Raw genomic sequence first — 144,179 nt, 5'->3', positions numbered from 1 at the left:
AGTATAATGCCCCCCATAGCTGCCCCACACAGTATAATGCCCCCCCCCATAGTAGCCCCCACAATATAATGCCACCCATAGCTGCCCCCACGGTATACACCGCGTTCCAAATTATTATGCAAATGTTATTTTTCGCTGATTTTCCTAAATAGTCGATGCAAATAACAGTCAGTATAATCTTCAAGCCATCAACCGTTGGAGTATAATGCAAATTTTATTGAACAAATCTCCTAATGATAACAGATTTTTTTTTAGAAGTAAAAAACTCAAAATGCACGGTTTCACATTATTATGCACAACAGAGATCAAAACATTTTAAAGGTTGTAAAGAAAACTAAAATGGTAGCTTGAGGATGCTCCAAAGGTTCTCAATAGGGTTGAGGTCAGGGAAACATGGGGGCCACACCATGAGTTTCTCTCCTTTTATGCCCATAGCAGCCAATGACACAGAGGTATTCTTTGCAGCATGAGATGGTGCATTGTCATGCATGAAGATAATTTTGCTACGGAAGGCACGGGTGTTCTTTTTGTACCACGGAAGAAAGTGGTCAGTCATAAACTCTACGTACTTTGCAGAGGTCATTTTCACACCGTCAGGGACCCTAACGGGGCCTACCAGCTCTCTCCCCATGACTCCAGCCCAAAACATGACTCCGCCACCTCCTTGCTGACGTCGCAGCCTTGTTGGGACATGGTGGCCATTCACCAACCATCCACTACTCCATCCATCTGGACCATCCAGGGTTGCACGGCACTCATCAGTAAACAACACGGTTTGAAAATTAGTCTTCATGTATTTCTGAGCCCACTGCAACCGTTTCTGCTTGTGAGCATTGTTTAGGGGTGGCCGAATAATAGCTTTAGGCACACTTGCAAACCTCTGGAGGATCCTACACCTTGAGGTTCGCGGGACTCCAGAGGCACCAGCGGCTTCAAATACCTGTTTGCTGCTTTGCAATGGCATTTTAGCAGCTGCTCTCCTAATCCTATTTTTTTGTCTGGCAGAAATCTTCCTCATTATGCCTTTATCTGAATGAACCCGTCTGTGCTCTGAATCAGCCACAACTCTTTTCACAGTACGATGATCACGCTTAAGTTTTTTTGAAATATCCAATGTTTTCATACCTTGTCCAAGGTATTGCACTATTTCACGCTTTTCGGCAGCAGAGAGATCCTTTTTCTTTCCAATATTGCTTGAAACCTGTGGCCTGCTTAATAATGTGGAACGTCCTTCTTAAGTAGTTTTCCTCTGATTGGGCACACCTGGCAAACTAATTATCACAGGTGTCTGAGATTGATTACAATGATCCAAAGAGCCCTAAGAGACAATACCATCCATGAGTTTAATTGAAAAACTAATAATTAAATGTTTATGAAACTTAAAACCAATGTGCATAATAATTTGGAACACGGTGTAATTCCCCCATAGCTGTCCTCACAGTATAATGCCCCCCCATACAGTATAATGCCCCCCATAGCTGCAACACAGTATAATGCCCCCATAGCTGCCCCACACAGTATAATGCTCCCCATAGTAGCTCTCTCAATATAATGCCCCCCATAGCTGCCCCCACAATATAATGCCCCCCATAGCTGCCCCCACAGTATAATGCCATCCATAGCTGCCCCCACATTATAAGGCCCCCATACAATATAATGCCCCCATACATTTTAATGTATCTATCAACAACCAAGTAAAGGTATACGTTCAATTAATGAAAATATTTGACTGTCTGAATGAACGTTTAAAATAAATTTATTACACAAGTATTAAAAGCTAGGCACTAATGCCCACATAAATCTGGTAACAGATATTAGCAGACAGACCCAGCAGACTGATACAAAGTGTCTAGAGCGTTTGCTCAATTTTGCGGTTATATTATTTGATATGAACATCTGTATCAGTAGAAGCAAATTTCAACTGGTCTGTTTGCTACTGATGTGTTCTAGTCCCTATGCGTTTCTGCACCCCGATTATTCTGGGGAGTGTCCTCGGGGGTAACACAGATAATGGTTATTTTAGCCGGTCCGCACAGTTGTGCTGTCAGTTTCTCCAGGTGCGTATACTACACTGGTGTCTGGTCGTACACGCGCCGCGAGAACGCAGAGAATATAAGGGCTTAGTCCCACCTCCTTGGGTGCGTCAACGGGACCACCGACAAATCAGCGTCATAGGCGTCAGAGCAGTGGCGTAACTACCGCTATAGCAGCCGTAGCGGCTGCTACGGGGCCCGCGGCACGAGGGGGCCCGTGTCGCCCGCCTGCATGGGCCCCCACCATGGCCGGAGGCTCCGCTAGCAGCCGCTATGGCTGCTACAGCGGGATGCCACTGAATACTACGGCAGAGCAGGGGGTATCTCCCCGCTCTGCCATTAAACAAAAGACATGTATACCCTATCCACAGGATAGGAGATACATGTGTGATCGCTGGCATTGATAGGGAGAACGGGGGACTGAAAGTCCACTGAAGTTCTCCATCACAAACCTCGGACTTCCGGGGTCTGTGTCGGCAGCTCCGTAGAAATGAATGGAGCGCCAGTCGCGCTGGAAGTCAGAGGTTAGTCATGGAGAACTTGGGGGACTTTCGGTCCCCCGTTCTCCCTATCGCTGCCAGCGATCACACATGTATCCCCTATCCTGTATCCCCACACATGTATCCCTATGGCGTTCCCTACAGGGTGGGGGCTGTATGGCGTTCCCTACGGGAGGGCTGTATGGCGATCCCTACAGGGGGGGCTGTATGGCGTTCCCTACAGGGGGGCTGTATAGCGTTCCCTACAGGGGGGGCTGTATGGCGTTCCCTACAGGGGGGGCTGTATGGCGTTCCCTACAGACCCCCCTGTAGATAGCGCCATACAGCCCCCTCTGTAGATAACGCCATACAGCCCCCTCTGTAGATAGCGCCATACAGCCCCCTCTGTAGATAGCGCCATACAGCCCCCTCTGTAGATAGCACCATACAGCCCCCCTGTAGATAGCGCCATACAGCCCCCTCTGTAGATAGCGCCATACAGCCCCCTCTAGATAGCGCCATACAGTCCCCCTGTAGATAACGCCATACAGCCCCCTTTGGCGCTATCTACAAGGGGGCTGTATGGCGCTATCTACATGGGGGCTGTTTGGCGCTATCTACAGAGGGGGCTGTATGGCGCTATCTACAGAGGGGGCTGTATGGCGTTATCTACAGAGGGGGCTGTATGGCGTTATCTACAGAGGGGGCTGTATGGCATTATCTACAGGGGAGACTGTATGGTGCTATTTACAGAGGGGGCTGTATGGCGTTATCTACAGGGGGGACTGTATGGCGTTATCTACAGAGGGGGCTGTATGGCGCTATCTACAGAGGGGGCTGTATGGCGTTATCTACAGGGGGGACTGTATGGCGTTATCTACAGAGGGGGCTGTATGGCGCTATCTACAGAGGGGGCTGTATGGCGTTATCTACAGGGGGGCTGTAAAAAAGGCACTATCTACAAGGGGGGGGTTGTGTGACACCCAGGGGAGGGGGGGCCCCAGTCAAAAGTTTGCTATGGGGCCCAGTCTTTCCTAGTTACGCCCCTGCGTCAGAGTGACGTCCGCTGGCACGGTTGGCCCCCTTGTGACGGCGCGGCGACTCAGGTAAATATGCTGCAGTAATATATGTAACTAGGTTAGCTTAAAGCGGACCAGATTCTCTCAGTCTTAACATTACAATGGCAAATTGAGCGAGGTACAATGTGGGGTAACTAACTCAGCAAGCAAACTTGTTTGCCTCATATGGAGAGACATCCAGACATCATACATTCCGGACTATGCTAGATCTTACCACAAATTCTTGCTATAGTGGGAATCTTGCGACAATTATATCGGAATTCTAATGTTCACCAATGTGAGAATCCCACACCAATTAGGAATTGTCTCGGGTGAATATTCCACCTATGGATGTAATCTATAGGTAACAGGCGTAGGGGATATGTTCATTGAGACTCAGGGGTTAGGTGGTTTGCATCCTGAAAATCCACTGGGCCTCCTTTAGCAATATCCTCCTATCCCAATTTCCCCCTCTAATTGATGGTCTCACATGTTCCATGCCTTGAAATTTGATAACCGTCGAGTCCCCTTGGTGATATTCCCAGACATGTCTAGAAATCGGGGTTTCCTCCTTCTTACCAATGTCACAAATATGATCTCTGATTCTCCTCCTAAATTCTCTTTTCGTCTTTCCCACATATTGCATCTTGCACTGACAGGTAATGAGATATACTACTCCCATGGTCTTACAGTTAATAAAGGACCTTATATCGGACGTATCGCCAGTGGTATTACTTCTGAAATCCTTGCCCTTAAGGACAGAGCTGCAAGCCCTACAGCCACCACATTGGAAGGAACCCTTCAAAGTGGTTGTTAACTAAGTTGTTCTTTCTCTGTAGTCTAAATGACTATGGGCAATTCTGTCCTTAATGTTACGTCCCCTGCGAAATGTAATTACGGGATTGTCCCCCACTAGATCCCCTATATCAGGGTCTGCCTTCAGGATCCCCCAATAGGTCTTAAGAATTCTTCTAACCTCCTCATGCCCCACATCATATGTCCCAATCACCTTAATTTTTTCCTCCTTCTGTGGTTGTTCTTTAGGGTTTTGAAGGCATTCTCTGTTTGATGCAAGAGCATAATGATATAATGTTTTTAATACCTCTTTGGATACCCTCTGATTGTAAATCTGTCCTTTAGATTCCCTGCTGATCTTTTAAAGTTTTCTATAGATGAACAGTTTCTTCTGGCTCTAATATATTGTGCTTTTAGTATCCCTTTTCTCAATGCTTTTGGGTGCCAACTATCCCATCTGAGCAAGTTATTTGTTGCTGTATCTTTTCTAAAGATATCGGTTTGTAAGTATCCCTGATCCATTTTGTGTGTACTGATGTCTAGGAATGTGATGTAATTTTTCCTGATCTCGGATGTAAAGAACAGACCAACATCATTGACATTCAAAGCAGATACAAACTCTGTAAATTCAGTTTGAGTGCCAGACCACAGAATCAATACATCGTCTATGTATCTAATCCATAGCACAATAGACGATGCCCATCTTTCCATAGTGTCACCAAATACCACTTCTTTCTCCCACCAGCCCAGAAAGAGATTGGCATACGTAGGAGCACAAGGACTTCCCATGGCCACTCCTCTGAGCTGGTGGAAGATTTTGGTATCAAAAAGGAAAAAGTTATTTTCAAGAATGAACCATAATAGTCTGATAACAAAACTGTTATGTGTCTGGAAGTGAGTACCTTTTCCTTGAAGGAAGCCCTCCACAGCCCTACACCCAAGGTGATGGGGAATAGAGTTGTAGAGTGTCTCAACATCAAGGCTGGCAAGGAGTACATTTGATTCACATCGTATCCCCTCCAGTTTTCTCATCACATCCTTCGTATCTCTCACATACGATGGAAGTGCTGTGACAAAAGGTCTAAGAATCCAGTCAATGTAAAGACTAGCATTTTGGGATATGCTGTTGATACCAGAAACAATCGGCCGCTCCTTTAAGGGGACTAGTCCCTTATGCACCTTTGGGAAACTGTAGAAGGTAGCACATAGTGGATGACTACCAAGTATGAATGTAATTTTCTTATCGTCAATAACTCTATCCCTTCGGGCCTCGTTCAGAATAATTTTTAGCTCATTTACATATACTCTGGTAGGGTTCTCATCCAAAATTTGATAGCAAAGTGTGTCTTTCAAAATATTCAAACACAGTTTTATATTGTGCCAAATCCATTATGACAATATTACCGCCTTTATCAGAAGGCTTTATAATGATGCTGTCATCCTTTTCCAAGGTCTGTAGGCTCTGCATCTCCTCCCTCGACATATTGTAATCTAAACCACCAAAACCCTCTAGTTTTCTGAGCTGTACAGTAACAACTTCTAAAAACATATCCATCATGGTATTGTCATTGATGGGTGAGTTTTTTGTGGATGGAATTCTCTCTCAGATCCGTGAATGGTCCCTCCCCTAGGCCTCTTTGACCCTGTTCCAGTAGTTCGTCAACTACGCTAACATGAGGAAGGTCCTCTCCTACGATGCCCATTTCCTGACACTGACATTTATAATTACTTCTGAAGATTTTTTTCTATTTAAGTTTACGAGTGAACAAATTCAGATCTTTAACCCAGGTGAATAAATTTAATCTGTTCGTGGGAACAAATGATATACCTTTTTTTTTTTAAGGTGACCTTGACACTGATAGGTGGATTAGTGATGTAAGGGAGGTTTTCTCAGAAAATGAACTTGTGCCTCAGTCACAATATCTTAGTATCACCACCGCATTCCGATACCTCACCAGAGTCTACAAGGATCATATCAGATCATGGTGGGAGGTACAAATAATTGAAACCTATCTAAAAAATCAAATTGTACCCCGGGGTTTAACCCCTTAAGGACGCAGCCTTGTTTTGGACTTAAGGCTCAGAGCCCATTTTTGAAATCTGACATATTTCACTTTATGTGGTAATGACGTCGGAATGCTTAAACCTTTCCAAGCGATTCTGAGACGCTTTTCTCGTGACACATTGGGCTTTATGTTAGTGGTAAAAAAAAATCGATATATTCAGTGTATATTTCTGAAAAATTGCAAAATTTAGAGAAAATTTTGAAAAAATAACATTTTTCTGAATTGAAATGCATCTGCTTGTAAAAAAGATAGTTATACCCCCAAAATAGTTACTAGTTCACATTTCCCATATGTCTACTTGAGATTGGCATTGTTTTTTGAAAAAAAATAATATTTTCTTGGACGTTACAAGTTTTAGAACATAAACAGCAATTTCTCATATTTTTAAGAAAATTTCAAAAGCCTTTTTTTTAAGGTACCTGTTCAGTTCTGAAGTGGCTTTGAGGGGCCTATGTATTAGAAACCCCCATAAAACACCCCATTTTAAAAACTAGACCCCTCAAAGTAATCAAAACAATTTAGTATAAGTATTTAGAAAGTTTTTTTTCACCCTTTAGGCATTTCACAGGAATTAAAGCAAAGTGGAGGTGAAATTTGCAAATTTCATTTTTCTTGCTGAATTTCAATTTTATTCCATTTTTATCTGTAACACAGAAGGTTTTACCAGAGAAACACTACTAAATATGTATTGTCCAGATTCTGCAGTTTTTAGAAATCTCCCGCATGTGGCTCTAGTGTGCTCGTGGACTAAAACACAAGCCCCAGCAAAGAAGCACCTAGTGCATTTTCAGGCCTCTTTTTTTATTAGAATATATTTTGGGCAGCATGCCAGGTTTGAAGAGGTGTTGAGGTGCCAAAGCAGTAGGAATCCCCAAAAAGTGACCCCATTTTGGAAACTACACTCATCAAGGAATTCATTTATGTTTGTTGTTACCATTTTGACCACACAGTTTTTTTACAGCATGTATTTGAATTGGGCTGTGAATTATAAAAAAATAATTTTTGATAAAATGTCTTATTTTCACAAGAAATAAAATACCCTATTTTGTTGCCCAATTTGTCCTGAGTGCGGCAATACCCCATTTGTGGTGATAAACTACCGTTTGGGCCCATGGGAGGGCTCAGAAGGAAAGGAGCGCTATGTGTTTGTTGGAGTCCAGATTTTGCTTTGATTGGTTTTCGGGTGCCATGTCGCATTTGCAGAGCCCCAGAGGTATCAAAGCAATGGAAACCCACCAGAAGTGACCCCATTTTGGAAACTACACCCCTCAAGGAATTGATTTATGGGTGTTGTTACAAGTTTGACTGCACAGTTTTTTCACAGCACATATTTGGATTGGGCTGTGAAATTAAAAAAATGAAATTTTTTCCAATAAGATGTCATTTTTGATCAAAATTTCTTATTTTCACAAAGAACAAAATACCCCATTTTGTTGACCAATTTGTCCTGAGTGCAGCAATAGCCCATTTGTGGTGATAAACTGCCGTTTGAGGCCATGGGAGGGCTCAGAAGGAAAGGACCACCATTTGGTCTACTGGAGCTTTTCTGGTGCTAAGTCATGTATGCAGAAGCCCCTGAGGTACCAGTACAGTTGAAACCCCCAAGAAGTGACCCCATTTTAAAAACGACACCCCTTAAGACATTTATCTAGAGGTGTAGTGAGCATTTTGACCCCACAGGTATTGTGTAAAAGGTAATGCACAGCAGATGGTGCAGTGTGAGATTTGCAATTTTCTATATATCTATGCCATTTCAGTGTCCAATATATTGTGCCCAGCATGCACCACCAGTGATATACACCCCATAAACTGTAATGTGGGTTCTCCTGGGTACAGCAATACCCTACATGTGGCTGTTATCAGCTGCCTGGGCACACAGCAGGGCTCAGAAGGGAAAGATGAGGGGGGATAAGCTGTGCGGAGTGCGTTAGGCTAGATTAAAAATCTAAGGGATGTATGTATGGACAATTTTAAAAACCCTTTCATACAGAGCCCTGGTTTTTCGGGAAACACGTGTCACATTGATATATTGTGTCCTCCCTTATCCCCCTTTTATAGCAGACTTTGCACCTCTTTTGACTTTTGCCCTTCTTGCCAGTTTGGGGAACTTCTCCTGGAAAGTCTTGCCCTGGTACGATGCGTGTGGCCTCGCATCCAGAAGTACTGTGTGGCCCCCCTTTTTAGTCCCTAAAGATTAGGTTCTTGATAACCACCTCTTGAAAATTCCAGGAAAGTTCCTGTCTGGTCTGTACATCGACGTAGCACGTACACAGTGTACAATGCCATCTGTATGATGTACACGGACAGCTTCTTATACCACACCACATGGCGCTGTAGGGCTTCAGGACTTGATCTGACAAGTCCACCACTCCCATGTACCTATTAAAGTCCTGGATGCAATCTGGTTCGGGGGTCTCTGTACTGGTACCTCGTCCTGGTACATTGGTACTGGTGTGGCCACGTATTGTTGTCAATACAAGGACATTTCTCTTGTCCTTGTACTTGACACACAATATGTTGCTGCTAGAATGTGCCCTGCTCTCACCCTTTGTTTGCCCAAGCAGAGTGTTAGGGAGGCCTCTCAGATTTCTTCTAGCAGTGCCGCATGCCGCAGTACTTCTGGAAGCGAGGCACTTGAAGAGCGGGATGCCGGTATAAAAATCAACCAGGTAGAGGTGGTAACCCAGATCCAGCAGTGGGTGCACCAAATCCCACACAATTTTTGCATTAACTCCCAGTAAGGGGGGCATTCTGGGGGATGAATACTGCTGTCCTTCCCTTCATATATCCTAAATTTGTAGGTATACCCTGATGCACTCTCGCACAGCTTATACATCTTCACGCCATACCTTGCCCTCTTACTCGGCAGGTACTGGCGGAATTGAAGCCTCCCTTTAAAATGTACCAAGGACTCATCAATAGAAATACACTTCTCGGGAGTGTATGCTTGGGAAAACCGGGCACTGAAACTGTCTAATAGGGGTCTCCGTTTATACAAACGGTCAAAACTGGGGCCATCTCGGGGTGGGCACAGCTCATTATCAGTATAATGTAAGAAGCGAAGTATTGACTAATTTATTTATTTTTCGGTACCAGTTCAGTTATGAAGTTGCTTTGAGCAGCCTACAGTGAAGGAAATAAGTATTTGATCCCTTGCTGATTTTGTAAGTTTGCCCACTGTCAAATACATGGACAGTCTAGAATTTTTAGGCTAGGTTAATTTTACCAGTGAGAGATAGATCATATAAACACTTCTCTATATGTCGTGTTCTGTGGAGGTCTTGTGGTACCAAAACAGTGGAAACCCCCAAAAGTGACCCCATTTTGGAAACTAGACCCCTTGAGGAATTCATTGTAGTTTTTGTGGGGTGCATTCGACTTTTTGATCAGTTTTTATTCTAATTTTAAGTGGAGTGGTGACTAAAAAACAGCAATTCTACTAATGTTTTTTTATTCTATTGTTTTTACAGCGTTGACCGTGCTCTATAAATGACATATTAACTTTATTCTGCGGGGCGATGCGATTACGGCGATACCAGATGTTTATAGTTTTTTTTTTAATGTCTTATGGCGTTTGCACAATAAAATACTTTTTGTAAAAAATCATTTACTTTTTGTGTTGCCTTATTCTAAGCGCCAGCACTTTTTTATTTTTCCATCAAGAAAGCCGTACGAGGACTTGTTTTTTGCGTAACGAACTGTAGTTTCGATCAGGACCATTTTTGGGTACATGCGACTTTTTGATCTCATTTTATTCCATTTTTTGGGAGGTGAAGTGACCAAAGAATTGTGATTGTGGTACGGTTTATTATTATTTTATTTTACGGCGTTCCCCGCGCGGGATAAATAATTAAATCATTTTGTAGTTCAGGCCGTTACGGACGTGGCGATACCAATTATGTATAGTTTATTTGTTTATTTATTCATTTTTATTAATAATAAAAGACTGATAAGGGAAAAAGGGGGATTTTTACTTATATTTCTTTTAAAACTTTTATTTTCTTATTTCCACATCTTTATTTTACTTTTTTTTTACTTTATTACTTTGTCCCACTAGGGGACTTGAGGACAAGAGGCCCTGATCGCAATTCTAATACACTGCACTACATGCGTAGTGCAGTGTATTAGAGCTGTCAGCTACTCACTGACAGCAAGCATAGTGGGTCCTGACTTTGTCAGGACACACTAGGCTTCCGTCGATGGCATAGCCGGACGCCATTGTTAGGTGTCCGGTTTCCATAGTCTCCATTGCCGGCCGCTATCGTGTAGCAAGCCGGCAATGGAAGCTTAACCCCTGCAAATCTGCGATCTCTATTGAACGCGGCTTTTAAGGGGTTAATCAGCGGGGACACAGCGATCGGTCCCCGCTATAGGAGCTGCGGCAACTGCTGTACGAGGCAGCAGCTGTCACAGCTCCTGCATGTGTTGGGAAGACAGCCGAAATGGCCATAACTCCCGCGACGTACTATTCCGTCGCTGAGCGCGAACGATACACTTAGCACGACGGAATAGTACGTCGCTGAGCGCGAAGGGGTTAAGAATTACACTGATTCCAGCAGCTAGACTGCGCTCAGTGGACCTTGTACGTAAATGGGAGAAAGAATCGATTGAATTGTCTTTGAGGCTTATGGGCATTCTCTTGGAAGAGGAAAAAATTCTCTAACCAAGAGTGCCAAAGAACTAAAAGAGGGGATGGAATCTGTAAAAAAATTCACTAACACCTCTGAGTTTGAAAGGTAGGAGACCATTAGAGATGAGCGAACTTATGAAAAGTTCGGTTCGGCTAGTTCGTCGAATTTCACGAAAAAGTTCGATTCGGACCGAACTAGTTCTGACCGAACCTGTAATTTCCGTGCGCCGAGCATGGTACTGTCCAGGGTGCTGATAGAGTTAATGGGTTGCACTAACTCTTTCAGCAACCTTGACAGTACATGCTCGGCGCGCGGAAAATACAATTTTACTGTAATAAAAAATAAATAAAAATACGTTCATACTTACATTCCTCCTGTCCGGCCTCCAGCGATGACGTTTCATCCATGTCGCCGCTGCAGCCAATCACAGGCTGTAGTGGCGGTCACGCTCGTCAGGATGACGTCAGAAGGCCGGCCTCCAGGGATGACGCTTCATCCCACGTGACCACCTCTGCAGCCAATCACAGGCTGCAGCGGCCTCTGCAGCCAATCACACACTCCTCTCCTGAAATACTCTGTGCTGCCATAAACTCTGTGGACAGGTCAGGATCCTGTTTCTTTTAAATGCTGCTGGGGAACCCGTTCGATCCACTATATAAGGCTGCGCTACAGTGCAGTATTTAAAAGAAACAGGATCCTGACCTGTCCACAGAGTTTAAGGCAGCACAGAGTATTTCAGGAGAGGAGCGTGCAGATTCTGTGCTGCTGTGAACTCTGCTCTTACCATTACGTAGCTCTCAGTCTGTTACCTCTCCTCCACTCCTGTCCTCAATAACACCTTCACATGATTGGCAAGTCACCACCCCGCACAAGATCTGCACGCTCATCTCCTGAAATACTCTGTGCTGCTGTGAACTCTGCTCTTACCATTACGTGGTGACTTGCCAATCATGAAGGTGTTATTGAGGACAGTAGTGGAGGAGAGGTAACAGACTGAGAGCTACGTAATGGTAAGAGCAGAGTTCACAGCAGCACTGAATCTGCACGCTCATCTCCTGAAATACTCTGTGCTGCCTTAAACTCTGTGGACAGGTCAGGATCCTGTTTCTTTTAAATGCTGCACTGTAGCGCAGCCATATATAGTGGATCGAGCGGGTTCCCTAGCAGCATTTAAAAGAAACAGGATCCTGACCTGTCCACAGAGTTTAAGGCAGCACAGAGTATTTCAGGAGATGAGCATGGCCGGCCACGGGCAGCCGGTCGTTTTTCCGAGCCGTGCTCCCATTATAAAGTATAGGAGCACGGCCCGTAAAATAAAAAAATAGAACATGTTCTATCTTTTTAACGGCACGGGCACCTTCCCGTGAGAAAACGGGAAGGTACCCGTGGCTAACAGAAGTCTATGGGCCCGCTATTTCGGGTCGTAATTACGACCCGTAATAACGGGTGTTTTTACGGTCGTGTGCATGAGGCCCCGTAATGACGGGTGGCTACATGTGTGCACCCGTCATTACAGCAGCGTTGCTAGGCAACGTCAGTAAATAGTCACTGTCCAGGGTGCAGAAAGAGTTAACTGATCGGCAGTAACTGTTTCAGCACCCTGGACAGTGACTACCGATCACAATATAGAGTAACCTGTAAAAAAAAAAGACGTTCATACTTACCGAGAACTCCCTGCTTCCTCCAGTCCGGTCTCCTGGCCGTTGCCTTGGTGACGTGTCCCTCTGGACATCCGGCCCGACATTCTTGGATGACGATACAGCCCATGTGACCGCTGCAGCCAATCACAGGCTGCAGAGGCCTCTGCAGTCAATCACAGGCTGCAGAGGCCTCTGCAGCCAATCACAGGCTGCCGCGTCAGAAAAGAAGGTCGGACTGGAGGAAGAAGAGGGACTCGTCACCAAGACAACGACCGGGTACGTATGAAATGCTTATTATTTTATTTTTAATCAGCAGCCTCTTTTCTCTATCAGTGATTGATAGAGACAAGTGGCTGCCGATTTGTATAATATTTTTGACCTGGTTCGGTCAAAACGGGTTCGGCCGAACCCGGTGAAGTTCGGATTCGCTGCGAACCGAACTTTTCCGGAAGTTCGGACCGAAACCGGGTTCGGTTGTCCCGGTTCGCTCATCTCTAGAGACCATGTTACAACAAGCCATTGAAAAATTCACTGCTCACATTAAGGAAAGGAAATATTTCCAGTTTGTGAGAGACATGTTGGATTTTAAGGAGGGCAAATTCTTTGACTTCAATACAAGGATTAGTACATGTCAAGAAGTAGACAACAAATTATCCTCATCAGAACAACAGCTCTCAGATTCAGAAAATCACAGATACCATCTTAAAGGGGTTGTCCAGGAAAAAAAAAAATTCTAAAAAATGTCCCCCAGCCTTGATTTGCCTTCCCTAATACCCCCTATTAAACTTCTAACCAGTTTCTGTTTGATTTCCATCGTCACTGCTGCTCTTTCTGTCTGTTTACATCCCTTGCTGTTTGTTTACATCCCTTACTGGCTGTTTCCTGTCTTGTAACCCACCATACCCATGATCCCCGGCTGCATCTGAGGAGACAGTTGCAGCCTCCCCCTTCCTCCAAAGCACCTCAGCTATTTGCATACTGCCACGCCCCTCTATGGTCACATGGTCCTTCCCTGCTCTAATTACAGATTACAGGCAGACGGCTGCACACAGTCTGAGGTCGGATTACACCAGCGTGTGCCTTTTGCTTGCGCAAAAAACATGTCGTTTTGTGCGCGCAAAAGGTACTTAACAGCTCCGTGTGTCAGCTACGTATGATGCGTGGCTGCGTGATTTTCGCGCAGCCGCCATCATTATGACACTCCGTTTGTATGTTTGTAAACAGAAAAGCACGTGGTGCTTTTCTGTTTTCATTCATACTTTTTACTGCTGTTACGCGAATCACGCGCGTACCACGGAAGTGCTTCCGTGTGCTGCGATTGATTTTCACGCACCCATTGACTTCAATGGGTGCGTGATGCGCGAACAACACACAAATATCGGACATGTCGTGAGTTTTACGCAGCGGACACACACTGCATGAAACTCACAGACAGTCTGCACGGCCCCATAGACTAATATAGGTCCGTGTGAGGCGCGTGAAAATCACGCGCGTTGCACGGACGTATTACACGTTCGTCTAAATAAGCCCTTACACAGTAATAATCATCATTATCCTTTGTGCCTCCATCTATCCCTGATCTAAGTACAGGCACCCGTCTCCTTCCACAGCCTGATAAATGTCAGGGTATGTTCGCAGGCAAAGACGTCTCAAAATACGGAGCCGTTTTCAAGAGAAAACAGCTCCTGATTTTCAGATGTTTTTTGTTCCACTCGCGATTTTCTCTGCGTTTTTTACACCCGTTTTTGGAGCTTTTTTCACTACAGTCTATGGAAAACGGCTCCAAAAACGTCTCAAGAGGTTTCCTGCACTTCTTTTTCGCGGTCGTTTTTTTATGTGTAAAAAAACACATCAAAAAACGCTCCTTCGGAACAGAACGCCGTTTTCCCATTGAAATCAATGGGCAGATGTTTGGAGGCGTTCTGCTTCGGATTTTTCTGGAGTTTACGGCCCGAAAAACGGACGAAAATAGGCCGTGTGAACATGCCCTAAGTCTGCCCACTCCACCTAAGTCCGACATCTTGGTACACACAATCCAGTCAGCACATTTACCTCACCTGCTGCTGGATCTGTTCCAATAGATCCTGTATTAGGCCCTGTTCACACTGAGTTTTTTTGCTGGCAGAAAATTCTGCATCAAGATTCTGTCTTGAATTTGGAGGCAGATTTTGACCTGCCTGCACGCCGTTTGCCACGTTTTTTGCCCGCAGCCATTGAGGGAAAAAGAGGCGACATGCCCTATCTTCGGGCGTTTACTCCTCTGACCTCCCTCTGACATCTATGGGAGGCAGAGAATGTGTTTTTCGCAGCGTTTTTGCCCGTTGCGCTCAATGCCCGCGGGCGAAAATCGTGGCAAATGGCGTGGAGGCAGATCAAAATCTGGCTGAAAATTCAAGCGAAATTTTGAGGCAGAATTTTCTGCCTGCAAATAACTGTGTGAACAGGGCCTTACAGTGAAGCAAACGCCAAACACTACTCCAAACAATGGTAAAACGTTTCTTTTTTTTTTTACATAATTTACTATAAATGTATGTAAGGCCCCATACACACTAACGTGCTTTTGTGGGCACAATTCCCCCGAAAATCCACGAGCGAATTGCGGCCCCATTCACTACCTTCTATAGATACTGCCACAGCCCCCCTGTAGGTAATGCCACACAGCCCCCTGTAGGTAATGCCACACAGCCCCCTGTAGGTAATGCCACACAGCCCCCTGTAGGTAATGCCACACAGCCCCCCTGTACGTAATGCCACACAGCCCCCTGTACGTAATGCCACACAGCCCCCCTGTACGTAATGCCACACAGCCCCCCTGTAGGTAATGCCACACAGCCCCGCTGTAGGTAATGCCACACAGCCCCGCTGTAGGTATTGCCACACAGCCCCGCTGTAGGTAATGCCACACAGCCCCCTGTAGGTAATGCCACACAGCCCCCCTGTAGGTAATGCCACACAGCCCCCCTGTAGGTAATGCCACACAGCCCCCCTGTAGGTAATGCCACACAGCCCCCCTGTAGGCAGTGCCACACATCCCCCTTGTAGGCAGTGCCACACAGCCCCCTGTAAGTAATGCCACACAGCCCCCTGTAAGTAATGCCACACAGCCCCCCCCCCCCTGTAGGTAATGCCACATAGCCCCCCCTGTAGGTAATGCCACATAGCCCCCCCTGTAGGTAATGCCACATAGCCTCCCCTGTAGGTAATGCCACACAGCCCCCCCTGTAGGTAATGCCACATAGCCCCCCCCCTGTAGGCAATGCCACATAGCCCCCCCCCCCCCTGTAGGTAATGCCACATAGCCCCCCCCCTGTAGGTAATGCCACATAGCCTCCCCTGTAGGCAATGCCACCCTCCGTACTTTCCTGTAGGGGACGGCTCTGGAGAAATCCCTCACTTCACTGTCCATATATGAACAGTGAAGTGAGGTACTTCTCCTGGAACGGAATCCCCGGCCACATCGGCGGGGATTCCGCTTCAGAAGTCCCTGACGTCACTGTCCATATATGGACACAGTGAAGTCAGTGACTTCTCCTGGAGCGGAATCCCCGGCCACATCGGCGGGGATTCCGCTTCATTAGTCCCTGACGTCACTGTCCATATATGGACACAGTGAAGTCTGTGACTTCTCTTGGAGCGGAATCCCCGGCCAATTCGCCGGTGATTCCGCTTCAGAAGTCACTGTGTCCATATATGGACACAGTGAAGTCTGTGACTTCTCCTGGAGCGGAATCCCCAATCCCGGGTTTGGGGATTCCGCTCCTACAGTGAGCAAATAAACACCCTCCTCCTCCTCCTCCTCACATGCGCTTCGGACTGTGAGGAGGAGAAGGAGAGAGCGAGCTACGGCAGACACGGCCGTCACAGTGCACACCGACACCACATATTAAGACTTGCGCATGCGCAATGAAACACTGCTGCTGAAGACGCAGCCATATCATTTAACAGAGCATGCGTGGTAGTGTCAACCACGCATGCTCTAAGCAGATGGGGAAAACACGTGGTACAGTTACGTCATTTATGTTAAGTTAGGCGCGAATGGACGGGTATGCACAGGAAGTGCAAATTTTACATGGACAAGCGGTCACGTGACGGAAGAGGGGATACGACGATACAGCCAGCTAATCAAACGTAAGTACATTACAAAGTTAAATGTTTTTTTATTGTTTAGTTTAATTAAAAGTAATTTTTTACTTCCAGAAAACCCCTTTAAGAGAGCACGGGGTGGTAGGGCTCATGGTAGGAATCAAACACGTGCAAATCTAAGAGGTAGAGGTAAAGGTCCAAACAGGGAAGGTTTATTGGCCAAAAGCCATCCGATTTCGGACTATCTGATACGAGACCAATGAGATGCATAAGGACAATAACCTTCCACCATGAAGACGACCTACAGATTGTTAATCTATCCACTAAAGCCCTTACAATAGATGAATTTGATGTCGTAAAAAAAGGAATGTCATTTGTTCCCACGAACAGATTCAATTTATTCACCTGGGTTAAAGATCTGAATTTGTTCATTCGTAAACTTAAAGAGGCTCTGTCACCACATTATAAGTGCGCTATCTCCTACATAAGGAGATCGGCGCTATAATGTAGGTGACAGCAGTGCTTTTTATTTAGAAAAACAATCTATTTTTACAACGATAGGAGCGATTTTAGCATTATGCTAATTAGTTTCTTAATGCCCAAGTGGGTGTGTTTTACTTTAGACCAAGTGGGCGTTGTACAGAGGAGTGCATGACGCTGACCAATCAGTCCATTCCTCAACACATCGTCTAAATACATTACCTTTTGTATTATTATCCTATCCCTATTCATGACTGCACCTCGTAGCCAGCAGCACGCATGCGCGTATACTTATAATTCCTTCAAAAAGATGCGACCACGTCTGCGCGAACCTCCGGCGCCCTTACCATAGAGTCTCTATTCAACCATAGAGTCTCCAGGTAATGGATGCATCCACACATCCGGTTATGATGCCCAGAATCTACTATTTAAGGTACCATATCCTCATTCCCCTCGTTACGTATACCCATGGTACAAGGTACCTTATACAATTAGCGTCATATACCAACATTATTTTCTATTGACCAGCGGCAATAGGTAAGTACCATACGGACTCTGCTACATATCCTAATTCACTTCAGGTCACAAGATTCTTTGCATTTGTTTATCTGCTGCTTTGATTGTTCTATCATGCTCAATATTTCCTGCTTCATTTACCTAACAACAGCATTTTAGATATGTTTATCTATATGTATAGGAGAACACTATAAATGTTATATCTATATATGAGCGATTATATACTGTTACTCCTAGTCATGGGATGGTCTAGTCATTTTTTCCTTTTCTTTTTCATTATTTTCTTTTTCTTCTTTTGATCATTATTATGAGCTACTATTATGTTATCCTCATATTATCATGCGAAATTATTTATGTTTACTATGTTGTTTTTTAATCCGCAGTGTTTGACAATTGTGGCCGAAACATTATTATTTATTGCCTTATTCTAAATAAAACCACTTTTTTGCAAATTAACCTAAGGAGTGCTTGAGTTTACCTCTTTAATCTTTATTAACTGTAAGACCATGGGAGTAGTATATCTCATTACCTGTCAGTGCAAGATACAATATGTGGGAAAGACGAAAAGAGAATTTAGGAGGAGGATCAGAGATCATATTTGTGACATTGGTAAGAAGGAGGAAACCCCGATTTCTAGACATGTTTGGGAATATCACCAAGGGGACTCGACGGTTATCAAATTTCAGGCATGGAATATGTGAGACCGTCAATTAGACGGGGAAATTGGGATAGGAGGATATTGCAAAAGGAGGCCCAGTGGATTTTCAGGATGCAAACCATCAAACCACTGGGTCTCAATGAACACATCTACTACGCCTGTCGCCTATAAATTAAATCCATAGGTGGAATATTCACCCCAGACAATTCCCATTCGTCTGGGAATGTCACATTAGTGGACTTTAGAATTTCGATATAATTGTCGCAAGATTCCCACTATAGCAAGAATTTGTGGTAAGATCTAGCATAGTCCGGAATGTATGATATCTGGATGTCTCTCCATATGAGGCAAACAAGTTTGCTTTCTGAGTTAGTTACCTCACATTGTACCTCGCTCAATCTGCCATTGTAATGTTAAAGGACAGGTGTCGCCCCAAAAATTTTTTTTATATAATATTGCTTTTAGTATGTTATTAAAATACATTTTATTTATTTGTGTGTTTGTGTTTTACTTTTTTCTTTCTTTTACTTCTCTATGGGGGCTGCCATTTTTTTTTCATCTCTGTATGTGTCGATTAACGACACATACAGAGATGGAAAACGGCAGCTACAGTGCATAGGAGTCAATGAACGGGAGCCGTTCCATTGACTCTGCTCTCTGGCTCTGTACTGCGCAGACGCAGGTCAGAGTGACACAGCAGAGAAGCTGTTTGCAGGGAGATAGCAGGCGCCATCATGAAGACCAGCTGCACTGCAGGTAAGGTGTGTGTCTCTGTCTGTCCCACTCTCTATCTCACAGACCCCCGCTCTCGTGACCCCCGACGCCCCCCCCCCGACGGGCCCCTCCCCCAAACGGGCGCCCCCCCCCCCCCCCGACGTGAAGGACACTCTGCATAAAGGACACATGATGTAACTGTCCTGGGAAAGCTGGGTGATAAACAATATTGTTAGTGTGGTACCCAGCTTTCCCAGACCCCTGAACGATAAATTTCTCTTGTTGTGCTGAGACTGAGAGGTTCATTAGTCACATTCCCAAACAGTCTCAGCACAACTAGAGATATTTACCGTTCAGGGGTCTGGGAAAGCTGGGTGACCAACATTACCCTTCCTACTGGAGTGTGAGAGGTTCATTAGTCACATCCCCACCAAACACTCCAGTAGGAGGGGTAATGGTGGTCACCCAGCTTTCCCAGACGCCTGAACGATAAATCTCTCTAGTTGTGCCCAGACTGAGAGGTTCATTAGTCACATCCCCAAACAGTCTCAGCACAACTAGAGAGATTTACCGTTCAGGGGTCTGAGAAAGCTGGGTGACCACCATTACCCTTCCTACTGGAGTGTGAGAGGTTCATTAGTCACATCCCTAAACACACTCCAGTAGGAGGGGTAATGGTGGTCACCCAGCTTTCCCAGAAGCAGATATAACAAGGAAAGGGCTGGATGGACGGGCTGAGGGTGCACAGGGTTTTTGGTGATACCCCTCTGTCATGTGAGTGGACCTAGGTTACCGGTTCATCAGACGGGGTTCATGTGACTATAAATCTGCCCATAACAAGAGACAGTTCACTCAGGACAAGCCCTGCCCTCATGCCGTAGTTGTGTGGTTCTGTCTGCAGTGATGGAGGTGGGTGGCTCTGACACCCGCCTCCCCCGTCGGGTCATCTCAGGACAGAAGGGGTGTCCAGATTGGAGACACAGTGCCGCACCTGTCCTCAGGTTGTGTCTGGTATTGCAGTTCACCTCCATCTCCCACCACACACGACCTGAGGACAGGTGCGGCGCCATGTTTTCCTGGACGACCCCTTTAAGACTTTTCCCGTGTGTGTGTGTGGCAGACCGGAGTGTGCACGGGCACCGCTGATGCTTCATAGCCGCTTATCAGCTGTTTTGAAGAATCAGCGGCGAGCACCCCCCCCCACACACACACACACAAGTCCCCCCCCCAAACACGCAAAATCAAGTGTAATCAAGCGTGTTTTTTTTATGTGTCTTTTTGCACGCAAAATGTGCAAAAAAAAACCATGTCAAATACACGGCGTGTGAACCGGTCAACTGAAAAGTCATTCACTTCACTTTCATCATTCTAAGGCTGGGTTCACACGACCTATTTTCAGGCGTAAACAAGGTGTTTTACGCCTCGATTTACGCCTGAAAAGACGGCTCCAATACGTCGCAAACATCTGCCCATTCATTTGAATTGGTTTGCCGATGTACTGTGCTGACGACCTGTCATTTTACGCGTTGCTGTCAAAAGACGGCGCGTAAAATAACAGCCTCGGCAAAGAAGTGCAGGACACTTCTTGTGACGTAATTGGAGCCGTTTTTCATTGAATTCAATGAAGAACAGCTCCAAATTACGGCCGTAATTGGCGCCTCGCAAAACGCGAGTACGAGCAATTACGTCAGAAATGACGGAGCCGTTTTCTCCTGAAAACAGCTCCGTCCTTTCAGACGTAAATGCAGTTAGCATGTGCACATACCCTAAGGGATTGTTCACACACAATCTTTTCAGCTGAAAAATCGGAAGCAGAACGCCTACAAGCATCTGCCCATTGGTTTCAATGGGAAATATGGCGCTCTGTTCCGACAGGGCGTTTTTTACGTGGTAGTTTTCCAAAAATGGCACGTAAAAAGACGCCCGACCAAAATGAAGTGCACATCACTTCTTGGGACGTTTTTGGAGCCGTTTTTCATTGACTTTATAGAAAAACAGCTCCAAAAACGGCCGTTAAAAAACGCGAGTTTGATTAAAAAATGGCTGAAAATCAGGAGCTGTTTTCCCTTTGTTTAGTAAGCGTGTGAACATACCCTTAGCCTTTTGGTGTGTCCTATAACTTCTGCCAGCTGCAGAATCACACCCGATATGGCAGCCGGACACTGCTTACCAATTTGAAGACACCTTTTCCTGGCTTGGGGGACGGGGGGTGAGATTCCCTCCCACATTTACAGCAGCTGTGAGTCAGGTTGCTTTGCCTTATTCACCTTGCTGCAATTCTGGGAAGTGCCCCCCCCTGGTGGCCAACATAGGAAAACATGTCAAATTATTATTTAATTTTTAATACTTTCCACCATATGGAAAAAACATAAATACAGCAAAAAACGTAAAAAATATAATAGAAATAAGTAACGACACTTAAAAAAAAAGGTTTAATTCGCGACACATTCCCTTTAAGACTGAGAGAATATGGGCCGCTTTAAGCTAACCTAGTTACATATAATGCTGCAGTATATTTACCTGAGTGGCCGTGCTGTCACAAGGGGGCCGACCGTGCCAGCGGACGTCACTCTGCCGTTGATTGGTCGGCGGTCCCGTTGACACGACCAAGGAGGTGGGACTAAGCCTTTATATTCTCGGCGTTCTGGCGGCGCGTGTACGACCAGACACCAGTATCTTATACATGCCGGGAGAACCTGACAGCACCACTGTGCTGACAGGCTAAAATAACCATTATCTGTGTTTCCCCTGAGGACGCTTCCCAGAATAATCGGGGTGCAGAAACGCATAGGGACTAGAACACATCAGTAGCAAAGAGACCAGTTTAAATTTTCTACTACTGATACAGGTGTTCATATCAAATAATATAACAGCAAAATTGCGCAAACGTTCTAGACACTTTGTATCAGTCTGCTGGGTCTGTCTGCTAATGCCTGTTACCAGATTTATGTGGGCATGAGTGCCTAGCTTTTAATACTTGTGTAATAATTTTATTTTAAATGTTCATTCAGGCAGTCAAATACATACAGTATAATGCCCCCATAGTTGTCCCCACAGTATAATGCCCCCATAGTATAATGCCCCATACTGTATAATGCCCCCATAGCTGCCCCCACAGTATAATGCCCCTATAGCTGTCCCCACAGTATAATGCACCCATACAGTATAATGGCCCCCATAGCTGTCCCCACAGTATAATGCCCCCATGGCTGTTCCCAAAGTATAATGCCACCCATAGCTGCCCGACAGTTTAATGCCCCCATACAGTATAATGTCCCCCATACAGTAAAATTCTCCTATAGCAGCCACCTTATCAGCCCCCCTTCCCTACCCAGTATAATGCCCCATAGTGCCTAATAGGAAAATAGTAACATAATTACTTACCTATCCCTGTTCCCACAACGGGTGGAGGATCCTTCTCCTCCAGTCTGTGCTGTAAGTGACTCGCAGGCGATGACATCACTAAATCGTGCCTGCCTGCGCCGAGCCGTTCACTGCAGAGTAAATGCTGGAGCACGGAGCTGTCAGCTCCTTGCTCCAGCATTCAGGAAGCGGGACCAGCACGCTGATGGCTGTGTGGCTACGGTGACCCTGCGAGCCCCCCAGGTTTGGGGGCCCGGTCGCAATTGCGACCATTACGACCCCTAGAGCTACGCCACTGTATACAGTAGCCTTTGGCAGAGCTGCTCTGTCATAGTGTTCAATAGTATCTGCATCCGAATGTGATGTCGCTACCGCTGTAGCAGCCATAGTGGCTGCTAGCGGAGCCTCCAGGCATGGGGAGGGGCGTGATGGCTGGCGGCACGGACCCACTCATGCCGCGGGCCCCGTAGCAGCTGCTATGGCTGCTACCAAGGTAGTTATGCCACTGGCCCCCATTTTGTACTTCCATAAATGTATTACCCTCTGTACATAGTGCCACACAGCCCCCTCCCAGGTAGTGCCACATAGCCTCCCTTCCAGGTAGTGCCACACAGTCCCCCTCCCAGCTAGTGCCATACAGCCCCCCCTCCCAGGTAGTGCCACACAGCCCCCTGTAGATAGCAGCATATATCGACCCACCTCCTGTAGATAGCTTCATATAGTGACCCCCAAACAAATAACATAAAAAATCTTCATACTCACATAGGCCCCATTCCCGCGACGAATGGAGCGAATCAATGCCGACAGGATCCTTTCGTAGGTCGGCTTGATCCAGTGACATCATCAAGCCGACCTGCCGTCCCTGCGCATAATAGGCTGCAGGCCAAACGTGGCCTGTAGCCTAGTAAATGGCAGAGGAGGTAGATATATTCCTGCTCTGTCATAGTTTTCAATAGTATCTAAATCCTAACGACCAGTGGCGTAACTACCGCGGTAGCAGTCGTAGCGGCTGCTACGGGGCTCGGGGCTTGAGGGGGCCCGTGCCGCCAGCCGACACGCCCCCCAAATGCCCGATGGTGGCGCTACCAGCCGTTATGGCTGCTACAGCGGTAGCGCCGCTACTGTGGGGCCCGCGCCGCAGAGCCTTACACAGGCCCTCTCATGCCTGTAGGTGTCGCTATCACCGGAGGGTGCCCCAGTGCTAGCGGCAGCCAAATAGTTACATAGTTACATAGTTACATAGTTAGTATGGCTGAAAAAAGACACATGTCCATCAAGTTCAACCAAGGGACGGGAAAAGGGAAGGAAACATTTCTACACATAGGAGCTAATATTTTTTTGTTCTAGGAAATTATCTAACCCTTTTTTAAAGCCATCTACTGTCCCTGCTGTGACCAGCTCCTGCGGTAGGTTCACAGTTCTCACGGTAAAGAAGGCTTGTCGCCTCTGCAGCTTGAACCTTTTTTTCTCCAGACGGAGGGAGTGCCCCCTTGTTTTTTGAGGGGGTTTTACAAGGAACAGGATTTCACCATATTTTTTGTATGTGCCATTAATATATTTATATAAGTTAATCATGTCCCCCCTTAGTCGTCTTTTTTCAAGGCTAAATAGGTTTAATTCTTTCAATCTTTCCTCATAACTTAAATTCTCCATGCCCCTAATTAGCTTCGTTGCTCTTCTTTGTATTTTTTCCAACTCCAGGGCATCCTTTCTATGAACTGGAGCCCAGAACTGAACTGCATATTCTAGATGAGGCCTCACTAATGCTTTGTAAAGTGGCAATATTACATCCCTGTCCCGTGAGTCCATGCCTCTTTTAATACACAACAATATCCTGCTGGCCTTTGAAGCAGCTGATTGACACTGCATGCTGTTATTGAGTTTATGATTTACAAGTACACCCAGATCCTTCTCAACAAGTGAATCCGCCAGTGTAGCTCCCCCTAGGACATATGATGCATGCAGGTTGTTGGTACCCAGATGCATAACTTTACATTTATCTACATTAAACTTCATCTGCCAAGTGGACGCCCAAACACTTAGTTTGTTTAAACCTGCCTGCAATTCATGAACATCTTCAATAGACTGAACTATATTACATAGCTTGGTGTCATCTGCAAAAATAGAAATAGTGCTATTAATCCCATCTTCTATATCATTAATAAATAAGTTGAATAATAGTGGTCCCAGCACTGAACCCTGGGGTACACCACTTATTACCGGGGACCATTCAGAGTAGGAATCATTGACCACAACTCTCTGGATACGGTCCTTGAGCCAATTCTCAATCCAATTACAAACTATATTTTCTAAACCTATAGTCCTTAATTTACCCATTAAGCGTCTATGGGGGACAGTGTCAAATGCCTTTGCAAAGTCCAAAAATACTAAATCCACAGCGGCCCCTCTGTCTAGACTTCTGCTCACCTCTTCATAAAAACAGATTAGGTTAGTTTGACAACTTCTGTCCTTAGTAAAACCGTGCTGGCTGTCACTTATAATGCTATTTATTGTCACATAATTCTGTATATAGTCCCTCAATAGCCCCTCAAACATTTTCCCCACGATGGATGTTAATGTATTAGCCCTGAATGGCATGTTCCGTGCCTGACCATCCAGTGCCTTACAATGACACTGATTGGCTAGCGGCGCGATGACATCATCGCGCCGCTTCCATGCTTCCATGCTTGCAAGTCTGCCCCGTCAATCAGCGTCATTGGACGACGCTCGTTCAGCTCCTGCAGACATGCTCAGAAGAGAGCAGATCTGCATCGCCAGTGAACAGCGTGGGAACGGGATCATGTGAGTATGTCAAGTTTATATATTTTTTTCCTCATAAAAATGTGAAGGCCATTATCTATAGTGGGGGGGTCTATCTACAGTGGGGGTCGTCTTTATGTGGGCTATTATATATAGGGGGTCTATATGTGGGGCAGTAGCTACAGGGGGGTCTATATGTGGGGGTGTGGGCCACTATATACAGGGGGCTCTATATGTGGGCCATTATATACAGGGGGGGTCTATATGTGGGGCACTATATACAGGGGGGTCTATATGTGGGGCACTAGCTACAGGGGAGGTCTGTATGTGGGGATGTGGGCCACTATCTACAGGGGGGTCTATATGTGGGGCAGTATATGTGAGACACTATACAGGGGTGGGCTATATGTAGAGCACTATCTATAGGGGAGCTGTTTTTTTAGGGTACTTTCTATAGGGGTGGGCTATGTGTGGGACACTATATACAGGGGTGGGTTACCTGTGGGGCACTAGCAACAGGGTGGCTATATGTAGTGCACAGTCTACAGGGGTGGGCTATATGTGGGACACTATATACATGGGGAGCTATATGTGAGACACTATCTACAGAGGTGGGCTATACGTGGAGCACTAACTATAGGGGAAGCTATATGTAGGGCAGCACGGTGGCTCAGTGATTAGCATTATTGCCTTGCAGCTCTGGAGTCCATATGTGGGCACTATCTACAGGGGCTTCTATGTAGGTCACTATCTACAGGGTGCTTCTATGTCGGACACTATCTACAGGGGGCACAGGGTGTGTGTGTGTGTGTGTGTGTGTGTGTGTGTGTCTGTGTGTGTGTGTGTGTGTGTGTGTGTGTGTGTGTGTGTGTGACAGTTATATTTAGATGTGTTGAGAATTTTAACTTTGTTTACAGGTGCAGAAAAGTTTTAAAAGTGAGAAGCTGAAGACATCTAAACGGAAAACTGCAGAAATGGGTCGAGGCCGGGAGAAATCCATCATAGATGTCTGAACCGGAGGGAGAAGAAAAGAACTAGAATCTGAGACGTCACCGGTGAGTCACTTAATGTAAATGTTTATTCTGCCTCTAATCAGTATTGTAGTCACTGTATGATCTGCAGCGAGATGATGGTGGTATGATTTTTTTTTTGTGAAACCGCATCTCCCAGCATATCCTTACCATTGTTCCAGCCATGCTTGGAGCTGTAGTTTTACGCCGTACAAACCTATACGCAGTGGCGTAACTACCGCTATAGCAGCCGTAGCGACTTCTACGGGGCCTGCAGCATGAGGGGGCCCGTGCTACCCACCGGCACGGCCCCTTCCCATGGCCGCAGGCTCCGCTAGCAGCCGCTATGGCTGCTACAGCGCGACGCCACTGCAGGGGTTGTTCCTACAAAAGACATGCATCCCCTATCCACAGGATAGGGGAAACATGTGGGATCGCTGGGACGCCCAGTGATGAGGAGAACGGAAGTCCCCCCTAAGTTCTCCATGACAAACCTCGGACTTCCGGGGTCTGTGTCGGCAGCTCCATGGAAATGACTTGCGCACCGGTCGTGCTTGTGCGCATGCGTGACCAGCGCTCCTTTCATTTTTATTGAACTGCGCAGACGCCGGAAGTCCGAGGTTAGTCATGGAGAACTTCGGGGGACTTTCGGTCCCCCGTTCTCCTTATCGCTGCCAGCGATCACACATGTATCCCCTATCCTGTGGATAGGGGATGCATGTCTTTTGTAGGACAAACTATAGGCCGTTTTTTTTGGGGGGGGGCTATATGGCGTTATCTACAGAGGGGGCTGTATTGCGTTATCTACAGAGGGGGTCTGTATGGCGTTATCTACAGAGGGGGTATGTATGGCGTTATCTACAGAGGGGGTCTGTATGGCATTATCTACAGGGGGGCTGTATGGCGTTATCTACAGGGGGCTGTATGGCGTTATCTACAGGGGGGCTGTATGGCGTTATCTACAGGGGGGCTGTATGGCGTTATCTACAGGGAGCTGTGTATGGTGCTATCTATAGGGGGTGCTGTGTGGTGGAATCTATAGGGAGGCACTATCTACAAGGGGGGGGTTGTGTGATACCCAGCAGAGGGGGGGGCAGTCAAAAGTTTGCTATGGGGCCCAGTCTTTCCTAGTTACGCCCCTGCACGCGCCCCTACAGATTGTGATAGGCATGGGGCGGCGATGTGTATGCATACATATCAGCACCACTATGCTGTCCCCGGGCCTGATGAGGATGTTCCTGAGCAGCATAGTGGTGCTGATACTGTGGCTGGTAGCCGTGAGGCTGGATGGGAGCCTGAAAACTTGGGGCAGGTAGGGAGTAGGGAGGGAAGTGACGGACAGGGCCAGCCATTGGGCCAGGGGAGAGGTATCTTGGCCCTGGAGGATATTGCGGCATCTGCGATATGGCAGGGGCAGGTTGTGAGTGCCCTGGCAAATGGACGCCCGCGGAGGGCATAAACACACTACACCACTGCTCGATAGCAGTGAAGCACGGCCCTGGACTAAGCGGGGGTGTAGCACTGTCGAGGAGCGACAGCATGTTTGATTGCAGGCGCGCCAGCCTATGCTCTGGTACCCGGCGCATTAAAGGTGCCATGCTGCGACAAAAGTAGTCGCAGTTGTCCTCATCAGCTGCACGCCGCAGGTACTCCAGAACACGCGCGTCCACCTGTGCACCTGCGGACGGGTTCACAGGGCATCTGCGGCGGGGTGCTGCATTGGTAGGTGCCACTTGGTCCGGTGGGCCCGCTTCTGGCGCTGAGGCGACTGGGACAGGATCCTCTCTGTTGGGGTCCAGGGTTAGGGTGACCAGGGGAGCGGCGGCTTCGGACGCCTGGGTAGACTCGGCCCGTGCCTCCTCTTCCGACGCGTCAAGATTGTCGCTAGTTCTAGAATATAGGGGAGACGTCAGTTGAGGAACACAATTTACTGTTCAAACACAAAGCATCTTTGGCGTATATGACATTTTTGGGAGGTCACGTTTGCAAAAAGGGCCAACAACGAGTACTTACGGTCGCATGTCCATTATTTCCCGCAGGAACAACAGCTGATCGTAATATATATAGCGGCGCTTCCTGGTGCCACCTTCTCCGCTGCGGCCGCTGGAACCATATTCTCTCCGGAACTGGTCCCTGGAACTTCGCCACCGTCTCTTTACATCGTCCACTGTATAAATAATAAAGAACACATCATTCAAGCAACACACCAGATGTTACTGTGCACACAGACCCTGCATATAAAACGACAGTACGACACCTCCACACAAGAACACACCTTACTTTCAGCTACTATAAAGATGCCACTGAACCGAAACGTTGCCCATGACAGGCAGTGTTTCAAAAGGGACGCAATAGGCAATATGGATGGCATTATACACGTATATGTTGACATACATATATACACTCACCAATGCGTTGGCGGTCACGGGTGCGGCTGTCGGCCCACTCCTGCTCCTACAGCGCCTCGGCAATATGCTCCCATGCAGCCTCCTTGAGTGTGCGGTCATGGTATGACTCCGCATGGGTGTTCCATAACTCCGGCCGCTCCTGAACTAATGCGATTAGCTCAGCAACATCCATCTGGCGAGGCATGGCTGCAAGCTGCTTGTGGTGCAGGAGTAAACGGTTTGGCCTCTTTTTGAAAACCTGGTCTCTAATCTACTTCCTGCTTTTCTGCTGGTTTCGACTAGTTAGCTCAAACTCCTTAGCATAGAGACAACGTGTCCTGCATGAAAAACGCGCGTTCCACGCAGGTGCCTCCGTATGACATGCGTGATTTTCACGCACCCATTGACTTCAATGGGTGCGTGATGCGCAAAATACGCAGAGATATTGAACTTGTCGCGTTTTGTACGCAGCGAACAAACGCTGCGCAAAAATCACGGACTGTCTGTACTGCCCCATTGACTTCTATTGGCCTGTGCGTGGTGAGCGAAAACAACGCGCCCTGCACGGACGCAAATCACGCTCGTGTGAATCCGCCCTAACAATAAGGCCCAGTTCCGAGTTTTTGGGCCTTATATTGACTCGGACACTGCGTCAGAATCAGCGCCAAAAAACTTCCAAAACCGCCTCCCATTGATTTAATCTGAAATCAATGGGAGCCAGTCACGGAAAAAATAAAAAGCAGCATATCCTTTCTTGCCGCGGTTCCGGCTCTGACCTCCCATCGAAATCAATGGGAGGCAGAAAATGCATTTTTCGCTGCGTTTTTTGTCTTCTGTCCTCAATCGCCGCTGGCAAAAAACGCGGCAAGATAGTGTGGGCAGGTCAAAGTCTGCCTCAAAATTCTTTAAGGAATTTTGAGGCAGATTTTTTTCTGCCTGCAAAATACTCCGTGTGAACAGGGCCATACTTAATCACCACTTTCAGACACTTTACTTACTGTGTCAGAAGAGCTGCTGGCTCCCACTCCAGTCCTTGTTGTCAGGCGATGTCTTCCAGGTCCAGTCTTAGAGGCTCCAGAAAATGGCGGGGATCGGAGAACGCCTGCCACCGTGCTACAACTTGACTCCTCCCCCTCTCCTTACGCAGCTACGCTCTGGAGGAGGAGGTGAGTCGTGTGTGCGCCGATGTGCGCGGGCGTTCGCAGGAGCGAGCAGACATTCGTGGTTGCGGACGTGCGCTCGCGGGCATTTGGGGTAGCTCACAGGTGCGTGTTTGACGGCCGGGCCCCCATGACGAGAGGGGGGGGCCCGCAGCTTACGACTTTCTTTTGGTGAAAAGAACGGGCCCAAAGGCAAGTGGCGGCAGTTGCCGGGCCCCCTTTCAATTAGGTTGGGCCGGGCCCCTTACACTAGTACCCCTAGTACTGCCCTGATGGCGGCCATGGTGTCAGGACACATAATGTAGTGCTCGGAGCTGAACAAAATACAGAAGAAAGGTGGGTAAGTATATAGTTTGTGGACTGAATATGTATTTATGTCATGTCAGGAGTTAGATGTTAATATAGAGGCCCAGTCTGGTGTGTGAATAAATGTAAAGTTCTGTTCTATATTAATAAAGGGGTTTGGGGTATAAATACCGGTATATTTATGTAGGTCTGAAACTAATATAGTAGTTTGATATTAATATAGGGATTGGATCTAGGGTCTGATATTAGCCCCTTCTGACATTTGACGTCATTGGTCCTTTCTATTTTTTTTTATTTATTTTTTTAGTGAGTGCAGGGTATTTCCAGGATTTTCCAGTGATGACCTCCGGGACCTACATGACAATCAAGTGAATGGGGACCTGCCGTGACTGGATAGACAATGAAGGGGCCGGAAAACTGTGGCCCTTTCATTAGACTTTTACTTCTGAAAAACCCCTTTTAAATATACTCTAAAGCGCGTTATATATATTTCTTGTAGTTAGTCTTCATTTCTTCTAGTTGGTCTCCTTTAAATAAATACAGTACAATAAATACTCAGGTTTCCTTTGCTTATATTACTTATTTTTAAGGTCAGAAACCATTCAATGTAACAACAATAGGAAACATTAGAAAGGGGGCAAATACTTTTTCACATCACTGAACTTAAATACAGCACACTTTTAAAGGGCAATTTCCCCTGCCCTTACAGCTATAGGACAAGTAATGGTCATGGTGGGGTGCTAAGAAAGTAATACACACATTGTATCCCTACCAGTGGCGTAACTACCGCCGTAGCAGCCGTAGCGACTGCTACGGGGCCCGCGGCATGAGGGGGCCCGTGTCGCCCGCCGGCACGGCCCCCACCATGGCCGGAGGCTCCGCTAGCAGCCGCTATGGCTGCTACAGCGGGACGCCACTGAACACTACGGCAGAGCAGGGAGGTATGTCCCCGCTCTGCCATTAAACAAAATACATGTATCCCCTCTCCACAGGATAGGGGATACATGTGTGATCGCTGGCAGCGATAGGGAGAACGGGGGACCGAAAGTCTCCTGAAGTTCTCCATCACAAACCTCGGACTTCCGTGGTCTGTGTCGGCAGCTCCGTAGAAATGAATGGAGCGCTGGTCGCGCTTGTGTGCATGAGTGACCAGCGCTCCTTTCACTTTTATTGAGCTGCCGACACAGACGCCGGAAGTCAGAGGTTAGTCATGGAGAACTTCAGGGGACTTTCAGTCCCCCATTCTCCCGATCAATGCCAGCGATCATACATGTATCCCCTATCCTGTGGATAGGGGATGCATGTTATTTTTAGGACACACTATAGGTGGCATTTTTTTGGGGGGGGGGCGGGCGCTGTATGGCGTTCCCTGCAAGGGGCGGCGCTGTATGGCGTTCCCTGCAGGGGGGGCTGTATGGCATTCCCTGCAGGGGGGGGCGCTGTTTGGCGTTCCCTGCAGGGGGGGCGCTGTATGGCGTTCCCTGCAGGGGGGGGGGCACTGTATGGCGTTCCCTACAGTGGGGGGCTGTATGGCGTTCCCTGCAGGGGGGGGGGCGCTGTATGACGTTCCCTGCAGGGGGGCGCTGTATGGCGTTCCCTGCAAGGGGGGGGCGCTGTATGGCGTTCCCTGCAGGGGGGGGCTGTATGGCGTTCCCTGCAGGGGGGGCGCTGTATGGCGTTCCCTGCATGGGGGGGCGCTGTATGGCGTTCCCTGCAGGGGGGGGGGCTGTATGACGTTCCCTGCAGGGGGGGGCGCTGTATGGCTTTCTCGGCAGGGGGAGCGCTGTATGGCGTTCCCTGAAGGGGGGGTGCTGTATGGCGTTCCCTACAGGGGGGGGCTGTATGGCGTTCCCTGCAGGGGGGCGCTGTATGGCGTTCACAAAAGCAAAGGGAAGTGGGGCAGTTGCCCACGGCAACACCGTGAGCAACAGAGAAGTGGACGAGCCGAGTCAAACCAGGAGTGTACGTGGTAACAAATGCAGAGCAGGAGAATAGTCAGTCAAGCCAGGGTCAATATGAAGCAAGGTCAATGGTAACAGCAGGAACAGCAGAGCCAGGAAACAAGAGAATCACAGGCAAAGGACAAGCAGCAAATGAAGGTATAAGTAGACCAAGGGCGGGAGCTAGAACCGTTTGGCCAGGCTGCGATAGGCTCTCCCACTCCTCAGCCTACCAGCCTGAGTGGTAGCAGATCGAGTCACTCTAGCAGACCTAGTAACAGATGCAGGCTGATTAACCATGGGCGTCGACACAACAGCTGTGTCAGGCAAATCCTTCACAGTTCCACTTTCTTACTCATCTGTCCATAGAACATTATCCCAGAAGCAATGTGGAACATCCAGGTGGTCTCAGGCAAACTTGAGATAGTCCGGAGTGTTTTTTTTGCATATCACCGGCAGTGGTATCTTTCCATGAAAATTCATGTTAATGTTTTTTTTTATTTGATAGGTTTTTGCAGTTTGTAGAGTCTTCAGTGGGTCTTTTGCTGTTACCCTTGGGTTCTTTCCCACCTCTTTCCAGATTGCCAGTTTTGCTCTTGGAGTGATCTTAACAGGATGCTCACTCCTAGGGAGAGTAGAAAAGGTATGTTCACACGACTAATAAAATACGTCTGAAAATACGGAGCTGTTTCAAGGGAATAAAGCTCCTGATTTTCAGCCGTTTTTTAAGCAAACGTGCATTTTTTACGGGCGTTTTTGGGAGCTGTTTTTCTATAGAGTCAATGAAAAACGGCTCCAAACACGGCTCAAGAAGTGACATGCACTTCTTTTTCTCGGGCGCTTTTTAACGCGGGCGTTTTTCAAAACAGCCGCGTAAAAAACACGGCCAGTCGGAAAAGAAAGCCGTTTTTCCCATTGAAATCAATGGGCAGATGTTTGGAGGCGCCCTGCTTCCAATTTTTCGGCCGTTTACTGAATAAAATAAGAAGTGTGGAAGTACCCTTACAGTCCTGAAATCTCTCCATTTGTAGACAGTTTACCTACACGTGAATTGAGGTACACCCAGGTCTTTCGCAATGCTGTAGTAGCCTTTACCAGCTTCATGCATCTCTATTACACGAGCCCGTCTCCTGGGACATTCTTTTTTTTTTTTAAATTCTGAGTTTATTTATTTATCAAAGGTGAATGACAGAAAAATAACACGTCACAATTTCTGAACAACAGAGACATGACCTGAGAACACCAATATAAATTATACAATCCTAGGAAAAACAGAAGAAAGAGAAGGGGAGCCGGAGAGGTGAAGGACAGAAGGGAGGGATAGAGGGGTATTAAGGGGGGCCTTATCCTCAGGGTCTGCCCCACAGGCAGACATCCCGGGGTGGAAACACGATAATCCAATACCTCACAATTAGGACAGTAGATGCAGATACTCCGCAGAATTCTCGAAGCCAACCCACGTAGACCACACTCGCATAAACTTATCATGGGTGTCTCGCAGGGTAGCCGTAAGCTCCTCCATCCGTTTCACTTCCTGGATCTTCTGAAACCAAAGGCGCACCGAAGGAGCCTCTACCTGTTTCCACATAGCCGGGATACAAGCACGTGCCGCGTTGATCAAATGCCGCACTAATGACTTCTTGTATGTGGAGATCGGGATGTCACACAGATGAAGCCAGGGGATCTGGGCAGTGTATATTCCGTAAACCGAGATGTCACGTTCCAGACCGTCTCCCAGAACGTTTGTAAGTGTGGACACCCCCAGAATGTGTGTAGTATATCCCCGACCCCGCCTCAATATCTCCAACACATAGGATACACTTCCGGATAAAATGTATTAAGTCTGGAAGGGACCCTGTACCACCTCATCAGAATCTTGTATCCCGCCTCCTGTATTCTACATGATATCGAGGACCGATGAGCCATGGTATATAGCCGGGTACGATCATCCGAGATAAAACTCATCCCTAGGTCCGTCTCCCACTAAATATGATGGGTGTGAGTCAGTCGCGGGGGAGTTTATAAGACTATAGTTTACAGATAGGGCATGTCGGACAGTGCCCGACATCGTGCATTGCGTTTCAAATGGTGTAAGGTCACGCGCGAAATCAACTTCCGGGGCAAGGGATATAAGAAAGTGACTGAGCTGGGCGGCTTGCCAGATCGGAAGGTGTCCCGGATCCGCCCCGTCCACTAGATGAGAAGTCGTCTGCCAGCTGCCATCAGTGATGTAATGGCGGGCCTGCGTCGCCCCTATTAAACGTTTGCGGGAGAATGGCCCGGGTTCACAACCCGGCTGAAAAAAGGGATTGTCTAAAACAAGGTATAGCGGAGAGATCCGTAAATGTTTGAACGCCTGTGCCGCAACTCGTAGGGTGGGGTCTATAAGCGAGTGCGATTTTGCCGAAGTTGGGATCTCGAGATATGAAGGGATATGAAGGATTGTTCCAGCTTGACCCATAGTTTGGACTCGGCATGTCTACACCAGTCAATGATACGTGTCAAATGCGCCGCCTGATAGTAGCAGTGGATATCAGGCAAGCCCAGACCACCATCAAGCCTCGTGCGGGTTAAAATCGTACGTGCTGTGCGTGCGTGTTTGTTCGACCAGATAAACTTAAGCATCATGGAAGAGAGTGAGGTAAAGAAAAGACGCGGTATGTAGATTGGGAGAGCCTGAAAGATGTACAACAGCCGAGGTAGCACATTCATCTTGAATATGGCAAACCGACCGAACCAAGTGAAGGTCCCTTTCGACCATCTCTCAAGATCCCCCTGGAGTGTTCGTAGTATGTGTGGATAATTACAGGTATAAAAGGTGTGTAGACTGGTTTGCGAGCCGAATACCAAGATATTTAATAGAACTAGTCGCCGACTTAAAGGGGAAGGAATCCGCCAAGGCTGCCACCTCCCGGGGTGGAAGGGAGACATTCAGCACTTCAGATTTTTGGAAATTAATTTTGAAGTTAGACAGGGCTGCAAATGACCGTAATTCAGCCATCAGATTCGGCACCGTAATACGGGGCCGGGAGAGAAAAAATAATAGGTCATCCGCATATGCCGCAACTTTGTGGGTTGTGGCCCCCACCTGAACCCCTGCAACATCTGGGTTGGCTCTAACATGACATAAGAAGGGTTCCAAACATAGCATGAAAATCAAAGGAGATGGTGGACAGCCCTGGCGGGTGCCATTGGAAATGGGAAAGGATGAAAGATGCCCGTTGACCTTCACCGATGCCGAGGGGGAGGAGTAGACTTAAAATCCAACTTAGCATACCACGGCCTAAGCCGATATAAGCTAAAGTGTAGCGTCCATGGCCGCGGGCCGTCGGGTTTACTCACCTCCCGACGCCCGCAGCCATGGATCTGTGAGCGCTGGTCCCCGTCTCCCTCCTAGGAGGAGCCAGCGCTCACTTCCGCTCCGTTCGGCTGTGTCCCGTAGGGTGCGCGCGCACGCTCGCGCCCGGCCTTAAAGGGCCAGCGCGTGCAATTAGGAAATCGTCATCATCATCAACTGCCACGATTTCCTGGTCTATAAGAAGGCCCCTGGCCTTCTAATCCTTGCCTGAGAGTTTAGTTTTCCCAGTCTGTCTTGCAAATGGTCCCTTAGTGTTTCCCGTTCCTGTTGTTACCCGTACCTTGTTCCCCGTTCCGGTTTCCCGTGCTTTGCCTTAGTATCAAGTCGTGCCACGTCCTGTGTCATCTGCCACGTCCAGAGGAATCTGCCACGTCCAGAGGAATCCGCCACGTCCAGAGGAATCCGCCACGTCCAGAGGAATCCGCCATGTCCTGTGTAATCTGCCACGTACGGAGGAATCTGCCACATCCGGAGGAATCCGCCACGTCCGGATGAATCCGCCACGTATGGCCCAACTTGCGGCTCCTGTGTCATCCGCCACGTTTGGCGCCATCTGCTGCACCCATCTCATCTGTGCCAGAGCTGCGGCCACCATCTGGACTATTCAGGTACCCTTGTGCGGGACATTGTATTTCTGGGGTGTCCTGTTGTTTGGCCAGCTGCCTCCCCGCTGCGGCGGTACGGCCTAGTGGGTCCACTAACCCGCTCCGTGACATAAAGTCTCCTGAATCAATCCGGTCAAACGCTTTCTCAGCATCGGTGGAGAGCAAAAACGCTAGGACCGAGGAGGCGATAATATGCTCATCCAGATGTTCATTTGCAAACTTCAGACGGGCCTGTACATGTGCCTTCTTGAGCAGGGGGACCTTGCGGGCACTGCAGGATTTTTATCCATTACGGCGTAATGTGTTACCAATGGTTTTCTTGGTGACTGTGGTCCCAGCTGCCTTGAGATCATTAACAAGTTCCCCCCGTGTAGTTTTCGGCTGAGCTCTCACCTTCCTCAGGATCAAGGATACCCCACGAGGTGAGATTTTGCATGGAGCCCCAGATCGATGTCGTTTGACAGTCATTTTGTATGTCTTCCATTTTATTGCACCAACAGTTGTCTCCTTCTCACCCAGCATCTTAATTATGGTTTTGTAGCCCATTCCAGCCTTGTGCAGGTCTATGGTCTTGTCCCTGACATCCTTAGAAAGCTCTTTGGTCTTGCCCATGTTGTAGAAGTTAGAGTCAGACCGATTAATTGAGTCTGTGGACAGGAGTCTTTTATACAGGTGACCATGTAAGACAGCTGTCTTTAATGCAGGCACCAAGTTGATTTGGAGCGTGTAACTGGTCTGGACGAGGCTCAACTCTTAATGGTTGGTAGGGGATCAAATACTTATTTCTCTGTGCACAATGCAAATAAATATATATAATTTTAACAATGTGATTTTTTATTTTTTTATATAATCTATCTCTCACTGGTAAAAATAACCTAGCCTAAAAATTCTAGACTGTTCATGACTTTGACAGTGGGCAAACTTACAAAATCAGCAAGGGATCAAATACTTATTTCCTCCACTGTACATCATAAGTCATATATGTAGACAGTAACAGAAGGCCACCCATTTCCCCAAGCTGACATAAGGCCCATGTGTTAAGCTAACCCCAACCCCCTCCCTTCTGACATAACATTGAAAACATGGTTTCCACCACCCACAAGTCCAACAGTCCCGTCAGTACTCGACAGCCCTACAACAGGGGTAAAGCCGTTACAACGGTTCACAACACGGGTCATGCGCTGAGACCGAACTCCAGATCTGCAACCTCGAACATCAGCATCATGTTACTCTGCCGGCGGGGATCCAACCTTAAAGAAGAAGAGACCAGGAGACGGACTGTCCGTCCCTTCAAGCTGCGGTTCCCTGGCGAGGGTTACGCGCCGGGTGTCTGGTTCCCTCATCTAACTGCTCCGGTTGTCTCGGCCGAGTCGTCGGTTCTCTCCTCTGTGGCAATGGAGGGGGCGACAGGGTCCAATCCGGGACCGGTACCCTCTCAGATTCCAAGAAACGAAATGCCTCTGTGAGGTCAAGTGGCGATTTAACGGCAAAGGTTTGGCCAGCCTTCCGAAGTATTATATGAAAAGGGTGGCCCCATCGATAAAAGGCTCCTGCCCGTTTAGTGGCATCCAGTAGAGGTTTAACGATACGCCTCATGTAGAGAGTTAGGCGCGAGACATCTGGCAAGATCAAGACGTCAGCCCGTAATAAGGGACCGAACCGCGGTCCCATACGGTACGTAGAATGTCCTCCTTCTGTCTGTAGAAATGGACTCTGCAGATCACATCTCTGGGGCGGTCAAAGTCCCTGATTATAGGGCCCGCTGTGCGATGCACCCTGTCCAACTCCAATGGCGCACCCGGTGCACGATTCAGCAGCTTATTGAAGATAGTGGACACCACTTCCTGGAACTCTTCTGAGGGCACTGACTCAGGGATCCCCCGTAGCTTAAGATTATTGCGCCTGCCTCTGTTTTCTATATCATCCACATGTAACGCAAAGTCCTTTAGGCGCATGGCCTGAGTACTCACAGTTGTGGAGAGCGTTGATACTTCAGAGGCTAGGGACCGGTTGTTGTACTCCAGACGAGTGACTCGATCATCTAGGGAGCATACAGATTGGGAGACTTCCATCAGGGCCTTGGCCTGTTTCTCCTCTAGCTGCGCCATGTGTGCCACCATGTCTGATCGGGTGGGGAGGGCTCGTACCATTTCCCACAGGCTTGCTAGGGTACGGTCCAGCTGTGTGCCCAGCTCCTGGGTCCCCAGGGAGGGCACTACCGACAGGGGAGAAGCCGACAAGAGAGCTGCCGTGAAAACCTGCAAGGGCTCCGGCAGGACGCACGTGGTCGAGGCAGGGGAGGACGCCATGACACCTGCAGCAGCGCGGTCGTCAGACTTCTGCTGCTGTGCTGACACTGGCTGTAAGAACCGGACCAAGGAGGGTTCACTAGAGGCTCTAGGTGTGCCGGGCTAAGATTTGCCCCTTGGCATGACGTTTGGGACCAGTACCGGGTGAGTATCCGCTGTAAGGTAAGCTGGTGTGTCCGGAGCTCCGAATCTGTGCTGCCTCACCCCGCCATGCCCCCCCTTCTGAGACATTCTAAAAGATGTCAATAACCAGGCTTTGTGTGCCTTTATTTAATAAGCAAAGTACCTGTGAAACCCACACTTCCGACCTCACCTCCTTAATTGAAACACCTTTTGCAAATTAGCTCTTGGATAAGTCATTAACACAGAGGTTCACTTACTTTTTCTTCTTGCACTGTGAATGTTTGCTTAAAAGACATGAAAAGTACAACCTCTTGGTTTGTTATCAGTTTAGATTGTTTGTCTAAAATGGTTACATTCGAATAGTAATGAATGCAGAAATCCAGGTACTTCCAAAGGGTTCACTAAGGCTTCGTTCACATCTGCTCCAGGGTCCCGTTCCAACTGAGTTTTCCATCAGAACGAAACCCTGACTGACACAAACGGAACCAAAGGGTTCCGTTTCCATCACCATTGATTTCAATGGTGACGGATCCAGTGCCAATGATTTCCATCTGGTTCCGTTGTGCAAGGATTCCGTCATTGACTGAATCAATACCGTAGTCGACTACGTTATTTATTCCGTCAAAACTACGTATCCCTTGCACAACAAAGACAAGCGGAAATCATTGGCACTGGATCCGTCACCATTGAAATCAATGGTGATGGAAACGGAAACCTATGGTTTCCATTTGTGTCAGTTAGGACTCCATTTCTGACGGAAAGCTCCGACAGTGTTGCAATGAAGCCCTGAAGCAGATGTGAACGAAACCTTACTTTGTCTTGCAACTGTAAGTGCAATCCAGCCTTGAACCTCAACGCATGTAAGTGCATCCATCGAATATAGAGGATCATTGCAAGTAATAAATAATTGTATACCGATCATGGGTCACGAGAGCTGCCAAAGTAAATTTTTCAGAAAAAGCCATTTGTAGATAAGCCACTTTCCTATGGGACCTGATTTATCCATAGAGGCAGGCCATGCAGTTCAATACTAGCTATATAAATCCATATGCAGTGAGCTCCCCCTAATGGTGGCTGCATGCAGTCAAAATTGTAATCTTAAATAAGAAGTAGTCACCCACGTATCACTTTCTCTCCTGGCTGGTGGAACTCATCCGTTTGGCGGAGCTCAATCATGTAGTATGGATCTCAGTCTGTGTTTTTCTTTGTGTCCCTATGATAACTTTACATTTTCTAAAAGCTGATGTAACTTAAAACTTCCTGGGCCCATCTCCTTGAAGAACAATTAGTCAGGAGCATAATTGAATTTCAGAAGATGTAACACAAAAGGATAGATCAAGAAAAGTTCTGAGCACTGGTTGATGTAGAAAGGATCTTTTGACCTTCTTCACATGTACAGGGTGCCATATATATGGACTTAGCCACATTGTTTCCAGGCGTCTTTATACAGGAGCCAAGAGATAGGCAGAAGGGCTCTGTTTTTTTAGTAAGTATGCTTTATTAACATATGCGTTTAGGGTATTCACCTGGATTTCTCATGAGAAAATGTTTGTAAATGTAATCCAAAAGTGTACAACCCCTTAAAGCAATGGTGTCAAATAATGTATGAATTTAAGCCACAAGTTAAGAGTAACATGCTAGGAGCATTGCTGAAAGCACAACATTTTATTAGTGGATCCTATGATAAGAAATAAGATCACAGTGTTTACAGGGAAAAAAGACACAAGACTTATCTCTGCTATTTAAGACATTGGAGAGAGCACATTTTCATTCTAGACACATTTATTAGCATAAGCACAACATCTCCTGCACTCAGGAACACAACCACAAATCCCACAATGGGTTAAAAATTGGTTGAATGGAACATCTACCCTGCAATGTAAGCACCGGGGTCCCCTCTGAACACCCTACACCCACATCGACTTCAACATTTGGCGTTCTCGGCAGGAGGTTTTCGATGTTATAGCTTTAGTCTTGCATTAAAGGTCTTTCTGAGCAACGTATTAGTCTTGGATAGTTGATAAGTACTGATGAAGTAATGTAAGAACCTTGACTACACTTGTGATAAAATCAATAAAAAAAAATTAAAAGATTGAACTAATGGTGAATTGTATTGACGTCATTGTTTAGTAGATGGTTGTCATGAACAGAAAATGTCTTCTTCTAATCACTGATTTATTTTCTCATAGAGATGTATAATCCTAAATCCATATCCTGAATGTAGCAAGACCGAGATGTTTCTATAAGGTGAACTTTCACTGAAGTACAAAAGAACGACCTGGGTGTCGAGTTAAAGAGGGGCGTGAATGGTCGCTAGGAAGGACAGGTCTTGTGGGGCATTCTAATTCAACCCGGGTATGCCCACACACATGCAAACATACCAACTGACACCTATGTATCATTTACATACGAGTATATGTACCAGAGTACAAATACATACATACATATATGTGTGTATGAGCGATGTAACCCTCTGTGTTTCCTAAACTGTTGGTATCTTCTCCTAGAGAAAGTCACTGCCCCCGAGATTCTAAAAAAAAAAAAAAAAAAAAGCCAGGAATCGGTAAATCTTTTGGAAATAATTCATCTTGGAGGAGGAACGCTATCCTGGGGCAGGAGAATTAGTTTGGGTCTAGCCTAGGCTGGTGATGTTGGCACGGCCACCGGGAGGCGCCACAATGCGCTGAGTAGTGCGACGGGGAATATTGTCATCAGCCTGTGCCCCTGCAAGAACAAGTCAATAAAAGTTAAGACACAAATTGTGCAGATTATTTGCAGAAGAGGAAACAGCAAAATGGAAAATCAGAGATGTTTCCCGTTTATAAACGTACGTGTAACGCCTTGTAGACACAACCAATTTTCTTTTTTTTCTTATTGTTTTTTCCTCATTGCATTCCAAGAGCCATAACTTATTATTATTCCATCGTTATAGCCATTAGCTGGCGTGTTTTTATCTGGTTAAAGAGGCTCTGTCACCAGATTCTCAAATCCCTATCTCCTATTGCATGTGATCGGCGCTGCAATGTAGATAACAGTAACGTTTTTGTTTTTTTTTTAAAACGTTCATTTTTGGCCAAGTTATGAGCTATTTTATATATATGCAAATGAGCTTTGAAATGGACAACTGGGCTTTTTTTTTTCGTTATGTCCAACTGGGCGTGTATTGTGTTGTTAACTGGGCGTGTTTACGTGTATGACGCTGACCAATCAGTGACCAGTCAGCATCACACACTCCTCTACATTCATTTACACAGCAGCGATGTGCAGCCACATAAACAGAGATTAACGTTAATCGAGTGTCCTGATAATGAATACACATGACCATCCAGCCTGGAACGTCATGTGTATTCAGAATCCTGACACTTCTGAATCTTTTCTTTGAGATTTCTAGAAAGGGAAACGAAATCTCGCGAGATTACGGAGGTAAACGAGATTTTGTTTCACTTGCTGGAAATCTCACAGAAAAGAGTCAGAAGTGTCAGGATTCTGAATACACATGACGTCCAGGCTGGATGGTCATGTGTATTCATTATCAGGACACTTGATTAACGTTAATCTCTGTTTATGTGGCTGCACATCGCTGCTGTGTAAATCAATGGAGAGGAGTGTATGACGCTGACTGGTCATTGATTGGTCAGCGTCATACACGTAAACACGCCCAGTTGGACATGACGAGAAAAAAAAAACACCCAGTTGCCCATTAGAAAGGCTCATTTGCATAAATATAAAATTGCTCATAACTTGGCCAAAAATGAAAGTTTAAAAAAAAAACAAACGTTACTGTTATCTACATTGCAGCGCCGATCCCATGCAATAGGAGATAGGGATTTGAGAATCTGGTGACAGAGCCTCTTTAAGTTGTCGTTTTTAATGGCACCATTTAATGTACTATATAATGTACTTTGTGGGATGGCGTTCACCGTGCGGTAAAAACAACATGTTAACCTTTTTCTGCGGGGCCAGATTACGGCGATACCAAGTTTATTTTGTTTTCGATATGATTTACTATTTACAAAGAAAAAATAATTTGTTCAAAAATAAAATGTTTGTGTCACGATATTCTGAATGTCATAACTTTTTTATTTTTCTGTTGACGGAGCGGTGTGAGACTTTTTTTTGCAGGGCGAGCTGTAGTTTTTATTGGCCTTGACGAAGCATGGGAACACGTGAAACGGCCGTAGGCTCGAGCTCCACATCCATACTGCCTTTGTTTGTTTGGCACAACATTAAATGAAAATTCAACTGAATGAGTGCCGTGGATCTCTTCTACTTTTATTACTGTACTTGTGCTTGTCTCATCACACCACTGAGCACCACCTGTTGTGGATCCAATTGAATCCGTTTAGACCCATGTGGTCATCTGATTATTGAGACTTATAGCGCTCCACGAGCCAAAGCAGTGCCGATCTTTTTATCACTTTGAACATTTGTGTAGTTTTTATTGGTATGACTTTGGGTTACATACAACATTTTTATCACTTTTTATTATGCTGTTTATTTTTTTTCTGTGGGGTTTACTCGGCGGGTTAAATAATGTGATATTTTACTAGTTCAGACTTTTACGGACGTATTACGTTTAATTTTTTTATTGTTTACATAATTTTTTTGTGTAAAATGGGAAATGTTTTTGTTTTTTTTACTTTATATCTTCTTTAAAGTGTTATTAAAGGGTACCAAACTTTAAAAAGACCTTTTGACATGTCATAAGTTTTGATCGGTGGGTGTCCGAGCACTGAGACCTCCACCGAAAGCTAAAACAAAGCGGCAGAAGCGCTTGGGTGAGAGCTTTTACTGTTTTGTGTCTGATCGGTCTTCTTCTGAAAGTCGAGCATGCGGTGTATGGACCCATAATTGAGCGTGTACACCGCTCCGAGGAAAGCTGATCAGAAACACCCAAGCACTACTGCCACTTTGTTTTAGACATCACTGGGGGGGCTCAGTGCTCGGACCCCCACCTATCAAAACTTCTGGCATGTCACTATGTAGCTTACTGCCTTACTGGCATCTGGAACGCAGAGATTTTCGGTCTCTTCAGCTTTAAAGAGGCTCTGTCAGCAGATTTTGCAACCCCTATCTGCTATTGCAGCAGATCGGCGCTGCAATGTAGATTACAGTAACGTTTTTATTTTTAAAAAACAAGCATTTTTGGTCAAGTTATGACCATTTTTGTAGTTATGCAAATGAGGCTTGCAAAAGTCCAAGTGGGTGTGTTTAAAAGTAAAAGTCCAAGTGGGCGTGTATTATGTGCGTACATCGGGGCGTTTTTAATACTTTTACTAGCTGGGCGCTCTGAAGAGAAGTATCATCCACTTCTCTTCAGAACGCCCAGCTTCTGGCAGTGCAGACACAGCCGTGTTCTCGAGAGATCACGCTGTGACGTCACTCACAGGTCCTGCATCGTGTCAGACGAGCGAGGACACCGGCACCAGAGGCTACAGTTGATTCTGCAGCAGCATCAGCGTTTGCAGGTAAGTAGCTACATCGACTTACCTGCAAACGCCGATGCTGCTGCAGAATCAACTGAAGCCTCTGGTGCCGATGTGTCCGACACGATGCAGGACCTGTGAGTGACGTCACAGCGTGATCTCTCGAGAACACGCTGTGTGTCTGCACTGCCAGAAGCTGGGCGTTCTGAAGAGAAGTGGATGATACTTCTCTTCAGAGCGCCCAGCTAGTAAAAGTATTAAAAACGCCCCGATGTACGCACATAATACACACCCACTTGGACTTTTACTTTTAAACACACCCACTTGGACTTTTGCAAGCCTCATTTGCATAACTACAAAAATGGTCATAACTTGGCCAAAAATGCTCGTTTTTTAAAAATAAAAACGTTACTGTAATCTACATTGCAGCGACGATCTGCTGCAATAGCAGATAGGGGTTGCAAAATCTGGCGACAGAGCCTCTTTAATGACTTTGTGAAAGTGAGATGTCTAGACTCTGTATATCCTGAACTTTTATTTTTAGGAGGTGTTGTGTGTCAGGATCTACTCCAGTTAGACTTTTATCCATACACGTTTACTTTTATGCCTTTTATTACAAAACACTACGCAAAGATGCAATGTTGCATGAAGGTGCCTTTGGGTGTCGTGTTGAGAGTCTGCAGTATTCAGGTTTCAATTTTGTATGTCAAAAGTGTGAAAATTGTCCGGCACCAAAAGTTTTAATTCAAATTGCTGTTTTGATGAATGTCCTACTCAAGCAATGGTGGTCGGGCAGTCTGAAATGAAGAACTCACCTGACAAGCTGAATCCAGACTGGTGTAGGTTTCTTACGGGCTGCGCTGGTTGTTTGGCAGGTGATGTCTTGGCAGAAGGGGCAGGTGTTACGGCTTTTGGAGTAACAGAAACTTCACAGACTGGTCCATCATACAGTCCACGAGGGACTCCTCGCAGCTCCGCAAGCTGAACAGATATTATTATACAAGGTTAGGCCTAAAGGAAAAGGATTTGCTGTCTAAAAACTTTTCCAAATTCTTTTTCCTCACAGCTGTGCCCTTCTTCCAGATCCTCCTACAACTATTCAACCATTGTCTCCTCCAGATGGTCTTACTAGACCATCCCAAACACTATCAATAGGTGTTGACTCAAGGTTAGTGCCACTCTTTGTTGTTTCCTTATGATCATACTCTGCCTTCACCTGGATGTCATCCTAGAAGCTACTGTAACCAAATAATCTACAGTTGTTCCTCGCCTGAATCAAAATTGAATGAGCACTGAAAAATTATCTAACAGTCAGTTCCAGCCCCTATCTGATAAAAAATGTGAACAGAAACAACCTGTTTTCCACAGAATAGGTAATGAATATCTGGTCGGTGGGGGTCCAACTGCTGAAATCCACACCGATCACGAGCTTACATTGCCGTTTCTGGGAGCCCCATAGGAATGGAGCGGTACTGCACATGCTTGACCACCACTCCATTCATTTCTATCGGCTACCATAGAAATGAATGGAGCGGTAGCCGAGCATGTGCAATACCGCTTCATTCCTATGGGGCTCCCAGGAGCGGCAAGATAAGCCTCGTGATCGGTGGGGATCCCAGCAGTTGGGATCGGTGGGGAGCTCCAGACACCCTTGACAAAGGACAGTTAGACATTTCCTCTGGAGTGGAAATGTAGTATTACTTGGCGGCCATTCAGATGAATGCAATAAATCGACAGCTCGTGTCCGCCGGAGCTTCTTCATTGATGGTATATCTTTATTATAGACTATCAATGTATGATCAGAGGAAATCCGGTCATGTGAACCTGCCAATCATGTGTACCAGGAAGCCTAGTCTTTCAAGTGAATGGGCCGAGCTGCAGTACCAAGCACAGCCAAACCTGTATATACATTGCTGTGTCTAAATAAACAATAAAGGGACGACGGCCTCTTCGTCCTTAGGATAGATGGGGTTGGACCCTCACGCTCATACATCGATGACCTATAATTCACAATATTATTTACGTCCACATTAAAGATCACGGTTTTCTCCATATGAAAGAAAAACCATCCACTGGTCTTGAATTTGTCACCAAGTTGAGTCCGCAGAACTCCACTGATGTTGTAGCGAAAAGCGTCATTACCCATTTAATGACAAAAACTCACCCTGCTTCGGGCCTTGATCCTCTTGTACACGTAGTCTGGGAATGGCTTCCTTGGAATGTACCGTCCAGATCCCTCAGTGACATGGAGAGTGCCTTCTTCAAGAACTATCTTTCCTTGGCTGATTACCATAAGAGGACCTCCACGGCACTCCATTCCTTCAAAGATATTGTACTCCACAGACTGCAATAAAATATAGTGAATGTCAAGGATGTCGGTAAGCGGAAACTATTGGCGGACCAGAAATCTTTAAAACTTACACTATTGTGAGTTTTGGCTGAGATAGTCCTAACACTATCTGGGTCCCAGATCACCAAATCAGCATCAGATCCAACTGCAATGCGGCCTTTTCTAGGGTACAAGTTGAAGATTTTGGCAGCATTGGTACTGGTGACAGCAACAAATTGGTTTTCATCCATTTTTCCAGTGACCTAGAAGGATATCAAGTCAACAATGACACTTTAGAAGTACACCGACAGCCCGCACTACTCTGCTCTCTTACAGTAGATGAACTAGAAGAAAAGTCTCTTTGGTGAGAATTAAAATGTGAAAAAAGCTTTTTAATATCTTACTTCTAACCTGAGATATGACACATTAAAGTTATAGGCCCAAAGCCTGAGGCTGCACCACTGAAAGATTCTGATGACTGTTAGGCACAGTGTTGTCACGGGGACCTTGTGTAGATGCAAATAACCAACTACAACAAACCGTACTTGGCTTGAATAGTGGCAAATACATGTTTAGATGTGTGACCAAGTCTCCATGACAACACTGCAACAGAAATCAGAAGGGAACATGTTGTCACCATAACCTCTCAGTAGTGCAGCCTTAGGTTTTATGCCTGTAACTTCAAGTGATCATATCTCAGCATAGAAATAAGATATTCAAAAACAGTTTTCACATTTTTAACGTACACCCCTGATCGGTCGCCTTAAATTTACTTGCATGTTTATGACTTGAAGACAAATTAAATGGCATTGGAAAAATTGGCCAAGTTTTTGTGTCAATTCCAACCTTTTAATGTCTTATTACATGTCCTCTGCTTTCCTCTATCTTTGCTTCACTGTTCCTTTTCCCAATACAATTGAATTGATCCTGCTGACAGCATGTAACACATCAAACCCTTTGTCACTCTGTATACCCACCACAGCTCGGTCCCAAACGATGCTCATTCTTTCTTCTGCTCCGTTGGTCCCTTCTGGAATGATCGTGAAATTGTCTTTTCCAACAGCTTTCTGAGCTGTGTTAAAAGTGCAGTGTGCACTCCCGCAAACCTGCAGGTCACCGCTGGAAAATGTAGAACAAACATTAGCCTCCCATCCCCAACTGCACCTTTTATTAATACCCCTTAATGATATACTTCTTGTAGACATAAGCTGAGAACATCCATTGCTGGTCTAGAATAATGAAAGAGGTTGGTGTTGAGTTGGTGCTGAGTAGTGGGACCCCCACCCTTCTTCCCACAATCAGCTGTAATCCAGGGGACCTACTCATACAAATTGGTCCTCCACACTGGACAACCCATTGAACTTTTTGAATTCCAGGTCAGTGTTGAAGTTTTCTTACACACCAAGAAGCACTCACCAGGCAAGCAGCGAGTTGAGAAAATCTGGAGTACTAGGATCAGGGTTTAGAGGAGGAGATGTGACAAAAGCGGCAGCTTTTGACCAGTTTTTGCTCCAGTAATGAGAACCATCAGTGCCCAAACTTGCAGTAACTGGCTCTCCATAGACAACAGCACCTGTCAGTGAATAGAAAAATGTCACTTGTTTAGTAAATCTCAAACTCACACATGGATCTGGTCACGTGAATGGGAACATTGGTCCATGACCTCGAACCTCTGCCGATTTCCAAAAGGAAGGAACCCGGCGCTCTCACTCCTTTAGAAATTTCTGTCAGTCTTGGTACATCTATCTAAGCAAATTGCATTGAAATCACAGGTAATCTGTACGTACTTAGCAATGCGTAACTGACAATGAATGTAACTGGTGCTTTGCTAATAATATTGTATCAACATATGTCTCAACAGGAAAATGGTTATCAGGGTTAGACCACCAGCAAGTGCGGATTCAGGCCTCCCTACTGTGGGAATAGAGACTCCAAATTAACTATAGAAAACACTGAGAACAAAGGAGTCATAAACTATTAGGATAATTTTGCCAATGGCATAGAAAAAATAAACTTTATTAGGACAGTACAAATTACATACAATTTAAAAATAGACTACAAAATCCAAGACCTGTACACCTCCCAAGTGGCAAAAAACGAACATAGAGGAAGTACCTCTTATAAATGTAGCTCCGGGAAGAAAGAGATCGTTAAATCGAACAAGCAAGGGCTCAGACAAACATATTGTCAGTTCAGTGTGATTGAATATCAAGTAAAGGCAAAAACGCCAGAAAATGAAATGTAAGTGAAATCGGGTCATATATTCATCCAGACTCATAGTAGCATTAAGTAAATGATTAAATGCTGGACTCAAAAAATGACGACAAATTGTTTACATAAGCCCACATCAAGCAAGATAAATCTTCCCAGCAAGTAAAGCCACAAGAGGAAAGGTAAGTAGAAAAGGTATAAGGTAAAAACCTGTAATGCTACTAACCCATGTAATTCCTGTGGTTCAGTGACTTCCCGAGTACGGAGGGACCCCGACGCGCGTTTCGCGTGGATGGCTTTTTCAGAAGGGTATACCCCTCTGAAAAAGCCATCCACGCGAAACGCGCGTCGGGGTCCCTCCGTACTCGGGAAGTCACTGAACCACAGGAATTACATGGGTTAGTAGCATTACAGGTTTTTACCTTATACCTTTTCTACTTACCTTTCCTCTTGTGGCTTTACTTGCTGGGAAGATTTATCTTGCTTGATGTGGGCTTATGTAAACAATTTGTCGTCATTTTTTGAGTCCAGCATTTAATCATTTACTTAATGCTACTATGAGTCTGGATGAATATATGACCCGATTTCACTTACATTTCATTTTCTGGCGTTTTTGCCTTTACTTGATATTCAATCACACTGAACTGACAATATGTTTGTCTGAGCCCTTGCTTGTTCGATTTAACGATCTCTTTCTTCCCGGAGCTACATTTATAAGAGGTACTTCCTCTATGTTCGTTTTTTGCCACTTGGGAGGTGTACAGGTCTTGGATTTTGTAGTCTATTTTTAAATTGTATGTAATTTGTACTGTCCTAATAAAGTTTATTTTTTCTATGCCATTGGCAAAATTATCCTAATAGTTTATGACTCCTTTGTTCTCAGTGTTTTCTATAGCTAATAATATTGTGTTGGGAGTCCTCCTGTGACATAATTACCCGAGCGACTCTGAAGGGTTTGGGCACTTAAAAGGGCATGGCTAGCTCATTTTGGAAATCTATGGAGATCTACGCTCTCCCTTTTAAATGTAGACATCTAAAGAATGTAATAAAGGGGTTGTACCAGAATGGACAATTATTACCTATCCACTGGTGATAATTGGAACCCCATTGATCGCAAAAACGGGGCAGCGAAGAGGACCTTGAATGGAGCGGCGGTCGAGCATTCGCCCTGTCACTCCATTTAATGTCTATGGGACTGACTGAAACAGTCAATCATTGTGCACCACTGTGGAGGCCCCATCGCTGGAACCCCCATCGATTGCAAGAATCCTGTGGATAGGTGATAATTGTCCATTCTGTTACAACCTCTTTAAAGCATATGGCTGTAATAGAGGGATGTCCTCTGCTTTGGACTCCCCTCTATTAGAGTGGAGAGACGTAAGAAAGGGTCTCTCCCTCTGGAGGACTCAAGTGCATTACATAGACAGCCCATTGATTTCAATGGGCACCATGTAATGCATGATTTCCCCTCCGGACTCGCCAGCAGCTTCCCCCGGCAATAATAGCTGAATGTCTGGAGTCCTGGCAGCTGGATTCCCTTGTGATCAGCTCATCATAAAGGGTCCTGTTTGTATAAGGGGTTGTACAAATTAGACAACCCCTTTAACCTCTTAACGCAGAATGAACATGTATGTCATTTGAGGGGACGATTTACTGCGGAAGGTTGTACATGTATACAGTTCCTGTGCTTGCACGATCACCGCGGGACGCAGTCTGTGACGGACAGCCGGGATAGAAGACAACCGATCCAGGACGTTTAACCTTGCAGCATTTAAGTGGTTTGACAGAGGAAGGGGGTTCTTTCGGTCACCCATCGGCGGCCTCTGAATGCAATCACGGACCTCCAATGGACTGCTATGGCAGCTGGGGGCCAAAAAAGGCCCCTCAGGCTGCCCATGGCTGTATGCCTATACGGCCGTGCCTGTCATGCGTGACCTTCAAAATCCTCCTCAGATTGGGGTGTGCAGTGAGGAGGAACGGGGGATGGGATCCCTGTTCTAGAGATCGTGCAGGTTCCCATTGGTGGGGCCCCACACGAGAATATATTTATCACCTATGTCCATTGTGGGAAAACATCTTTAAGACCAAAATAGGCCTGGTCGTTAAGGGGTTAAGAAATGTTTCAGATATCCATATACTGTATAAAGCTTATATTTCCTAATGCATGAATTTTCAACCTTTACCCAGAACGCACCTTTTTTCCTGGACTGAGCGATCACATCAGCGGAGCTTTTGCTCATCACCTTGGTGACATAGAGCGGACAATTGGTCTGGTTGGCGATGGTGATGGAACGGTTGACAGCTTCGGCCTCCACCTGTACAAGAGAGGGAGTGATCAGATCGATTTCAATACATAAGGACGGAGCGATTTTTATTTTATTTTCCGTTTTTTTTTTATCGTCGCATTCCAAGAGCCATAACTTTATTTTTCAGTAGATAAAGCCACATTATTAATTTTTTGGGGAGTTAGGAGAAAAAAACAGCAATTCTGTCATTGTTTTTTGGATTCTATTTTTATGGTGTTCACGGTGCGGTATAAATGACATGTTAACTTTATTCCGCAGCTCAGTACGATTACGGAGATACCAAATTGATAATTGTTTTTCTTATGTTTTACTACTTTTCACAGTAAAAAGACAAATGTTTTTGTGTCACCGCATTCAGAGAACCATAATATTTTTATTTTTTCGTTGAGGGACGACCTGTGGTTTTCATTGTACCATTTTGGGGTACATATGACTTTCTGTTTACTTTTTATTCATTTTTTTTTGGGAGGCGGAATGATCAAATTACAGCAATTCTGTCATTGTTTTTCCAGTACTTGTTTCTTACAGCGTTTACCGTGCAGGTTAAATAACGTCGACTCTTCACTCCTTAGACACTGCGGTCGTTTTTTACCGCAGCATCTAAGGGGATAAACTACCTAGATCAGACCAGTGTGTGATCCTGGACTTTGCAGCGGGAGCCCGCCTGGCTGCAGGTGGTGATGGTGCAAACTCAGCTCCTATGCCCGTGCCATCCAAGTGCCGCACATGTACGGAACTGTGCGTTAAAGGGAACCGGTCGCCAGCAATTCACCTATTAAACCAGCAATACCTGGTGGAAGTGGGTGAAAAATCATGTTTATGTGACCTATAATCTTCTCAGTAGGCTCTGTACCTTTAGTATTCAGCTTTTTAGTGTTCCCACACCGTATGGTAATGAGCATAAAAGAGTCATAACTTTGTTTGAAAAGAGTCACATCTTCATTCCTCAAGCCTTTCCGAGTTACCCCGCCTCCTTACTTTTGTTTGACAGCTCCCTGTCTCCCCCCAGCACACATGAAATCCCGCGCTTGTGCGTGTGTGCGCAGAAATGGACACCATAGTGGCGCATGATCAGTAACTTGGACCATACATGAAGGGCGCATGTGCACTATCTCAGATGCGATTTTGGCATTCAGGGCAGGCCAGTTTTCGGCGGTGGGTGGCCATAAGAAGATGAATGAACGAGACTGACGCATTATTACCATAAACGGCGCAAAATGTTTGCAGACCGTTATTTACGGTCGGAGGAGGAGTTTAGGAGATGAAATAACAGAAGTGAACTTTTGACAGCAGCGGCCAGTGAGGGGGGAGAGGAGTTCAATAGATGAAATTCTGGTAACGGGTTCCCTCTAAAGCCCTCCCCGTTGCCCCTTACATGTATGGCGCAGTGCAGGTAGGGGTTAAAGGGACAGTCTGGTTTGAAAAACCTATGAGGGAATTCTGAGTTAATAGAAGGGAGTCCCCATTCAGGATCCTCATCTATTACCCAGAGCGGAGAGCAGCTAAAAAAAAAAAAGACTTTGGAGGACTAGGCACATGCACAGATTATTGATGTCAACAGGGACTTTGTAATGCTTTAATTTACCCAGTGGTGGCGCTGCAGGGAAACTGAACACTTGTTGCCAGGTTTGCTGATCAGCGAAAGGCCCAGCAGCAGGACACCCTGCGATCAGCTTATTGTCCGGGCACCATTCTATCAAAAAGGGACAGTCCAAAGGCTTCTGCAACCGGGACCTCGTCGATCAGCTGATTTTTACCATGAAGGCAGCAGGATAAGAAGCAGTACACATTGATATGAATGAGCCTTTGGAGTAATGCCCGGATCTACCAGGTTCCCAGAGTCACCCGTGAAGTTTTGTGTAACTTCACCAAATTGAAATGGACATTAAAGCCCTAATGTTGTACACTATGTCCCGATGCCAACAAACATGGCAGCAGACTACAGAACTGCCAACATTAATCTACATATACAATACATTGAGGTCTGATCTTAATATGTCACAAGTTTTGATCGCTGGGGGTCCGAGCAATGAGACCTGCACTGATTGACCCCACGGATCAAAACTTCTGACATGTCAAAAATGTTTTACTGTTTAGTAACCCTTTAAAAAAATATTACAAAAACTAAACTCACTTCTTCTGGTCGGCTCAAGACATGTCCCTCAGGGCCGGTGATTCCTTGTTCTAAGATCCTCAGTTGTTCCTGGAATAAGATTAAAATTATTTGAAAATCAGCTACATTCAAATAAAATAAAATACAGACATAGCAGAGCTGAACATGCCAATTCTGAGTCATTTTCAGTATTATAGAAATCTACAGATAATATATAATATTACCATGAGCTGTGCCAAATGACAAACTCAGCTCTGCTACATCTGTATCCTCAGACACTTATGCCTTTCCAAAATCTCACTGCAAATGAAAAGGGCAGCATTACCAATCAATTATTTTGACATTTTTTTTATTTTTCTTTAACTATAATTCATCTAAATAATGTCATCAGAAAATAATTTGCCATTTTGATTTCATATCATTTTAAAAAAAAAAGGAAATTGCAAGTAAAAAAAAAAAAAAGACAATAAAAATCAGGTATCGGATAGTGTTTGGATATGTGTCTTGTGCTAGTCCATTAAACATATTTTCCCAAATATGTGTCAGACCCCACCCCTAAGCATGGGAAAGATTTAGAACATGTTAATTAGGAATAATTAATTATGTGACTCAGGTAATATAATAAATATAGTACAAGGGACATCATATGCTCTAAACTGGGAAATTAGACTCAGAGTTGTGCAATTTGGACCGTCCTAAAAAGTAACCTGTGAGAATGTTTATGCTGCCTAGACCGCAGGCAGCACGATATCGCGACTGCATGTAACGCACCGTTTTCGAAAAGTCATTGGGGGAATATATTAAGACTGACGTTTCAAACGCCAGTCTTAAACTAATTTACATCGGTGGAAAATGTGCCAAGTTTATTATGAGGCGCACACCTCTTAAAAAATGTGGAAATTTTTGGCTGCCGTGCGAAAGAAATCTACACCTGCTATGAGCATATCCATAACGTACGCCCGTTTCTGGCGTAAATTATAGTAAATATGTCGTTCTGTCCGAGGCGCCGCCCCTTTGGTTAAACCCCGCCCCTTTGGTTAAACCCCGCCCCTTTTCTCACCACTTTTCAGAAAGTGGCTGCAAAAGTAAAAAGCTCCAAATTTTGGCATGTGCCACAATTTGCCACTTTTTTACGCCAGATTACGCCAAACCTTTGATACATTCCCCCCATTGTTTTAATAAGGCCTCCTGCTGTGTGCACGGTCCATGATTACGGCACGGACGGGCCGTGGAGTGTCATTCGCGGTGCCGTCCGCAATCACAGCCCGTGCGCACACGAGATGTGCATTCATTTCAATGAGCCTGCTCTATCACTACATCGACGCCCCCAAGGCAGCCAGGGGCCTAAAGAAGGCCCTTAGATCTGCTATGTGTGCCTGCCTAATAGGCTGCCTGTCCGTTTCACGCTGACAGGCACAATACACTGCACTACATAAGTATTGTAGTGTATTATGCAAGCGATCACATGTCCAAGTTCCCTTGTGGGACTAAAAGAAATGGGGAAAAAAAAAAGTTACACAAAAATGTTCAGAAAAAAAATCCCATATAATGCAAAATGACTGAACAAATACAAAAAAGCGAAGATGGTTAATGAAACGTTCAGTGTCCTCAGAAAAGACGTCTTACCTCAGCTATGACATCACCATTCTCAGCATGGACTTGTCCAATAGCACCAATATCGCGGATCACACTGAACACCTCGTAGATCTGAGAATAAAAAAAAAAAAATAATACGGTATAAATAAAATACATATACAATAAATATTGCTATATTATATATATATTATATATGTTTTATTTAAGTTATTGTACAATAAACGATATGGTAGAAATATATTTGATAATTTATCGCAATATAAAATAATGAAATGTAATATATTATAATGTAGCATCATGTAATTCAGGATCAAATAATATATATTATAATACAATATAACATAATTTTAAATAATAATAACATTATAATACAATGTAACACAATATAGAACGTACAAAACATTTTTTAGATACAGTATATATTTTAGCTTCTATGTTCCCATAATGACTCACATTAGTGGCACTTTATCAAACTAGTTGTAGTCAGTGTATAAAAAATAAAGCCATTACATGACTGCGACTAATAAGTCACGCCCTGGTCACACCCTTGACATGTCCGTTCTTAAGGCGGCCATATACACACGAAATAGCGGTCAGTACAACGTTCATTTGGCCGAAAGCTATTTCCGCAGAGCGTGCCCGCATGGGGTGAGGGGAATAAGTTACTGCCAGATACCTCTGGTAGCTGCCTATCTCCCGCAGGAACAAAGGATCGGGTATGCTGAAATCCAATATGCCCGATCCTTCATTCCCCTAACATCTGGGTGCGTTGCTAGGCCCCAATGCACATATGATTGTCGGTCGATCCTGGTCGACTTTTCTCTCATAAGTATGGTCTGCATTAGGTCAGCAGCATCCTCAGAAAAACACCTGTGGCCCAGGGTTGCCACGTTTTAACACGAAAATGTCCGTCCAGGTCTCGAGGGTAAAAAGGAGTGTGGTTTTGTGGGCGTGGCTTCACACAGAATGGGACATGTAACGTAAACCGGTTTCACATGGCCGTAATATGGCATCATTGTAGTATCCGTAATATGACGACAACAACATGGTTCTCTATGGTTCTACTAGACGGAACTTAGATCACCCTAGGGTTGTACCGCTATCTAAATTCGATTTACTAGAACCGCGGGGGTCTGGGTAATGCCATTGTAATACGGACGTTAAAATGCGACTACAGCATGGCCGTGTGAAACTGGAACTTAGTATTTCTATTTCCAACCTTGCATATGAAAAATACAACTGACTGGTTGGTAAGGGCATCAACATTACTGGAAGGGAGGAGCAAATAATTTCTCCTGATGCGCCAATTTGCAGATTTGCCAGTCCGTATAACACAATGGTAAAATGCCAGCTATTTAACCCCTTAGATGCCGCAGTTAACAGCTAGCGTAGCATCTAAGGGGCTCGACAGCCCATTTTAAATAAAGTTATATATTTTTTTAAAAGTGCCCCCCCCCCCCCCAAAAAAAATATCTATACCCATTAAAATTATTTGGCAGATGCAAGGATAGGTAAGTATTGTTGTTTTTTTAATTTAAACTCCTAATAAAACGTTTTCAAATCCAGGATAACCCATTTAACCACTTCGTGCTCAGTGACGTACTATTCCGTCGTGCTAAGTGCATCGTTCGCGCTCAGCGACGGAATAGTACGTCGCGGGAGGAACGGCCATTTCGGCCGTCTTCCCGACACATGCAGGACCTGTGACAGCTGCGGTCTCGTACAGTAGTTGCCACAGCTCCTTCAGCAGGGACCAATCGCTGTGTCCCCGCTGATTAACCACTTGGAAGCCGCGTTCAATAGCGATCGCGGCTTCTTAGGGGTTAAACTAACATCGTCAGCCTGCTACACGATAGCTGCCGGCGATTGTGGCTATGGCAACCGGATGCCAAACAATGGCGTCCGGCTATGCCATGTAACGGAAGACTAGTGGGTCCTGACTAAGTCAGGACCCACTATGCTTGCTGTCAGTGAGTAGCTGACAGTTCTAATACACTGCACTACGCATGTAGTGCAGTGTATTAGAATAGCGATCAGGGCCTCCTGCCCTCAAGTCCCCTAGTAAGACAAAGTAATAAAGTAGAAAAAAAAGTAAAAAAAAAGATGTGTAAAAATAAGAAAATAAAAGTTTTAAAAGTAATAAAAGTAAAAATCCCCCCTTTTCCCTTATCAGTCCTTTATTATTAATAAAAATATATAAACAAACAAATAAACTATACATAATTGGTATCGCCGCGTCCGTAACGGCCTGAACTACAAAATGATTTTGTTATTAATCCCGTACGACGAATGGCGTAAAAGAAAATAATAATAATAAACCGTACCACAATCACAATTGTTTGGTGACTTCACCTCCCAAAAAATGGAATAAAAAGAGATCAAAAAGTCGCATGTACCTAAAAATGGTACTGATCGAAACTACAGTTCGTTACGCAAAAAATAAGTCCTCGCACGGCTTTATTGATTGTAAAATAAAAACGTTCTGGCTCTTAGAATAAGGTAACACCAAAAGTGAATGATTGTTTACAAAACGTATTTTATTGTGCAAACGCCATAAGACATAAAAAAAACTATAAACATCTGGTATCGCCGTAATCGTATCGCCCCGCAGAATAAAGTGAATATGTCATTTATACTGCACGGTGAACGCTGTAAAAAATAGAATAAAAAAACAATAGTAGAATTGCTGTTTTTTAGTCACCACGCCACCTAAAAATAGAATAAAAACTGATCAAAAAGTCGCATGCACCCCAAGAAAACTACAATGGATTCCTCAAGGGGTCTAGTTTCCAAATTGGGGTCACTTTTGGGGGGTTTCCACTGTTTTGGCACCACAAGATCTCTTCAAACCGGACATGGTGCCTAATAAAAAGGAGGTCTCAAAATCCACTAGGTGCTCCTTTGCTTCGGAGGCCGGTGCTTCAGTCCATTACCGCACTAGGGCCACATGTGGGATATTTCTCAAAACTGCAGAATCTGGGCAATAAGTATTGAGTTGCGTTTCTCTGATAAATCCTTTTGTGTTATAAAAAAAATGGTATAAAGAGGATTTTCTGACAAAAAAAATAAATGTAAATGTCATCTCTACTTTGCTCTAAATTTCTGTGAAACACCTAAAGGGTTCATAAACTTTCTAAATGCTGTTGTGGATACTTTGAGGGGTCTAGTTTCTAAAATGGGGTATTTGATAGGGGTTTCTAATATATGGGCTCCTCAAAGCAACTTCAGAACTGAACTGGAACCTAAAAAAATAAATAAATGAGAAAATACTTCGCTTCTTACATTATACTGATAATGAGCCGTGCCCACCGCGAGATGTCCCCAGTTTTGACCGTTTGTATAAACGGAGACCCCTATTAGACCGTTCCAGTGCCCGGTTTTCCCAAGCATTCACCCCCGAGAAGTGTATTTCTATTGATGAGTCCCTGGTACATTTTAAAGGGAGGGTTCAATTCCGCGAGTACCTGCCGGGTAAGAGGGCAAGGTATGGCGTGAAGATGTATAAGCTGTGAGAGTGCATCAGGGTAAATCTACAAATTTAGGATATATGAAGGAAAGGCCACCCCCAAACCAGACTGCATCCTGGATTACAATAGGTACATGGGAGGGGTGGACTTGTCAGATCAAATCCTGAAGCCCTACAGCGCCATGCGGTGTGGTATAAGAAGCTGGCCGGGCACATCATACAGATGGCATTGTACAATGCGTACATGCTACGTCGATGTGCAGGCCAGACGGGAACTTTCCTGGAATTTCAAGAGGTGATTATCAAGAACCTAATCTTTAGGGACCAAGAAGGGGGGGGCACCCAGTACTTCTGGAAGCGAGCCCACACGCATCGTACCAGGGCGGCAACACTTTCCAGGAGAAGTTCCCCAAACTGGCAAGAAGGGAAAAAGTCAAAAGAGGTGCAAAGTCTGCTATAAGAGGGGGATAAGGGAGGACACAATATATCAATGTGACACGTGTCCCGAATAACCAGAGCTCTGTATGAAAGAGTGTTTTAAAATTTGTCATACATCCCTTGATTTATCATTTACCCCAGTTTTACTTACCCTGATGCACTCCGCACAGCTTATCCCCCCTCGTCTTTCCCCTCTGGGCCCTGCTGTGTGCCCAGGCAGCTGATAACAGCCACATGTAGGGTATTGCCATACCCGGGAGAACCCACATTACAGTTTATGGGGTGTAGGACTCCGGTCAAAATGCTCACTACACCTCTAGATGAATGCCTTAAGGGTGTAGTTTTTAAAACGGGGTCACTTCTTGCGGGTTTCAACTGTACTGGTACCTCAGGGGCTTCTGCATACATGACTTCGCACTAGAAAATCCCCAGTAGGCCAAATGGTGGTCCTTTCCTTCTGAGCCCTCCCATGGGCCCAAACGGCAGTTTATCACCACAAATGGGGTATTGCGGCACTCAGAACAAATTGCGCAACAGAATGGGGTATTTTGTTTCTTGTGAAAATAAGAAATTTTCAGGCAAAACTACATATTATTTGAAAAAAATAATTTTGTTTTAATTCCCGGCCCAATTCAAATAAGTTCTGTGAAAAAACTGTGCGGTCAAAATTGTAACAACAACCATATTTGAATTCCTTGAGGGGTGTAGTTTCCAAAATGGGGTCACTTCTTGTGGGTTTCCATTGCTTTCATTCCTCTGGGGCTCTGCAAATGCGACATGGCACCCGAAAACCAAACCAGCAAAATCTGGACTCCAACAAACACATAGCGCTCCTTTCCTTCTGAGCCCTCCCATGGGCCCAAACGGCAGTTTATCGCCACAAATGGGGTATTGCCGCACTAAGGACAAATTGGGCAACAAAATGGGGTATTTTGTTCCCTGTGAAAATAAGAAATTTTGATCACAAATGACATTTTATTGGAAAAAATGAAATTTTTTTCATTTCACAACCCAATTCAAATACGTGCCGTGTAAAAACTGTGCGGTCAAAATGGTAACAACAACCATAAATGAATTCCTTGAGGGGTGTAGTTTCCAAAATGGGGTCACTATTGGGGGATTCCTACTGTTTTGGCACCTCAACACCTCTTCAAACCTGGCATGCTGCCTAAAATATATTCTAATAAAAAAGAGGCCTCAAAATGCACTAGGTCCTTCTTTGCTTCTGGGTCTTGTGTTTTAGTCCACGAGCGCACTAGAGCCACATGTGGGACATTTCTAAAAACTGCAGAATCTGGACAATACATATTTAGTAGTGTTTCTCTGGTAAAACCTTCTGTGTTACAGAATTTTTTTTAAATAAAATTGAAATTCAGCAAGAAAAATTAAATTTGCAAATTTCACCTCCACTTTGCTTTAATTTCTGTGAAATTCCTGAAGGGTTAAAAAACTTTCTAAATGCTGTTTTGAATACTTCGAGGGGTCTAGTTTTTAAAATGGGGTGTTTTATGGGGGTTTCTAATACATAGGCCCCTCAAAGCCACTTCAGAACTGAACAGGTACCTTAAAAAAAAAGGCTTTTGAAATTTTCTTAAAAATATGAGAAATTGCTGTTTATGTTCTAAGCCTTGTAACGTCCAAGAAAAATAAAAGAATGTTCAAAAAACGATGCCAATCTAAAGTAGACATATGGGAAATGTGAACTAGTAACTATTTTGGGTGGTATAACCGTCTGTTTTACAACATTTAAATTCTGAAAAATGCTATTTTTTCAAAATTTTCTCTAAATTTTGCAATTTTTCACCAATAAACACTGAATATATCGACCAAATTTTACCACGAACATGAAGCCTAATGTGTAACGAGAAAACAATCTCAGAATCGCTTGGATAGGTTTAAGCATTCCGACGTTATTACCACATAAAGTGAAATATGTCAGATTTGAAAAATGGGCTCTGAGCCTTAAGGCCAAAACTAGGCTGCGTAATTAAGGGGTTAAGCCTTGGCTTCATAGTAGAGCACAGATAAAGGCAATACACTGCAATACATAAGTATTGAAGAGTATTGCATGAGTGATCAATAGATTGCGTGGTAAAGTCCCCTAGGGAGACAAAAAAAAAAAAGGAAAAAAATGTTTCATAAAATTCTAAAAAATGTATACATTTTTGGTCAAAGTTTAAACTCCCCTACATTTTTTAGGTTTTTTTTACAAGAAATAATGTAAGCAATAAAAAAAAGTAAACATAACTGATCTCAAAACGCCATAAGTGCTGTTTTTTGGTCACCTCGCTTCCCCCCAAAAAATAGAATAAAAAGCGATGAAAAAGTGTATATACCCCAAAATGGTACCAATAAAAAGTACATCTCGCCCCACAAAAAAGACCTCACGCCGCTCCATGGACGGAAAAATAAAAAAGTTATGGGTCTCAGATTAAAATTTTTCTTTTAACAAAGTGTTTGTACTTTGTATAACTAGTAAAAGGTAAAAAAAACAATATAAATTTGTATCGCCGTAATCGTATCAACCCGCAGAACAAAGTTAACATGTTAATTTTACTGCACGGTTAACGCCATAAAAACAAACCCCCAAAAATGATGGCAGAATTGCGTTGTTTTTTTTAATTCCACCCCACAAATTCATTTTGAAAAGATTCTCAGTACATTATACGGCACCAGTAAGACATGTCGATGAAAATCATGAATACGTTATGGCTGTTGGAATGCGATGAGGGAAAAATTAAAAACAAAAATTGCCAGTGTCCTAAAGGGTTAATGAACATTAATTAAACAGCTGCAGTAACAACGAAAATACTCCATAAACAAATCATGGCAGGGGTCGGCAGAGGTCGCATGCAGCGTGTCATAGGAATGCTGAATATGCGCTGCGCCTGTGAGGTGGCCATGACTCTTGGCAGACGTCAGCTCATTCTTAGGGTTTGTTCACACTCAGTGTTTTCAGACGTAATTTGGGTATTTTACGCCTCGAATTACGCCTGAAAAAATGGCTCCATTGCGCCTACAAACATCTACCCATTGCTTGAAATGGGTTTTACGATGTTCTGTTCCCACGAGGTGTAATTTTACGCGTCGCTGTCAAAAAAAGCCCGAAAAAAGAAGTGCATGTCACTTCTTGGGACGTTTTTGGAGCCGTTTTTCATTGACTCCATTGAAACACACCTCCATTAACGGCCGTAAAATACTCTGCGAAAAACGCGAGTTGTTAAAAAAAAACGCCTGAAAATCAGGAGCTGTTTTTGCCTGAATTTTCAGACGTTTTGGTCACTGCCCTTATTCACACCCAGAAGCAGAAAACTGACAGATCGCACACAACGCAGAAAGAAACAGAACTTGTGCCTCCTCCGACGCTGCGACTACAAGACCGCAATCAACCCTGCCCCCAATATTCCCCATTACCTGGGAGTCTGTGAGCTGGTACTGATCCTTGTAAGCCATATACACCAGGAAGGAATTAACCCCTGTAAAAAAAGACGGCACAAGTCATTAATATACAATAATATCCGAGATGATCATTTCCTATAAGAAAATGGATCACGGGTAAGAGGCCGGTGGCACAATCATTGGAAAGCCACAGGACAAACTTTACCCAAATTCCGGATGCCAGCTGAGAGATGTTAGGTGCCAGCAATGATATAGTCTGAAGGCACATACCTTACACTTGCTGAATCAAACGGATTAGAAAGGCATAACTGCAGTGCCACACCTGTCCACAGGTTGTGTGTGGTATTGCAGCTCAGCCCCATTCACTTTAAGGCTACATGCACACGTTGTGTATTTTGCTGTGGAAAATACGCACCAAAACCGCAGCAATATACAGGAAATTCGCAGGGGAAAACCGCACCTAATCGTGCGGTTTTTAAGTCTTGATGAGTTTTTCGCCGCGTTTTCATGCTGCGTGTTTTGGTGCGATTTTCCACAGCACTAGGCAGATACAATTCGCAAGAGGAAAAGCAAGATAAATTGACATGCTGCGGATTCTAAAAAACGCACCGCAGGTCAATTTCCATCCCGAAAAATACCTCAGGGTGTACGTGAGATTACGTGAAATCTTATTGACTATGCTGGTACTGTATTACGCTGCAGATTTGCCGCATGCAAAACCGCACGTAATACGCAGTGTGTGCATTGAGCCTAATAGAGCTAAGCTACAATACCAGATACAACCCATTGACAGGCGCCGTTTTAGGAAGAAAACAGCCATGTTTTTCTGATTTTGTACAACCCCTTCTTGGCCGTTGGTAATATCAAAGTAGGCCCCATGCACACGAACGTAAAAACGCCCGTAATCACGGGCCGTAATTACGGGCCCATAGACTTTTATTGGCCACGGGCACCTCCCCGTATGCTTACGGGAAGCTGCCCGGGCCGTTGAACAATATAGAACATGTCCTATTTCAGGCCGTAATTACGGCACAGGCAGGCCCACAGAAGACTATGGGGCTCCCGTAATTACGGGTGACTACGTATGTGCACCCGTAATTACGGGAGCGTTGCTAGGCGACGTCAGTGCATAGTCACTGTCCAGGGTGCTGAAAGAGTTAAATGATCGGCAGTAACTCTTTCAGCACCCCGGACAGTGACTTCCGATCACAATATAGATCATCCAAAGTTCATACTTACCCAGAACTCCCTGCTTCTTCCTCCAGTCCGGCCTCCCGAGATGACGTTTCAGTCCAAGTGACGGCTGCAGCCAATCACAGGCTGCAGCGGTCACATGGACTGCCGCGTCATCCAGGGAGGTCGAGCTGGATGTTGAAAGAGGGACGCGTCACCAAGACAACGGCCTGGTAAATATGAATTTCTTTTACTTTTACTACGGAAAGTGCTGTCCCTTCTCTCTATCCTGCACTGATAGAGAGAAGGGGCTGCCGATTACTGCAGTGCAATTTTGCAGAGAAAACATGCCCGTAAATACGGGTGGAATACGGGTGACCAAGGACCCGTATTTACACCAGTATTTACGGGAGGGCAAAAATACGTTTGTGTGCATGAGGCCTTATGCTGACATCAACCCGCCTTGATTTCAAGGGTTATACACTGGCAATATCTCTACATGGGCACGGTGCAAGCCACAACGCAAGGCTTAAATAGTATCCATACCACCACCAGCTCCCGTATAGTAATCCTATCCCCGGCAGTGTTCACAGAGTAACCCCATATAGTAGAACCAGCAATGTCCATATAGCACTCCCATCGTCAGTGGTGCCCACAGAGTAACCCTATAACCAGAAGGGCCCTTATATTAGTCCTATCATTAGCTGTGCTCATAAAACACCCCCATACCCAGCAGTGCTCATAATGTAGCCCCATGAGGATCAATAGCCTTACATTACAGTAACGCTATCCACAGCAATGACCTTATAGAAGCCTCACGTCCAGCAGTGCCCATACAAAAGCCATATCAACAACAGTACTCATAAAGTACTCCATATAAATGCACCACCTCAAACAGTGCGCATTTAGTAGCTCCACCCAGAGCAGTGCCCTAATAGTAGTCACATCACCGGCAGAATTTTTATAGTAGCCCCACCATTGATGGTTCCATCTCCAGCAGTGCCCATATAATAGTTGTCTATGACTACCTAATTAAGGAATGATAAAGCCAGACCCACTAGTGACCTGGGTAAGTTCTGGTTAACTGCAGGATATTTCAGCAGCACCAATGAAAGAATTAATTTGTAGTGACACAGCTGCTGGGAGGCATCGATCTCTCTCTTTTACTATAAAGGCACTGCTGATCATATGTCCATGTCAGAACTTACCATGGTCTTTCACCAGCGCCTCCATTTCCTCCTGCACACCCTTGTGCCACTCAGTGATGTCCACGTGCAAGGAGAAGTCACAACAGGTTTGGCTGTCTGCCCACTCTCGCCACTTTTCAAAAGCAGCAATCAGGCTGGTCCCTGGCTCTGGCACCACATGGTCAACTGTTGTCAGGGGACAGAAAAAAAAAATGTAATTAAAAAAAAGACATAAATTTAGCGCTAGACAGGAAATTGTTCTATATGCAGCGATGTGCGTGCCAAGGCAAGTGGACTGCCATGTCTGACATTATATTCTTCCCCCAAGGCACAGCAACCCTCAAAGTAATTCTTCATGATGACTGTTACGAGGGTCTTGTGGCTGCCATTGTTATGGGGGTCCTCCAGTTTTGTGGAAGGAAAATCCACAATGGAATACAGTAGCAGAAAAGTGTCTAAATCTCATCCACATGCTGCGGAAATTTTCCGCATAAAGTTTGACCTGCAATCAAATTTTCAAATCTGCAGCATGTCAATTTCTGCTGCGGAAAGTGCACAGATTTGTTGCAGATTTTCCACATTGAATTCAATGGGGGAGAAGAAATCTGTAAGCAAATCCTATTGCTGCGGATCCAGATAAGTTTACAAAAAAAAACACCTGCCGGTCTCAGTACACCCGGCCTCCAGGGGTGAAGTGTTGCATCAACACATGACAACTGCAACCCAGCGCAGGCTGCAGCGGTCACATGTGGGCGCACGTCATCGCTGTAGGTCGGGTGTACAGAGACCAGGGATACCCAGAGAAATAGGGGAAGGGCCGAGCCAGGGGAGTATATAGTTTTGTTTTCACACTGGTTTTTCACAGGTTTGGTTTAGATTTGCTGCTGAAATTTTATAAAGCAAATCCGCTAGGTGTGGACGCAGGCTTAGGCTGGGTTCCCACAGTGCAGGTTTGGTGCAGATTTTGCATGTATTGTTTATTTTTTTTGCCAAAACAGGAAACGGAACCTAAACAGAAGAAATATATAAAGAAAGGCCTTAAATGTCTGCTCTCCCTGATCCAATTCTGGTTTTGCCTCACAAAATGCAGGCAAAATCTGCACTGTGGGAACCCAACCTTAAAGGGATTATCTAAACTTTCGAAAGTATATTTTTATCATTTAATTTGAATAATTGTTTTCCACTTTCATGGTCACATGATCGATAGTCCGATGTACACTTCCTGATTCTGTAACGTTTCGGATTATGATCACGTGGTCCGCTCCCCTCTGTGAGTCCACAAAGTAGTCACAGATCATGTGACCATTCGTCTGGGCAGTGATATCCCCCCCCAAGAAATTGTCACTTCTGTAAAAAAAATACTAAAGCGCCAGGAGCGTGCGCAACTTACATTATAGTGTCTGTAGTCTTTGAGCTACAGGGGGAGTGGGCTGCATTAAGCTACGGTGGGATGGAACTGAGAAGGGGGGCAAGGGGCGGTTTCTTGAAACAGGCTGGAGAGGGAGGATTGGGTATCAAAGAAGGAACATGAAAGCGGATAATCATGGGAGATGTAGTTTTCCGGTTTCCATTCGAGACTAAAGGGATCGCTCATTTGTCGGCGCCATTGCCAACAGTGACAACACCAGAAAAAATGCGGATAACCCCTTTGAGAGGTCACATTACTGTCACTGGATTAGCACTGTGGCAAGTGCTCCATATTATAATTTTATGCTTATGTTTAGCCCATATCTACATGGGGACAGATAATCGTGGTAAAATTGTGTTGGAATTCTGGCAAGTGGTGATTTACAGTAATTTACCTCAATTTCCTGCCGCACTATAATCAAAGCCTTATTCGTATCTTGGCACTCAAGAGAATTTCCCCCAAAAATTATCGCAAATTTGGGCACACTGACAAAAATATTCACCACCCAAAGCTTTCCAAAATATTGGAGTGATATGCCTGTCAAACTCTACTTTCTTTTTGTTTTAATTAGAATTTTTTTCGTATTTAGGTTTCATTGATTTTTTAGACTCTAATCTGCAGTTTGGTTTGCACCCTGCTCCTAGTTTCAGACTTGTCTTATGTGTTCGTGGCTCGTTCATTTATACATTCTAGATGTGAGGGATGTGTGTCCCGGATGCTGCTGTCTTCACTAGCTCTCGGGTATCAGTACAGCTTCATTCCTAAACAGGTTTCTACTTCTAATTAAGGCCATAAGAGGTCTTCTCTCAACACTGATGTTAGTCTGTAGTATCCCCCCCCCCCCTCTCCATGCAGAATCTGCTGTGGGTTCTCTACATTCGCTCTACACTGATGCTGCCTGTGTGATCTCTCTCCCCTCCCACTGCAGACTATGGGTGATCTTCTCCCTCTCCAATACAATTTACTTTGATGTACACAACCTCCTCCCTTCCTTGCTAATATCTCTAACACTAGGAGAAGGAACCGGGAGAGCAGAAAGAGCAGATGATGTCAGCCCTGAGACGACAGTAGCAAGGAGCAGTGTGCTGTCGGATCAATGTCAGAAGCAGCAGCACAGCCAGTTATGTAAAAGCAGTTGCAGACTCCATAACAGCAAATTGGTAGGGTTTAATGAAGATTGTTGAGAAAGTTGCTTAATTTTTCATTTAGGTAGCAAGTGAACAATAATGAATAATAAAAAATAAATAAAATATCAGTGCAAAGGCATCCATAGCCTTTAAAAGAGCTAATATTACTCATTTGCTTTCCAAGATACCACAAAAGAAGCAGCATTCTGTTACAAGGGATCTGACAAGTGACAAATTCCCACTCACTGATCATTGTTGTACCACCAGCCAAAGATGCTTTGGTTCCCTGGAAGAAGTCATCAGCAGACACCATGCCATTGCAAGGTTTCTGAAAGCAGGTGTGGACATCAATGCCCCCTGGTAGTACCATCCTGCCATGAGCCTCAATGGTCTTCACACCACCCGGCACAATGAGATTTTCACCAATCTGCCTGTAAGAGAGTCATAAAACATTTCAGAATCAGATACCAGCAGATAAGGGAGACTATATGTACACTATGAGGACACATGGTATCTAACCAATTCTACAACACCTCGCCCCCTCTCCCATCCATTGTCAGGACAAAAGAGCATCGGCCATGTTGGGACAAGAGGCGCCAGAGATGTCTGTCAGCCACTCTTCCTTCTTCTCTCTGTAACATGCTCATTCAGTGAAGTGCAAACCATGGGCCACCATAGGGTTTTCTTGGAAATTTACATTAAAGACCTCGTCTTAAGGTCCAATTACACGGCCTGACGTGGGCCGTGTAAACAAGGGCCGATCAACGAGACAGCTCGTTGATCTGCGCTCGTTTGCTCCTTTTACACAGAGCACGGATTGCCTATGTATAGGGATGAGCGATCGTTACTTCGATCGCTCGTCCCCATACATTTTCATCATGTCGGCAGCGCATCTTCTTGTTGACCCAGGGAGATGTGGTGCCAACAACGATCATTTTTAATGCAGAATAAAAGAGATCAGCCGATCGTTTACTTGTTCATTGGCTGATCGTTGCTCTATTTAGACAGGGCAATAATGGGGAACAAGCGTTCATGTGAACGTTCGTTTGTCCGATCATTGGCTCGTGTAATAGGGCCTTTAGGATAGGCCTTTAATGTGTAATCAGTTTGGATCCTACCACTGAGGGGCAGTACCTTACAAAGCAATGTCCATACACATTCAGCGGTGTCTGATACTGCAGATCAGACATTCAAGTGAACGGAGCGGAGATGCAGTGATAGACACAGAGGCATAGATATGTGTGTCGCGGTGTTGGTACTGCAGAGAAGGGGTTGCATGTTCCGAAAAACACCGCTGCCCCACCGCTCTGCTAATCATGGGACCCCCACTGATCACAGACAACGGCCTATCCTAAGGATAGGCCACCAATGTAAAATCCTAAATCTCTATAGTTTGTTAATAGGCTTCTATAATGGGATTTTGGCATTAGGATTTCCCCTGGGTACCCGGTTGTATTTTTAGATCCTGTAACCCCTTAATGACTGCCCATATGCCTTTTCCTGGCGGTCATTAAGGGGACTTCTGCAACAACGTCGCCTTTTCTAAAGAAAGCCATCTTCTGCTCTAATGGGTGGGATAAGACCTCCTATGCTGCTCGTTTAACCCCTTAGATGCTGCGGTCTATGTGGTTTCAGAGGAAAGAAGCTCCCTCTGTCACCTCATCGGCACCCCCACAATGAGATTGCGGGGTGACAATGGTTTCCATGGCAGCCGGGGGGCCTAATAAATGCCCCCAAGTCTGCCATCAGTGTATGCCTTTTAGGCCTCGCCAGAGGCAGTTTTACACGAACAGGAATAATGCACTGCAATACAGAAATATGGCAGTGTATTATAAAAGCGACTGAACAATTGCATAGTAAAAAAAGTTTTATTATAAAAAACAAAACAAAAAAAAAAGTCAAAAGCTGCACAGAATTGTTCTCTGCCTCCGTAACGACCAAAACTCTAAAACTATTACGTTATTTAAAATGGTGGTCGCCGCAAAAAATAAAATAAAAAACAATGCCAGAATTGCGTTTTTTTTTTTTCATCCTACCTTGCATGAAAATGAAATGTAAAGCGATCAAAAAGTTGTATGTACCCAAGATGGTTCCAATGAAAACTAGAAGTCAACTTGAAAAAAATAATTCCTCATACAGCTACGTTGACGTAAAAAAAAAAGTTATGGCTCTTAGAACAGGATGACACAAAAACAAATATTTTAATTTTTAAAAAAAAGGGGGGGGTTTATTGTGCAAAAGGAATAAAGCATAAAAATAACTCAATTTGGTATCGCTGTAATCGTAAACAACCCGCAGAATAAAATGATTGGGTTAATTATACCACATGGTAAACAGCATAAATATAAAACGGGAATAAAAGAATAGAGAAATATCTGCGTTTTACTTCATTACCCCCCAAAAAATTAAGAAAAGTTCATCAATAAATGATGTATCCCAAAACGGTGCCTTTAAAACTTACAACTTGTCCCACAAAAAACAAGCTGTCACACGGCTGTGTCTACGGCAAAAACAAAAAAAGTGATGGTTTTTGAAACGTGACAATCAAAAATCTGAAAAATCGCTTCGTCATTAAGGCCCCAAATAGGCCGGTCACTAAAGGGTTAATGATAATAGATCACGGAATAGCTGCAATTTCCCATATCTCTAATAGAGGCGTGCTTTACACTGGCATTACACTATTAGGCCTCATGCACGGGACCGTAGCCATGTGCATGGCCGTGACTTGCGGCTCGGACGGCCGCGGAGTGTCACCCGCCAGCCGTAATAAGATATGTCCGTTCTTTTTGCGGTCCAGGCTCCTGGGCCATGAACGTACCGTGGAAACCACGGTCGTGTGCATGTACCCATTGAAATTAATTGCGGCTGCAAAAATACGTTCGTGTGCATGGGGCCTTAGATGCCGTTTCTATAGGGTATGGTAGACAATCATCTTCCCTCGGGGACCAAGGATCCGGCCGGCTGGACTGTAACTTTCCTGCGGATTCTCCTGGACATCTCTAAGCTTTAGATTTGGGCTGCTAATAATATATGACAGGAATGCGTGACTGGTTAAGAGACGTCCGATAAACATTAGACTTACTTGATGAGCCCATCCTCCATGTAAATGTCGGCATAGAATGACTGGTCATCATTGACGATTTTGCCACCTTTTATAAGGAGTCGGTCGCTCTGAAAGGGAAGAGATAAAGATGGTTAAGAATTATTACCACATGAAAAGTCAGAAGTGGCATCGGGCACCTGTATGAGAAACCTGCTCTACAGGCATCGTAACGAGAGAGAACAGTCTGGGGGTCCTTACTGCCAAAAATGGGTGGGGAAGGCAGGAGTCATCGAGCTCCGAGCGCGGATTTCGCAGGATAGGGTGGCGTGGCTCTAGTTTGGGGGTATGAACTAGCACCAGGAGAGGGGCTACATTTTGATTTTATTATGTGGCCCCTATTCTCTATGTATGTCACACTAAATAGTTTTTTTTAATTGGATTTGACTTATGCGAAAGTGTTAAAAATAAAACTATTGAGTTACAGAGGCATTTCCATCTCATGGCACATCTTCTAGAAAATCCATAAATGTTTGATAGGTGCAGGGCCGACCTCTGGGACCCTCAGGAGAACGATGACCCTCGATTACAACAGTTCACTGGAGACGTCACTGCATATGGCAGAGATGATACAAGACCTAATGTCACAAGGTCAACGTGCTATATTATAAATAATGGTATATAGATAGAGGGAGAGAGAAAAGGAGAGATAGATAGATAGATATGAGATAGATAGATATGAGATAGATAGATAGATATGAGATAGATAGATAGATATGAGATAGATAGATAGATATGAGATAGATAGATAGATAGATATGAGATAGATAGATAGATAGATAGATAGATAGATAGATAGATAGATAGATAGATAGATAGATAGATAGATAGATAGATAGATAGATATGAGATAGATAGATATGAGATAGATAGATAGATAGATAGATAGATAGATATGAGATAGATATGAGATAGATAGATAGATAGATAGATAGATAGATAGATAGATAGATAGATAGATAGATAGATAGATAGATAGATAGATAGATAGATAGATAGATAGATAGATAGATAGATAGATAGATAGAGTGTAGTTTCGTGTATTTGGATATTTCCCACTGTGCAAAATGTAATAGAAAAAGAAGAGAGAAGATGGAGAATCATTAGTGACAATGGTCCCTGTACCGGGTGACACATTGTGTCCATAAACTGAGCCCATTCTTCCATTCACTAACCACAGAGGCGGGCGCAGTGGGCAGCACCACAGTTTCCAGGGTGTGGGTTCCTCAGAAGTAGCTGAGCCAGACACGCAGAAGAAACCACTGTGTGCCAGCTCTTCACAGGAAACACTAGTCTATGTGTGAGTCACACGTAGGACAGAAACCCCAAGTCTGGTAACCAATAGAAACCGACATACAAATAGAAGAATCCTGGACAAGGCTGAGACTGACTGCTCCGCAAGATAGATGCACTGCTGTCTATGGGCGGTGCCTGCCATGCAGATGAGGCTGGTACTGCCAGGCTACAGGACAGACATGACAATGGCACAGACATTTCAGGCTTGATCAGAAAAAAACATTTCAATATTTTTGGTTTTAGAAGAAGTCTATACACCAAGGATCATACCGAATAATACAGTAATGGTATATAATTGCCCTACAGCTTCTGAAGTAGTAGGATGTATTGCAGCATTTCATAAACTGTTGTTGAAAATCTCTTTAAAATAATAACATTCTGACTCCAGCCATCACTGGGGGGGGGGGGGGGGGGCCCTATCTCCTACATAAGGAGATCGGCGCTGTAATGTAGGTGACAGTAATGCTTTTTATTTAGAAAAACAATCTTTTTTTACCACTTTATGAGCGATTTTTAGCTTTATGCTAATGAGTTTCTTAATGCCCAAGTGGGCGTACTTTTACTTTAGACCAAGTGGGCGTTGTACAGAGGAGTGTATGACGCTGACCAATCGGCATCATGCACGCCTCTCCATTCATTTACACTGCACTAGCGATATAGTTATATCACTATGTGCAGCCTCATACACAAGCCCTAACATTACTGTAGTGTCCTGATAATGAATACACATGACCATCCAGCCTGGACGTCATGTGTACTCAGAATCCTGACACTTCTGACTCTTTTCTGTGAGATTTCAGCAAGGCAAACGTAATCTCGTTTTAAATGACAGTTTACATCGTAATCTCGCGAGATTACGCTTGCCTTGCTGGAAATTTCACAGAAAAGATTCAGAAGTGTCAGGATTCGGAGTACACATGACGTCCAGGCTGGTAGTAATGTATATTCATTATCAGGACACTACAGTAATGTTAGTGTTTGTGTATAACTATATCGCTAGTGCAGTGTAAATGAATGGAGAGAAGTGTATGATGATTGGTCAGCGTCATACACTCCTCTGTACAACGCCCACTTGGTCTAAAGTAAAAACACGCCCACTTGGGCATTAAGGAACTAATTAGCATAAATCAAAAAATTGCTCATAAAGTGGTAAAAATAGATAGTTTTTCTAAATAAAAAGCACTGATGTCACCTACATTACAGCGCCGATTTTCTTATGTAGGAGACAGGGCACTTATAATGTGGTGATAATGAAATGATAGGAACATTTGTTTACAAGACACAGCACCGTACATCTGGTTGTGCCTGGTACTGCAACGGGATTGCAACCGTCCGTAAATTTATGGACAGTTCGCAAAAAAAGTTTGTTTGTTTTTGGCATCCGTAGCGTCCGGCAGAAAAAAGCACCGTCCGGGATTTTCGGCAGTCTCCCGCAACTTTGCACTGCACATGCACCAAAATGGACATGCGCAGTGCAAAGGAATAATCTACAAGGGGGGGCTGTGTTGCACTATCTACAAGGGGGGCTGCGTGTGGCGCTATCTACAAGGGGGACTGTGTGGATCTATCTACAAGAGGGACTGTGTGTGGCTATCTACAAGGGGGGCCGTGTGGCGCTACCTACAAGGGGGACTGTGTGGCGCTATCTACAAGGGGGGCTGTGTGGCGCTATCTACAAGGGGGGCTGTGTGGCGCTATCTACAAGGGGGGCTGTGTGGAGCTAGGTAATATAGTGACCGCGTGACTTGCATGTCCCTCGTACGTAATAAGATGAATGTTATTGTGTGCTTCTGTTATAAATTCCCCAGATCCACAATTATATAATATCTACCACATAAATTGTATGTAAACCAATTATTTTGTGCTCTTGTGTAGATTTGTTTTTTGCCTATTTTGTATAGCACTAAACCAGCTGAACTTGGGAGCAGTGGAAGTGCTGCTGTATAATAAGGCAAATCCGTCATTAAAGGGAAACTCTAGAGAAAACCATAGCTTCCCATAAGAATTCTCATCTGTAATGATGTATGAATAATGTTGTACTACTATCCCTTAAGGTTTCTAAATAATAAAATATCAGGCAGAATTTGCCCGGGCCGTTGAATAGAATAGAAAGAAAACAAAATGTGTAGTCTGCTGTTGTTCCTAAACCTCCTCCAGGCTGCTTCCAGTAGATGATGTAAGGCCATACAATCATCTTCCTGCAGTGGGGTGAAGTTTGCATCCTGCCTGTGACATGCATGCTGCTGCACACAGCAGTCTGCAGCCTGTCGTGTGCCTTAGCCCTGAATCTTTGGCTGTCCCGCATCCTGCTCACAATTTAGAACAATCTATATAACTAGAGCTTCTGCTAGATGTGATCGGACCACACTTTGCTATCTGATGCTTATGAAGTTACCATAGCTACGGCCGGCAGACACCGATTTCTACGCTCAAAATGGAGAGCAGAAGTTGGATTATTCACTTCGGGAGGAATATAAGAACACACATGTAATGTGGGTTAGGTTTGGGATAGTGGGAATAATCTCACGTATCTGTTAGTTTTTCTTTAACCCCTTCCCGCATTTTCACGTACAGTGATGGGAATTGGTGTTTTAACGCAATTCCACGTAACTGTATGTGAAGGAGATGGAGCTGGCTCAGGAGCTGAGCCAGCGCCATCACCACCGGGTGCCAGCTGTATGTTACAGCTGGCACCCTGAGGTATTGGCCAGGACCGGAGCTAGCCTCCGATCCGTCCGATTAACCCCTCACATGCTGCGTTCAATAGGGATCGCAGCATGTGAGGAGTTTTTAGCCACCGACACCCCAGGGACATGATCGCTGGGTTGCCGGTGGCTGCAAAGGCAATCGGAGGCCTAATACTTACCTCCCGGTCTGCCAGCACCGAAAGCCTCCTATGCCCCGCTCGGCGGCGGGGCCTAAAAGGCTTCCGGTACCATCGGCTGAGCCGGCGTCATCAGCAGTGGGTGTCCGCTGTATGTTACAGCGGACACCCCGCTGTATCGGCATAAATCGGAGCTAGCTCCGATTCCTGCCATTAACACCTTCGATGCAGCGATCCAATGCGATCGCTGCATCTTAGGGGTATGTAGCAAATCGGCAGCCTGTCATTCGATGTCAAGGCTGGTGACTGCTACTATGGCAACAGGAGGCCAAACAATGGCCTCCTGTCTGCCATTACGGAAGCCGATTAGGCCCCGTCCGGAGGTGGAGCCTGATCGGCTTGCTGTCAGTGAATAACTGACAGTTCTAATACATTGCACTACATAGGTAGTGCAATGTATTAGAACATCAATCAAACAGTTGGAGCTTCAAGTCCCCTAGTGGGACTAAAGAAAAGTGTAAAAAAAATACATTAAAAGTTTCAAGTAATAACATAAAACACAATCGCCCTTTTTCCCTTATCAAGTCCTATTATTGAAAAAAAAAATAAACCATACATATTTCGTATCGCTGTGACCGTAATGACCTGAACTATAAAAATATTAGGTTATTTATTCCGCACAGTGAACGCCGTAACAAAACAACTAAAAAATATTGCCATAATTGCTGTATTTTTGGTCACTTCGTCTTCCAAAAATTGAAATAAAAATTTATCAAAAAGTCACATGTATCCAAAAATTGTACCTATAAAAACTATAACTCGTCTATCAAAAAACAAGCCCTCATACACCTCCATCGACGAAAAAATTAAAAAGTTATGGTTCTCACAACTTGGCGACAGAAAAAATACATTACAAAAGTAATTTTATTGTGCAAAAAGTTGTAAATCATAAAAAAGTGCTATAAATTAGGTATCGCCGGAATCGGACTAACCTGCAGAATAAAGGTAACATGTAATTTATAACGCATGGTGAACGCTGTATAAAAAAAAACTATGCCAGAATTGCTGTTTTTTGTCACCTTGCCTCCCAAAAAAAAAAGGCTAACAAGTGATCAAAAAGTCGCATGTACCCCATAATGGTACCAATAAAAACTACAGCTCGTCCCGCAAAAAAAACAGCCCTCATACCACTACGTCTATGAAAAAATAAAATGAGTTAAGGCTCCAATAAGTCAGGAAATAAAAAATATGCAGTTGTGCCGGCCCGAGGGGAACATTTCTTCTGTTTCAAGAGGCGATTTATCAAGGCCTCTAAAATTAGGGAACCAGGAAGGAGAGGGCCCAAACATATCCGCTGGAAGCTACGGTGCCCGTATTATACCAGGACAACACTTCCTAGCAGAATTCCCCAAACTGCAAAGGTGCAGAGTGTGGACCAAAAGAGGGATAAGAAAGGACATTTATCAGTGAGTTACCGGCCTGGATTTCTTCACAGCGTAACACACATCTATGGATCATTTTACTGTTTACCCCATTATTATACCACCTGACTATGCCCCGATGTACTCTGCCCACATTATAAACGGAAACACCAGTAAGACTCCAAACAAAACTACTACCAAGCAAAATCTACGCTCCAAAAGCCAAATGGTGCTGCCTCCCTTCTGAACCCTACAGTGTGCTCAAACAGCAGTATACTTCCACATATATGGCGTCCCATACCCGGGAGAACCCTTTTAACAATTTTTTGGGTGTATCTCTCCAGTGGCACAAGCTGGGCACCACATATTTGCCACTAAATTGGCATATCTAGGGAAAAATTTAAATTTTTACTTTGCACCTACCGCAGCGCAATCATTCATGGAAAAGACCTGTGGGGTGAAGATGCTCACTACACCCCTTAATAAATGCCTTGAGGGGTGCAGTTTCTAAAATGGGGTGACTTCTCAGGGGTTTCTTTTATTACTTCACATCATAGCCCTGAAATTGTGAGCCAATGCTTTGTAAATTGCCAAATTAGGTCTCAATTTCACATGGTACTCCCTCACTCCTGAGCCCGGTCGAATGTCCAGGAAAAAGATTAGGGCCACATGTAGGGTGTTTCTAAAACCGGAAAACACAGCATAATAATAAGAAAGCGTCTTGTTATGGTGGCACAAGCTGGGCACTACATATTGGCATATCTATGAAAAATATCTAATTTTCACTCTGCAACATCGACTGCGCACCAATTTCTGCCAATCACCTGCGGGGTTAATATGCTCACTACACCCCTAGTTAAATACCTTGAGGGGTGTTGTTTCTAAAATGGTGTCACTTGTTGGGGGTTTCCACTGTTTTGGTCCCTTAGGGGCTTTGTAAATGTGACATGGCCTCCGCAAACCATTCCTGCTAAATTTGAGCTCCAAAAGCCAAATAGTGCTCTTTCCCTTCTGAGCCCTGCCGTGTGTCCAAACAGCCGTTTATTACCACATGTGGGGTATAGTTTTACTCCGGAGAAATTGCTCTACAAATATTGCGGTGCTTTTTCTCCTTCAGTCCTTGTGGAAATTAGAAAAAATTAGCTAAACCTACATTTTCTTTGAAAGAATGTAGATTTTCATTTTCATGGCCTTCTTCCAACCATTTCAGCAAAAAACCTGCGGGGTCAAAACGCTCACTATACCCCTAGATAATTTCCTCAATGGGTGTAGTTTTCAAATAGGAGTCAGTTTTAGGGGATTTTCACTGTTTTGGCACCACAAGACCTCTTCAAACCTGACATGGTGCCCAAAATATATTCTAATAAAAAGGAGGCCCCCAAATCCACTAGGTGCTCCTTTGCTTCTGAGGCCGATGCTTCAGTCCAGTAGCACACTAGAGCCACATGTGGGATATTTCCTAAAACTGCAGAATCTGGGCAATAAATATTGAGTTGCATTTCTCTGGTAAAACCTTCTGTGTTACAAAAAAATAGATTAAAAATGAATTTCTGCAAAAAAATATGAAATTTGTAAATTTCAACTCTACTTTGCTTTAATTCCTGTGAAACGTCTAAAGGGTTAAGAAACTTTCTAAATGCGGTTTTGAATAAATTTGGGGGTGAAGTTATTAAAATGGAGTGACTTTTTTGGGGTTTCTAATATATAAGGCCCTCAAAGCCACTTCAAAACTTAACTGGTCCCTGTAAAAATAGCCTTTTGAAATGTTCTAGAAAATGTGAGAAATTGCTGCTAAAGTTCAAAGGCTTGTAACGTCCTAGAAAAATAAAAGGACGTTCAAAAAACGATGAAAACCTAAAGTAGACATGTGGGGGATGTTAATTAGCAACAATTTTGTGTGTTATAACTGCCTGTCTTACAAGCAGATACATTTAAATTTAGAAAAATGCACATTTTTGCAATTTTTCGCTACATTTTGGTATTTTTCACAATTAAATACTGAATGTAATCGGGCAAATTTTGCCAGTAACATAAAGACCAATGTGTCACGAGAAAAGAATCAGAATCGCTTGGATACATAAAAGCATTCCAGAGTTATTACCACAAAGTGACACGTGTCAGATTTGAAAAAAATTATCTGTGTCCTGAAGGGGTTAAGGAATCTAGGGGAGCTGGGTGACGACCCCTTTGGGAGCTGTAATGTCACCCAATGTACACACAAAAATATATAACTTGACAGATGACGATGACTCGAAAGTGAAAAATGCTCTTTAAATATGCAGCCGTTTTAATGAGAGAGTCATTCATCCCCCGGCAGGAGTCCGCACACACTTCTCCTATGAACATGGCCGTACTGCCAGGATTCAGTACATTGGCTCACGGAGATCGCATGAGATCAGTGTCAGAGGAATTTCACTTATAACACAGGGACTAGGCACTATGTAAAACCAGGGGAAGGGAAGTATTCCCCTAAATAATTATATATATATATATATATATATATATATATATATATATATATATATATATACACACACACACACACTGCAATAACATTTCTACTCTGCTATAAATTACATGTCAAGAGCTCCGTCACCTCTGCACCACTTCACGGCATTGTAGCCATAGCAAGAGATTCTCGATATTTCTGTTCCCACTGACAAATTGTTATTAAAGGGACTGCCCCGTCAGGACAATCCCTGCCCACATTTATTCCCGCACTGTGAATGTTGCAAAGAAAACAAAAACCTTACAAAATAATGGGAGAATTTATGTTTTTTGTTCCTCTCACCTGAATAAAAATTAAACAATAAATCCTGTGACCCCCAAAATGATACCAATGATAACTACAGCTTGTCCCCAAAAAAAATAAGCCCTCACGAAGCTTCGTTGACGAATAAAATAATAAGTCAAATAATGATTTTCGAAACCAAAAAGCGTAAAAGCAGTAGAACATAAATAAACAATATCAATTTGGTATCGCCGTTATCATGTTATTTAATACGCAGGGTTAACTCCGTAAAAGCAAATCTCCCCAAAAATTGTACAATTTCTGCTTTTTTTTCCCATTCCTCCACCAAACAAACATTAATAAAAGTTATTCCATAGATTATACGTACCCTAAAATGGTGCCATTTAAAAATACAACTTGCCTCGCTAAAAACAAAGCCCTGAAACGGCTACGTGGACAGAAAAGAAAAAAAGTTATAGGTTTCAGAATACGGAGATTAAAAAAAAAAATCGCTGCAAAGTAGGCCGAGTCCTTAAGGGGTCAAAGGGATTTTGCCGTTTATTGTGAGTGAAGATTAAAAGGTGAAATCCTGGACAACCCCTTTCCATATGGAGAAGGAGCAGATCACACAAGCTGATCGGGCACACAGTAACCTAAAAGGGGCCACCCCAACCCTTGTGGTTCACAATGACTTCCTGGATACTGTCCTGTGAAAAAAATTTTTGTCTTCCAATTGCCTAGGCGCCCATCATGGTGGTCCCAAAAAAAGAGAGCTCCCTGCCCGAATATAATCCGAAGACTGAAACAATAGCATCGCTATTGATTTCAATGCCAATGGTTTCCGTTTGTCTCCGTTGTGCAAGGGTTCCGTGGTTTTGACGGAATGAATAGCGCAGTCGACTACAGTACTCATTCTGTCAATACGACGGAACCCTTACACAACTGAGACAAACGGAAACCATTTGCACCGGATCCGTCACCATTGAAATCAGTGGTGATGCAACCTATGGTTTTCGTTTGTTTCAGTCAGGGCTCCGTTGTGATGGAAAACTCAGAAAGAACGCCAGAACGGGACCCTGACGCAGATGTGAACGAAGCCTATGTGATATCTCATGATAAAAAGAAGTCATAAAATGTTGCAGGTCCGACCCGGTTACTGAGCATGAATAACGGAGATTGTGGAAAACTCTCCTGCTGTCATTCAAGACTTGGGGTCCCTCGTCCTTCAATCCCTTGGTTTCTTCATGGGCCATAACGGGAAGGATACCCCCTTGTGGCACAGATGGGAAGAGCAATCACAAGTTCTTTTATGTGCAAGTCACAAACTATTAGGCTGTATTCACACAGAGTTTTTTTGCAGGAGGAAAATTCTGCCTTTTTGAGGCAGATTTTGTCCTTCCTGCAAGTCGTTGCCGCGATTTTCGCCACGTTTTTCGGCTGCGGCCATTGAGTGCTATGGGCAAAAAACTCTGCGAAACTCTGTGAAATATGCTCTCTCTGCCTCTCATTGATGTCAATGGGAGGTCAAAGGTGTAAACGCGCGAAGATAGGGCATGTCCCCCGCCTCCCATTGAAATCAATGGGAGGCATTTTCGGCCGGTTCTGGACGCGTTTTGCTGAGCGGTTTCCGCTCCAATAATACAAAATACTCCGTGTGAACAGGCCCTTAAGGCTCCTTTACACCATCCAATAATCGGCCAGGGCAGCGAGCGCCGATCAATGAAACATTGTTGATCGGCGCACGTTTTCTCCGGTAACACGGAGCTATGGATGGGGACGAGCGCTCGCTCCCCATACATTATTATCATGTCTGCAATGTGTCTCCCTGTTTACACACCAAGATGTGCTGCCGTCAACGATAATATTTTACTTTTTCAAAACTATACGATCAGCAGATGATCGAGCGTTTGGTCGTTCATCTGCTGATCGCTGCCATGTTTACACAGGGAAATTATCGGCAATGAGCGTTCTATAAACATTTGTCTACCCAATAATCGCCCAGTGTAAAACCCCCTTTAAACTTCTCTAATATGATTCACAGATAATATTACCCCCTTAAAGGGATTGTCTCATGAAGACAACCTCTGTCCATATTGCCTACTAGGGTATATGGACGTCATAGAGGGTGGTCCCCTGTTGTGGAAAAACAACTCCCCTTCCATATGGAGAATTGGGGCATTTCCCCTGGCCATGTGTGGTTTGCCGGGAGCTTCAATATAAAGGGGGTTGCATGTTGCATCACACTGTCTTATTGGACACCAGACCTGGGGTCGACCAGAAAGCTGTACGAAGAAGGAGGCCTGGAGGAAACATTGTGTAGAGAAAGCAGTGCTTTTCTTGTTCTGCTCCATTAGGGCACATCTTGGATCAGTGACTCAAACCTAAAGTCATTGCTGGAATCTGAGGTAGTTTCAAATTCACTTCCTGTCTCATCAGAGACTCTGGCTGCTGTTCTATCCCTCCTCATTGCTTTATACTGCATCTCTGCTTCTTCCCATTGACTTCTATTTATATTCGCATAAAACCATGGCAAGGCCACCAGAAAGTAAGTGCAAGGAAAGCTCATTTCCATTGGATAAAGATAGATTGATTATGAACGACAAAAATATTATCATGTAACTATAAGGGTATGTGCACACGCTTAATAAAAAAAAGTCTGAAAATACGGAGCTGTTTTCAGCTGTCTTTTTAACAACTCGCATTTTTCGCTGTGTTTTTTACAGTCGTTTTTGGAGCTGTTTTTCTATAGAGAAAATGAAAAACGGCTCCAAAAATGGCGCAAGCAGCGACATGCACGGCCCGGCAGAACAGAACGACATTTTTCCCATTGAAATCAACGGTCAGATGTTTGGAGTCGTTCTGCTTCTGATTTGTTGGCCGTTTACAGCCCAAAAAACATCGGAAAATAAGCCGTGTGAACATACCCTAAAGGGAAACGTATAGATCAGATTAAGGACTCTGTGCTTTGTATAAAAAACATAAAAGACGATTCACCATGTAGTAAAGCTAATATAAACATAAAGAGTTCACTAATGTATAAAAATATAATATTTGCCTTTATGTACACGTTTCCAACCAACTTGTATTGGTCAATTGCATTCCAAATAAAAGATAACCCAACTTTGCAAATAGTCTTAATTAAAAAAAATATACTACCGTTTTGTGTATACAGCTCCAATGCGACCTATGTCTCCATGGTTACAGACTGTTAAAAAAAAAAAAAAAAACACTGTATAGTCTGATCCTGCAGTCATGAGTGGGAAAAAGAGGAGTAACACATGACTGCACCGAGTTTCTTTGTAATCTGTAACTGTGCCACATGGGTCTGCATAGGAGTTGTATACGCCAAACAATAGAATATTTTTAACCCCTTCCCTCACTGTACATTTTTGGTGCTGTCAGGAGGTACCTCTCACAGAGTGTCATAAATACAGGGCGTTGGGATAGCACAGGCTCAGGAGCTAATCCCGCGCTATAAGCAGTAAGTAATATACAGCTGACACCCTGCCGACACCCTGCTGCAACAGGCGGGATCGGAGCTAGCTCCAATCCTGGATGCTTAACCCCTTAGATGGCGCAGTCAATAGCGACCACGGCACCAAAGATCGTGGGTTGCTGATAGGTTGCCATGACAGCCGAGACTTGAGAGGCTGACTAACAGTATAATACGGACAGGCATGCTACACATCCCTTTGAGCAGTGTAATATGTAAGTGATTAAACAATCACATGTTCAAGTCCCATAGCGGAAATAAAAAATATTTTAAAAGAAAAGTAAAAAACAAAACAAAATCCTAAAAAAATAAATAATAATTTCCTTTACAAAATGTTTATTAGGGGGAAAAAACAAAACAAAACAAAACACAAAATTGGTATTGCGACATCCCTAACAACGCTATTTATCCAGCAAGATGAATGCCGTAAAAACTAAAAATTGGCAGAGTTGCCATTTTTTATTCATTCTTGCCTCCAAAAAAAAGGATAAAAAGCAATAACTAAAAAGTCATATATACCCCAAAATGGTACCACTAAAAAGTTAAAAACAAGCCCCCATACAGCTCAGTCAATATCGACCTGGAAAATAAAGTTATCATGTAACGCTATATGAATAAAACCTAAATAATAATGGCAACATTTTCTAAAAGTTATTCAATTCATTAATTATACCCAAATAAACAAAGTCAATATGACAATGTCAACGGAAAAATAAATAAGTAAATAAAAAAAAATAAAAAAATAAAAATAAAAAGTTATGGCATTCGGAATGCGGAGATGAAAAAAATTAAAATAAATGCTGCATCGATAAGGCTCAAACTAGCCCCAAAACTATTTCCAAAGTTGATTTATTTCTTATTTTAGATGCATTAGAGTAATAAAAAGTGAAGACTGCCTGTGTGATCGGGAAGAGGGACAGTCGTATTATTCATGGCCGCTGTCCTCGGTACTGTCAGCAGAATACAGGCGCTGAGTGATTAAGGTACTAAAAGTACTTTAGGAAATTGAAATAAATCCAAAAAGAACTGGGTCTGGTCCAGAGCTGTCCTTTTTGTCAGTGATCACAGGTGCTAAAGCCGGATGTCACATCCCTTGTCCTGAAGCCCTGAAGTTGGGAAATGCGACTTAATTACAGATCAACCCCCAACACCATCAGATCTCCGTAGCAGCACTCCCTCCCTCACATTAGGAGGACTTGGAAATGGGCTAACCGGAGCGGGTATAGCTTGATATCTAGGAGTCCGGTCACTGAGAAAGTACTAGTAGATGGGTGGATGGAGAGCAGGGTGGCAATGGGCACTAATGCCAATATATCACCGTCTGCCTTCTAGACACTGTATTAGCGCAAGCGTCTGACTGTAAAAACTAACTATAGCAACGGCCATTATAAAAGCTTCTCTATGGATCTAAGATGGACTAAGACCCATGAGAAAACATACGAACGCACTAGGCAACCACTGACGATAACAAGAAGATACGTGTAAGGGTATGGCCGGGAGACCTCATTACTTGATGTTTGAGCGCGGAGTACATTTTATTATTTATGAGCGGTCAAGATTTATAACTATACAGATTTATCCATTATGATCTGGACAGGGTAACACTATAGACCTGAAAAAAGTGAAAAATATTACTCAGCACATCCACAATGTGAAATATGAAAAAAACAGCTTTATTGGGTCATTTGTTTAAGAGTCCATAGAGCACACAGGTAGGGCGTGTTACAGGCTTACGCGTTTCGGACAAAGTGTTCTTACTCATAGCATACGTAACAGATTCGATACATCTTTTTTAAAATCACAGTTAGCCAATCATGACACATCTAAAGAAAAACAACACAAGTACTAACACCATTTTTAGAAACAGATTAAATGTATAACAAGGTTACAAAATTATTTTTTTAATAGTATAGGGATTGTTTTTTTCCTTTTATATTTTACATTTCCCATTTAGTGGACATTTCCTAGCTTATATTTTGATATCTTCTTTTTTCACTTTTCTCCAGAATATGAATTATATTTTATAATCTTATTGCAAATTACTTTGTATACGTTTCACATGCGCCTACACATTTTGTAAATTTGTTATACATTTAATCTGTTTCTAAAAATGGTGCGTAGTATTGTTTTTACTTAGATGTGTCAGGATTGGCTAACTGTGATTTTAAAACACATGTAACGAATCTGTTACGTTATGCTAGGAGTAAGAACACTTTGTTCGAAACGCGTAAGCCGTAACACGCCCTACCTGCGTCCTCTATGGACTTTTAAACAAATGACACAATAAAGCTCTTTTTTTATATTTCAAATTGTGGATGTGCTGAGGAATATTTTTCACTTTTTTTCAAAATATTGAATCCCTCCCCCCCTTCCAATTGCACTCCATTGAGGAACTACAGATCCCAGGACGAAATATTGGGTACATGTGTGGCTTCTTGCTGCTGTCTTTTTTCTCTTTAACTCTATAGACCCCTGACCCTGGTCTGTATGCTGGGTACTCTAGTGCCTACGAATACAGGTGTCCCTGTTTAAAGTGCACTTCTCATGAAGTTCCCCTATAAATATGGATTTAAGCAGATTTAAAGGGGAGGTTCTATTTGTGCCTTTATGTTAGTAGGATTGACTGAAAATAAACTAATCTTAGAATATCCTTCTACTAAGAGCAAGTGTTAAATCCCCAGCAGTGGCAGCAAAGGGGAAATTAAAGAAGCACTTCGGGCAATCTGATACACTGTGTTAGGCCTAGTACAGGGACAGAAGGGGCGGAGCATGACTCAGGGATTCTCGCTTTGCTGTTTATTGAATCCCCGTAACAAGCACCCCTAACTATGAATGACACAGTACTAGTTTTTGCTCTGAGTGTTCCTTTAAAAGGGTACGCCCACCTTAGACATTTCTGGCGTATCCACGGGATATGCCACAAATGTCTGATAGATGCAGGTCACAGCTCTTGGAACCCGCTCTCATCTCCAGTATAGGGGACACTCCACTGCGGTCCATCTTGGTAAGGCACCGTATGAATGGAGAGGTGTCCGCAACTCTCTCCATTGGTTCCTATGGGGGTAATGGAAAGCCGAGCCCACTCTCCATTGATTCTCCGCCTGGATCGTTGACCCCCTTTCTCAAGATAGGTGCGGGTCCCAGAGCCTTGGTTATGGCATATCCTGTGGATTAACCCTTTAAAAAGGTTTTTCCAGTCTTATGTCAATTTAGCTTAAAAACTACCCTTAAAAGGAGTTGTACAGGGCTAGTAAATCATGGTCAATTTATCCTAAAAACAGCACCCCACCCGTCCATGGGTTGTGTCTGATAAAGCAGTTGAGCACCATAGACGTGAATGGGGCCGAGCTGCGATACCACATACAACCTATGATCAGGTGTGGCGCTGTTTTCAGACGAAATAAGCCATATTTGCCTAAGGGCAGATTCACACGAACGTTGCGTTTTTGCGCGCGCAAACAACGCAGCGTTTTGCGAGCGCAAAAACCATTTGACAGCTGCGTGTGTCATGCGTGTCTGATGCGCGGCTGCGTGATTTTCGCGCAGCCGGCATCATAGAGATGAGGCTTGTCAACGCCCGTCACTGTCCAAGGTGCTGAAAGAGCTAAATCTTTCAGCACCCTCGACAGTGAATGCCGAACACAACAGCGAAAAACCTGTAAAAAAAAAAGATAAAGTTCCTACTTACCGAGAACTTCCCGGCCGTTGCCTTGGTGACGCGTCCTTGGTGACGCGCCTCTCTTGACATCGGGCCCCACCTCCCTGGATGACGCAGCAGTCCAAGTGACCGCTGCAGCCTGTGATTGGCTGCAGCCTGTGCTTGGCCTGTGATTGGCTGGAGCTGTCACTTGAACTGAAGTGTCATCCCGGGAGGTCGGACTGCAGGAAGGAGACAGGAGTAATCGGTAAGTTAGAACTTCGGTTTTTTTTTACAGGTTAATGTATTTTGGGATCGCAAGTCACTGTCCATGGTGCTGAAACAGTTTAACTCTTTCAGCACCATGGACAGTGACTATCTCCTGACGTCGCGTACCGATAATTTTTTTGCCGGGATCGGCCAAAACGAGTTTGGCCGAACCCGGTGAAGTTCGGTACGCTTGTCCGGCTTCGCTCATCGCAAAGACACTCCGTTTGGATGTTCGGAAACAGAAAAGCACGTGGTGCTTTTCGGTTTTCATTCATCCTTTTCACTGCTGTTGCGCGAATCACGCTCGTCCCACGGAAGTGCTTCCGTGTGGTGCGCGTGATTTTCACGCACCCATTGACTTCAATGGGTGCATGATGCGCGAAATACGCAGAGTTATTGAACCTGTCGCGCTTTTTGCGCAGCAGACAAACGCTGCGCAAAAAGCACGGACTGTCTGTACTGCCCCATAGACTTGTATTGGTCCATGCGTGCCGCGTGAAAACCACGCGGCCCGCACGGACCGAATACACGCTCGTGTGAATCCCCCCTAAGTCTAATCCTGTACAACCCCTTTAATGAGTCGGGCAGTTATTTCAGTCAGATATGATCAAGACAGGTTTTCAGTCTCTGGATGTAAACAATGTTTCCATTCAGAAACAGCAAGCAGAGATCTTAAAAATAGCAAGGAATGGAAATACAATGTATATTAGAACGTTGCTTAAGCTTTCATTGTACAATTAACAAATTTAATTTATATAAAACTGGTAACACTCCAAGAGGGGACATCTTCTTATCCAGAGTTATCGCCGATCCTGGCCGTTAAAGCGAGGTGTCAGCTGTAATACACAGCTGACACCCACAGGGTATGCGCTTCATACACCTGACCCCTGGCCATGATGTAGTTACATCATTGGTCGTCAAGAGGTTAATAATTAATTTTCTTCAATAATCGGAGTGTTTACTTGACGTGTAAAATTCAACGTTTATCTGAAAAACAGTACTGGCCCTTTAAGACCTCCAAATACATTTTTCTTATTCCTTCTCATCATGAATCCGTTGGATTTTGAGAATCACGGGCTTATTTATGTCGCAAGAGATAATGTATGAACCAATCAGCACCGCCAGCGTATAGAGCACAGCTGCATATTTTATTCTTCCAGACACATGTCATTCTGTCAGATAGGAGCCCCCGGAGATCTGACCAGCACCAGAAGCGATTTCAGGGCTTTTATTTTCATCTCTCGGCCTGATAATGGTGTTAACCGTCCGGCTGCTGGGCGTTTCCACATAAATTACATGCTCCAGATTGCTCCAGTGAAGAAGGGGAGTGCAAATTAATGCACAGCGTCTCCCATCAGATGGCAGTGGTTGCCACGGAAACAAGACCCCACCAATGTATTGTGCCAACAGTGCTCTGCCGGTCTGTCCCCAACCCGAAATGTCACTGGGTCTCTGTGCCTCTCCTCCCCCTCTTACTAGTCCACATAGGAAAGTATACAACAAAACAGCGGGAGGTAAACCAGCGACACGCAGGACGAATGCTGAGCTGCCCATGTGAAGTAGAGAGATATATATATATAAAAATATATGAGATATATATATATATATATCATTTAATCATCCCCACTTTCGCAGTGAGTGACTTTCTTTGCCGGCTGGGATTATCTGGGGTATGAGATTATCAAAAACCACGCTCAAGGATAAGAAAATAATTCTGTCAGAACGACCGGTACTCTTCACATTCGCTGTGACTGTCTGATGCTTCTGGACCAATGAAAATCTTGGCCAAGAGCGGAGAACATTCATTATCACAATACTCACCCGGGGATTTCCTAAATGGGTCAATGCAGACATGTAATAGTTACAATATGTGTTGTGATGATAGTCCATGTAATAGTTATATGTGTTGTGAGGATAGTCCATGTAATAGTTATATGTGTTGTGATGATAGTCCATGTAATAGTTATATGTGTTGTGATGATAGTCCATGTAATAGTTATATGTGTTGTGATGATAGTCCATGTAATAGTTATATGTGTTGTGATGATAGACCATGTAATAGTTATATGTGTTGTGATGATAGTCCATGTAATAGTTATATGTGTTGTGATGATAGTCCATGTAATAGTTATATGTGTTGTGATGATAGTCCATGTAATAGTTATATGTGTTGTGATGATAGTCCATGTAATAGTTATATGTGTTGTGAGGATAGTCCATGTAATAGTTATATGTGTTGTGAGGATAGTCCATGTAATAGTTATATGTGTTGTGATGATAGACCATGTAATAGTTATATGTGTTGTGATGATAGACCATGTAATAGTTATATGTGTTGTGAGGATAGTCCATGTAATAGTTATATGTGTTGTGATGATAGTCCATGTAATAGTTATATGTGTTGTGATGATAGTCCATGTAATAGTTATATGTGTTGTGATGATAGTCCATGTAATAGTTATATGTGTTGTGATGATAGTCCATGTAATAGTTATATGTGTTGTGATGATAGTCCATGTAATAGTTATATGTGTTGTGATGATAGTCCATGTAATAGTTATATGTGTTGTGAGGATAGTCAATGTAATAGTTATATGTGTTGTGATGATAGACCATGTAATAGTTATAATATGTGTTGTGATGATAGTCCATGTAATAGTTATATGTGTTGTGATGATAGTCCATGTAATAGTTATATGTGTTGTGATGATAGTCCATGTAATAGTTATATGTGTTGTGATGATAGTCCATGTAATAGTTATATGTGTTGTGATGATAGTCCATGTAATAGTTACACTTATCATCTGATACTATACATATGGGATCTGGGGGATATGTCTGCATCTACGGCTGCTACAGTGATGTGCCATGTATATATGACAGGATAGTGTGTACATGTAACCAAGCTGGCATGGTAGTTTATACGTGACATTTATGTGTGTAGTCACATATATGCCTCATATAGCTGACTGGCAATGACGTGTACACGGCTGCATTGTATATGTGAGGGACAGATCACATTTATGTGGGTCAGGCTCAGCAGGGCACCCATAGTAAGGCTCGTGTGTACCGGTGACACTCCTCTCTTGTCAGGATGCTGCCCCCTTCTCCTATGTGTGCCATAGTAGCGCCATCTATTCATTACTATTCAGACCCGCCACCACTACATGGTACTATTATCATTACAATATCACTCAGCATCCCAGGTAAACAGGATAACTATCAATCCGTACTAAGTGCAATGCCACAATCCCTGGAAAATACCCTGGATGAAGCTGGTATGTTACCCGCAGCAGACCCATACATAAAGTAACCTCATCAACAATGAACCATCACCGGCCTATACCAATGCGCGGCTGACGAGCAGTGTATATATATATATATATAAATTCGAGTCATATGATATGATGCCACCGTTGTAACAAGTCAGTTCGTCGAATTTCTTCCCTCCTAGATATTTCTCGATCAACTGTGAGTGATATTATTGCAGAGTGGAAGCGTTTAGGAACCACAAAAACTACGGAAACCACAAAAACCACGGAAAGTTACAGAACGGGGCCGCCGAGTGCTGAGGCGCATAGTACATAAAAGTGGCCAGCGCTCTGCTGACTCAATAACTGCAGAGTTTAAACCTTCTCTGGCGTTAACATCAACGCAAAAACTGTGCCTGGGAATTTCATGGCATGGGTTTCCATGGCCGAGCAGCTGCATGCCAGCCTTACATCACCAAGCACAATGCCAAGCGTAGGCTGGAGTGGTGTAAAGCCGCCGCCACTGGACTCTGATGGAGTCTGGGTTTGGTGAATGCCAGGAGAACGTTACCTGCCTGACTGCATTGTGCTAGCTGTAAAGTTTGGTGGAGCAGTGATAAGGCTATGGGGTTGTTTTTCTAGGCTCCTTAGTTCCAGTGAAGGGAAATCCTAATGCTTCAGAATACCATTTCCGACAATTGTAGCTTCCAACTTTGTGGGAACAGTTTGGGGTTCGGCACTTTTCTGTTCCAGCATGACTGTGCCCCAGTGACAAAACAAGGTCCATAAAGACATGGTTGGGTGAGTTTGGTGAAGAAGAACTTGACGGCCGCACAGAGCCCTGACCTCAACCCCATCCAACACCTTTGGGATGAACTGGAACAGAGATTGCAAACCAGGCCTCTCCCCCAACATCAGTGTCTGACCTCACAAATGTTCTTCTGAATGGGCAAAAATCCCCAGACACTCCAAAATCTTGTAGAAAACTTTCCCAGAAGAGTGGCAGATGTCCATGGATTTAGAATGGGATGTAATAAAAAGCTACTGTAGGTGTAATGTGTAGGGGTCTCAATACATTTGTCCATAGTGTATATAGTACCCTAAAAAATACACTTTTGTGATGTATACATACATATATATACACATACATATATAGTAAATCATATAATACGCTGCTGTGATATATGTATACATATATATAGTACATTATACTGTATATTACGCTGCTGTGATGTTTGTAGACATATATCTATATAGTGCATGATATAATACACTGCTGTGATGTAGACATATATACAGTACATTATATAATAGCTGCTGTGATGTATACATATATATAGTACATGATATAATACACTGCTGTGATGTATACATATATACAGTACATGATATAATACACTGCTGTGATGTATACACATATAGTACATTATATAATACACTGCTGTGATGTAGACATATATAGTACATTATATAAAAAAGCAGAGGATTGGAGCAGCACTGTGAACAAATGCCTGACTAGGCTGGTGCAAAGCTTCAAAAATAAAGGCGTGACCTCTCCTTATGTGTTAGATATCCAAAAAAAGGGAACGTGAAGTGAAAATGCCTTCATAGAGGAGGTGAAACGTTGTGGTTCCATGTTGGAGGAATAAATTCACTTTATTTGAGTGCTGCTTCACGTTCTCTTTTTTGGATATAGTACATTATATAATACACTGCTGTGACGTATACATATATAGTACATTATATAATACACTGCTGTGATGTATACATATATAGTACATTATATAATACACTGCTGTGATGTATACACATATAGTACATTATATAATACACTGCTGTGATGTATACATATATAGTACATTATATAATACACTGCTGTGATGTATACATATATAGTACATTATATAATACACTGCTGTGATGTATACACATATAGTACATTATATAATACACTGCTGTGATGTATACATATATAGTACATTATATAATACACTGCTGTGATGTATACATATATAGTACATTATATAATACACTGCTGTGATGTATACATATATAGTACATTATATTATACACTGCTGTGATGTATACATATATATAGTACATTATATAATACACTGCTGTGATGTATACATATATATATAGTACATTATATAATACACTGCTGTGATGTATACATATATAGTACATTATATAATACACTGCTGTGATGTAGACATATATATAGTACATTATATAATACACTGCTGTGATGTATACATATATAGTACATTATATAATACACTGCTGTGATGTATACATATATATAGTACATTATATAATACACTGCTGTGATGTATACATATATATATATATATATACACACATTATATAATACACTGCTGTGACGTATACACATATATAGTACATTATATAATACACTGCTGTGATGTATACATATATAGTACATTATATAATACACTGCTGTGATGTATACATATATAGTACATTATATAATACACTGCTGTGATGTATACATATATAGTACATTATATAATACACTGCTGTGATGTATACATATATAGTACATTATATTATACACTGCTGTGATGTATACATATATATAGTACATTATATAATACACTGCTGTGATGTATACATATATATAGTACATTAAATAATACACTGCTGTGATGTATACATATATATAGTACATTATATAATACACTGCTGTGACGTATACACATATATAGTACATTATATATTACACTGCTGTGATGTATACATATATAGTACATTATATAATACACTGCTGTGATGTATACATATATAGTACATTATATAATACACTGCTGTGATGTATACATATATAGTACATTATATAATACACTGCTGTGATGTATCCATATATAGTACATTATATAATACACTGCTGTGACGTATACACATATATCGTACATTATGCAATACCCTGCTGTGATGTATACATATATAGTACATTATATTATACACTGCTGTGATGTATACATATATAGTACATTATATAATACACTGCTGTGCTGTATACATATATCTATATAGTACATTATATAATACACTGCTGTGATGTATACATATATACAGTACATTATATAATACACTGCTGTGCTGTATACATATATCTATATAGTACATTATATTATACACTGCTGTGATGTATACATATATAGTACATTATATTATACACTGCTGTGATGTATACATATATACAGTACATTATATTATACACTGCTGTGATGTATACATATATACAGTACATGATATAATACACTGCTGTGATGTATACATATATATAGTACATTATATAATACACTGCTGTGATGTATACATATACAGTACATTATATAATACACTGCTGTGATGTATACATATACAGTACATTATATAATACACTGCTTTGATGTATACATATATAGTTCATAATATTATACACTGCTGTGATGTATACACATATAGTACATTATATAATACACTGCTGTGATGTATACATATATATAGTACATTATATAATACACTGCTGTGATGTATACATATACAGTACATTATATAATACACTGCTGTGATGTATACATATATAGTTCATAATATTATACACTGCTGTGATGTATACATATACAGTACATTATATAATACACTGCTGTGATGTATACATATATAGTTCATAATATTATACACTGCTGTGATGTATATATATATAGTACATTATATTATACACTGCTGTGATGTATACATATATATAGTACATTATATAATACACTGCTGTGATGTATACATATACAGTACATTATATAATACACTGCTGTGATGTATACATATATAGTTCATAATATTATACACTGCTGTGATGTATACATATATATAGTACATTATATTATACACTGCTGTGATGTATACATATATAGTACATGATATAATACACTGCTGTGATGTATACACATATAGTACATGATATAATACACTGCTGTGATGTATACATATATATAGTACATGATATAATACACTGCTGTGATGTATACATATATATAGTACATTATATAATACACTGCTGTGATGTAGACACATATAGTACATCATATAATACACTGCTGTGATGTATACATATATATAGTACATTATATAATACACTGCTGTGATGTATACATATACAGTACATTATATAATACACTGCTGTGATGTATACATATACAGTACATTATATAATACACTGCTTTGATGTATACATATATATAGTACATTATATTATACACTGCTGTGATGTATACATATACAGTACATTATATAATACACTGCTGTGATGTATACATATACAGTACATTATATAATACACTGCTGTGATGTATACATATACAGTACATTATATAATACACTGCTTTGATGTATACATATATAGTTCATAATATTATACACTGCTGTGATGTATACATATATAGTACATGATATAATACACTGCTGTGATGTATACATATATATAGTACATTATATAATACACTGCTGTGATGTATACATATATAGTACATTATATAATACACTGCTGTGATGTATACATATATAGTACATTATATTATACACTGCTGTGATGTATACATATATAGTACATTATATAATACACTGCTGTGATGTATACATATATAGTACATTATATTATACACTGCTGTGATGTATACATATATAGTACATTATATAATACACTGCTGTGATGTATACATATATATAGTACATGATATAATACACTGCTGTGATGTATACATATATAGTACATTATATTATACACTGCTGTGATGTATACATATATATAGTTCATAATATTATACACTGCTGTGATGTATACATATATAGTACATTATATAATACACTGCTGTGATGTATACATATATATAGTACATGATATAATACACTGCTGTGATGTATACATATATATAGTACATTATATAATACACTGCTGTGATGTATACATATATAGTACATTATATAATACACTGCTGTGATGTATACATATATATAGTACATTATATAATACACTGCTGTGATGTATACATATATATAGTACATTATATAATACACTGCTGTGATGTATACATATATAGTGCATTATATAATACACTGCTGTGATGTATACATATATATAGTACATGATATAATACACTGCTGTGATGTATACATATATATAGTACATTATATAATACACTGCTGTGATGTATACATATATATATATATATATATACACACATTATATAATACACTGCTGTGATGTATACATATATATAGTACATGATATAATACACTGCTGTGATGTATACATATATATAGTACATGATATAATACACTGCTGTGATGTATACATATATATAGTACATTATATAATACACTGCTGTGATGTATACATATATAGTTCATAATATTATACACTGCTGTGATTTATACATATATAGTACATGATATAATACACTGCTGTGATGTATACATATATAGTACATTATATAATACACTGCTGTGATGTATACATATATATAGTACATTATATAATACACTGCTGTGATGTATACATATATAGTACATTATATAATACACTGCTGTGATGTAGACATATATATAGTACATTATATAATACACTGCTGTGATGTATACATATATAGTACATTATATAATACACTGCTGTGATGTATACATATATAGTACATTATATAATACACTGCTGTGATGTATACATATATATAGTACATTATATTATACACTGCTGTGATGTATACATATATAGTACATGATATAATACACTGCTGTGATGTATACATATATATAGTACATTATATTATACACTGCTGTGATGTATACATATACAGTACATGATATAATACACTGCTGTGATGTATACATATATAGTACATTATATTATACACTGCTGTGATGTATACATATACAGTACATTATATTATACACTGCTGTGATGTATACATATATACAGTACACTATATTATACACTGCTGTGACTTATACACTGCTGTGACGTATACACATATAGTACATTATATTATACACTGCTGTGATGTATACATATATACAGTACACTATATTATACACTGCTGTGACTTATACACTGCTGTGACGTATACACATATAGTTCATAATATTATACACTGCTGTGATGTAGACATATATACAGTACATTATATAATACATTATGTACACAGTAGATGCCAGCTGATGGCATACACTACATTGCTTGGTGCATACATACATCTGTCCGTGTCCTCATGAAGCCTCAACCCATCATTGGCATAGCCTGGCAGCATCAGCAGCCTGCACACAACCTGTGCCCGGTACATCCAGCATCCTCCTATATACCGCGCATACATTGTATACAGCTTCTCCCTGCTGTCCACCAGGACACTGAGATTCCTGCAGCCTGCCCACATAACAAAGATACTGCTTGGCACCCACAGGCAGACGTGTGATCAGACAGCCTGGTGCTGCGGGCTCTGCTGCATCCCCGATGCCAAACACCGGTCTCCCACTCACCGTGATGCGAGGAATGTTCTTCTTGCCCTGGTAAGACATGTTGGCGGCTCTCCCCTCGGAGCAGGGCGGGGGGCTGCTGGACACAGGGCTGTGCTGCGGACGGAGGGCGCTGAGGAGGAGGATGCGCTGCCCCCGATCTTCCTATACCCTGGCTGCAATAAAAGACTTGCAGCAAGCGCCAATGCGCATGCGCAGCGCCACTCCCTGTCCTCATCCGAGGCAACAGCTCCCCGACCTTCCGATTGGCTGAGCGGGCTGCCACTGTGCAAATGAGAAGCTTGGAGAATGGGCGGGGCCTCGGCGAAGGATGCAACCACTGCAATGCAGTGTGGCTGAGATTGATGCGCTGCAATCCAGTGTGAAAATACAGTGAGCACGAGCGCCGAGCTCTGACTTTACTGTGCTGGGTTTTTATATTACAGTGCGATCATCAGATGTGATCCACTGCTACTGGGCTTTTATATTGCAGTGCGATGATGGTCTCTGATATGGTGTGATCCAATGCTGCTGGACTGTTATGTTACATTGTGATGCAGTGATGTGATAATACATTACAGCGTAAACCAGTGATAGGCTTTGATATTACAGTGTGGTCCAGGGATGGGCTCTGATATTACAGTGTGGTCCAGGGATGGGCTCTGATATTACAGTGTGGTCCAGGGATGGGCTCTGATATTACAGTGTGGTCCAGGGATGGGCTCTGATATTACAGTGTGGTCCATGGATGGGCTCTGATATTACAGTGTGGTCCAGGGATGGGCTCTGATATTACAGTGTGGTCCAGGGATGGGCTCTGATATTACAGTGTGGTCCAGGGATGGGCTCTGATATTACAGTGTGGTCCAGGGATGGGCTCTGATATTACAGTGTGGTCCATGGATGGGCTCTGATATTAGTGTGGTCCATGGATGGGCTCTGATATTACAATGTGGTCCAGGGATGGGCTCTGATATTACAGTGTGGTCCAGGGATGGGCTCTGATATTACAGTGTGGTCCAGGGATGGGCTCTGATATTACAGTGTGGTCCAGGGATGGGCTCTGATATTACAATGTGGTCCAGGGATGGGCTCTGATATTACGATGTGGTCCATGGATGGGCTCTGATATTACAATGTGGTCCATGGATGGGCTCTGATATTACAGTGTGGTCCAGGGATGGGCTCTGATATTACAGTGTGGTCCATGGATGAGCTCTGATATTACAGTGTGGTCCAGGGATGGGCTCTGATATTACAGTGTGGTCCATGGATGAGCTCTGATATTACAGTGTGGTCCAGGGATGGGCTCTGATATTAGTGTGGTCCATGGATGGGCTCTGATATTACAGTGTGGTCCAGGGATGGGCTCTGATATTACAGTGTGGTCCATGGATGGGCTCTGATATTACAGTGTGGTCCAGGGATGGGCTCTGATATTACAGTGTGGTCCAGGGATGGGCTCTGATATTACAATGTGGTCCAGGGATGGGCTCTGATATTACAGTGTGGTCCAGGGATGGGCTCTGATATTACAGTGTGGTCCATGGATGGGCTCTGATATTACAGTGTGGTCCAGGGATGGGCTCTGATATTACAGTGTGGTCCATGGATGGGCTCTGATATTACAGTGTGGTCCAGGGATGGGCTCTGATATTACAGTGTGGTCCATGGATGGGCTCTGATATTAGTGTGGTCCAGGGATGGGCTCTGATATTACAGTGTGGTCCAGGGATGGGCTCTGATATTAGTGTGGTCCATGGATGGGTTTTTATATTACAGTGCGATCATCAGATGTGATGCAATGCTGCTGGGCTTTTATATTGCAGTGCGATGATGGTCTCTGATATTATGGTGTGATCCAATGCTGATGGACTGTTATGTTACATTGTGATGCAGTGATGTGCTAATACATTACAGCGTAAACCAGTGATAGGCTCTGATATTACAGTGTGGTCCATGGATGGGCTCTGATATTACAGTGTGGTCCATGGATGGGCTCTGATATTACAATGTGGTCCATGGATGGGCTCTGATATTACAGTGTGGTCCAGTGATGGGCTCTGATATTACAGTGTGGTCCAGTGATGGGCTCTGATATTACAGTGTGGTCCAGTGATGGGCTCTGATATTACAGTGTGATCCAGTGATGGGCTCTGATATTTCAGTGTGGTCCAGGGATGGGCTCTGATAATACAGTGTGGTCCATGGATGGGCTCTGATATTACAGTGTGATCCAGTGATGGGCTCTGATATTACAGTGTGGTCCATGGATGGGCTCTGATATTAGTGTGGTCCAGGGATGGGCTCTGATATTACAGTGTGGTCCAGGGATGGGCTCTGATATTATAGTGTGATCCAGTGATGGGTTCTGATTTTACAGTGTGATCCAGTGATGGGCTCTGATATTACAGTGTGGTCCAGTGATGGGCTCTGATATTACAGTGTGATCCAGGGATGGGTTCTGATTTTACAGTGTGATCCAGTGATGGGCTCTGATATTACAGTGTGATCCAGTGATGGGCTCCGATATTACAGTGATGGGCTCTGATATTACAGTGTGGTCCAGGGATGGACTCTGATATTACAGTGTGATCCAGTGATTGAGCTATGATATTACAGTGTGATCCAGTGATTGGGCTGGGGTATAACAGTGTGATCCAGTGATTGGGCTGGTATATAACAGTGTGATTTAGTGATTGGGCTATGATATTACAGTGAGATCCAGTGATTGGCTGGGATATAACAGTGTGATCCAGTGATTGGGCTATGGTATTACAGTGTGATCTAGTTATTGGGCTGGGATATAACAGTGTGATTCAATGATTGGGCTGTGATATTACTGTGTAATCCAATGCTGCAGTAAGATCCAGTGAAGGGCTACATATTGCACTATGATCCAATGCCAGTCTTTAGTTTTTTCAGTGCCACCCAGCATTAACATCTGATATTACAGTGTGATCCGTTTACAGGAATCTGAACTTCTAGTGTGATTCAGTGTCAGAGTTTGGGGCTACAGTGTCATTCAGTGCTGGGCTGTAATATTTCTGTATAATCCACTGCCTTACTCTAGTGACAGAATCTAATATTGCAGTGTAATGTCACTGGGACAGCCAGTCTAGTCCAGGCGATTCCAGCTGCACCCGTTGTTGATGACTCAGTGCTATGCAGTGCTGGTCGCCGAAAATATATTTCTTACCATTGTAATCATTGTGTCAAGTTAACATTTGTCCAGAGACAAATTAAAACGATGACAAGACTGAGAAATCTCTTTTGGCAAATACAATGCATTTTTCTCAATGTAGACTCATCACTCATTGTTGTGACTGCTATCAGTTGAGTCGACCACCATTAAACTGAATAGCCCCCTAATATGACATGCGATGAAACGCCATGAGGCACAGAACGGGCCCATAGCAGATTGTAGGCGCTGTAATACGAATCCGTAATATGGCCGTGTGCATGAGCCCGTAATTTGTGGAGTTTCTTTTCTTGTTACATAGTTACATAGTCAGTACGGCTGAAAAAAGACACATGTCCATCAGGTTCAACCAAGGGAAGGGAAAAGGGAAGGGAAAATTTCTACACATAGGAGCTAATATTTTTTTGTTCTAGGAAATTATCTAACCCTTTTTTAAAGCCATCTACTGTCCCTGCTGTGACTAGCTCCTGCGGTGACTATTCCATAGATTCACAGTTCTCACTGTAAAGAATGCTTGTCGCCTCTGCAGCTTGAACCTTTTTTTCTCCAGACGGAGGGAGTGCCTCCTTGTTTTTTGAGGGGGTTTTACAAGGAACAGGATTTCACCATATTTTTTGTATGTGCCATTAATATATTTATATAAGTTAATCATATCCCCCCTTAGTCGTCTTTATTCAAGGCTAAATAGGTTTAATTCTTTCAATCTTTCCTCATAACTTAAATTCTCCATGCCCCTAATTAGCTTTGTTGCTCTTCTTTGTATTTTTTCTAACTCCAGGGCATCCTTTCTATGAACTGGAGCCCAGAACTGAACTGCATATTCTAGATGAGGCCTCACTAATGCTTTGTAAAGTGGTAATATTACATCCCTGTCCCGCGAGTCCATGCCTCTTTTAATACACGACAATATCCTGCTGGCCTTTGAAGCAGCTGATTGACACTGCATGCTGTTATTGAGTTTATGATTTACAAGTACACCCAGATCCTTCTCAACAAGTGAATCCGCCAGTGTAGCTCCCCCTAGGACATATGATGCATGCAGGTTGTTGGTACCCAGATGCATAACTTTACATTTATTTACATTAAACTTCATCTGCCAAGTGGACGCCCAAACACTCAGTTTGTTTAAATCTGCCTGTAATTCATGAACATCTTCCATAGTCTGAACTATATTGCATAGCTTGGTGTAATCTGCAAAAATAGAAATAGTGCTATTAATCCCATCCTCTATATCATTAATAAATAAGTTGAATAATAGTGGTCCCAGCACTGAACCCTGGGGTACACCACTTATTACCGGGGACCATTCAGAGTAGGAATCATTGACCAGAACTCTCTGGATAGGGTCCTTGAGCCAATTCTCAATCCAATTACAAACTATATTTTCTAAACCTATAGTCCTTAATTTACCCATTAGGCGTCTATGGGGGACAGTGTCAAATGCCTTTGCAAAGTCCAAAAACACTAAATCCACAGCGGCCCCTCTGTCTAGACTTCTGCTCACCTCTTCATAAAAACAGATTAGGTTAGTTTGACAACTTCTGTCCTTAGTAAAACCGTGCTGGCTGTCACTTAGGGTATGTGCACACACACTAATTACGTCCGTAATTTACGGACGTAATTCGGCCGCAAGTACCGGACCGAACACAGTGCAGGAAGCCGGGCTCCTAGCATCATAGTTATGTACGATGCTAGGAGTCCCTGCCTCTCTGCAGGACAACTGTCACGTACTGAAAACATGATTACAGTACGAGACAGTTGTCCGGCAGGGACTCCTAGCGTCGTACATAACTATGATGCTAGGAGCCCGGCTCCCTGCACTGAGTTCGGTCCGGAACTTGCGGCCGAAATAAGTCCGTAAATTACGGACGTAATTAGTGTGTGTGCACATACCCTTATAATGCTATTTTTTGTCACATAATCCTGTATATAGTCCCTCAATAGCCCCTCAAACATTTTCCCCACGATGGATGTTAAGCTTACTGGTCTATAATTACCTGGGGAAGACCTAGAGACCTTTTTGAAAATAGGCACCACATTTGCGCTGCGCCAGTCCCTTGGCACTATACCAGTCACTAGAGATTCTCTGAATATTATGAAAAGGGGGACAGAAATAACTGAACTAAGCTCCTTAAGGACTCTAGGGTGTAACCCATCTGGTCCCGGGGCCTTGTGCACATTTATTTTATTTAATTTAGCTTGGACCATATCTACATTCATCCAATTCAGTATATCAACCGATATATTAACAGCACTGGCACCGGCTACATCAGCTGCTCTTTCTTCAGTTGTATATACAGAGCTAAAGAACCCATTTAGTAACTCTGCCTTCTCTTGATCCCCTGTGATCAACTCCCCATTACCATTATCTAGGGGTCCTACATGTTCAGACCTTGGCTTTTTAGCATTTATATACTTGAAGAATTTTTTGGGATTTGTTTTACTATCCTTGGCCACCTGCCTTTCATTTTGTATTTTTGCTAATTTTATTACATTTTTACAGATTTTATTAAGCTCTTTATATTTTACAAAGGCTACAGCTGTACCCTCAGATTTGTATTTTTTAAATGCCCGTTTTTTGTCGTGTATTGCCCCTTTCACAGAAGGTGTAAGCCATGTGGGGTTTAATTTGAGTCGTTTATACTTGTTACCTATAGGAATAAATTTTGCACTATAATAACTCAAAGTAGATGTGAAAATCTCCCATTTATCATTTGTTCCATTATTTGACATTAGTTCTTCCCAGTCTATATCCTGAATTGCCGCCCTCATCCTGGGGAAATTGGCTTTCTTAAAATTAAATGTTTTTGCCCTCCCAGCCTGCGTTTGTTTTTTACAGTATAGGTAAAATGTAACTATATTGTGATCACTGTTACCGAGGTTTTCACGAACATTGACATTCCCAACAAGATCTGCATTATTAGAAATGACCAGATCCAACAGAGCTTCACCTCTAGTCGGGTCTTCCACAAACTGGCCCATAAAATTTTCCTGCAACAGGTTGAGGAAATGTCTCCCCTTTGCAGTTGAAGCCGAACCATGACACCAATTAATATCCCGGAAATTAAAATCTCCCATTATCACTACAGTACCCGCCTGTGCAGCCCGCTCCATCTGTTTATATAGCTGAACATCCATCTCCTCAGTTATATTGGGGGGTCTATAGATTACACCAAAAGTAATTTTTTCAGTGTTTACCTCCCTTTCTAGTTCCACCCACAAGGTTTCAACCTCCTCACAGTATTCACCCACTATTGTCTCTTTCACACTCGCCTTCATATCATTTCTCACATACAGACATACACCACCGCCTTTCCTATTTGTCCTGTCTTTCCGAAAAAGTGTAAAACCCTGTAGATTTACAGCCCAGTCATGTGAAGAGTCCAGCCATGTTTCAGCAACACCAACTATATCTATATTTTATTCCAGTATCAAGGCCTCCAGCTCCCCCATTTTGCTTGCTAGACTTCTGGCATTTGTGAACATACACTTTAACTTGCCTGTCAGTTTTTCACTTTTATTATCAGAAATGTGATTTGACATTAATCGGGCCTTTTTATTTACACTGATGTTTTGTAACGAAAGGATCTCCTTATCTTGTAGTCTAGTCCTCTCCCCACATTCTGTTTCTCCCCCCACCAATATAGCCTGACCCCTCTCTAACCTGGCTACCCCTTTTTTTTCTACATTGACCTCCCTCCTCAGCCCTAGTTTAAATACTCCGCCACCCCAGCTAGAATTCTCTCCCCCAGCACAGCGGACCCCCTTCCATTTAGGTGCAAATCATCTGCAGAATACAATGAAAAGTCAGCCCAGTGCTCTAGGAACCCAAATCCTTCTCCGCTACACCAAGACTTCAGCCATGCATTTAACTCCCTGAGTTCCCGCTGTCTTTCCTGTGATGCGCATGGCACAGGCAGTATTCCTGAGAATACTACTTTGGAGGTCCTTCCCTTCAGCTTGTAGCCTAGTTCTTTAAAATTATTCTTAAGGCTCCTCCACCTACCATTTATTCTGTCGTTGGTACCGACATGGACCACGACAGCTGGATCATAACCAGCCCCTCCCAGCAATTTGTCCACCCGTTCCACCACATGCCGAACCCTGGCACAAGGGAGACAGCAAACCATTCGGTTGAGGTGGTCTTGGCGACAAATTATTCTATCCGTCTTCCTGATTATAGAATCCCCTACGACTATCAATTGTCTTGGCTTACCTGCATTACCATCCCGCCGACTACTAGCTGGGCTGTTCTCCCGGCTGTTAGGGAGATCAGTATCCACTAGGACTGCCATTTCTGAGACTGACACCCTCGCATCATCACCCAACTTGGCAATTTTGCCTGGAATGTCAGAAACCGGATCGGCCTTCCTTTTCTTTGACCCCTTTCTACTGCCCCTAACTACATTAACCCAGCTACTTACCTGATCCTGCTCACCCATGTCTTCACCCTCCAGTTGTAACCCACTAACTGCATGCTCCGTGAGCAGCAAGCTCAGCTCAAGATTGTCTATCCTCCTCAGTGTTGCATTCTGCTCCTCCAGATCTCTAATGCGAGCTTCCAGGTGACCAACATGCTCACATCTGCCACAGAGGTATTCACCCTGGAACTCCGGCTCCAGTCGTGCATACATATGGCAAACTGTGCACTGAAGAAAACCTCCAATCTTGCTATCCATTATCCAAGTTACAAAAAAAAAAAACAGCGAACAGTTTTTAATCAAAAAGAAAAAGTAGAAGAGTACTTACTGGGGCTTTAACTCCTCTTTTCAATCCGGTTTTTGGAACTCCACTTGATCTACAACCCACTTGTTTTTTCAAGCCACAGAGCAGGCTCTACAGAGTACTGAGGCCTGATTTATACCACCTGGTACCAGCTAACCCCTCCCCCTTACTCAGCTACTCAGGAAGGAAACTGCAAAGGAAAAATGGTTTTAAATAATGTCACTTTTGCAAACTTTGTAGCAAGCAAGCAATCAATACATATATCACATACAATGGCCCCCCACTTTATCACACACAACACAGTAAGTCAATCCGGTTTTTGGAACTCCACTTGATCTACAACCCACTTGTTTTTTCAAGCCACAGAGCAGGCTCTACAGAGTACTGAGGCCTGATTTATAGCACCTGGGACCAGCTAACCCCTCCCCCTTAATCAGCTACTCAGGAAGGAAACTGCAAAGGAAAAATGGTTTTAACCCCTTAGTGACCACTAATACGCCTTTTTACGTGATTCACTACTGGGCTTTAGGCTAGGCTGACGCCTTTTCACGTCAGCCTAGTCTAAGTCCTGCACGGGTCTCCCGTGCAGGCAGGAGCCGGGGCTCTGCTGTCTGATGACAGCTGAGCTCCTGCTCCAATGCCCGCGATCGAAGTTTACTTCGATCGCGGCCGTTTAACCCGTTAAATGCCGCCGTCAATAGCGACCGCGGCATTTAACTTTGTTTACAGAGGGAGTGCGCTCCCTCTGTCACCCATCGGCGGCCCGCGAATGCAATCGCGGGTCTCCGATGGGGTGTCATGGCAGCCGGGGGACTGATAAAAGCCCCCAGGTCTGCCCTGGACATATGCCTGTTAGGACGCGCCGGAGGCACGTCCTAACAGATTGCCTGTCAGATTTACACTGACAGGCAATAATGCTCTGGTATACGAAGTATACCAGAGCATTATAGCAGCGATCGGAATATCGCACAGTAAAGTCCCCTAGTGGGACTAATAAAATCAGTCATCAAAGTGAAATAAAGATTATTAATAAAAAGTACAGTAAAAAAATAAATAAAACCATTTTTTTCCCTAAAAAGTGGTTTTATTTAGTAAAAGTGTAAAAAAAAAAAAAAAGTACACATATGTGGTATCGCCGCGACCGTAATGACTCCATTAATAAAGTTAATATGTAATTTAAACCGCAAAGTGAACACCGTAAAAAAAAAACGCAAAAAACTATGGCAAAATTGCAATTTTTTTCCATTGCCCCCCAAAAAAGTCATAATAAAAATGAATCAATAAGTCCCATGTACCCCAAAACAGTACCATTCAAAACTACGTCTTGTCCCGCAGAAAACAAGCCCAAAAAATCACTACATTGATGGAAAAATAAAACAATTACGGCTCTTGGAAAGTGATGATGCAAAAACAAATAATTTTAGTTCAAAAGTGTTTTTATTGTGCAAAAGTCGTAAAACATAAAAAAACCTCCACATATGTGGTATCGCCGTAATCGTACCGACCCATAGAATAAAGGTCACATGTTAATTACGTCGCACAGTGAATGGCGTCAAATTAAAAACGCATAGAACAATGGTGGAATTTCAGGTTTTTTTTATAATCCCCCCCAAAAAGGTTAATAAAAGTTAATATAAAAATTATATGTACCCAAAAATGGTGCCATTAAAAAGCACAACTAATCCCGCAAAAAACAAGTCCTCATACAGCTATGTAGACGAAAAAATAAAAACGTTATAGCTCTTTGAATGCGACTATAGAAAAACGAATAAAATAGCTTGGTCATTAAGGCCTAAAATAGGCTGGTCACTAAGGGGTTAAATAATGTCACTTTTGCAAACTTTGTAGCAAGCAAGCAATACATATATCACATACAATGGCCCCCCACTTTATCACACACAACACAGTAAGTCAATCCGGTTTTTGGAACTCCACTTGATCTACAACCCACTTGTTTTTTCAAGCCACAGAGCAGCCAGTTGAACATTCACTTTGCATATGGCATCCTTTCCTCAACAGGATGGCAGCGATGACTTTCAGCCATGAGCCCGGCAGTAGTCATGGCAACGATACTGCCGTGACTTCAGACTACCGCTTCCTTTCAGTGGCAAATTAGAGGAAGCGGTAGTCTCAGACTCTCCATACAGCGCGGACACCTGTGATTAGACGCCAGCACAGCGTAAGTGAATAGAACAGGTGGGCACAGCAGGTGATGTCATCAGTGTCTGACGCCAGCAACCAAAAGAGGAGGAACAGAAGGGGGGGGGGGTCTTGAAACTGTCCAATTCTGGGACTGGACAGTTACTTTAACCTCTTCCCGACATTTGATGTAGGGTTACGTCATAGCCAAGAAGGGGAAGTATGGAGCGGTTTCACGTGCTAAGCCCATTATATACTAAGCGGGTGTCGGCTGTATGTCATTTCACTGTAACGGCCAGGGTGGGAGATAAATTTAAAAAAGTTAAATAAAGCTTTTTTTTAAAAAAAAAAAAATATATATATATATATATATATATATATACACACACACGGAACAACATCACTCACCACAGAAAAAATGGAGACGGGTACCAAGCAAGCAGTCCTGATCCAAAGACCATATAGATATATGAAGAAAATCTTGCAGCACTCCGATATCAAACATGAAAAAATGTGGTTTATTCAGCCAACATCAAACAGTGCACTGTTTGATGTTGGCTAAATAAACCACATTTTTTCATATTTGATATCGGAGTGTTGCAAGATTGTCTTCACACACACACACACACACACACACACACACACACACACATATATATATATATATATACACACACTAGTCCTTCTCAATGAATTAGAATATCATCAAAAAGTTAATTATTTCAGTAATACAATTCAAAAAGTGAAACTCCTATAGTATATGGATTCATTACACACAGAGGGATCTATTTCCAGCATTTTTTTCTTTTAATGTTGATGATTATGTCTAACAGTTAATGAAAACCCAAAATTTAGTGTCCAAGAAAAATAGAATATTATATAAGCCCAATTTAAAAATGATTTTTAATACCGAAATGTTGGCCTACTAAAATGTATGCACAGTATATGCCCTCAATACATGATCGGGCTCCTTTTGCATTAATTACTGCATCAATGTGGCGTGGCATGGAGGCGATCAGCCTGTGGCACTGATGAGGTGTTATCAATGCGGCGTGGCATGGAGGCGATCAGCCTGTGGCACTGATGAGGTGTCATCAATGCGGCGTGGCATGGAGGCGATCAGCCTGTGGCACTGATGAGGTGTTATCAATGCGGCGTGGCATGGAGGCGATCAGCCTGTGGCACTGATGAGGTGTTATCAATGCGGCGTGGCATGGAGGCGATCAGCCTGTGGCACTGCTGAGGTGTTATGGAAGGTCAGGTTGCTTTGAGAGCGTCCTACCGCTCATCTGCATTGTTGGGTCTGGTCAGGGGTGGGATCCGGCCGCTTCGCCCCGGTTCTCCCAAACCAGTTGTTAAAATGACAGCCGGTTCGCAGAATCAGGTGAAGCCGGAACCGGTCCAGTCCCCTGCACTCAATTATATCCACGTCCTTAGGAGGCGGATACAATTGAGTTGACTAGCGCTGCCCTGGCGAGGTACATGATGCCTCGCCATTCGGCGCTTTAGTGATGATGCAGTCGGCGCGATGGCGATGACATCATCTCGCCACTGCATCATTCCGATGGAGGACTGACGTCGCTGGAGGATGGCGCGGCAACGCGACAGGTAAGAAAATGTGTTTTTTTCCTTCTACTGTGGGCACTATAGGTAAGTACATAGGGGACTATTCAGGGAACGAGAACTACAGAAGACTATAGGGAACCAACTACAGGGGACTATATAGGGGGACATACTAAAAAGAATGAAGAAAAAGAATGAACATTATTACTAATGGGAAGAAAATATAAAAAAGGGCATAATTAATTTTTTATGTTTGGTAGACATGGCATGAACAGATTTTCTTTGTAGTTAATTCGGAAATAAACACAAATTCCATATAAGCAGACGCCTTAGGATATTCCTGTGCTTTATAGACCTGGAATGAACAGGAATGTGTTCATTCCCTTATAAACTACACATATATCCTGTTCATTCCAGGTCTATAAAGCACAGGAAAATAATTACGCATCTGTTTCAATGGAATATGTGTTCATTCTACTATAAACTGCACATAGATCCTGTTCATTCCAGGTCTATCAAGCACAGGAAAGCCCTATCTACAGGGACCGCCACAGGGGGCTCTATCTACAGGAAACGCCACAAGGGGCTCTATCTACAGGGAACATCACAGGGGGCTCTATCTACAGGGACCGCCACAGGGGGCTCTATCTACAGGAAACGCCACAGGGGGCTCTATCTACAGGAAACGCCACAGGGGGCTCTATCTACAGGAAACGCCACAGGGGGCTCTATATACAGGAAACACCACAGGGGGCTCTATCTACAGGAAACACCACAGGGGGCTCTATCTTCAGAAAACACCACAGGGGGCTCTATTTACAGGGAATGCCACAAGCGGCTCTATCTACAGGGAACGCGACATGGGGCTCTATCCACAGGGAACGCCACAGGGAGCACTATACAGGGAACGCTACAGGGGCACTATACAGGGAATGCTACAGTGAACCCCACAGGGGGCACTATCTACAGGGACCGCTACAGTAAGCCCTGTCTGCAGGGAACGCTACAGGGGGCACTATCTACAGGGAACCCTACTTCCTACATAGGGCTCTATGGGGAGAACTATCTATAGAGGGCTCTACTGGGAGCACTATCTACAGAGGGCTCTACTGGGAGCACTATCTACAGAGGGCTCTACTGGGAGCACTATCTACAGAGGGCTCTACTGGGAGCACTATCTACAGAGGGCTCTATGAGGGGCACTGTGTGTGGTGCATTACTTTACAGTGTTTGACACAATTTAATTCAGGGGCACAGTGTATGTTACTATTAGATTCAGGGGCACAGTGTGTAGCGCTATTATAGTCGGGGACACAGTGTATGATACTATTATATTTGGGGGCATAGAGTGTGGTACCATTAGAATTTGCTCTTTGTTTATAGGTGCAAAAATGTTGAAAAAAAGTGAGCTTCCGAAGACATCTGAGCAGCAAATTTACCCATTTCCGCAGAAATGGGTCATGGTCAGGAGGCATCATAGAGTTCTGGACCAGATGGAAATGTAAAGAGAACAACTAGAATCTGAGAAGTCGTCACCGGTCAGTCACTAAATGTAAATGTTTATTCTCCCTGTGACTGCTCAGTACTGTAGTCACTGTATGATCTGCAGCGAGATGATGTGTGTATCGTTCTTTTTTGTGAAACAGCAACTCCCAGCATATCCTTACCATCGTTCTGGCTATATAACCTATTGGTACATTCAGGAAAGAGTCTTGTCGACGTACACATGTAAAGTTTCTATTGTGAACCATGTGAGGACAAGAGCGTATTCAAACCAAGTATATCTTGGTGCAATATATCTCAAATGGATCAGGTTTTTAATGATGAGTCATCACAGCTTGTTTTTAATGGTCAAGGAAATGTGAGTGAATTACAGAATAAATACAAAAATGTACTCAATCGTCGCATGAAAATTTGGTGGAATAAAATCTTTTTGGAGAATTATATCCAAAGAAAACTCATCCCTAGAGGCCTCAGAGTCCAGATCTTTCAGTCTTTTCCAAAATGCTTTTGTCACCAAATGGGAAGATGTGTGTAATCACAGTTCCTTTGGATTCATGGAACTTCTTGTAGGCCTGAATCAAACTATGCTGGATCAATTAGATATAGAGATTGAAGATGCACAATCCCAGTTAAATCTAAAAATGACACCAGAAGGTCTGGGTACCTTCAATCATACACTTGAAGAGCAGTTTATAGAATGGGAAAAATAAATTAAAGAAACCAAATTGAAGAAGTTTTCCAGAGATACTAATGACTATGCACAGAAAAGAGTGTATAAATGGAGAAAAAATTATCTTTTGACACAACTGAAATCGCTCGGCTTCAATAACATCACTATCTTTTCAAAGTGAATCTGAGGGTGGGTCCCATCAACGGACCTATCACTCGTATGGTACAAGACAAAAAGGAAAAATAACACAAAAACAAACATCAAACAATAGGAAGCCTGAGACGGGTGAATCCTCTAACCATCTCAAGGTAATTAACCTCTCTACACATACCTTTTCTGTTTCAGACATGGAGGTACTGGAAAAGGGGTTGACTTTTTCCCCATGCGCCCGATTTGATAGTTTTTCTGCAATAAAAGACCTCCATATTTTTGGCAGATCTTTGATTTATAAAAAATTCTTTCATAGGCCCGAATTTGATGAAACTTTTACCACCATCACTGAACAACAAACATGCACTATGTACGAAACTGAGGCATACAGACAATTACATGACAAAAATTGCTATAAGAAATGAACATATAACCCTTTGTCTGCCTTTAGATCAGATTTACAAAAGATATTGACGAAGGCTATGCTAGACAGTACCATCACAAAGGAACTGTATGAAGCACTTATGCCTGTTGAATCTACAATTTCAAAACTTTACTTACTACCCAAGGTCCATAAAGATCCTAAAATTCCTCCAGGAAGACCTATCATATCAGGTAGGGGTAATATGATGGAGAAAACATGCAAATTCATTGATCATAATTTGAAAGGGTTTGTTGAATCTCTGCCATCATATGTTTGTGACACGGCAGACCTTCTACAAATGGTGAATGGGATTAACATGGAGGAAGATATGCTGTTAGTAACTTGTGGCGTCGAGTCATTGTACACCAGTATTTGACATGTCGATGGACTCAAAGCAGGTGCCTTCTTTCTGACCACAGGAAGTATGGAAGTAATTTTTTCAGATTTTATACTTACGTTGCTTAAATTTGCCCTCACACATATTTTTTTCATTTTTAATGGATCCTTCTACCTGCTGCTCCAGGGAACGACGATGAGGGCTGCATGCGCAACGTCGTATGCCAACCTGTCCCTGGGGCTGTGGAAGAGGGATCTTTTCCAGGGTGGTCAGGTAGTCTCGATGGACCTAGGGATTTTTTGGGCCAGGTACATCGATGACATCCTGCTCATCTGGAAGGGCACATCGCCGTCACTTGTGACTTTCATGCATAATTTGAACAAAAATAACTTAAACATTAAATTAACATATCATTATGACAAATATCAAGCAGAATTCCTGGATGTTAAATTATCCAGTGATCACAATGGTTTTCTTCAAACTGATGTATTTTGAAAAATCACTGCGGTAAATTCATTTCTCCATGCTTCCTCCTCTCACCCTATACAGACCATACGTGCAGTACCGACAGGCCAATTTTTGAGGATTAGGGGGATTTGTTCCTCTACTGAGGTGTTTGAAAAGCAAGCCTATGACCTTACAAATTGTTTCTTGGCCCGTGGATACAGTAAAGATCTATCAAAAAAGCACACCATCCTGCCAAGAATACTTCAAGAGAAAATCTTTTATTCCCTAAACCAAAAAACAAGTCTGATGTGCAGGTAAGGTTCACAACCAATTACCATTCACGTTGGTTCCAAATGAGAGAGATAATGAAACAATTCTGGCCTATTTTACTTACAGATCCCACTATTGAAAAATACATTACTAAATACCCAAGTGTCTCTGCTCGACGGTCGCGAAATCTTAAAGACCATCTCGTTAGGAGTTACTATCAACGTAATAGTCTGTTGTTTCCATTCGGTACTAAAGGCCCGAAGTGGGGTTGTAAGATGTGTGGACGCTGCATCGCATGTCCAAACATTAAGAGGGCAACTTCCTCCACTGATTTAGTGGGTAAGAGAACTTTTACTATCAGGCTGGGTTCACACGACCTATTTTCAGACGTAAACGAGGCGTAATATGCCTCGTTTTACGTCTGAAAATAGGGCTACAATACGTCGGCAAACATCTGCCCATTCATTTGAATGGGTTTGCCGACGTACTGTGCAGACAACCTGTAATTTACGCGTCGTCGTTTGACAGTTGTCAAACGACGACGCGTAAATGGACTGCCTCGTCAAAAGAAGTGCAGGACACTTCTTTGCCACGTAATTTGAGCTGTTCTTCATTGAACTCAATGAAGCACAGCTCAAGATTTACGAGCGTCTCAGACGCCTCGCAAAATGCGAGGAGGAGCATTTACGTGTGAAACGAGGCAGCTGTTTTCTCCTGAAAACAGTCTGTCTTTTCACACGTAAATGACAGCTAGCGTGTGCACATACCCTTACACACTCCATCTCCTGCTCAACAAAAGCAGTAGTTTATTATGCCATGTGCCCCTGTCCCAAAATATATGTCGGTCCCACTTCGAGAGAATTTAACCCCTTCACCCTGCTTGTATTCTGGGCCCTAATGACCAAGCCGTTTTTTACGTTTTTCCATCGTGACATTCAAAGAGCTATAACTTTTTATTTTTTCGTCGACATAGCTGTGTAAGGTCTTGTTTTTGGCGGGACAAGTTGTATTTTTTTTAATAGCACCATTTTGGGGTACATATAATTTATTAACTTTTATTAACTTTTTTTTGGGGGGGCTAGAAGAAAACCTGAAATTTCGCCACGCTTTTTTGCGTCCCAAATCTACGCCCTTTACCGTGTGGTATAAATAACACAATAACTTTATTCAGCGGGTTGTTACGATTGCAACGATACCAAATTTGTATAGATTTTGTATGTTTTACTACTTACACACTAAAAACACTTTTTTTTTCATAATTATTTGTTATTGTGTCTCCATATTTGAAGAGCCGTAACTTTTTTATTGTTCCGCCGATACAATTGTATGAGGGGTTGTTTTTTGCGGGACGACTTGTAGTTTTTATTGGTACCATTTTGGAGTAGATGCGACTTTCTGATCACTTTTTTTTAAAGTCAGGATTCACAGAAAACAGCAATTTTTCCATTGTTTTCTATTTGATTTTTTACGGCGGTCACCGTGCGGGTTGACATGCATACAGAGCGTCTGGCAGACGCCTTAATACTTAGCCCCACGTCTACTTCATACAGTTTAAGCGATTGTGATAAAGGCCTAGATCGGCTGAAACGTCATAATACAAAAAAAATAATTATTATATTCATTTATACGCTTGAGTGCTTGGGATGTTTCTTCTACGTATATTGTGGGTTGTCCAAACCCGAACCCTCACAGCACCTGAACATTCCAGCCAGGAGTGCAATCCAATTTTTCTACATACACTTTTTTTTTAAAGTCAGGATTCACAGAAAACAGCATTTTTTCTTTTTTTTTTTTTTTTTTACGGCGTTCACCGTGCAGTTTAAATAATGTAATAGATTTATAGTCGGGGTCGTTACGGACGCGGCGATTTATAAATATGTGTAACTTTTTTGCTTTATTTTGTTTTTTTTTAATAGTAACGCATTTTGTAAGGGGAAAAAGTGGGTTTTTCATTTTTTTTTTCACATTTTTTTTTCTTAACTTTATTCAACTTTTTTTTTTACTTATCCTACTAGGGGACTTTAATATGCGATCATCCGATCGCTTTTATAATACACTGCAATACTTTTGTATTGCAGTGTATTACTGCCTGTCCGATTAAAACGGACAGGCATCTGCTAGGACATGCCTCCGGCATGTTGTTAATTGTTTCTAATAGCCTCCATTTTTAGCTCCATTATAGGTTGTATTGGTCTCATCGTATGTGGAGACAACGGAATTAGGAATGTTGAAATGAAGACAATTGATCAACATAATGAAGAAAATATTTTCAACGACGAACTTTCACTTATTTATTTATTAATTTTTATATCTTTATTTATTCACATATTTCTATATATTCTTCAATTATTATTATTTTTTATTATTTATTATTTTTCATTCATAAATATCTTTTATTCCTTATTTATTTTTGATTTCTTGGTCATTGTTTGTTATTAGAATCTATATTTATTTTTATTTCTCGAACATGGATTTTTTCATTGTTATATTCACATCGCACTTTCAAGAATTAATAATTTTTTGACAAATAGAAGTATAACACCTGTTAGGCCCTTACATTTCTGCACATTTAGCGGTGGGTACACACATTTTTGACCCTGCATATATGCATGCATGTATTATTTATATGTGTACCAAATCAGACGCTTATTGATTTATTCATTCTGTAATCATGTATATTCTTTTCTCTATTGATTTATTCACATTCATTTTTTTCACGTTTTTTTCATATTTTACACACAGTAGCACATAATATATGATTTATTTCATGTTTGTCACATCACACTTAGTTTAGCATCCTTTTAATTATCACAGGTTTTTATTTTTCCATTTTTTCTGTTAGTATATGTTCACAATGGCAATTGTATTGCTGCTCCTAAATGGCCATTTCTCTATCTCCTCTTCAATATTTTTTCAAGTCCTCTCTTTGAGGTATTCATCCAATCAGGCATTTATCTATATACACTTACCTTATATATCCATGCATGTTGTGCCGTGCGCTTACGCCATGGGGAGTGGCTGGGCTATCTTGCGGTCTATGTGTCTGTATTGCGGTGGGCGTAGCTTCGAAACGTCAGACGCCGCCGACCCACGCCCAACTCGATGACGCGGGACCGGAAGTGTGCCGTCTGCAATTTTTTTTACCTGGCACATGACGCCAATACAGGCAAACATATTGCTTCCATAATATCGCTTTACACTTACCTGATTGGTTGAACTAAGTTTAAATGGAGGTCTGCGTTGGAGAGACGCCACCCCCGGATGAAGGCATCCCGCCGAAATGCGCGTCGGGTCCGACGTCTCTCTCCTTGAAGAGCGATTAACATGGGTATGTTTCTGTGTATACATTTTTTCATGTAGGTCTATTTAGACTTTTCTCCTCATGTTACTGATGATCCTACCTGTTGATTAGTCACACAGTATACTTGTACTTTCCTACATTGTGTAGTCATTATATTTTGGGATTTATATGGACTTCCAGACATATACATTTAATATCTTTTGTTTATCTCATCTGTATACTTTATGCCCATGCTTTGCATCATTGCCTGTACATTCTCTCTGCACTGAGGGACGTCTTTTTCATGCTTTGCATGACTCATTTTTTAATTATTGGTATTTCTAATAAAGTTTGTTTGTATTTCTCTTAAACATAATTGTGTGTTAATTGTACCCCACACTCGTTCTGGCTATACTGGGAGCTGTAGTTTTATGCCGTACAAACTTATATGGCAGGGGTTAAACTAAATTTGCTAATTATCTCTGTACTGAGCTGTCTTTGTACTGGGGCTGTATATATGTGCTGAGCTTGGTTCTGGTGCTGTATATATGTACTGAGCTCGGTTCTAGTGCTGTATATATGTACTGAGCTTTGTTCTGGTGCTGTATATATGTACTGAGCTCGGTTCTGGTGCTGTATATATGTACTGAGCTTTGTTCTGGTGCTGTATATATGTACTAAGCTTTATTCTGGTATTGTATATATGTACTGAGCTTGGTTCTGGTGTTGTAATCATGTACTGAGCTTGGTTCTGGTGCTGTATATTTGTATTGAGCTTGGTACTGGTGAAGTATATATGTACTGAGTTTTGTTCTGGTGCTGTATATATGTACTGAGCTAGCTCCTGGCGCCGTATCTGTGCAGTAGCCGAGAGAGTGGTCGTGGCTTACTGCACACGCCGCAATATCCTCCACCCTTCTCATGTGCACAGCCTAACTAAATGGGCTGAGCACGCTTAGGATATTGAATGTGCGCAAATAGGCCTATATGTAATGGGTGAGTTTAATATAATGTGTGGTAGGTCTGTACGCTTATGTAATTATATAAATAGTGTGGCAATCCACACTAAAACATTCTGGACAGGGAAATTCTTTAATTACAGACCACTTTAACGTAGGGGGTATTTGGAATATCATAATTGTTTCATTTATTATTAGAACCACTGTCAATGGCGCGATACACTGCAAAACACTGTGAACCCCCCCCCCCCCCCCCCCCCCGCATGTCTTCATCCGAAAAACAGGGAACCTGTTAAAAATTTGAAGGGTTTAGGTCAGGCGAGTTTGATGGCCAATCTAGCAGAGTGATACTGTGGTTATTAAAGAGGCTCTGTCACCACATTATAAGTGCCCTATCTCCTATATAAGGAGATCGGCGCTGTAATGTAGGTGACAGCAGTGCTTTTTATTTAAAAAAAACGATCTGTTTTCACTTTATTAGCGATTTTAGATTTATGCTAATGAGTTGCTTAATGCCCAAGTGGGGGTATTTTTACTTTAGACCAAGTGGGCGTATTTTTACTTTAGACCAAGTGGGCGTATTTTTACTTTAGACCAAGTGGGCGTATTTTTACTTTAGACCAACTGGGTGTTGTACAGGGGAGTGTATGACGCTGACCAATCAGTGACCAATCAGCCTCATGCACTCCTCTCCATTCATTTACTCAGCACATAGGGATACTTCTAGATCCTTATGTGCTGTCTTATACGAACACATTAACAATACTGAAGTGTTTAGACAGTGAATAGACATTCCACGGGATGTCTATTCACAATCTTTGCTCTTCGTTACTGTTTCTATGGTAGTTACAGCAGAGGAAGCGTGATCTCGTTGTAACCTGTCATTTACAGTGAGATCTCGCGAGATCACGTTTCCTCTGCTGTAACTACCACAGACAGAGTAACGAAGTGCAGAGATTGTGAATAGACATCCTGTGGAATGTCTATTCACTGTCTAAACACTTCAGTATTGTTAATGTGTTAGTATAAGACAGCACATAAGGATCTAAAAGGATCCCTATGCGCTGCCTAAATGAATGGAGAGAAGTGTATGACGCTGATTGGTCACTGATTGGTCAGCGTCATACACTCCCCTGTACAACACCCAGTTGGTCTAAAGTAAAAATACGCCCTCTTGGGCATTAAGCAACTCATTAGCATAAATCTAAAATCGCTAATAAAGTGGTAAAAATAGATCTTTTTTAAAATAAAAAGCATAACTGTCACCTACATTATAGCGCCAATGTCGGTATGTAGGAGATACGGCACTTATAATGTGGTGACAGAGCCTCTTTAAACCAGATATTGGTACTTTTGGCAGTGTGGGCAGGTGCCAAGTCCTGCTGGAAAATGAAATTCATCTCCATAAAGCTTGTCAGCAGAGGGAAGCATGAAGTGTTCGAAAATTTCCTGGTGGATGGCTGCACTGACTTTGGACTGACATAAACCACATAGAGAATCTATGGGGTATTGTCAAGAGGAAGATGAGAGACACCAGACCCAACAATGCAGATGAGCTGAAGGCCGCTATCAAAGCAACCTGGGCTTCCATAACACCTCAGCAGTGCCACAGGCTGATCGCCTCCATGCCACGCCGGATTGATAACACCTCAGCAGTGCCACAGGCTGATCGCCCCCATGCCATGCCGCATTGATAACACCTCAGAAGTGCCACAGGCTGATCGCCCCCATGCCATGCCGCATTGATAACACCTCAGCAGTGCCACAGGCTGATCGCCCCCATGCCACGCTGCATTGATAACACCTCAGCAGTGCCACAGGCTGATCGCCTCCATGCCACGCCGCATTGATAACACCTCAGCAGTGTCACAGGCTGATCACCTCCATGCCACGCCGCATTGATAACACCTCAGCAGTGCCACAGGCTGATCGCCTCCATGCCACGCCACATTGATAACACCTCAGCAGTGTCACAGGCTGATCACCTCCATGCCACGCCGCATTGATAACACCTCAGCAGTGCCACAGGCTGATCGCCTCCATGCCACGCCGCATTGATGCCATAAATCATGCAAAAGGAGCCCCAACCAAGTATTGCATGCATGTACTGGACATACTTTTCAGTAGGACAACATTTTGGTATTAAAAATCATTTTTGAAAATGGGCTTATATAATATTCTAATTTTCTGAGACACTAAATTTGGGGTTTTCATTAACTGTTACCATAATCAACATTAGAAGAAAAAATACTGGAAATAGATCCCTCTGTGTGTAATGAGTCTATAGAATATAGGAGTTTCACTTTTTGAATTGAATTACTGAAATAAATTAACTTTTTGATGATATTCTAAATCATTGACAAGGACTAGTATATATATATTTATATATATTAAAAGTTAAAAAGAACTTTCCCATTTTCTCCAAAAGTAATGTACAAAAAAGAAAGAAACATAATTGGTATCTCTGCGTCAGTATAACATTATTTAAAGAGGCTCTGTCACCACATTATAAGTGGCCTATCTTGTACATAATGTGATCGGCGCTGTAATGTAATGTAGATTACTGCAGTGTTTTTTATTTAGAAAAACGATCATTTTTGATGGAGTTATGACCTGTTTTATATTTATGCTAATGACTTTCTTAATAGACAACTGGGCGTGTTTTACTTTTTGACCAAGTGGGCGTTGTACAGGGGAGTGTATGACGCTGACCAATCAGTGACCAGTCAGCGTCATACACTTCTCTCCATCCATTTACTCTGCACATAGTGATCTTACTACAGGGTGGGCCATTTATATGGATACACCTAAATAAAATGGGAATGGTTGGTGATATTAACTTCCTGTTTGTGGCACATTAGTATATGGGAGGGGGGAAACTTTTCAAGCTGGGTGTTGACCATGGCGGCCATTTTGAAGTTGGACATTTTGTATCCAACTTTAGTTTTTTCAATAGGAAGAGGGTCATGTGACACATCAAACTTATCGAGAATTTCACAAGAAAAACAATGGTGTGCTTGGTTTTAACGTTACTTTATTCTTTCATGAGTTATTTACAAGTTTCTGACCACTTATAAAATGTGTTCAAAGTGCTGCCCATTGTGTTGGATTGTCAATGCAACCCTCTTCTCCCACTCTTCACACACTGATAGCAACACCGCAGAAGAAATGCTAGCACAGGCTTCCAGTATCCATAGTTTCAGTTGCTGCACATCTCGTATCTTCACAGCATATACAATTGCCTTCAGATGACCCCAAAGATAAGAGTCTAAGGGGGTCAGATCGGGAGGCATTTCTTCTGCGTTGTTGCTATCAGTGTGTGAAGAGTGGGAGAAGAGGGTTGCATTGACAATCCAACACAATGGGCAGCACTTTGAACACATTTTATAAGTGGTCAGAAACTTGTAAATAACTCATGAAAGAATAAAGTAACGTTAAAACCAAGCACAACATTGGTTTTCTTGTGAAATTCTCGATAAGTTTGATGTGTCACATGACCCTCTTCCCATTGAAAAAACGAAAGTTGAATACAAAATGGCCGACTTCAAAATGGCCGCCATGGTCAACACCCAGCTTGAAAAGTTTCCCCCCTCCCATATACTAATGTGCCACAAACAGGAAGTTAATATCACCAACCATTCCCATTTTATTTAGGTGTATCCATATAAATGGCCCACCCTGTAGATCACTATGTGCAGACACATACACACACACACTAACGTTACTCAAGTGTCCTGAGACATCACTACCAGCCAGTACGTGATGACTATTCACAATCCTGACACTTCGGTATCGTTTGTGTGAGATTTACAGCAAGGCAAGCGTAATCTCGTTCTAAATGACAGTTTACAGCGTAATCTTGCGAGATTACGCTTGCCTTGCTGTAAATCTCACACAAACGTTACCGAAGTTTCAGGATTGTGAATAGACATCCCATCCTGGCTGGATCTCTATTCACTGTCAGGACACCTGAGTAACGTTAATGTGTGTGTATGTGGCTGCACATAGTGATCTAGCTAGCTCACTATGTGCTGTGTAAATGATGGAGAGAAGTGTATGACGCGGACTGGTCACTGATTGGTCAGCGTCATACACTTCTCTCCACAACGCCACTTGGTCAAAAAGTAAAACACGCCCAGTTGTCCTTTAAGAAACTCATTAGCATAAAGCTAAAATAGGTCATAACTCCATCAAAAATGATTGTTTTTCTAAATAAAAAACACTGCTGTAATCTACATTACAGCGCCGATCATATTATGTACAAGATAGGGCACTTATAATGTGGTGACGGAGCTTCTTTAACCCGCATGGTGAGCACCGTAAAAAAAAATAAAAAAAAATGCCAGAATTTATGTTTTTTGGTCACCTTGTCTCCCACGAAAAAAAATGGAATAAAAAGTGTTCGAAAAGTATTATATGGCCCAAAATGGTAACAAAAAAATCTACAGCTTGACATGCAAAAGTCGTCATACAGCTCAATCGACGGGAAAATAAACAAGTTATGACTTGGCGACACAAAACCAAATTTTATTTATAACAATTAATTTTTCCTTGTAAAAGTAGTAAAACATAAAAAAAAATATAAATTTGGTATCGCCGTAATCGTATTATCCGCAGAATAAAGTTAACATGTCGTTTTCACTACACAGTGAACGCCATAAAAATGAAACCCAAAAAACAATGGAGGAATCAGTTTTTTTCCCCTTTCCACCACAGAATTCTTGTTTCCGTTTCCCAGTACATTATATGGTACAACAAATGGTGCCGTGAAAAACTACAACTCGTTCTGCAAAAAACAAGCCTTCATACAGTTTTATCAATGGAAAAAAAAAAAAAAAGTTCTGGCTTCTGAAAGATGGGGAGAAAAAAATGAAAATGACAAAAACAAAATATGGCGGCGGCGGCACGGGGTTAAAGGTTTTTCTTTCCACCATATCCATTTATCGCCTTTCCTGTTGATAGGTGATAAATGTATGATTGCTAGGGTTCCCACAGATTACTAGAAAGCGTGGTCCCAAGTCCCCTCACCGACTACTACAACAAGAAAAAATGGCGTACCACATAGGGCCACATGAGACCCACCATAACCATCAACTCATCGGCATTAGAGGGGTTTTCCCTTCGTGCACATTTATCACCTATCCACAGGATAGTGATAGATAATTGTTGGGGGATTCCCTGCTGGGACTTCCACCAATCACTAGAACAGGGGGACCAAATCCACAAAACCAGGAGTTTGAATAGTGCTGTAGTTGGTGCGCTGCCACCCCATTGAAACTCAATGAGACTGCCAGAAACAGCCGCGTGCATGAGAAGGAGCTGGACCCCCATTCTAGTGATCGGTAGAGGTCCCAGCGATCATACATATATTTATATATAAATATGTGCCTGAATCAGGTCTTCATGGTAGAATTCTTGCAAGGAATCCAAATGTGCAATTCTTTGTTCCAGCCTCCGTATCATCTGAGATGCATGGATGTGCGGTTCCCACCATAAAGCATGGAGAGGCGGTGTTATGGTGTGGGCATGCTTTGCTGGTGCCATATTTGGTGAATCATTTAGAATTGAATGCACACGTAATGGCAGTCTACAGTCAAACGCTATTACTAGACCCATCAGGACACTGAAACATAAACATACCGGGGCAGATTTATGAAGACTGGCATTTCATACGCCAGTCTAAGCTATCTGTTCAGCTGGAGTAAGATGCGACAGAATTTTTTTAAGAGTCAACACCTCTTTATCAATCTGTTGAATCTGTGTGCTGGCCGTGCACCCCAATATATTATGTTTATTATATATTCATAAATTTATAATCGCCGGGACCTCCACCGATCACTAGTAACGGGATCCTGATCCACGACTGCTGTGCTCGGCTGTTTCCAGCAGTCCCATAGATCTTGAATGGAGTGGCAGAATGCAAGGCACTATTGAAATCTTTCCGCTGGCCGTGCGACAAAATTGCCGAGCAGCGTTAGGGCCTTATCAGCTGCGGGCGGTAGTAAAAGCCTGAGGAGACCCGGAGGGTAGCAGAGGAGCGATGAGGTGAGTATACTTCATTTTTTACTATCTGATGGGTGGTAGTCTATTAGAGGGGGTTAGTCCAATCTGTGGGGGGGGCAAGATACGGTACCCAGAACGGACCTCTACCTTGCTACGCCCCACATAGTGAAATCTACGCCGGCTAGTGGCTTGCGTAGACTTCTGCTATAATTTATGCCAGTTTTCTGGAGAAAATGATACAAAATGTATAATAATCCCATAAGATTTCTGATGAAGGTGGTTGAGAGAGTGTGCAAAGGTGCTATCAAGGCATAGAGTGGCACAGGCAAACTCTACTCATTACCCATCAATGTACTCATGTTGGCTGACAGTAGTGACTGTAAAAACTGATTGTTCCCGGGCAATCCCTATAGCATGATGGCGCTACTAGGAAGCTCCACTTTTGGCATCTGCTGGGTGAAAGCTCTTAGAAATGGCGTCATACAGTAGCAGCAGAGTGGATGAGATTTAAACAAATCTCATTCATACGTTGCGTAAAAGATACGCCGCAAAAACGTTCAAAAGCGTTTTTTGTGGTTCCGCCACAAAAGTCGCAACTCAGAAAAGAAAAGTTATACTTACCGAGATCTCTCCAATCACCGGCTGCAGCAGTCAGATTGGATGAAATGTCATCCCAGGCAGCCGGGCTGCAGGAGGTCAGAGGGACGCATCGCCGTGACTATGGGTAAGTATAGGCTTTTTTTTACCTGCTGTTTTCCACAGCGGACATTCCATCCGAAAAACTGCACTACAATTTGGAGCATTTTTTTATCTGGAATTGCCTGTAGGGTCCAGGGTGTATACGCTTTGTGCTTTTACACATTGTATCCGCCCTGTGTGAACATACCCTAAAGGGATTTTCCCACCACAGAAAGTGAATGAAGCTCTCCGCAGTTCCCTGCACAGGGGTAGTCGGGAGCACCGCTGTGCAGGGGAAAACTGTAAAAAAGCCCCTTCATTCTCAGGATCGGTGGGGACCCTAGAGGTCGGCTTTACACCAATCAGAATGTTAAGGCATATCCTATTCATATGCCATAACATTCAATGATGGAATACCCCTTTAACCCCTCGCTTCCGCAGCTCTTTTTCATTTTCGTTTTTCCTCCCCGCCTTCCAAGAGACATCACTTTTTCTGTTTTTCAGTCGACATAGCTGTACGAGGTTTATTTTTCTGTGGTTTTTATTGGTGCCATCTAATGTGCCATATAATGTACTGGGAAACGGAAAAATCATTGTGGGGTTGAATGGGAAAAAAAACAGTCATTCCTCCTTTGTTTTTTGGGTTTTATTTTTACGGCATCTTTTTTGTTTTGTTTTCTTTACAGCGTTTATCCTGCAGGTTAACCCCTTAATGACCAGGCCATTTTGCGCGTTAATGACCAAGGATTATTTTTTGTTTTTTCACGGTCGCATTCCAAGAGTCGTAACTTTTTTTTTATTCCGTCGACATAGCCGTATAAGGGCTTGTTTTTTGCGGGACGAGTTGTATTTTGTAATTGCACCATTTTTAGATGCTTATAATATAGTGAGTAACTTTTATTAACTTTATTTTAGGAGAGAATTGAAAATAAGCAGAAATTCCAGCATCGATTTTCACGTTATAAATTTACGCCGTTTACTATGCAGCGTAAATAACATGTTAACTTTATTCTATGGGTCGGCACGATTAAGGGGATACCAAATATGTAAAGGTTTTATATGTTTTCCTACGTTTGCACAATAAAAAGCCTTTTAGAAAAAAATTACTTGTTTTTGCATCGCCGCATTCCAAGAGACGTCATTTTTTTATTTTTCCGTCGATGTGGCCGTACGTGGGCTTGATTTTTGCGGGCCAATGTGTAGTTTTCATTAGTACTATTTTGGGGTACATAGGACTTATAGATTAACTTTTATTTAATTTTTTATGGGGGGAATGGGGGAAAAGAGAAAATTTTGCCGTTGTTTTTTGCGTTTTTTTTTTGGACGCCGTTCATCCGGCGGTTTAATTAATGTGTTCATTTTATTGTTCAAGTTGTTACGATCGCGGGGATACCATATATGTGTATGTGTGATTTGTTTTGCCACTTTTACTAAATAAAACCACTTTTTGGGCAAAAAAAAGTAGTTTTATTTGATTTTGACTGTAAATTATTATATTTTTTTTTCACTAACTTTATTTAACTGATTTACATTTTTTTTTTTTAGTCCCACCAGGGGACTTCACTATGCGATCTGCTGATCGCATATATAATGCTTTGGTATACTTAGTAAAACTGACAGGCAATCTATTAGGTCATGCCTCCGGCATCGCAGAACAGGCATATGCTGAAGGCAGACCTGGGGGTCTTTGTTAGACCCCCAGCTGCCATGGAAACCCGACGGCGACCCGCGATTTCTTTGCGGGGGCGCCGATGGGGTGACAGAGGGAGCTCCCTCCCTCTGTCAAACACATTAGATGTCGTTGTCGCTATTGACAGCGGCATTTAATGGGTTAAACTTCCGGAATCGGAGCGCGCTTTTTTGAACTTTTAATATTTTTATTTTTATGTACGTTACTAAAAACTTTATTTAACAGTTGTTTTCCTTTTTTAGGCCGCCGAGGGGACTTGAACAAGCGATCGTTGGATTGCTGGTACGATAATTTACAACACCTATGTATTGCAGAGTATTGAAATCTTTACCAGCTCCTATTACCCCAGGCTGCCGTGACAACCATCGAGTAGGGGGAGGGTGATGGAGTGACCCCCTCTTTCTAACGGTTTAGATGCCGCGTTCACTATTGTCTGCGGGATATAAGTGGTAAAACGGCCGGGATCGAAGTTATCACCGATCCTGGACCTAGAGTGAAGTGTCGGCTGTAAGATACAACTGATATCCACTGAATTTGCAACGGGTTTAGCCCATGAGCCCGCATTATACAGCTTCCCCCGATGCCGTACAGTTATGTCAAATGTCGGTTAGGGCTTAAAGGCGTTCTCCGCTTTGGACAAGCACTATTTTTTAGAAGGGTCCCTTGCCAATAAGGTGATCATAAACGGTCCCCCTGCTAGGCTTAGCGATCAGCTGTAATCTGTAGGGAATCCTGGCAGTAAGTGTTCACTATCTCTGCAGCGCCACCACATGGGAAATTGAGCATTACACAAAATATCAATGGTCTGTGTAATCCAGGACAGGTCCTCCAGAGCGAGAGACATTTTTTGTAATTGCTCTCCACTCTGGCCAAGAAATGAGGATCCTGAACAGCAGACACCCCCTCTATGAACACAGAATTCATAACTCGGGTATATGAAAATGAGTAAGTTGACAATCATTGTCTACAGGTAAATCCATCTCCGAGAACCGCACTTTATAATAGAGCGGGGCAGCATTGGGAAAATCAAATATCCTGTTTGCAGAATATGGTGTCATTTGCACCAGCCTGTATTCTGCATTTAGTGCCACAGACACAAGCTGCCATAAAACATGGGGAAGATTACCGGAGCAGTTACCCATAACAACCAATCAGGGCGCTGCTTTTATGAGAGATGGAATGTCATTGGTTGCGATGGGCTACTGCTCCACTTTACCTTTGCACAAATGAAAGATAAATCTCCCCCGTTTGTGTCTTCTGATGGTTGGAGAGGTATCAGATAGCTCAGAGATGGAGCCGTTTCCAGGATTAAAGTATATTGGGAATTTGTTGTATATGCAATTCCCTCATACAGTATTGATCTATATACCCATTATCCAAATTACAGTGTGAGACAATATCCAGAGACCAGTGAATACCAGAAACTGACAAATAGGATTATGTCAGCCGATATGATCTATTATATCTCATTTACATCCCATTTCCCAGCATGCTTATCTATGTGAACTGATAGCCGTAATGTACGGGAATGACATCATGTGGAACATACTACTAGCTATATGGGAGGGAACATGACATAATCTACATACGTCATATATCATATATATGATTTCAGCAGTTTGCTAATAGATTTACCACTAAAACTGGAGTCTACTGCCGCCGTCATTATAAATGATCCCCGTATACTCTTCCTCTTTACTCCTATTCATGTTTCATATAATTTCTCTTAAAAAGATGACCATTTATTTTAATTAAATTTATTTATGTCTATGGCCTAGAATATTGATACGAACATATTAGCAACATGTACTGCGACCTCTAAAATGATGATAATGACATTTCCAAATATACAAGCTCTTCCAACTTTGGACACATCAACTTTTTTTTAAGGTCAATGGAATAAAGCTTCTCATTTAGAAAGCTTCCTATTTTTACGGACTGTCCAGGAAGTTACGGACGGCTAGCAACCCTGCTGGGAGGCCCTGTTACAAATTTTGCATTGGGGCCCAGAGGCTTCAACCTATGCCTCTGGTTAGAACATAGAATGGGATCACATGGTCTCATAAAGGGCACCTTAGCTTTACAGATGTCATGTACATAGTCATGGGATTCTTATCTGCCAATAGGGGAACTGTATTTTCCGCATATCGTCCACTCCCTTGCGACCCTCCCTTACAAGAGTCCTGGGGGGGGGGTCACTGTGTGTAATGTGCACTTATTTACTGGTGAAATTCCTTTAACACCTTAAGGACGCAGCCTTGTTTGGGCCTTAAGGCTCACAGCCCATTTTTCAAATCTGACATATTTCACTTTATGTGGTAATAATGTCGGAATGCTTAAACCTATCCAAGCGATTCTGAGAATGTTTTCTCGTGACACATTGGGCTTCATGTTCGTGGTAAAATTTGGTCGATATATTCAGTGTTTATTGGTGAAAAATTGCAAAATTTAGAGAAAATTTTGAAAAAATAGCATTTTTCAGAATTTAGATGCATCTGCTTGTAAAACAGACGGTTACACCACCCAAAATAGTTACTAGTTCACATTTCCCATATGTGTACTTTAGATTGGCATTGTTTTTTGAACATTATTTTATTTTTCTTGGACGTTACAAGGCTTAGAACATAAACAGCAATTTCTCATATTTGTAAGAAAATTTCAAAATACTTTTTTTTTTAAGGTACCTGATCAGTTCTGAAGTGGCTTTGAGGGGCCTATGTATTAGAAACCCCCATAAAAAACCCCATTTTAAAAACTAGACCCCTCAAAGTATTCAAAACAGCATTTAGAAAGTTTTTTTTAACCCTTCAGGCATTTCACAGGAAGTAAAGCAAAGTGGAGGTGAAATTTGCAAATTTCATTTTTCTTGCTGAATTTCAATTTTATTCAATTTTTTTCTGTAACACAGAAGGTTTTACCAGAGAAACACTACTAAATATGTATTGTCCAGATTCTGCAGTTTTTAGAAATGTCCCACATCGGGCTCTAGTGTTCTCGTGGACTAAATCACAAGCCCTAGAAGCAAAGAAGCACCTAGTGCATTTTGAGGCCTCTTTTTTTATTAGGATATATTTTAGGCAGCATGCCAGGTTTGGAGAGGTGTTGAGGTATCAAAACAGTAGGAATCCCCCAAAAGTGAACCCATTTTGGAAACTACACCCCTCAAGGAATTCATTTATGGTTGTTATCATTTTGACCGCACAGTTTTTTCACAGCACCTATTTGAATTGGGCTGTGAAATTAAAAAAATGACATTTTCTCCAATAAGATGTCATTTGTGATCCAAATTTCTTATTTTCACAGGGAACAAAATACCCCATTTTGTTGCCCAATTTCTCCTGAGTGCAGCAATACCCCATTTGTGGAGATAAACTGCCGTTTGGGCCCATGGGATGGCTCAGAGGGAAAGGAGCGCTATGTGTTTGTTGGAATCCAGATTTTGCTGGATTGGTTTTCGGGTGCCATGTCGCATTTGCAGAGCCCCAGAGGTATCATAGCAATGGAAACCCACCAGAAGTGACCCCATTTTGGAAACTACACCCCTCAAGGAATTTATTTATGGTTGTTGTTGTTGTTGTTAGGGCATAATCACACGTGGCGGATTTCCTCCGCAACTGTCCGCATCAATGCCGCACCTAATCCGGGCTGCGGATTACGGCTGCGGATCTGCACAAAATGTGCAGAAAATTGATGCGGACTAGCTGCTGCGGACTGCGGGAAAAGTGCTTCCCTTCTCCCTATCAGTGCAGGATAGAGAGAAGGGACAGCACTTTCCCTAGTGAAAGTGAACGAATTTCATACTTACCGGCCGTTGTCTTGGTGACGCGTCCCTCTTTCGGCATCCAGCCCGACCTCCCTGGATGACGCGCCAGTCCATGTGACCGCTGCAGCCTGTGCTTGGCCTGTGATTGGCTGCAGCCGTCACTTAGACTCAAACGTCATCCTGGGAGGCCGGACTGGAGACAGAAGCAGGGAGTTCTCGGTAAGTACGAACTTCATTTTTTTTTACAGATACATGTATATTGGGATCGGTAGTCACTGTCCCGGGTGCAGAAACAGTTACTGCCGATCGCTTAACTCTTTCAGCACCCTGGACAGTGACTATTTACTGACGTCTCCTAGCAACGCTCCCGTCATTACGGGAGCCCCATTGACTTCCTCAGTCTGGCTGTAGACCTAGAAATACATAGGTCCAGCCAGAATGAAGAAATGTCATGGCAAAAAAGCAAGACGCATCCGCAGCACACATGACATGTGCATGACAGCTGCGGACTTCATTGCGGAACTTTGAATCTCCATTGAAGTCAATGGAGAAATTCCGCCATGAGTCCGCCACTGCTCCGCAACAGACAGAGCATGCTGCGGACACCAAATTCCGCTCCGCAGCCTATGCTCCGCAGCGGAATTTTACGCCTCGTCTAAACGAACACTGCTAAATTAAAGTGTAAGTCAATGGACAAACGGCTCCGCTGCGGATTAACGCTGCGGAGTGTCCGCAGCGGAATTTAAGTGAAATTCCGCCACGTGTGGTCATGCCCTTATCATTTTGACCGCACAGTTTTTTTCACAGCACCTATTTGAATTGGGCTGTGAAATTAAAAAAATGAAATTTTTTCCAATAAGATGTCATTTGTGATCAAAATTTCTTATTTTCACAGGGAACAAAATACCCCATTTTGTTGCCCAATTTGTCCTTAGTGCGGCAATACCCCATTTGTGGCGATAAACTGCCGTTTCGGCCCATGGGAGGCCTCAGAAGGGAAGGAGTGCTATGTGTTCTTTGGAGTGCAGATTTTGCTGGTTTGGTTTTCGGGTGCCGTGTCGCATTTGCAGAGCCCCAGAGGTATCAAAGCAATGAAAACCCTTCAGAAGTGACCCCATTTTGGAAACTACACCCCTCAAGGAATTCATTTATGGATAATGTGACCATTTAGACCCCATAGTTTCTTCACAGAACTTATTTGAATTGGGCTGGGAATGAAAACAAAATTAATTTTTTTCAATAATATGTAATTTTGGCTGAAAATTTCTTATTTTCACAATAAATAAAGTACCCCATTCTGTTGCCCAATTTGTTCTGAGTGCGGCAATACCCCATTTGTGGTGATAAACTGCCGTTTGGGCCCATGGGAGGGCTCAGAAGGAAAGGACCACCATTTGACCTACCGGGGATTTTCTGGTCTCATGAATGCAGAAGCCCCTGAGGTACCAGTACAGCTGAAACCCCCAAGAAGTGACCCCATTTTAAAAACTACAAGGCATTCATCTAGAGGTGTAGTGAGCATTTTTACCGGAAACATACACCCCATAAACTGTAATGTGGGTTCTCACGGGTATGGCAATACCCTCAATGTGACTGTTATCAGCTGCCTGGACACACAGCAGGGCTCAGAAGGGAAAGACGAGGGGGCATAAGCTGTTCGGAGTACATCAGGGTAAGTAAAACTGGGGTGGATTAAAAATCAAGGGATGTATGATACATTTTTTTTATACAGAGCTCTGGTTTTTCGGGACACGTGTCACATTGATATATTGTGTCCTTCCTTATCCCTCTCTTATAGCAGACTTTGCACCTCTTTTGACTTTTGCCCTTCTTGCTAGTTTGGGGAACTTCTCCTGGAAAGTGTTTCCCTGGAACGATGAGTGTGGCCCCGCTTCCAGAAGTACTGGGTGCCCCCCCCTTCTTGGTCCCTAAAAATTAGTTTCTTGATAACCACCTCTTGAAATTCCAGGAAAGTTCCCATCTGGCCTGCACATCGACGTAGCACGTACACATTGTTCAATGCCATCGGTATGATGTGCACGGCCAGCTTCTTATACCACACCGCATGGCGCTGTAGGGCTTCAGGACTTGATCTGACAAGTCCACCCCTCCCATGTACCTGTTGTAGCCCAGGATGCAGTCTGGTTTGGGGGTCTCTGTACTGCTACCTCCTACAGGTACATGGGTACTGGTGTGACATCTATCTTGTCTTGTACGTGACACACAATATGTTGCTGCTAGATTGTGCCCTGCTCTCACCCCTTCTTGTTTGCCCTGCAGAGTCTTAGGGAGGCCTCTCAGATTTCTTCCAGCAGTGCCGCATGCCGCAGGACTTCTGGAAGCGAGGCAGTTGAAGAGTGGGACGCTGGTATAAAAATTATCCAGGTAGAGGTGGTAACCCTGGTCCAGCAGTGGGTGCACCAAATCCCACACAATTTTTGCATTAACTCCCACTAAGGGGGGGACGGGGACATTCTGGGGGCTGAATACTGGTGTCCTTCCCTTCATATATCCTAAACCTGTAGGTATACCCTGATGCGCTCTCGCACAGCTTATACATCTTCACGCCATACCTTGCCCTCTTACCCGGCAGGTACTGGCGGAATTGAACCCTCCCTTTAAAATATACCAAGGACTCATCAATAGAAATACACTTCTCGGGGGTGAATGCTGGGAAAACCGGGCACTGAAACGGTCTAATAGGGGTCTCCGTTTATACAAACGGTCAAAACTGGGGTCATCTCGGGGTGGGCACGGCTCATTATCAGTATAATGTAAGAAGCGAAGTATTGACTAATTTACTTATTTTTTTAGGTTCTAGTTCAGTTCTGAAGTTGCTTTGAGGGGCCCATATATTAGACTGATAAGGGAAAAAGGGGGGTTTTTACTTTTATTACTTTTAATACTTTTATTTTCTTATTTTTACACATCTTTTTTTTACTTTATTACTTTGTCCCACTAGGGTACTTGAGGGCAGGAGGCCCTGATCGCTATTCTAATACACTGCACTACATGCGTAGTGCAGTGTATTAGAGCTGTCAGCTACTCACTGATAGCAAGCATAGTGGGTCCTGACTTTGTCAGGACCCACTAGGCTTCCGTCGATGGCATAGCCGGACCCATTGTTAGGTGTCCGGTTGCCATAGTCACCATCGCCGGCCGCTATCGTGTAGCAGGCCGGCGATGGTAGCTTAACCCCTAAAAAGCTGCGATCTCTATTGAACGCGGCTTTTAAGGGGTTAATCAGCTATAGGAGCTGCGGCAACCGCTGTACAAGTCAGCAGCTGTCACAGCTCCTGTATTTGTCGGGAAGATGGCTGAAATGGCCGTTACTCCCGCGACGTACTGTTCCGCCGCTGAGCGCGAACGGGACGGTCAGCACGACGGAATAGTACGTTGCTGAGCGTTAAGGGGTTAATGTATTGTCCAGTTCGATAAATAAGTAACTATACCTACAATATTTTCCTACATATTTAATCTTTTCTTAGGTGGCAAAGCTAAGCTCCATAAGGCCCCAGATGAGATCCAGTTTAAACCAGTATGTTCTGATATAAACTGTGGTCTACCTATGACTGCAGTTTTACGACCTTTCCCTAGTGCCAATTTCTAGCCAAAGTCTTAAGGGGGCTCCAGACATGAAAAGATTCACTAGAGACTAAAAGGGATTGTGTCATCTGAAAATTACCTATTGTTTAAATCAAGTTTTTATGTCAAACATATTTATTTTACATTTGCTATGTCATTATCTATATTAAAAAATAATCCTAAAAATTAGCAGTTTTTAATCTGGCCACTGAGCCTCACAATAGACTGACTCTTCCTGTTCTGTAGAGATCACTTCTCAGAAGTCATTTTATTATCATCACAGACAGGATTACAATGACAGGTAACAACTCCATATATAGATGACACAGGATCCACCATTTATAATAGACTGACCCTTCCTGTTCTGTAGAGATCACTTCTAAGCAGTCATCTTATTATTATCACAGTCAGGATTACAATGACAGGTAACACCTATATATAGATAACACAGGATCCACTATTGACTATAGGTGATGGACACAGCTCCGCTCTTCCCCCTCCCTGCATAATGACCTATGCACAGGTCACTGAGCTTGCCTACAAAATTCTACCATATAAGTCAATGGGTCCCCTCCTGTTCGCAGGTTCCTAAAGTTCATGTGGCTGCTGTAAAGCATAGCTCTAAATGCTGTTAAGAACAGCCAAGGAAAGATGGCTGCCCCCATAATCATGTACAGAAAATAAAATTAAGAAAAATCTACACTCAAAAAATAAAAACAAACTGATTCAAAAAAAGAATAAGTTTTACTATCTGGTTTTAATTGGTAAGAAAAAATTATAGGTGATACACGTACATTCCCTGTGTAACACCACAAGGTGAGGGTAATCAAGGCCTTCAGAAGTTTAACTGAATTGTCTGCATATATTATCCAACAAAGTCAAAACATGGACTCTAAGGCCCTGTTCACACAGTTTTTTTACACGTTTTTTGATGCGGAAACCGTGGTAAGAAACGCTTGCGGTAAAAAGAAGCGACATGCCCTGTCTTCGGGCGTTTACACCTCTGACCTCCCATTGACATCAATGGGAGGCAGAGAAAGCGTATTTTGCTGCGTTTTTGCCCGTAGCACTCAATGGGCGCGAGCGAAAAACGCAGCGAAAATCGCAGCAAACCGCGTACAGGCAGATCGAAATCTCAAACGGAATTTTGAGGCTGAATTTTCCTCCTGCAAAAAACTCTGTGTGAACTCAGTCTTAAAAGACCATCTCAGAGGGTCAGAAAGATAAGGTCAAGTACCCATTCATAGACCTCGCTCAATACGATCTAAAACCCCTAGGATGTCTCTGCACCTCTTACCATTGAAGGTCCGTCTCATGCAGATTTTTGGAACAGATGTTTCTTCTACAGCTGGACTAGGACAAGATGACTTAAAAGGGTTTTACAGAACTATAAAACTGATGGCCCATCCTATGAAGGAGCTCATCCCATTCACTGGAAGTACCAGGCACAACCACTACTAAATGTATGGCACTGTTCCTGGTAAACAATGAAGAGGACGTGGCTCTCTGATGAAATACCTTTAGTAAACTGATCAGTAGGGGGTGTCAGGAGTTGGACCCCTAATGATCTAATATCGATGACCTTTCCTACGAATAGGATGACAATATCATAGTCCCAAAAAACTCATTTAGAGGAAGATTGTATTTTTGACTAAATTATTTGGTCTGAACAAAGATACAAATACACTTTTTACTCTTCTTAGCTATTTCATATTTTTTTCAAATAATCCAGAGAACCCATATATGTGTGGTCAAGGTAAATATCTGGCGATCACAGATCTCGTGGACTATGTTTCCACCAGCCATGTCAGCAAGGAGGTTTTTGTCTGACAATTATTCTTACAAAGGGGAAGAATGATACAGGGGTGACTATGGTCAAGATGCTGTTCTCATATCCAGGTTTATTTGATACAGCTTTGTTGCTATGGTTACGCTGTTTAACACCTACAACCTTTTATATTGGGGTTGTCAGGCAGGGAATCCGTAGCAACCAGTCTGGAGAACTTATTTAACCCCTTAACGACCAAACCATTTTTTTTCCATATTTTTCATCCTAACATTCCAAGAGCTATAACTTTATACGTTTTCCTTTATTGTAGCTGTATGAGGGCTTTTTTTCTTTGCGAGACAAGTTGTATTTTTTTAATGGCACCATTATTGGGTACATATAATTTATGAATTAGCTCTTATAGAATTTTTTTTGGAAGGGAATGTAAAAAAGAACAGCAATTCTGCCATTGTTTTTTGCGGTTTTCTTTCAGTCAGTATCACACAAGATAGGCTTAGCTACAGGGTCGCAGCAGTCAGTTCCTACATGATAGGCTTAGATACAAGGCCCCAGCAGTCAGTATCCCACATAGTAGGGTTAGATACAGGGCCCCAGTATTCAGTATCATGCATGATAAGCTTAGATACAGGGTCGCAGCAGTCAGTTCCTACATGATAGGCTTAGATACAAGGTCCCAGCAGTCAGTTTCATACGTGACAGGCTTAGATACATGTCCCCCGCAGACAGTATCATACATGATAGGCTTATATACAGGGCTCAGCAGTAAGTATCCCCGTACTTACTCTCAGGGGCAAATTTGGCATTTCTGAGGCCCCAAGAAAAGTTATGTCGTGGGCTCTAATCAAAGACACCTGTAGAGAGTGCCCAATACAGTGCCCTCTGTGTATAATGTCACCTCCTCCTGTATGATGCCACAAACAGTTCCCCTGTAGACAGTGCCACACACAGTCTCCCTGTAGATAGTGCCACATAGTCCCCCTGTAGATAATACCACACACTCCCCTTGTAGATAGTATCGCACCCCCCTTTTACTTAGTGCTACACCGCCCTTTGTAGATAGTGCCACAACACCCCCTGTAGATACTGCAACACACAACCCCTGTATATAGCGCGAACCCCCTTGTAAATAGTGCCACACCCCATATAAATAGTGCCACACCCCCCTTGTATATTGTGCTGCACCACCATTTTAAATAGTCCGACACATCCCCCCTTGTAGATAGTGCCAACGACGCCCCCTTGTAGATAGTGCTGAACCCCACTCTTGTAGACAGTGCCCTCAAACAAATAAAAAAAACTTTTTTCTCACCTAGCCCCAATCCCATGACAAATGCAGCTGCAGAATCTCATAGCCTCCTCAGTCCTGCAGCCTATGAGACGCCGAGGCGGGACCCTTGCATAGGCCGGCGTGATAAAGTGATGTCATCGCGCCAGTCTGCGCAGGGATCCTGTCCCAGCGTCTTATAGGCTGCAGGTCTAACATGGCCTGTAGCCTAGTGAATGGCAGAGCAGGGAGCGGATAGCTTCCTGTTCCGCCATAGTATTCAATTATAGCTGCATCCTGAGGACACAGATACAATTGCATTTAGCAGTCTCCCAGGGACTGCCACACATACCCCTGTAGATAATGCCAATCCCCTTGTAGACAGCGCCACGCCCCGCTATAGATAGTGCCACACACACACACTTAGCATAGTTCTGCACCCCCCTTTAGATAGTGCGACACACGCCCCCTTGTAGATAGTGCCAGACGCCCCCTTGTAGATAGTGCCACACACCCGCATGTAGGTAGTGCCACACCCCCCGTTGTAGATAGCGATGCATCTTCCCTTGTAGATAATTCCACACACACACGCCCTTGTAGATAGTGCCACACACACACCCACTTGTAGATAGTGCCCCAAACAAATAAAAAAAACCTTATACTCACCTAGGCCAATTCCCACGATAAATGGAGCAGCAGAGTCTCAGACGGCGAGACGGGACCCTCGCATAGGCTGGCGTGATGCTGTGATGTCATTGTGCCAGTCTACTTAGGGATCATGTCCCAGCGTCTTATAGGCTGCAGGCCTAACATGACCTGTAACCTAGTGAATCGCAGAGCAGGGAGCTGATAGCTTCCTGTTCCGCCATAGTATTCAATTATATCTGTATCCTGAGGGCGCAGATACAATTGAATTTGGCAGTCGCCTGGGGATCTGGGCACCAGGCCAAAAATCCGGGACTTGGGCCCCAGATGCCCGGTGCTAATGACACCACTGCTCATGGGTACAGTGGCAGTACCCACGAGATCGGAGTGATGGATATATCCATCTAAGAGCAGAACCTAGCACCCGCACGTGATGGATATATCCGCAGGATATTTCATAAATGTCTGATAGATTTGGGTCCCAGGTCTGGGAAGGGCACGCACATCAAGAACTGGGGTAACCCGACCCCTGCTGTGCCTAAATAGGTGGCCACCGGCTGCAGATTCCAGACAGGGACTAGTGGAGAGGGCACTGCACATGTGCGCGGCTCTCTCCATTCAATTTTATAGGAGTTACAAAATCAGTGGCCGCCCCACTAGGCAAACCGCGAGTCAGGTGACCCTTGTTCTCAATATAGATGCGGGTCTCGCTCTGACAATAAGCTGATCACAAGGATTTGCCCCTTAGGTCTTGGAGACACAGACAGACAATAATCATCATCCTCCGCTCTTGACTTTTGGGGCTTAGCAGGCAGGTGGTGTGCCCATGTCTGACTGCTGAATGTGGCGCTCTTTTACCTTAACCGCAGCAATCTCCCAGTGTAAATTCCAGCTGGGCTGGTGGTTTACTGCCCTGGTGGCAACCCTACCTATATCCTGCGGAGGGTACCTGGTAGCAAGTGTTCAATTTCTCTGCTGTGCCCCCAGAGGGGAAATTAAGCATTACACAGATGATCTTTGTAGCTGCTGTCCGCTCTGACTAATATATGAGGTTCCTGAACAGACGACCACCCCCTATCAGTCAAGATTCTCTAATAGGGTATATGAAAAGGAGTTCTCTAAACTAAACAAGCCCTTTAAGCGTTCTCTTTAACTTCTCCCTGTATAAACATAATCGTGAACCTTTCATGTACCGTTGACCTCGCTGTACGTAGCCATTTTAATGGGTTTTCAGGAATTCGCAATCAGGCAATACCATGCAGTACCATATGATCAACTCCAGCAAGAGATGTGGCTCCGTGGCCTCTTGTTCTGCTGATCAGTGGTGGTCCCTGGGGTTGGACTCCTGCCATTTACACATTGATGGCAAGTCCTAAGTATAGGCCACTAAGGTGTTTTCCTGGAAAACCCTTCAACAGTTTCCCACGTGGAATGTCCATGTGGGTTTCCACTTTTTGTAGCATGTCAATAAGACTGTGATTGATGGGGGTTCACCCTTCTCAGGCCCTCGCCAATTATGAAAATGATGAATTCCTGGTTCCCTTCCTCGGTGGATCGGTGCCCTTACAGCTACATTCACAGAAATGGGTGTGTGCTCTCATGGTGGGACCCCCAACAATCACTGATCTACAGCGTGTCAATTAGAATAGTGTATAAGTGGAAACCCCCTTTAATATTCAGCACAGTAAAAGTGCAAGTCATCCACTAAACCGCTCCCATCTACTCCTAGGAAACATTTCTTCAGATGTTCTCCTGCTTGAGGTATTTAAATATTCAGTTCATCCATGGGAAATAATCACTAATGGCAGCCAATAGACTGCCCATCTTCCAGAGTTACATACTTTCCAACACACCCATTTTCTTCTACAGTTCTGTCTGTGACAGTCTATACTGCAGCTCTGGCATTCTATTCATATACCAGTATGATCAGGATAACGAAAGATATCTATGATGCCCAGTCAAGGTGGTGTTAGAAACTGTGAAATATATATAGGAGATAGATAGATAGATAGATAGATAGATCTTACATACTATGGGTTTGATGTTAATAACATAGGTCCTGGTGAATATATAGTGGCATTGACTTTGGCATTTGTTGCCACCAGCAGATCTGCAGTAAATCTGTCTTCACCTATAGGGTGGAGTCCACATGTTCAGCATTATCTATCCCACTGGAGTCTGTGCAGAATACAAGCCATAGGGATTACAGCATTACAATAGGGACTCATTGAAGACAACTCAGTAGTACTGGTGGCCTTATAGGTGGGCAGAATGGGCAGAGAATGGGCATGAGACACACAAAGGGCATTGACACCAGGTCAATCAATCAACTTTAAAGACATAGGGAAGGAGGCTCCCACTCTCATGGCTGCAGCATGAGAAGGGTTAATGCCTCTGCCCCTGTATCACCCCCTCCTGCTCCGGTGTATTGGCATGAGACATCACCCACCTTGTCATTGAGGTATTGAAGAGCTTCCTTGCCAGAAGAACACTTGATCTCAATCTTCCTCGCTATGTCTGAGGGTGTCACGTCCTTCTGTTGGTCAATGACTCTGCCAAAGCCTCGACAAGCAGATAGAGAGCCAAAATTAATGGTCTTGTTCTCAGAAGAACCTTCCACCGGGCAGAACATACCGCAGAATTTCTGCCTAGGTTTGGGACTTCCAGATCCCATGTTCTTGAAGAAGGCTGGTACCTCCTCCCCTTCATTCTGCCGGCCACCTTGTTGCCTCCTGTCAGCCATCCTAAACCCCCTAGGGATGGGCCAGTTATTTCAGGCAAATAAAGATTAAAAAACGGGGGGAAAAAAGAGTCTGCAGGGGGAGGACTGAGATGAGGTGGGAGGAGAAGGCACTGCAGGTTAGGAGCAGACAAAAGAAAAGACTTCTCCTCACACCATGCTGAGTCCACTGGATCCTCAGCTGAAGAATGTGCCGGGATCGTCCTCCGCTCACAAGTGCACAGCCTGCTCCTCAACTTAGCAGAATTAAGAAGCAGGGCGGGAAGCAAGAGTGGGGGTGGGGTGGGGTATTCTGCAGCAGAAAGCTACACACACCCGGAAGTGATGAGGACAGGCTAATGGTGTGTCCCACAAGTGTCTGACAGAAGCCCCTTCTGATTGCTGCATCCAGGGGTCTGCTGGGTATGTGATCGGGGGGTGACCATGCTGGGGAAGAGGACTGCAGCATTGTACAGTCCTAGGTGTGATAGGACATAATGATCAGGATGTGTGGCTGCATGGCTGCGACTTCCTTCTGCTCTATGTGCAGGATCTGCTAGGTAAGGAACAATAGAAGGAGGACTGCACATGGAGCGGGGACTGGCTGTCAGTATGTGCTGCCTGGATTGTTCTGTTACCTTCCGGGCGCTGTCCTTTCAGCACCACCCAGCCAGCCCTGCCTTCTACAAGACGTGTGTGCCACCTGGAGGAAGTGCCCAGTGTCAGAGGAAAGCATTCACCCATCTATCTATCTATCTATCTATCTATCTATCTATCTATCTATCTATCTATCTATCTATCTATCTCTCTCATATCTTTTTAACAATCAATCTATGTCATATGTATCTATCTATCTATAGATCTATCATCTCATATCTAATATTTATCTATCTATCTAATATCTATCTATCTCATATCTATCCTATCTATCTCATATCTATCTATCCATCTATCTATCTATCTCATATCTATCTATCTATCTATCTATCTATCTATCTATCTATCTATCTATCTATCTATCTATCTATCTATCTATCTCATATCTATCTATCCATCTATCTATCTATCTCATATCTATCTATCTATCTATCTATCTATCTATCTATCTATCTATCTATATACAGTATCTATCTATCTATATACAGTATCTATCTATCTATCTATCTATCTATCTATCTATCTCATATCTATCTAACAATCAATCTATGTCATATGTATCGATCTCCTACCTATCTCTATATCTATCTCATGTGTATTATATAGATGACTATCTAACTCTATCTAAAAATCACAATAAATCATTTTTGGGCTCAGTTCACACTAGTGTTATGACTTCCATTTATAATTATGTATAACCATTTCAGCTGTGCTGGATTCATTTTCAAACCCTTACTGATGGATTCAATTGACTTTATTGGGAACCCCGACCCCCCTCTCGATCGGTAGTGTAAACAGTCGTAATACAGAAGAGCTGACTCCATTATATACACAAAACACATGAGTATTATTATAGGAGTCTTCAAATAATATTGATAGTATATGCCATAAATCAGTGGTTCCCAATTTTTTTCAGGACAGGGAACCCCAAACCAGTAAGAGACCCCACTGAGGAAATCTTTCCTGTTGTTTATCCACATGACATGACCAAAGATTGCAATGGCCATTTTGTCCATAGTGACGTAAGCATTTAATGCCACGATTGTCCTATGTGAAGAAGGAAGCGGGCAGCGAGGATAGGCGGGGAGCGGCAGCACATGGGGGTACATTGACTAATACTGGGGTACTGCTGAGTGGTGTGACAGTGTGTTAGTACAGTATCGTATTCTAGTGCGTGTCCATTGAGGAATCTGGTCTATACATGGTAACACAAACCCCAACATAGAAAAACAGCAAAATGAATAAATAACACAAGACAACTTTACAATTGGAAAATATAGGCCGCCATGTTTATTAAGGGTTACCAAAGAATAAATAAATACCACATAACCATAAAATTATTGACAATTCTTTAATCAATCATCATAAAATGATTGTACTAAGTCCCCCCATCATTAGCTGGGAGACTAAACCCCACTAGCAAACATCGCGACAAGAGAAACCCTTTATTAAAAGGGGCAGGGGGGGCTTGTCCTGAATCTTCTACAAGTGGCCCAGAATACAGACGAACACCTGAATTTAAAGGAGAAATCTTCCCGCCATTGCTACTCAACAGCCAATCAGGAAAAAGCGCAGGCTTCACGAGCGCAAGGTGGAAAGTTCCAGAACCTGCTCGTACATTCTGTACCGCTGACCTCAACCTGACCTAGCAGGTAAGTACCAACTGTAATAATAAAAGAGGGGGGGGGGGAACCAACACACCAGGAAATAAAGTAACTATAGGGTATGTTCACACAGAGTTTTTTTGCAGGCAGAAAATTCTGCTTGGAAAAACCAGCTCGTTTTTTTGACGCGTTTTTTGTCGTGATTTTCTTCGGGTTTTTACCTATTTCTTCAACAGGTAAAGGGAAAAGCGTTTTTGACATAAAACACGTCAGCGTTTTTTCCGTCTCCCATTGATTTCAAGCTTTTTGAGGTGGAAAACGCCTTAAGATAGGGCACGTCGCTTCTTTTTCCCGCGAGCGTTATTTTCTGCTCGCGGGGAAAAAAACGCCTCCACCTCCAATTGACAAAAATAGGAGGCAATATCTACCATTTTTTGCCGCGGTTTCCTCAGCAAAGAACGTGTCAAAAAACTGTCTGAACAGGGCCTTAAATTACAAAATGATGTGCCTCCCAAGCATTTGCTATGGGGGGCCTTGACAAGGGTATTCTTAGTTCCCGACCCTACACCCTTTTTTAGAGGATGAGGCTTGTTAATATTCATATATTGTTGGGCCACCTATGTCGTTATACGTTGAGACGTTGCCAAAAGACGGGCCATGTAGTAAAACGGATCTATATATAATAAATATATTAAAGCGTGTGGAGACAACAATGATCCACTCATATTTTGCATGAGAGAAATTTATTTTCTATTTTTGTTTTATGCATTTTTTCTGTTTTGTATTTTATGTTATGGGTGGATGAAATATTCTTTGCCTGATAGATATGTATTTGTGTTGCCATGGTATGTTATATACACATCATTGGTGACTGTGTATACCGTTTCCATGGTGATACACCTCCTTTAATACGAGGGGCTGATTCCGAGGACACAGACTATTTATATATGTGCATAAAATGGGTTTAGGTGGCACTTTGGGCATTAACTTAACTCATTGCCATTGGATCTTTATCCTTTGTCTCCTACTATTACCGTGCTATATATTATACGTTCGGTTGAGCGATTTTACTGATGCGTTGTGACCTCTATAGTCGCAGTGGCACATATCGTCTAATAGGGCATACTTAAGTACCCCCTCCTCATTGGACATGCGTGGTATAGTTTTTGAGATATAATACAGTATTATATTCTGATTAGATCTTTGTTAGTAAGTCTGATACTTGTTAACTATTCACGTTTATTATACAGTTTGGGATTTGTCAGGCATTTTAGAATTATAGTATATTTGTGAACTATTACACAAAGTTCTGCAAACTAGCTCATATCAATCGTAACATAAACTTCTCCAAAAGAAAGGGAGACAGCACAGCTTCAGAGTTCTTGCTCCTCATCAGTACAGAGTAGGATGTTGATTGGCTGAATGATATGCCTTAAATGCAGCTCACAAGGGGTACTGGAGACTTATTTAAAGGTTAGATTATCAGCCAAACCTCAGACTGCCCCGCAAGGAAGAGAGACCCATCTGTAGTACTGATGAGGGGAAGGAAACCCGAAACAGTGCTGTCTACAGATGGGACCCCCTACTTTTGGAAAATCTCTGGTTTGGCTGACATAAGCTAGTTTGCATATTTTTTTCCCATGGAGCATTGCCTTTAAACCCGCTGGTTCTCTTCAATGAGAGTCTGTAGCCCTCCTGAGACACAAGATTCTGATTAGGATTGCATTTTTAATAATGGCACTGTAGCATTTTGTTTCTGTATGTGAATGTTTTGAGTGTAAATTAATATTACACTACTATTTTGTACAAAATTGAATACTTAGACGCAATTATGATGTCACTACCTTAAGACTTTAAATACCTATTACACCATTGTATTGGCCGAGAAAGGACCTACGTGAAGGACCAAAAAGTTGCATGGACTTAGCTGAATAAAGCATCTAGTTTGTTTGCTACATCTTCAGAAGTGCTACCAATTGTTCAATTTTTATATAAAAAGAGGAAGCATTTAAAATCTACTATCGTTTTGTGTTCTACAGCTTCTATAAAGATCTCTGTGTCTCCGTGGTAACAGACTACATACACAGTCTGCAGTCATACTCCCTTTTATCTGTCCCCTACGTTTTACTAACATACATTTCATAGTATGGCAAGAAGTAGAGGACAGATGGATATCAATATGACTGTGGGATCACACTATACAGAACTTGTTTATAGTCTGTTTCCATGGAGACACATTGGTCTACATAGGTACTGTAGACACAAATAGATAGGATGTTTTTAATTAAAGGGGTATTACCAACTAAAACATTTATGGCATATCCACATGATATGCCATAAATGTCTTATAGATGCGAGTCCAAGCTCTGGTACCGCACCTTTATCCAGAACGGAGGTGTCTGTCCCTCGTCCCGCATCCAGCCGGAGAATGAATGGAGAGGTTAAGATCAAGTGGACTTGGCTGTTTTGTAACTCCCATAGGAATAAATGGAGAGAGCAATATTCCGACTACAAGACCTGAACACCTCTGCCTCCCCGCGGTCCAGGTTAACCAAATTTAGATCATCATAAGGTTTTATGGTGATCTAAGTTTGGTTTATTTCAACCAACAGAGTTTGGGTCTTGCGGCCATAATCCAGACGCTAAAATACAGCCGCATTTTAGCCGTCTGAATGTGACCTAAGACAGTTTTGATAGATGGCCCCCATCGTGTGAGACTTTGCTCTCCACCATCTTTCTTCTGAGCGCCTGACATTATCAGCTCCTATTTGCAGTGGCTCTATATGGGAGATATTCACAGTTGCCATGGTAAGCAGAGTTTTGCATTGTTCACGGGAAAACTCTATGTAAGAGACAGGGAGGGTCTGCCATACACTTAAGGTTTAGTCTATTTCATCATTCTCTTTTTCTCATGAGCGAAGTTCTTCACAATACAAAAAAAATGATGTAAAGATTCATAATTCTTATCAAAAGGGCTTGGTTCAAGATTCAAAGCGAGGGATTCTCAATTTGGAAAATCAATGGGGAAGAAATCATTCTGTCGATGTTGTAAGGCTATAGAGTGATCTCTGCCCCTTAATGCACACGGCCGGTGTTTGTACACTGCCTGTCACATGCATGCTGCTGCACAAGTGCAGTCTGCAGCCTCTCCTGTGCTTTAGACTTACATATGTGATCCTCCAGACACAATTTGGACTATATAACTATAGTCGCAGATGGATGTGATCTGGTTATACCTCTTGGGGTATAACATCATGGGACAGGTAGCTACCAGTGCTACTACCTAATGGGTCAATGATCAAAAAAGGGAAACCCACTGTGTCTCTCTAGGCATTAACTAAACTCCTTTACTCTAATTCCATATGGTATAATGGTCCATGGTGAAATTCTCCAAAGGATGAAGTTTTAGTTCAAGAAGCAGCTGGTGAAGTACTTCTTTGCCACCATGAAAACAAGTAAATAAGCTCATAAACTCATGTCTGACATGAGCCATGAATAAGGACAAAGCATTGTCCGAAACGCGTAGGTTGCTGCTACCACCCCCTTGAACTTGAACCTTTAAATCATTGGAATAAACTTGGAACCTTGTTTCCTTTTTACAACTTTCTACGAGCGCTGGATCATTTCCTCTGTGTTTTTTCCTCCGCATTTATTAGCGTCAAGAAAGCCTTCACTTCAGCCTCGATCCTTCATCATCCAGACGTATCTCGGCAGTTTTCATTGGAGGTGGATGCTTCTTCTGTTGGTGCAGGTGCACTTCTGTTCCAGAGGAGCTCCAAAGGAAAGGAAGTAGTATGTGGCTATTACTCTTCTTTCTTCTGCAGAGCGCAATTACTCTATTGGGAATCGGGAGCTACTGGCCATCAAATTGGCTCTGGAGGAGTGGAGACATCTTCTAGAGGGCGCAGCTCACCCCATCCTGATCTAAACCGACCACAAGAACCTCACCTATCTCCAATCCGCTCAACGACTAAATCCCCGTCAAGCCAGGTGGTCGCTGTTCTTCACCAGTTTCCAATTCGTGCTCCACTACCGTCCCGCTGACAAGAATGTGAGGGCCGATGCCCTGTCCAGGTCATTTGAGACGGATGACACGGTGGAGCTACTTCAAAGTATCATAGACCTGTCCTGCATTGTCACTGCCAATCCTTTGCAGGTTAGAGACAGGAGATGAATTCTCCGCTGGGGACACAGCTCTAAACTGGCTGGGCACGCTGGTGTTCGTAAGACCCAGGACCTGATTGCTCGTCAATTCTGGTGGCCCACGCTACCCAAAGATTTTGTGGACTTTCTCTCTTCCTGCACGGTGTGTGCCTCTAACAAGGTTACTCACTCCAGGCCGGCCGGCCTGTTTCAACCTCTGCTTGTACCCAATGCCCCGTGACAGCACTTTGCGATGGACTTTGTCACAGACCTTCCTCCCTCAGCGAGATGCAACACTGTCTGGGTGCTGGTGGACCGGTTCTCGAAGATGGCACATTTTATCCCACTGGCTGACCTACCTTCTGCTCCCTGACTGGCGAGTCTCTTCATTCAGCACATCTTCCGCTTGCATGGCTTGCCCCTTCACATTGTGTCCGACCGGGGGGTTCAATTTTCCTCATTATTCTGGAGAGCCCTTTGTAAACTCCTGGATGTGAGATTGGACTTTTCCTCAGCCTATCACCCCCCAGTCCAATGGGCAAGTCAATAGGATCAACGAGATCATGGAAAATTATCTCCGCCACTTCATCTACTTGCAACATGATAACTGGGTACTGCTTCTTCCATGGGCCGAATTCTCGTATAACAACCACACAAGCGCGTCCACCACTTCCACTCCATTTTTCATTGTGTACAGTCAACATCCTAGAGTCCCTCTTGCTGTGTCAACTACAGCTCAGGTACCCGCTGCTGACTCTGCATTTTGGAACTTTCCGCAAATCTGGAAACA

At 43.3% G+C, this 144,179-nt stretch overlaps 1 protein-coding gene across 2 annotated transcripts; it reads right to left on the bottom strand.

Annotated features, from left to right (window-relative positions):
* Positions 1 to 40,124: 40,124 nt before the first annotated feature.
* On the bottom strand, positions 40,125 to 137,602 carry LOC142750062 (dihydropyrimidinase-related protein 2). 2 transcript variants are annotated; one of them, XM_075858837.1, is made up of 14 exons: positions 136,716 to 137,602; positions 69,736 to 69,824; positions 66,900 to 67,084; positions 64,140 to 64,304; positions 61,774 to 61,835; positions 54,486 to 54,566; positions 52,881 to 52,949; positions 50,635 to 50,755; positions 47,646 to 47,802; positions 47,207 to 47,348; positions 46,322 to 46,492; positions 46,065 to 46,244; positions 44,716 to 44,881; positions 40,125 to 41,198 (listed from the first exon to the last, which is right to left on the bottom strand). In XM_075858837.1, the coding sequence occupies exons 1-14, from the start codon at positions 137,007 to 137,009 to the stop codon at positions 41,107 to 41,109; spliced, it is 1,974 nt and encodes a 657-aa protein (XP_075714952.1). In that variant the 5' UTR covers positions 137,010 to 137,602; the 3' UTR covers positions 40,125 to 41,106. The 2 variants fall into 2 exon arrangements, with proteins under 2 accessions (XP_075714952.1, XP_075714953.1); XM_075858838.1 differs by lacking the exon at positions 136,716 to 137,602 and adding an exon at positions 95,205 to 95,391.
* Between the last annotated feature and the right edge of the window lie 6,577 nt (positions 137,603 to 144,179).

Source organism: Rhinoderma darwinii, chromosome 3 (genome assembly GCF_050947455.1).
Source record: "Rhinoderma darwinii isolate aRhiDar2 chromosome 3, aRhiDar2.hap1, whole genome shotgun sequence".
NCBI lineage: Eukaryota > Metazoa > Chordata > Amphibia > Anura > Rhinodermatidae > Rhinoderma > Rhinoderma darwinii.
The sequence above is the reverse complement of the archived record's forward strand: the minus strand, read 5'-3'. Positions and strand labels throughout refer to the sequence as shown.

What these genes read in the sequence shown, in the direction of transcription:
- LOC142750062 (XM_075858837.1), bottom strand. Translation starts at nt 137,009, where the DNA reads ATGGCTGACAGGAGGCAACAAGGTGGCCGGCAGAATGAAGGGGAGGAG. An exon ending in TCTTGAGCCGACCAGAAGAA is followed by an intron (nt 50,756 to 52,880) that starts GTGAGTTTAGTT and finishes TCTCTTGTACAG; the next exon opens with GTGGAGGCCGAAGCTGTCAA. An exon ending in GGATCAAGGCCCGAAGCAGG is followed by an intron (nt 44,882 to 46,064) that starts GTGAGTTTTTGT and finishes ATATCTGTTCAG; the next exon opens with CTTGCGGAGCTGCGAGGAGT.